General features: G+C 33.3%; 19 protein-coding genes across 19 annotated transcripts; 9 read left to right on the top strand and 10 right to left on the bottom strand.

Annotated features, from left to right (window-relative positions):
• Positions 1 to 2,332: 2,332 nt before the first annotated feature.
• Positions 2,333 to 4,393, top strand: TRIADDRAFT_50218 (uncharacterized protein; the record flags this gene model as incomplete). Its single annotated transcript, XM_002111535.1, has 9 exons — positions 2,333 to 2,407; positions 2,528 to 2,599; positions 2,683 to 2,801; positions 2,898 to 2,964; positions 3,084 to 3,209; positions 3,317 to 3,508; positions 3,590 to 3,696; positions 3,776 to 3,878; positions 4,295 to 4,393. 9 exons carry the CDS (start codon positions 2,333 to 2,335, stop codon positions 4,391 to 4,393), a joined length of 960 nt encoding a protein of 319 aa, XP_002111571.1.
• Positions 4,394 to 10,095: 5,702 nt separating this feature from the next.
• Positions 10,096 to 10,827, top strand: TRIADDRAFT_63869 (uncharacterized protein; the record flags this gene model as incomplete). Its single annotated transcript, XM_002111536.1, has 2 exons — positions 10,096 to 10,299; positions 10,506 to 10,827. The coding sequence occupies 2 exons, from the start codon at positions 10,096 to 10,098 to the stop codon at positions 10,641 to 10,643; spliced, it is 342 nt and encodes a 113-aa protein (XP_002111572.1). The 3' UTR covers positions 10,644 to 10,827.
• A 10,361-nt stretch (positions 10,828 to 21,188) lies between these two features.
• On the bottom strand, positions 21,189 to 22,007 carry TRIADDRAFT_63870 (uncharacterized protein; the record flags this gene model as incomplete). The annotated part of the gene is made up of 2 exons (XM_002112031.1): positions 21,189 to 21,562; positions 21,738 to 22,007. 2 exons carry the CDS (start codon positions 22,005 to 22,007, stop codon positions 21,326 to 21,328), a joined length of 507 nt encoding a protein of 168 aa, XP_002112067.1. The 3' UTR covers positions 21,189 to 21,325.
• A 2,452-nt stretch (positions 22,008 to 24,459) lies between these two features.
• Positions 24,460 to 28,253, top strand: TRIADDRAFT_55734 (uncharacterized protein; the record flags this gene model as incomplete). The annotated part of the gene is made up of 9 exons (XM_002111537.1): positions 24,460 to 24,507; positions 24,811 to 24,859; positions 25,639 to 25,774; positions 26,458 to 26,524; positions 26,602 to 26,716; positions 27,013 to 27,076; positions 27,193 to 27,232; positions 27,327 to 27,461; positions 28,197 to 28,253. 9 exons carry the CDS (start codon positions 24,460 to 24,462, stop codon positions 28,251 to 28,253), a joined length of 711 nt encoding a protein of 236 aa, XP_002111573.1.
• Positions 28,254 to 28,392: 139 nt separating this feature from the next.
• On the bottom strand, positions 28,393 to 31,542 carry TRIADDRAFT_55735 (uncharacterized protein; the record flags this gene model as incomplete). The annotated part of the gene is made up of 8 exons (XM_002112032.1): positions 28,393 to 28,416; positions 28,670 to 28,719; positions 28,757 to 28,838; positions 29,119 to 29,291; positions 29,455 to 29,643; positions 30,586 to 30,655; positions 31,117 to 31,197; positions 31,534 to 31,542. The coding sequence occupies 8 exons, from the start codon at positions 31,540 to 31,542 to the stop codon at positions 28,393 to 28,395; spliced, it is 678 nt and encodes a 225-aa protein (XP_002112068.1).
• A 1,705-nt stretch (positions 31,543 to 33,247) lies between these two features.
• Positions 33,248 to 38,048, top strand: TRIADDRAFT_24131 (uncharacterized protein; the record flags this gene model as incomplete). Its single annotated transcript, XM_002111538.1, has 8 exons — positions 33,248 to 33,344; positions 36,094 to 36,215; positions 36,477 to 36,582; positions 36,760 to 36,899; positions 37,114 to 37,241; positions 37,416 to 37,497; positions 37,580 to 37,712; positions 37,924 to 38,048. The coding sequence occupies 8 exons, from the start codon at positions 33,248 to 33,250 to the stop codon at positions 38,046 to 38,048; spliced, it is 933 nt and encodes a 310-aa protein (XP_002111574.1).
• Positions 38,049 to 41,945: 3,897 nt separating this feature from the next.
• TRIADDRAFT_63871 (uncharacterized protein) lies at positions 41,946 to 45,906 on the bottom strand (the record flags this gene model as incomplete). The annotated part of the gene is made up of 6 exons (XM_002112033.1): positions 41,946 to 42,144; positions 42,743 to 43,016; positions 43,179 to 43,392; positions 43,664 to 44,331; positions 44,807 to 44,928; positions 45,444 to 45,906. The coding sequence occupies 6 exons, from the start codon at positions 45,904 to 45,906 to the stop codon at positions 41,966 to 41,968; spliced, it is 1,920 nt and encodes a 639-aa protein (XP_002112069.1). The 3' UTR covers positions 41,946 to 41,965.
• A 2,701-nt stretch (positions 45,907 to 48,607) lies between these two features.
• TRIADDRAFT_23507 (uncharacterized protein) lies at positions 48,608 to 65,828 on the top strand (the record flags this gene model as incomplete). The annotated part of the gene is made up of 42 exons (XM_002111539.1): positions 48,608 to 49,445; positions 52,438 to 52,874; positions 53,204 to 53,350; positions 53,479 to 53,576; positions 53,672 to 53,834; positions 53,910 to 54,354; positions 54,444 to 54,544; positions 54,701 to 55,078; positions 55,223 to 55,529; positions 55,663 to 56,077; positions 56,199 to 56,797; positions 56,837 to 59,395; positions 59,699 to 59,808; positions 59,906 to 59,964; positions 60,188 to 60,290; positions 60,366 to 60,461; positions 60,559 to 60,627; positions 60,753 to 60,885; positions 60,966 to 61,063; positions 61,170 to 61,308; positions 61,419 to 61,486; positions 61,581 to 61,622; positions 61,730 to 61,878; positions 62,004 to 62,066; positions 62,147 to 62,207; positions 62,309 to 62,394; positions 62,498 to 62,581; positions 62,652 to 62,706; positions 62,810 to 62,929; positions 63,078 to 63,195; positions 63,307 to 63,413; positions 63,509 to 63,662; positions 63,739 to 63,830; positions 63,937 to 64,069; positions 64,199 to 64,278; positions 64,352 to 64,514; positions 64,615 to 64,682; positions 64,762 to 64,848; positions 64,970 to 65,125; positions 65,270 to 65,347; positions 65,432 to 65,533; positions 65,622 to 65,828. 42 exons carry the CDS (start codon positions 48,608 to 48,610, stop codon positions 65,826 to 65,828), a joined length of 9,567 nt encoding a protein of 3,188 aa, XP_002111575.1.
• A 3,572-nt stretch (positions 65,829 to 69,400) lies between these two features.
• On the top strand, positions 69,401 to 74,304 carry TRIADDRAFT_55740 (uncharacterized protein; the record flags this gene model as incomplete). The annotated part of the gene is made up of 15 exons (XM_002111540.1): positions 69,401 to 69,545; positions 70,459 to 70,601; positions 70,818 to 70,899; positions 71,034 to 71,124; positions 71,405 to 71,565; positions 71,698 to 71,883; positions 72,037 to 72,130; positions 72,252 to 72,344; positions 72,449 to 72,617; positions 72,768 to 72,847; positions 72,943 to 73,065; positions 73,275 to 73,398; positions 73,538 to 73,709; positions 73,812 to 73,954; positions 74,167 to 74,304. 15 exons carry the CDS (start codon positions 69,401 to 69,403, stop codon positions 74,302 to 74,304), a joined length of 1,944 nt encoding a protein of 647 aa, XP_002111576.1.
• A 2,149-nt stretch (positions 74,305 to 76,453) lies between these two features.
• On the top strand, positions 76,454 to 79,650 carry TRIADDRAFT_55741 (uncharacterized protein; the record flags this gene model as incomplete). The annotated part of the gene is made up of 7 exons (XM_002111541.1): positions 76,454 to 76,616; positions 77,822 to 77,970; positions 78,389 to 78,448; positions 78,575 to 78,638; positions 78,990 to 79,022; positions 79,108 to 79,254; positions 79,553 to 79,650. 7 exons carry the CDS (start codon positions 76,454 to 76,456, stop codon positions 79,648 to 79,650), a joined length of 714 nt encoding a protein of 237 aa, XP_002111577.1.
• A 979-nt stretch (positions 79,651 to 80,629) lies between these two features.
• On the bottom strand, positions 80,630 to 83,027 carry TRIADDRAFT_55742 (uncharacterized protein; the record flags this gene model as incomplete). Its single annotated transcript, XM_002112034.1, has 9 exons — positions 80,630 to 80,660; positions 80,766 to 80,941; positions 81,117 to 81,205; positions 81,366 to 81,471; positions 81,571 to 81,646; positions 81,838 to 81,975; positions 82,105 to 82,211; positions 82,644 to 82,753; positions 82,919 to 83,027. The coding sequence occupies 9 exons, from the start codon at positions 83,025 to 83,027 to the stop codon at positions 80,630 to 80,632; spliced, it is 942 nt and encodes a 313-aa protein (XP_002112070.1).
• Positions 83,028 to 85,333: 2,306 nt separating this feature from the next.
• On the bottom strand, positions 85,334 to 87,494 carry TRIADDRAFT_55743 (uncharacterized protein; the record flags this gene model as incomplete). Its single annotated transcript, XM_002112035.1, has 5 exons — positions 85,334 to 85,507; positions 85,609 to 85,878; positions 86,014 to 86,139; positions 86,493 to 86,590; positions 87,215 to 87,494. The coding sequence occupies 5 exons, from the start codon at positions 87,492 to 87,494 to the stop codon at positions 85,334 to 85,336; spliced, it is 948 nt and encodes a 315-aa protein (XP_002112071.1).
• Positions 87,495 to 89,153: 1,659 nt separating this feature from the next.
• On the top strand, positions 89,154 to 90,662 carry TRIADDRAFT_63108 (expressed hypothetical protein). Its single transcript, XM_002111542.1, has 6 exons — positions 89,154 to 89,201; positions 89,315 to 89,389; positions 89,508 to 89,521; positions 89,796 to 89,875; positions 90,283 to 90,386; positions 90,487 to 90,662. The coding sequence occupies exons 2-6, from the start codon at positions 89,322 to 89,324 to the stop codon at positions 90,569 to 90,571; spliced, it is 351 nt and encodes a 116-aa protein (XP_002111578.1). The 5' UTR covers positions 89,154 to 89,201; positions 89,315 to 89,321; the 3' UTR covers positions 90,572 to 90,662.
• Positions 90,663 to 92,428: 1,766 nt separating this feature from the next.
• Positions 92,429 to 93,217, bottom strand: TRIADDRAFT_24364 (expressed hypothetical protein; the record flags this gene model as incomplete). Its single annotated transcript, XM_002112036.1, has 1 exon — positions 92,429 to 93,217. One exon carries the CDS (start codon positions 93,215 to 93,217, stop codon positions 92,429 to 92,431), a length of 789 nt encoding a protein of 262 aa, XP_002112072.1.
• Positions 93,218 to 104,900: 11,683 nt separating this feature from the next.
• On the top strand, positions 104,901 to 108,747 carry TRIADDRAFT_55746 (uncharacterized protein; the record flags this gene model as incomplete). Its single annotated transcript, XM_002111543.1, has 8 exons — positions 104,901 to 105,077; positions 105,236 to 105,352; positions 105,466 to 105,593; positions 106,895 to 107,135; positions 107,419 to 107,544; positions 107,648 to 107,710; positions 107,760 to 107,811; positions 108,632 to 108,747. 8 exons carry the CDS (start codon positions 104,901 to 104,903, stop codon positions 108,745 to 108,747), a joined length of 1,020 nt encoding a protein of 339 aa, XP_002111579.1.
• An 800-nt stretch (positions 108,748 to 109,547) lies between these two features.
• TRIADDRAFT_55747 (uncharacterized protein) lies at positions 109,548 to 111,814 on the bottom strand (the record flags this gene model as incomplete). The annotated part of the gene is made up of 6 exons (XM_002112037.1): positions 109,548 to 109,814; positions 110,035 to 110,061; positions 110,237 to 110,262; positions 110,397 to 110,469; positions 110,551 to 110,598; positions 111,776 to 111,814. The coding sequence occupies 6 exons, from the start codon at positions 111,812 to 111,814 to the stop codon at positions 109,548 to 109,550; spliced, it is 480 nt and encodes a 159-aa protein (XP_002112073.1).
• A 5,001-nt stretch (positions 111,815 to 116,815) lies between these two features.
• Positions 116,816 to 119,274, bottom strand: TRIADDRAFT_24460 (uncharacterized protein; the record flags this gene model as incomplete). Its single annotated transcript, XM_002112038.1, has 10 exons — positions 116,816 to 116,903; positions 117,006 to 117,055; positions 117,164 to 117,228; positions 117,311 to 117,413; positions 117,495 to 117,573; positions 117,663 to 117,723; positions 117,828 to 117,929; positions 118,101 to 118,264; positions 118,383 to 118,468; positions 119,212 to 119,274. Coding segments are annotated over 10 exons (861 nt in total), but the record flags the coding sequence as incomplete, so codon positions are not given.
• Positions 119,275 to 123,730: 4,456 nt separating this feature from the next.
• Positions 123,731 to 127,744, bottom strand: TRIADDRAFT_55749 (uncharacterized protein; the record flags this gene model as incomplete). Its single annotated transcript, XM_002112039.1, has 15 exons — positions 123,731 to 123,796; positions 124,066 to 124,158; positions 124,357 to 124,434; positions 124,631 to 124,780; positions 124,895 to 125,050; positions 125,170 to 125,297; positions 125,405 to 125,505; positions 125,749 to 125,789; positions 125,913 to 125,946; positions 126,025 to 126,122; positions 126,213 to 126,321; positions 126,468 to 126,547; positions 126,654 to 126,751; positions 127,026 to 127,324; positions 127,578 to 127,744. 15 exons carry the CDS (start codon positions 127,742 to 127,744, stop codon positions 123,731 to 123,733), a joined length of 1,698 nt encoding a protein of 565 aa, XP_002112075.1.
• Positions 127,745 to 130,806: 3,062 nt separating this feature from the next.
• Positions 130,807 to 132,609, bottom strand: TRIADDRAFT_35864 (expressed hypothetical protein). Its single transcript, XM_002112040.1, has 3 exons — positions 131,856 to 132,609; positions 131,420 to 131,637; positions 130,807 to 131,245 (listed from the first exon to the last, which is right to left on the bottom strand). Exons 1-3 carry the CDS (start codon positions 132,556 to 132,558, stop codon positions 131,012 to 131,014), a joined length of 1,155 nt encoding a protein of 384 aa, XP_002112076.1. The 5' UTR covers positions 132,559 to 132,609; the 3' UTR covers positions 130,807 to 131,011.
• Between the last annotated feature and the right edge of the window lie 11,570 nt (positions 132,610 to 144,179).

The raw sequence follows: 144,179 nt of genomic DNA on the forward strand, positions 1-144,179 counted from the left end.
AGCAATAATAAACAATTCAAACATTATTGTCTCCAAATGAAAGTATTAATGTATTGCTAATAGTAATGAGACAGAAATACGTTAACGGCATGTAATAAATCATATTTTACTATACAGAGGCCATCAATAATCAAGAATTGACATCATCATTAGCCACCTGCTGATCAATAGACAGTAAATAGCTTTTTCCTATGGTGTATTGACTATATCTTATGGCACGCTTATTATTACCATTCAAAGCCATTAATCGTAATATTGCCAATAGAATATGTATTAAAAGCCATTCTCTTTAATTTCTTTGCTTTATTAGATTAACGTATGTCGCCATATTGAATAACCTTCCTAAATTTGTCTAGCCAAATCTGAAATTAGCCTGCATATGACGATAATAGACTTACGTTATCAACTCTTGTTAATATAAACAGACATCTAATTTTCCTTTAAGAGATTAGCGCCACTATGACGACCAAAATGAGATAAAGTAGTTATTTTGACAATACAGTCTTTAGTCAACAGTGAGGCAATAGAGAAATAGTAGCCATGACTCCATCAATTCAGAGCCTATAACATATATTGTCAAAGTAGTCAATGCGTAATTAGAGTTATATTCGTACTTTAAGCAGTCACGTTCCAAACTCAACTACTGACTATCCCACGAAACTTAATTAAGTGACTGGCTAAGCTAATTTTACATTTCTGTTATTATGCAATGTCATTCAATACAGAAATATTGATTATTTTAGTAATCACATACTTAGGTACCTAACTAGGTTAGACTCCTCTTATCAGGCAAAAATATTCTATGCAGGGACATTGATGACTTTAGTAGCCACGGTAGATCACTTATTATCTCATTAGGTTTAAATTTCTAAAAGTAAAGAAAGTGACAGTAAAGCATTTATTTTGGCTTGGGTTTATTATTGAGTACCTTGTACAAGAATACTGACTACATTCGCTAAAGTTTGATTAGGTGGCTAGCTAGGCTTAGACTCGATTTCAATTAGTAATTTGTGATAACTAATTTTGTTTTGCTTCATTGGAAAATTAGCACTGAAATTGTACAGTACTCAAATTAAGCAGCCATAGTACATATGACCTAATTCATGAAGGGACATATTTTCTAATTAGCCTTGAAATGTACAGATTGCAATTTAAAAGTCTTGTTATTTCGAATCAGTAAGATATCCGCACAAGAATCTTAAAATATCGCAGAAAATTGTAATTTTATTTAGCTGGACAAGATGACTCTTTGTAAGTAGAAAAATAGAAATTTATTCAGAATCATTCGGTTAACTTAAACCTTTCGTGATTATAACTTGTTGTCAAGTTTTACGCAATGAGTTATACGCCACGAGTAAGATTTGTAACTGATTTTATTATCAAAAATGTCGAGTATTTATAGTTATTCTAGCTTATACCATTAGTATGTAATCTACCTTACATAACTATATTATTGCGATCATACTTAACCTGTGAATGAGCTAAATCATATTTCGTTTTTGGATATACCACTATATTCATAAACACTTTTGTTTACCTATTTGTTCACATGTATAAAATTACCGAAATGAGTTCCTAACTATTTTCTATTCTTTAATTATACTTAGCAGTTAGCCAGGATTTAGTAAACGGTTGTTTTATCTCGTATAATAAATGTTATAAAAAATTTCACTTCTTTTATATCTACTTAATTCTATATCTCCTTGATAATAATGACCTGTTCTAAACTGATAGATGATTTCTTTTACCCATTATGCTAGTTATTGGCACTAAACGAGCCAGAACGGTGATAGATTATTGTCGTTTCCGATTTAGCACAAGTTGTCAAGATTGCATGCAAACACCTAGAAAATCGATACGGTATTTTAACATACGATAGAGCATAAAGAAAATGTTGTATAATTTAGTACGTGTAAATAACATAGTTGAAGTGGATAAATGTAAGATCAAGGTTAGAAATTTCTCTCAAATCACTTTCTCATATCACTTATTTAGAGACATAGCAGCTTGGCTTGGCTTTGGTGGAGGCGTATTGACTGCATTTGGTACCTTTACAACGGTAGAGAAATTGCTATCATAAGAGCTTAGTCAAGTCCTGGGTTTGGCTTAATAACTGATTCTTTTTAATTACTATTATTATCATATTATGCAAAGAAAGCTGAAACTAATGAAGATCTTAATGAATCTCAATTTATGGCAAAAACAGTTACTGATCTCTCTAAACTCAAACAGGTTTAACGACTAATGCATTTATTAACTTAATCGATTGCAAATGTAAACCATCTGAAATTTTTAACACTGTTACTTATCCTCTAAAACGAAAATAATTTCTATGGCTCATGAAATAACTGTAAAGAATAAGGATGCTATGAGAACCAGGATGGAACTAATGATTTTAAAAGTTCAGGTAGAAAATAAGCCTCATCATAACCCTTAGATGGTTTTCTTTTACCGTTATGTTATAACCTTACCATTTCTTTTTGGTATGATTATCAATCATCTTAACAATCTTCGCTAAAAACCATAGGCAGATTTCTGTAAAAGTTTGCAAGAATTTGATGATAAGGAGTTTATTGTGGATAAATGGGCTGGAAAACGTGTATGTTGAAATTATGAAATTACTAATGACAACTTCATCGTTATCAGACTCTAAAATTTTTCTATATGGTAAGGGGATTACAGGGCAGTGGAGGCGTTTCTTGTATAATTCAAAATGGAACGGTCTTCGAAAAGGCTGCAATTTTGACATCGGTAGTCCATGGACATTTGTCTGATAATGCAGCTGAACGATTAAAGAAGAGGTATTTTTTATGCTAAAATTCAGCCTAATAACATAAAGCAGTTATTATTGCATGTATGCTACTCATCTAGACTAATCAATAATATATATTTTGTAGGCGAAGCGATATTAGAGGCACAATCATTCAGTACTTTGCCGCTGGCCTTAGTGTAGTTATTCACCCGGTACCACAAATAGTTTGAAAGGCATCTTAATAATATGATTTAGATATTATGTACCTTAAGGAAAAAAAATTTAAAATTGAATATTATTAACTATTTATGAATACTTACTATTATAATAGCGTAATCCTATGATACCCACATTCCATTGCAACTTCCGCTATTTTGAAATTATTGACGAACATGATAAAAGATACTGGTGGTTTGGCGGAGGAGTAGATTTAACGCCTTACTATCTGGATGTAGATGTAGGTTGATATGATGATTTCTCATATAGTATGAGCTATAATTTGTTATTGCTTGGATAAATGTATTAATAACGATGACAATGGCTTACTTTACGCTGCATTAACAGGATGTTAAGTATTTCCATAAAACGTTGAAATACGCATGTGATACGTATAACCCAAAATTTTATCCTGAGTTCAAACAGCAGTGTGATCGATATTTTTATATTGAACACCGTCATGAGCGTCGAGGTGTGGGCGGAATATTTTTTGATGACCTTGATTGCTTAGGCCCACAAGGAACATTTGAATTTGTAAAGGTTCGATAATAAATTTTGTAGCTCATTCCGTAATTCGACATAAAATAAAGTAGGCGTAACTGTTCAAATTTCCTTTTATAGACATGTGCACAATCAATAATTCCGTGTTACTCTGCGGTTGTGAAGAAACATTTAACCGACGCTTATGGCTATGCTGAACGTCAATGGCAGCTGCTTCGTCGAGGAAGGTACTTATCAATTGTATTTCCCACTGTTAAATCATCAGAGAGTGATGAAGGATTTCATATATTTTTAATCTCATTCAAGATATGCGGAATTTAATCTTATCTACGATCGTGGTACTAAATTCGGTCTAAATACACCTGAAAGCAGGGTTGAATCTGTTTTAGCTTCCTTACCATTAGAGGCGGTGAGTTAGTTTCTATCAGCATCGTCAAAGTTAATTTATATTATAATCAGGGAAGAAATAGTCTACTAACAGTATAAATTGTGTAGAAATTTTAATGCGTATGCATTTACAAAGTACGGTACATATATATCGACTATTGCTTGCATGATATACATGTATTACTGTCTATGCTGTTTATAATTGTATTGATTTTGAATTATATAGAAATTCAAACATGAATATATTTATAAAGTGCTGTACATCCATAGTACATATCAGTCACTGGCAGCATAACATAGATATATTATTGTCTATACTGTTTATTGTGAATTGTATAGAAATTCAAATTCGAATATATTTACAAAGTACATTTATATATATTGGTCACCGGCTTCATGATATACATGTACGAGTATTATTGCATATACTGTTTCTAGAGATGGGACTATAAGCACTCACCATTGCCGGGTTCGAAAGAAGCAGAGTTAATAAAAGTACTTGTAAAGCCGAAAGATTGGGTAACAGATGAAGACTAAGTGCTCTACTATCATTTATTAACATCGTCAATTACCTGAGATAATAAATCGATTCGTTGGTATTTTATGATTTTAAAAACTAAAAGTGAATTTGTCCTGTGATTTAGATATTTCTCTTACGTAACGACAATTCTTTAATATGTTATATTATCGTAAATTAAAAAAACGAATAGAATAGTATTTTACGGTAATTAATCTTACACCACTAAACTATATTTACAAAATGATATTCTTTCCGTAATGGATTATAAGTTAGAAATTAGAATCTGGCTATGTACAAGAATAGCGACATGTATCATATTCATATTTTGCGTAGTTTAATTGTGTTATCCATTAGATTATGCAGGGTTATCGTAAATCCTATACTCAAATACTGGAATGTTTGTAGCTTATCCTAGCTATATCATCAAGTAATCCTTCTATGACATACGTGCATTATATATATTAAGTCAGTAACGGTCTACATAACATAATATCGGAATAGATCTGAAAGTAGCAAGTAAAACAAATTAGAATAAATTATAATCTTATTACGAATTGAGTAATTGCTGTTGATAAAATCTATTATCTGTTCTCATTCAGGTTATATCATTTCTTTTGGACTCATGTAAAATTTAATGTATTACATTTGATTCTTGAACATTTCAATTTGACATGTTAATGTTTTGTGAATGTAATCTATTTGGATTAAAATTTTACTTCTCTACAATATATGATACTCGTAAACTTGAAAGTTCATAAATAATTTGTATATTTAGTAAAACTTATAGCCATAGAATATTTTACTCTTTACAACGAATAAGTGTTGATGTCAGCGTGCTCATGGAATATTTTCTCCAATCAGTGGCATACATCTGACACGTTCAATGATGTATATCTCACAAATATACATTTTTCCTAGTTTGAAGACTTTATAATCATAATAAGGCAATGAATCTTTAATGAAACCAAATTATCCTCCACGTAATTGTAACTGATACTCATGAAGGAAACTTGTGGATGGTAGTATTTGCAGTTACAATTACATCTATATACAATCTCTAACGCGTAAAAAAAGTATTAAGGTTACTATTATCGAAACTACCGTAGTCTTTTAATGATAAAAGAAGTTGAAAATCATAATTTTTAATTTAACTACATACATTACCAGATATAGAGTATCAATCATTAAAAATTCAATAGATATTAAAACTTACCTTTATCTAATAAAATCAAACTAGTTACTAATCCGATTTAAATATAATCAGATACGGAGCAGTTATTATATTTACAAATGCATGTTCTAATCTTTCTTGTGCTTGATTGATTCCGTGGCATACGTATATCAATTTAATATTATTGCATTCTTACTTTTAATTTTGAAAGAAATTCTACTAAAGTAATACGTACTTATTTCAATATAATTTAACGCTAATTAGCATCTTAGTACGAGATATCTTTTTAATATGTACCATAAATCACAGAAAGAATATACATTCCAGAGATCTTTCAATTATATTTATTTACACCATCTCATGACGATAAAGTTATATATACGCGTACATTCGTATTATTTAATTCATAGTACAAGATTCCTATGGTGGTGTAATATCTGCATTGCTGCTAGTAAATTAGAATCGGTAGAAATGATGGACTTCATCTTGGTGCGATGAATACTGTGTAGTGTGAAATCATTTTCTAAATATGTATGTATTAGTTTGTAATGCTGAATGTGCTACATGACATAAAATAAATACAGTAGATTGAATATTATTTCAACGAGACTATGTTGCAACGACAAATATTCAAATACATTGCCATGATATAAACATCAGTATATGCTATTAAAGCTAGAATATTGTTTTATCACTTATTATCTCAATTATATAATGAATGTATCACCCTACCATTTATGAGGCAACAATCAAACTATTTGAAATTTCTGGATTCTATAATATACTCGTACTTATATTCGATGGTATACTTGATTAAGTAAACAAAGGCAAGAGTATCGGCATTGCTTTTTGATGACTTTTCATCAAGGTCGATAAGTGCTACCAGTACCAACAGGCTTCCAGCATAATACGGTATCGCATACGAGTATTTAGGACAAATGATCACAATGATAGATGCCTATCAACTAGTGCTTAGATATGGCATCACATTTCCATAAGAGAATAACTATTTTGTTTTCTGTTTGCTATTGTAATTCGAAATTGATTGATTGCAAGACAAGCACAGTATCGTAATCTCTTTTTCATACAATAATAATTTTATTTTGGAAAGAGCAGAGTTGTATAGCTATTGTAATCTATCAACTATTTCATCTGAGACGGTATTGAAATTTTACAATTAATTGATTTTAATTAAGGTAAAGATATTAGTCAGATGCAATCTACATATGTTGCTAACTTAGCCCTCTCAATAGGATTAAGCTTAGAGTTACTGCTGACGATTAATGTGACAACTGAGCTTCCTACAGCTCAAAAGGTACTCCGATTATAATTATTGTACTGTATCTTGCATTTAACCCTATACTGGTTAACTACCCTTACCCCAATGCAAAGCCCGTGATAGTTTTGCTTACGTGTAGTTTTTAATGTGGCCCTTCAATATATAAATATTGTCTTACTGTAAGTAGTAAAATATCGATTGCAATATGTATTACTGTAAATGTCTATCATTACATAATTTAAGAATCCTCAATGGATCTCACAAATACCAGTGGACTCTTCCTTGGAGAACTCGGTTGTGAATCTATATAGTAGTCTTGAAATATTAGCACAATGTTAGCACATTATTTGTCCTACTTGATAAATTTTGAATTGTGACATTACATAATGTGTATACGCAATAACGAGGTTCAGTCACAGAATTAAAGTAAACATTACTTAATGATTACGTAGATTAAAAGAACCGTTCCGTGTTTGTAGTTACGGTTCCCTACCAGTCATACTTTAATTACACTCAATCTAAATTAAACTAAATTAAGAATGCAACGATTGAATTTGCATAAAGTCTATAATTGATTGATTATCATGAATCGGTAACGAATTGCGTGCTTCGTGTAATACTATGGGCATGACGATCAATAAACTCTTATGAATAGTAAAGTTCCGAATAGCTTTAGCGATCATACAATATTATTTGAACTTACGGAATAAATTTGAACTATTAATTTCTTGATTACTCTTCATTACAAATTATAGAATTAATAGAACTATTTTATGCCATATAACTTAAGTTTTACGGGACTGTTAGACTGTTATAGGAAAACAGTCTGATAAACTGACGATTTTAAGAAAATTTAGCGAGATTAATGATCATAAAAATGTTCAAAGCGATACTTTAACTTTACTTATTTTTCTTTTATATCCAAACAATAGATAAGAGTTAAACTAAGTGACCTCTTTCCAGTCCAGATCTTAATGAATAATATATGTAACGGTGCTCGATGATATTTTTTCAATTATTTTATCTACCCAGCTACAGTATTAATTAAAGTTTAACGACTACATTCAAATAGCGATATTGAATTACTTTTATTGTGGTTCTCGATTAATATCTTATTTATTCATAATACACGCATATTCCTGGTCCTTGTCTAAATTAACATACGAGTATCCTTGTGACTCGTAATGTGCCATGACATCTAAAGGATTAATTATTTCCCTACTTCACTAGTGATGATGCTACATTAATAAGGAACTTTTTATCAAGATGCATTTTAGTATGGCAGTAGACAAATTTTTATCAATTTCCCTTAGTTTCTGTTTCCAATCTTGCGCTAGCCTGAAGTGGTTATTGTAACCTCATCAAATTACCCGAATAGTTGTCTACTGATGCTATTTTCTGGTTGCTATGCTACTTGGAATATTGAACACTATTTTACTACAGTATTCAATTGCGGTAATTATTTGTTTACTCGGTCTAATTTTCTGATTACTGTATTACGTTAACAGAAAGATACAGAGTGATTGTATTCTGATTTTAGCGCAGCGTTAATGCGGAGATAGTAGAGGATTACTTCTTACTATGTTGCTGCATTTAAGTGTTTGTCTACTGGGCTTATTTCCTGGTTTGGGATAATATTAGCTAGTTGATATTAGCCGACTATCTTACCTTAGGTTAGTTATTTGCTCACGCATCTGGTGCTATTTTTCAATTGTTTTACGATATCAATCATGGACTACTAAAAATTTTTTTGGCAGTCTTTGTATAAGTATAATATTTTCTAAATTGTATTTTGTTGCGTTGATTGACTAATTTGTCTACCATCCTATTTTTTGAATGCTATTGTGAAAGGTCATCCATACGAATATGTTATTCCTATGTATTTTCGTAATCTAGTCGCTTAATTAATTATATATTCGTACTTTTTTGCTTTATTAGAACGTTTGCTTTACGTGAAAATATCAATTGAATACTATTTCAAATAAAGTTACGATAACAGACTAGCAATATGATAAAGGAATGACAGCAAGGGTAAGATATGCTATGTTAATAGAATACAAGGCAAATAGTCGCAAGTTTAAAATTCCATATACAGTTTCCTCTTTCACTAGAATCAAAATGAGGAAACACCCAACGTAGAACCATTCTTCCTGCTTTCAACCGGTAATATCTTTGAGATTACAGTATATCGACGTAGATGATTATGAAGAGATCCGTTACTTAATTATTGATGCACGTGATTTAGGGTGTAAGATTGTTCATGACTAATTGTCTTCGCTAATTTTTATTGACATAACAGGAATAGTTTACCTTATTGTAATTTAATAGGCAACTGAGACAATTTAGACAATAAGAGGTTTGTTATTTCTAGCAACATTTAGTTATTTATCTTCAAATTACAATAGATTTAACGACCTAATTAACTAAATTAGGCTTGCCTCCTTATTTAATGAATAATAAACTAGCAGCAAATTGTTAACTTTAGCATCTCATTTGACGACGATATAAAGATCAATAATCGTCTAATGATGTATCATTTAGAAAAATACCAATTAACCGAAAAAGAAATTATAATTTTCGCTAATAAGCAAGGGCAGATCACAATATGAATGCTAAAAAGTGTCGTAACTCGTGACGGATTACATAATGATCTATTAATTAGCCATAATGAGATAAATTAGATTATTATTATTATCTGCAGGGTTAGAAACGATAGCAAATTCCTTATAATATAATCCACTAGCCATTTATGATAAAGAATATTGGAACATTAATTTCAACATGATCATTATACTTTTAATCTACTGTATTTATTCGTATATATGCAACAAAATCGTCATATCGTTATTAATTTATGTACTATTATTATTCAAAATCAAATAGTTTTAATGACGCATGTTTTGGCTTGCAATGAAGGTTCAAATCCTATCGTTACTAATGCAAATACTAATTAAATCATTACTAACCAGACCAAAGTCAACATTCGTCAACACCCAACTGTTTATTTATTGACATTTGATGATTCACAAATAGAAAATCTCCTTCGCATTCAATGGGTAAGCTATAAAAGTAGGTTACAAGGCGGAAGTTTTACATTTTCTGTCTTGCCTGCTGTGCGAAACAAGGTATTATAAATCGTTTGTTTCATTTTAACTTTAAAGTATGCAGAGTATAAAAAATCGACTAACTTGAAAGCGTACATTATAGATGGCATCATGTAATCACTAAATTTAATATTTTAATATATTGATTTACTTAGGATAGTCAAAATGAACATGAAATTGGCTTTGATTGCCTCCTTACTTTTGTTGGCTGTTATTGTCAACGCTGAGGAAGAGAAAACTCCAGTCCGTGAAGAAAATGAAGATGAAGAATCACAATTGCGTGAACTCGAAGAGGAAGATTCACCTGTGCGTGAATTGGAAGATGATGAAGAAGAAGAAATTGCCAGCCGTATGAACGAAGACAAACTCGTAAGTTCAGGATAAGCGTGCATTGACCTATTTAGTCAAAAATTCTAAGGTTTCCAACTCAACCGGCACTACTGCAACATTTGGCCATACTTTCAGTATTCTTTCAGACTATACGTAGAACTATCGTTTAAATTGCTAATTTTAAAATTCTGTACCTACGATATCGTCGCTTTATCAATAAATTAATTATACTTTTCTTGTGCTAGTGGAGTCGTCGTCGCCGCCGCTGGGTCTCTTCTCGTCGTCGCCTTGTCTTTCGTCGCCGCTTTATCTATTATCGTCGTCGCTATATCATTTATCGTCGCCGCTTTCTCTCCACTCGTCGCCGTTGGGGAAAAAAATAAATTTGCCGTAGTGGTATATAGTAGCATGAATAAGAATAAACTAAATCATCGGCAATAAATAAGGATCGCTTGAGATCATTGTTTACTCAATTCTGACCATTTAATACAGCGCGATGCTTTCTTAACTTGATTATTATGATGCTAGAATGATGTAAAACGCAATAAAGATCAACTATTTGCAATATAAAGTACTTGTGATTTTATGTATTATTGGTAAAAATTAAAGTTAAGGTTGTAAGCAATCACAGTGTAGGATCATCTTAACATAATTATTCGCTTATTTTGAAGACTATTTCCGAAATTCAGTTAGGTCAAGACTGGTTAGAATACATTAGCGATTATTAACCAAAATTGACTGGAGATTGTAAGCAACCACAGTTTGTAATCGCCTCTACATAATTATTCGCTTATTTTTTGAAGACTATTTCCGTAATCCAGTTAGGTCGAGACTAAGAACACACTAGTGCTTATAAACCAAAAACTAATCCTACTCATTGTTTGTGACGGCTCTATTTACATATCAGTGTAAAATAGTAACGCGTTAGAGGCAGTCGTTTATGAAACCGGTATTCCAGTTCGACCAGTAATGGTTCATTTGCAAAATTTTAGCTAAGAGTTAAATCAATTAAATTAAACTCGAATAACCTTAAGTGATTAATTAAGGAGAAACGAATCTATAGAGGATTTAATATAGGTAAATTATCATCTATTCTATAGATTGTAGGAGTCTAATAATCTAGATCCGTATCAACATGACTGAGATTCCTAGAATTTCAGCTACAGATATAGTTAAAGTTATTGCGTTTTATATCTCCATTTTCAAGTAAAGTATGGATAGTCACGCATGCTAACTTTAAGCAGATGATTTTCTAAAAAAGTAACAGCGATAGCAACTATTTCCATTTCTAGTTTGACTTACGATCAGATTATTGATTGAATCAGGCTGTAAACCGAATTTTAACACCTAAAGAAAATGTAGTTGATAAATTTTCAATTTACTATCAATCATCTCTGTGACTAGCTATACCATTCACTGGCATCACATGTTTATGTTATTAAAGTATAACGCTATTTGGTTTTGAAAGCGTAAGAAGAAGATACTATTTATAATAAAACTTAGTGAATATTATGTTATTTTCAGTCACTCTAATAGCTGTGATTATCACAAACAGCTACTGCATTAAGAGTCCATTTGTTCAAACGTAAAACATAAACAATCGCTGACAGCCTTCGCATCGACACTATTTAGCTAGACTAAAGTATACTGTATATCGATTATTCATCGGTTAGATGTTGAGTGCAATCAACGAAGCTAATATAGCAGTCATAGTATCTCTTTGAATCCGCCAATATTATCTTGTCCACGATATTGATCGCCAGGACATGCTAACAATAAGTTTAATTACTTTAAGTGATGAGGATACTATTTAGATACCGTTATTGGTACTGCATACGATAAGAACATCAGATATAATTGCACAGTCTCGACTGCTTTGCTGATTACTAGCTGCTCGTCAATCACCTGATGATCTTGTATCGCTTATTGCTCTGTACTCTAGGTGAAGAGATGAATTTTTGTTGCGATCAATTTAATCTGTATAATCGCATTTATAAACCTAATAATTTCTTGTAGTAACTTAAAATTGAGTATTGTCTATAGATGAAGATGAACATGGAAAAATATAAAGAAATATGGATATGTTAATTTGAATTTATTAGATATCTATGGCTTATTCCTTTTTCATTGAAATCATATATTAAATTAATATTTAGAATTATTTGTTAGAGACATATGAGTAGGAATTTTTTGATCATTTATTGATTTGAAAGATTGAGAAAGAACATAAAATGTAGTGGTATACAAAAGACTTCAAGTTGCTTATAAAATTTGATATAATCACCGTAGGCAAACTAATTAGAAAGCGTTCTATTGCAATAATAGTTAATCCTAACATCGTTTACAGTATCTCCTATTGGCTAAAAAGGAATGGATTAAAACTTTATTGCCCAATCTTGACCATCTTTATTCTTCAACGAATCACTTAGAACGAAGATTGTTTCTAAGGAAGCAATAGAAAGTTGCGGTAGCCAATAAGGTTAATGTTTTACATTTATTTTTTAGTTCTCATTTCTATTAATCGATAATATGACAAATTTACCTCTTTTTATTCTTTGTGATTATATTATCATGAATGTTTATTTTTATAGTATTAAAAGTTTAATTTTACAGGTATAAAATAATATTTAATTAACGATCACCTTCCTGTCGAGAAATCGACAATGTTTAGGCTAGAATATTGTAGCGTAATAAATTCAAGCATTATTTGAACAAGATATCAAAAATATGTGTATGAAACTGGGATAGTAATTATAGTACTGCCCAAGTACTCCTAATAGCCAGCTTGTAAGAAGTGACATTCAATTGCAATTGATTTCTGTATTTACAATGTATTAGAGGCAATATGTATTATCCTACATATTAGTAATAAAAATTCATCTGTTGGGATAGCTATTGATGGAAATATCAAATATTATAGTGAAATAAACAGTGTACAGTTTGCAGTATTTTGCCATTTAATTCGTTAGCCACTTGTTTGCTCACCTGTTGATCACTTTGTTGACCACTTATTATCGGCCACTCTTTGTTTGTTCGTCGGACACATACGAAATGTACAACTTAAATTTACAGTAACTATCGATAAGAATATCACTATGATTTACTAATTAATTACTCTATTTGCTACTTATGAATTATCAAGTGAATTATATTAGCAGTAAAAACAACTCACTAGTCTAATGGTATTACATATGCGTCTTTTAAATATTGATGTTACATTTCGTAATATGTATCATATTTCATATACTCGTATTACGGTAATATACTTTGAACATTATGTAATGTAGCGACAATGTGCTAATTTTAAGAACAAAAATGATGAATTCTGATGGACGATATACGAATTTATATGTAGTCATTGCAAGATTAGATGACCAACTAGACTGTAATTAGTAGTTCAAGTAAAATTGGTGGATTTGCTATTCACTGTATGCCTCGTCCATGCAATGTATCTATGTAGTAGTTTATCACTTGCTTTCGTCATATACGCGCCGACCACTAATATCATATGGGTATAATTACTTGTAAAATTGATAGTAACAACTGTAACTTTAAAATTAACCCTAAAGATAAACTTAAACTTTTGCTACTTACTGCCATTATAATCTATTTCATCTTAGAACAAAGTGACTTTAGACTAATTAAGGTAAGAAAATAACATGTGAATATATCATCGACCTATGCACTAATGTCTGCTTTATGAAGAGAAATTCAGCCGACTATCTTTAATTCTTAAATATTTTACATAAAATATCTCAAATTATTGATTAAACATTGCCTTTATTTCTAACCATTAATAAAATTAGATACCAACGCCCTAAATAACATGTTTTATATATATAATTATTGAAACCATATAAAAAGTGGTGTTTTTGCGTAAAAAAATAGAATTTTTTCAAGTTAAAAATACGAGTAAACTCTAACTATTAATATATTTTCATGTTTGGAAGGTGAGGTACCGTTAGATATGTTATAACTATAGGATAGATATCATCTAATAGCCGATAGTTGTCACGTATGCAGGCGTTATAACTAGTTTCTTATTGTATCGTAAGGCTAATGACCTTTCTACTGCTATAATATAAAAGTTATGCATACTATCGATGAATGATGTAGCACAAATTAATTAAGCTAAATTATTTTTTGCCCGGCTTCCAAGGGTTACGCTTCCAGAAGCGACGACGACGACATTGTCGCCACTAAAATAAATAATAAGAACAAAGCTTAGAATCTCCATCATATTCAATTTATCAATATATTAGCTGATCAAGATATGTATACGATTAACTTGGATGTGATATTCCTTTATCAAACTGTATACTATACTATGATACAATTAGTAGGCAGTTTTATCTATTTATCGGTGTTACCGTTAATTGATTAGACACAGTGATCTTATGGTTAGTAAATATTTATGATGCTAAACTTACTCATGCGGCTTTCTGGCCGACTTCGACCAGGTCTGCTTCATTGATATCCTTGTCTGAATCAGCTAGTGCTGACTCTTCCTCATCTTCTTCAGCTAATTCTTTATCTTCTGGAACAGATTCAAGCTCATTTTTTAAATCTTCGATTTCGGTAACGTCTTCTTCAGCTGAGATGGCAACCGCCTAGAAGAGTAAGGAGGCGACGATTAACCACTTAAATTTCATGATTCCAGATTATAAAAATCAATTCAGGAGAACAAAATAAAATTTAGCTTAAATTCAGAATTTAATGGTGATTAACATAGTAACGCTCAATTTATCTACTAAATGGAAGATATCATCATGGCACTAGATTCATCTTTATAGTACGGATTAAGCTAATATAATCCATTATAAATAAATGTAAGGCTGATACTAACCAATGATGATCACACCACGGCTGCAAATAATTTTTGGCTGCAACTGATTTGCTTATATAGCTTCCGACGATAGAGCAAATAACAATACTTTCTAAAGGTCTTTATAATAGCTTCGAATTAAAAATCTTGCGTGCACATCATCGAATAACAATATATTTTATTTTAATTGTTCACATTTACGTACACCCAAGAATGATTTTAATTTATTTTAGCTATAAAAGCAATCGTCTTTTCAATGGGCTTTTACGTAATAAACTGATTTCAATACTAAGGTAACAAAAATAAATTATAAAATGTCATTTATTTTAGATCATGTACGTATGTTTACAAGTGGTATTTCATCCAGTTTTTTAAATATTTAACTAAAGTCTACTAGGAATAAATAAAATTAAGAATACCGATAATGTAACATTACTTTAACGAGTTTGATTTTGTAACTTGATTCATAGTACTAGTACTTGTCTATTCACAACGTCAAGTGAAAGGAAGAGAAGGAACCATAATAACAAAATGATGATAATTATTTATAATTGTAGAAGTTCATCAATTGAATATGCCATGAACTTGCAAACAATATACTCTGTATCTTATTGTTTTGCTTCTATAACATATTAACTCGAGCAATAGAATAAACTGCAATCTCAATTATTACCGTCATTTTATGAACACTTTTAATCCCATAAAATACAAAAAGCGGACTTTTCAAGTATTTATGCATGTAAGATACACAGTATTAACGAAACTTGTTTTTAGATGAAAAAAAAGGTTAAGGTACTTGCATGCAATATCCTGTAGCTTATATGCACCTATGACCTTTGTAAACTTATTTACTAATTATTGCTATCTAATAATCTCGTAATTATTGTAACTAAAGATAGATTTAATACAAATCTATAATGAGGCTACTTCTTAAATCTCATACAATGCTGCAGTAGGTATCACTCAATATAATTATTATGATTTGCATAGTCAGCTGAATTTAGTGTTACAGGAAATGTCTATGATAGAGCGAGTGGGTTACTAATAAATTAGAATAGGAATTATGCAACCGGTTATTTAAATACAGGTTGTACCAATAAAGTACTTACTATCTAAGTACTACAATGTGATATCTCTTTATATAATCAAGTCGGGAAAATAGGAAGCTATCACGTATACATTGATTTATATCAGTAAACAATGCTTTTAGTCAACGATGACAGACAAACAATAAAGCAAATCTAGCAAATTATTCTTTTTCGGTGCCTTTCAGGATTTCAATCGGCAACCTTAAGTCAACGCAACAATTGATACCAATCTTACAAGAGATTTTGGGTACTGTAGCAGGAGGCTGAATAAAATAAAATAATATATAGATGTTAATACGTGATAAAACCTGTTTAAAATCATTTATTATCTTCTGCACTGATTATCCTTATTATGATACTTCTTATAGCCTTAAGCTAGCATCATCATTACGTATTAGTACATTCATTCGTTGACATTTATTGTACTTTTAATTATTGCAGCTGTTGATTGCATTGAATTGGTTAACAGTAAGCCAGAAACAAAGCAAGCCGTACCTCAGCATGATTCTAACACTGGAATGATGGTGCTTTGCATTTAATTCACTAGTCAATAGCAATGATATTTGTGCCTACCCTTTTGTGCTTGTGATTAATGTCCAATAAATCTATATTAATTGAGTCTGATAATTGTTTTGGTTATTTTCTCCATTAATGTCAACGCATAAGAATAATTTTATTACCTCTTTTTGGTATTAAATTTTTGCGTTAAGACCTATTAGCCCTACCTAATCCCCACTAGAAAACTTTCTAAGGACTAAAATATCATACTTGCGAAATACTATATATAGTTCATATACACGTTCATGCAAACAAAAATAGTATATAATTCTTATATAATGTAAAATATATTTTACCTCTGCATACAGTCTTAGAGTTCTTTCTACTCTATTAATCATTTTCAACGTTACCAATGATATAACTCCACTTTATTAAGCGAAATGCAGGCTAGTAACTATATGCTGTGTATGTTATACAATATACGGGATTCGATATATTTTGGTATGGCCAATCTTAGGTTAAGAAATAAACAAAGATGTGATGTATTACCGGAATTCAAGATTAGTAGATACAAACGAATGTATTTCTTTTCTAATGGAAATTACTATGTATTAGTGAAACGAATTGTACGCTTAAATTTAATATTCAAATATCAAATTCAAGCGTACGATTCATTGAGTGAAATAGGACAAGGAACAATCTCTATTATCATTCTAAAATTAAACTAGGTTGAGAACGGAATTAAAATTAGTGTAGATACAGTATAAAGAGAGGAATGGGGTACTAAAAGATTTCATTTATTTCCAGGAACCTTTGATACTTACGCGAAAATAGCAATTAGTGAGCATTGTTATATTTATTCACGATCCTCATTATTGCTAATGACGTTGTAAACCAATCGGAAAAAATCTTATTATAATAATCAGCAATTGAGATTTAATATCGCCAGAATTTGCCTCCCGTTGATTATAAAAAGCTGATTTAAGAACTAATGGCGCAATCGTGACCCTCCATATTTCTTGCAATACATAGAACACAATAGAAGATAATTTCGTAGAGTAAAAAACATGCGATAGGATCAAAGTTCTGAATTACTCCAATGTCTTTTATTAAATGCCAATACAATATTCACAATAGATAGCTTGAACATGCCAAATTGCAAGAAAATTGTTTTTTATTTACTGTCATACTATTTGTACAAATGTTTATTGTGTAGTCGGTTATTCTGTGGCGATCACTCTGTACCAATTACTCTATACTAAGACTTTTATTGCTAAAGAGGGAACTACATAATTTCTCACAATTTAATAGGTACTCTCTTAATGGAATAAATCAATAATTTAATGAACACTCCCTCGGTGAAATAGATCAATATTAGCTTGAGAGGTGCGGGTTATGAGATGTAGTTTACTTCTACTTATTGTACTGTATAATAATCTCTCATTGGAAGTATCGATTATCAATAATATTTAGGGACTATTTGTCGAGCTTTTATCAATGGTTTTCCAATTATTTATGGATTTCATCACATCCATTTCATTCCAATTGATTCCCTATGAGACAAAATTAAAGGTTGTAAATGTGTAGCTGACGATTTGAGTTATACTTTTCAATATCAGTATCATTGGCTTCATCTGGCATGATCAGTTTTGGCTTGTGTTAGCAGCAAACTAATATTTGTTTACTAACTAAATTTCAGACAGCACTTGTAAATAATAATTTAATACTCTAACCTAGCTAACGACTGATTTCTTATGTACTTTACTATAAAATTTTATTGCTAAGAAGGCGAGTTCGGCAACTCATATACTATATAATGTAATGCAGGAACTACTGGAGAAAGAGAGAGGGGCTGGGCTGTCAACGATTTTTATTGAAGAAAATATCGAGGCTGACTATTTAATAGTCATTTCGTTATGGCAGTGTACGGTTTTAGCTGTATAGTACAGTACAGTTAAAATGGCCAGAGAAATAGTCAGCCTCCACATTTTTGGTAATAGTAGGGTATCCTTCTAGGATTACTAACCATCCGTAATTAATCCCATTTTAATTTAGTGGATATATAGTTTTTATTGCACTGTCGTAGATGATTCATAGATCAATTAACTAGATTAATCGATCTTCTTAAGTGATCACTTTTCTCTCAATTATAACCTAATTTCTTCAAACGCAGATTAATGATGAAAGGCAGCTATTATTTGCTAAAGATAAGGCTTATTTATTTTCCTTTTCCCCATTGATATACACATAAGTATATGAGAATTACATAAATCATCGGGTGCGTCCAACCTATACCATAAATGCAAATAGCTTCAGTTAAATATAAGTATTGAAAATTTTAGCATACGCGTATAGTTGAACTTATCCCATGCGATACCGTAGTCACCGCCCTCACGGTCTTCTTCTCTTGGAACAAGTGTCTTTCTAACTTTTCAGAACTGATTCAGAATCTGAAGCAGTTATTTCTTATCGTTATAAGTAGTTACAGCGATGAACAGTTGGGTTGCTAACAAAACTAGTTTAAGTTTCATTTTTGACGTTGGGTAAGATACTGTGAAATAAAAACTTAGAATGATATGTTTATGTTTAGGCGAATTTATTTGAAAGAAGCAAATAAAATAAAAAATACGTTAGTTTTTAATAACTTCTAGCTAGAATTCACTCGTTGTTTTATTATTTTTTGGCTTATCGCAATGCATACTATATGTTACCGGCAACGTATGTAGATAATTTCGTAAATATATGAACTATTTAGCCCTTCAGTGCGATATTCTTCAAAAACTACTTGGCTCCTAGGTGAATTGTTATACATCCTACTACGATGGAATTAGGCTATTTCAAGATAGAATTTACCACTTTTTCGTGATTGGTTATTGATTAATGAATTCCCATCGGAAAGTTCTAGGACAATTACTCTCGGACAATAGGTCTCGATTTGTCAGCTGTACTCTAGTCAAATCCTTATTAATTACGCATTGTTCGATATTTCTAATTAGATTCCTTTGGGTAAGTCCTTAAATATTACGGTAGATATTATTCTATACCTACCCATTTTATCTCCGTGCTAATTACCAGGTTTAAGGAGATAATGATTCTACAAGAAAGCCTGCAAAATTATTCAAATCTTAGGTATAAAGACTCAGCAAGAAATATAAAGTGAAATCATCCCCAAATACTAATCCAGATACGAAAGAGTCATCAAGAGAGAAAAATATTGTTGCTATTTAATAAGAAGTAAACAGCCAGATTCCATCTTAATGGTAAGTAGATTATTAAAGCATTTTTGATTCAATTTTCTACTCTGATGACTCGCATTTTACAATATCGTTAGCCGTATTCTTTGACTGAACTAGGTTTTAATTAAGATTGAATACCAAATCAAGCCATTTCATGATTTGCTATTCTTTTTGTTGGGCTTAAATAAAATGGTACAGTATTCAATGCCGCAACAGTAAGCAAAATAAGGCAAAATTGCTCTATATGGTTATGTTTGCTAGAATGTTTTTAGATTTACAATGATGAATTAACAAAGGAGTGATCTATTATGAATAATGGAAACAGGTTAAAAGAACTTTGCCGATAAATTATTTACTAATCAAATTTCAAGGGTTTATTTGTTTTTAATGATTTATTGACATTGGCTATGCTAATATTCTGTTTACGGAATTTTAATAAGTTCCATGGGCGTTATTTAGGTCAACAGACTGTAAAAGCGTAATTTTCTGTAATGTCAGAGATTATTTCTTCGTAGCTCTATAGTTAAATGGACGGCATGGAACATTTTCTTGAAATTATATTGTTCGCTCAGTATTAAATATCGAGTGCGAACTTAGGTAGACTGATTCTGACGTTTTTGAAAACGTTTCTATTGCTATGAATGATGCTTAAAATGAAGAAGTTTGCATACTAATTTAAATATCAGCAGCACCTTCACTACCGCATAGTATATAGAATAAGGTCGTAGGCTCATTAATGACTAGAAAACCAACAACTAAACTTTAGCCAAACTTTTCTCACATAGAACTCTTGACTTTGAAGTAGTCCGATCTTAGAAATATCTTCGTTTTTTTGTAATTATACTATGCGGCAATTGATAAATTAGATAGTTCAATTTCAATTACTAAACTTGTATTATTCTTATCTTATTTAAATTTATCGACCTGTTCGTCGTCTTAATAAAATAGATATTGTCATGAGTGATCAAGCATGTAGACAACTTAAATTCAGAGTAAATTTTAGCTGCTGGTCTATCATAGCATATAATTAATGTGATAATTTCACATTATATTACTAGATGTAGTGATTTCAGCTAATTACAGTAGTTTTGTACACTACGCTAGATTATTATGCAAAACTAATATTCTATAAGCACTAGTGATACTAGTACGTTTCTATAGTAAGAACCGCGCTGATTCAATTTTCGCAGTCTTAGTTCACTGAAGTCTTAGCTTAATTTCGATATTTAAGGATAGCTACAATGACAATAATAAAGATAATTTTTTCGATCTATTTCTTATGGAGCCTTTATTAAGCAAATGTTAATAGATTACAATCGTCAATCTGCCTATGAGATACGGTAGCGATTGCAAAGGTAAATCTAGAGCCTATATATCACCATTAGCTTATCTCAGAAAGTGAGTATGGCTTTATCAATTTACTTTTTGCCAAAGCGACGGCGTCTGTAGTAATAACGGCGACGACGGATATAGTAGCGGCGACGTATGTAGCGACGACGATAGTATAAGCGACGACGGTAGTACAAGCGACGACGGTAGTACAAGCGACGACGGTAGTATAAACGACGACGGTAGTACAAGCGACGACGGTAGTACAAGCGACGACGGTAGTATAAACGACGACGGTAGTATAAACGACGACGGCGACTAAAAGCCTGTAAATGAATTAGTATGTCAAACCACAGTTAGAAAACTGTAAATTTACGGATGTTACAAGGGTATAAATCAACATATGCATGTAATAATATTTCTTCCATTAAGAAATATTAGTCGTGGAATTCTTAAAGTCAGTGGTTAAAGTTTGATAAGTTAATCTTATCGATCAGTTACCTTTATTGAATCTTTCTCCTCTTCGGGATCTATTTCTTCAATATCATCTGCACGTTCTTGGAGTGCCTTTTCTATATCGTCATCGTCTTCGTCTTCTTCTCGGTCCAATTCTTCTGCGTGTTTTGATACCTCAGTATCTTTTTTTTCTTCCTGTTTAGGACTGACCTGGGCCTTCACTTCTGTTTCCTTTTTTACAGGAGCTGTCTTCTTAGTAGCAGCTACAACTGCTACAAATAGCAGGCATGCTAATAAGAGCAACTTAAAATTCATCTTGCTCTCCTAGAGACAATTAATCAGGATGAAATAGATTGGAAAGAATATGTTAACGAACGGAAACAAAAATTTACATTTACTCTGCATGATAAAAATTGAAGTTTACAACTTTTAGCTCAGTTCTATGGTATGCTCGTACAAACTATCCTTTGTTATATAGGTTTAGCTTCCAACAGTATTTTCAAGTACAAGACGTTTTTATCATTAGAATAGAACAGTAAAGGCATAAGACTTGCAATATGCAACAATGCCTTAACATTTACGAGTACGATCATGCACCGTCTTACCTTCACTCAGCTGGCGAATAAATGTAAAACGTTTTTTATCGATGATTATATATTATTGAGAAACAATAGGGTACATATTACATACCAAGCAATTGAAAACTAAAATAATAATTATTGTCACATAATTGTGATCCATGGAGACAGGAAGTGATACTATAATATTTATTCAGTTTATTGTATTCCTTTATTTCAATTGAGTCAAGCCAAGCCACAAGGTTGTTACTATCATTATTAGCGATTAACAGTAAACAAAAATAATTAGCTTTTGATAATTAACGTTCTTAAAGGACCTATATGTGACGAACTGCAATTTACTGTAAATAGCAGTAATGTAAGTATGTATCATTTCTGTTTCGGCCCTACTTGGAGATCAGGGGCTAATTAAATCAGCGTATGTTCCATGACTTGAATTCGGGCGACTATAGATAATTGTTCCCACCGGAGCGGTTGGAATGTCGGAAATAGTAACTATGCTTAGCTGTATAATTTCACTCTGTTGGAAGATAACCTTTTCCAATAAAATATATAATTATATGCAATAGGCATCGACGTGTTTAGTATTAAGTTCAGATTTGAGTTTTTAAGTCATTACTATTAACATTACAAAATACGCCTATGTTGTATGCACTACGGACTATTATAAGTAGAGCAGATAAATAAATGTTTTGAGAGCCACTTGTTGAATCAAATTTCGCACTATCAACAAAGAGACTTAAAGTAAAGCCACAGCTAAATGATGTATGATTTATTTACTTAAACGTCACTAAACACCTGAGATGTTGCATTAGTAAATGCTTAAGTTAATTAATAATAGCATGTAAAGAGTGGCAAAGAGTTTCTAATTACACTTTCATGGATTACTTTCGTGAGTAAATTAGGTATATAACTAAATATTGGTCTTGCGAAGGCTGTAACTTTTTATTACTCGTCAGTGGACAGACTTTTATAATAGAAGCCATAGGTTAAATCTTATTAGTAAAGTGTAAAAATGTTAAATCTTTTTCTAGTAATGAACACTGCTGCAGTCCTCAAATACAACTAGATGCAATAAAGTACAGCTCTACTTTCGTAATACGCGTATAAGCGTTACTCCTGTTGTAAAAGCTACTTTATAGTGAGCTTACTCTTTCTATTACAAGTACATTTCAAAGTAACGTGATTAACTTCTAAAACTGCATCTTTCATACCGTTCTTTGATTTTATGGCAGCTATATGAGCCATGATATGATCTATTATGAATTATGATAAACTCTTACTCTTTGCAAGATTTGAATCTTTAGTTGCATTAACAAGTAATATTCTTATTGCAAAATATCGGTAGTTCAAGCTAGCAATTTGCAATGATTTCAGCTAATTACTACAGTTATATGTTAGGAAATACAGAAGTAATGTGCAATATAGAGCTATTCAGTATATCTTAATACAGTAAGTGTTAATTGTAGCTAGTATGATGATAACACCTCGCTCGTACTAGTGCTATATAATTCCGAGGATGATAAAACCATATTAAATATTGTTATTTAAGCAATGTGCTAATGTGATTTATAACTCCCATGTAGAAGAGTTGTTAAGTCGATTATCTGGTTTATCTTAACTGCTTTCCAACTGTTCCTATGAAGGAAGAACTTAAATTCTTCTTCAATAGACGAATGCAAGAAACGTTACTTTTAAAGTCTATAATACGGTGTTGATTATTTGTGACATATTAGAGATTAGCTCTATTTTAACAGCTCAGAATTTTGAATTGTCAGGTTGCGAAGCTGGGGTTAAAATCCTATTACACTCTACAGTTATTCCTTTTTGTTATAGAGTTCAGAATGCATATTCTTGATTTGAAAGCGTCGTGTTTATTAATATTAAGCTATAAAATGACATACGATTGCCTTTCTAATATCACTAGTCTCATTACTCTGAGTGTGATATGCTTGATAATTAATACTGCACAAACAGTTAACCTCCAATGATTTAAGTTTTAACATGAAGGCCAGCGTTAAATGTTATACAGTACAGTACTTGGAGACTGCATCAGTCAAAGATAGGCTACAGATTATAAAAAACGTTCAAGTACTGCATACTACTAAATTAAACTATATCTACCAGTGTCCTCGTATGGTGAATTACAGTTGCTTGCTCGAAACAGTTTCCTTGACTACAGGACAGTCATGACTTGTCCAAATCATAATCAACACAGACGGACAGAATCTGGCCTGGTATGTTCACTAGGCTATAACGGACTTCAGGTGCCGGCTGTCCGGCGGTGCACGCGCAGCTAAGTGAGTCTACAGTACAGTGTCTAAAGCTTGATCTTGTACGCATGGCCACAGTATTAAATTGCCAAGTTCTAGCTTTCACTCGTGATACTGTACTAGCTTAGCAATTACCACTTACAAGATATAGTCATGGCCGGGCGGCGTTGTATGTCTTCTCTTTTAACTTCATTTGCTCTTAAAACTAATCGATTTGTATCCTTTAATGTCCCATCACGTTGCCTGTCAATACCGACTTTTATAAAGGATAGGAATGTACAGCCTCGAAATTATGCTAAACATCTTCTTCAACCTGGTTAGTGAGTTAACTTATTGGGTTGTAGTGGTGTCTTATTTGAATAGACGGAAATCGGTGTTTTAAAACTTCTAGTCATGTTTATAATGATTCATCATGCACTCTCTAATTTTTTAATTGTACTAATTGCCTGCTTAATCTATGATTAAGAAGTAATGCTTTATGGAGTTAGAGTTTGTTAGTAGCCTACACGATAGTGCTAGTGATCCAAATGATAGCATTGCTGATATTGCCGAAGTGCAACTGAATAGATTGTTATTTCAGTGAATGTCAGTGTATGATATATTGTAGTTTAACATGATGATTTTTAATACGATACGGGGATATATCACTCATGTAAATATGAGTATCTACCACTATTAGTACGTTATATTCCTATACAGCACTGTCATTATGAACGGAATGGTTAGATAAGATCAGGGCTTTAAATCGAAATACATTAACTGGGTTGTAGTTGAACTTTTACTATCCAGGAAATTTCTCATATTTTACTCTGATGAATACTGTAACCTTGCACTATAGCATATTGTAGAAATCAAAAATGAATTGCTTTTAACGTATTGGCCGTACAATATATCAAATTTATAGACTTACTATTATGCTATATACCACAAAGTTACGGCAGTTTATAGAATTTCTAGCATTTGTTAAAGTGTTCTGATTGCATTGATTGAAACTACTTTAGATTCCTAGTACCTTGATTACCGTAGTATTCTTATAATACCCATCGTATTTGTCACTTGATGATTTATTGATCGAATGGTTTTTTAATTATGTAGTGCGAAGCATGTTTATTCAGACATTGGATACTCCGAATCCCAACAGTTTAAAGTTTGTTCCCGGTGTGCCTGTTTTGGGATCTGGTACAATTGACTATTCGTCAGCTAGGGATGCTTTAACTTCACCCTTAGCCAAGTAAGTTTATGATTAAATATGTGTGCATGTATACAGCCTAAGAATATCGATATTATGGAAAGGGACTACTGTTATGAAATCCTAGCTAGGTTTCTTAGGTTTTATCATTAGGTTTACTTTAGGCGAGCTAGACCTGTAACGTTTTCTGTAACTACTATTTCTTGTTTATCATCGATTTTATCATTAGGTTTACTTCGGCAGAGCTAGCCCTGTAATAATTTCCTTTTAACTACTGTTTATTGTTTACTGTATTCCTAGTAATCGAAAGATTTGATGTTAGTAAAGTACTCTTCTGTATAGCTGATGCTACTTGTACTACCATATATTTGCTTGCATACCTTTTAAGGGTATGGTTCGTATTACTGTAGAATGTAGGTGACTCTAAGCTTGGATGTCGAGCAGTCATAAATTAATTACAGTATACAAGGTCCTATAGTGGTCTATAAGGTGACCAAGTAAGAGCTAGCAAGACTCTGGCACCATTTATAAATTTACGTAATTTGACATATCACACAAACAATATTAAGTTTGTCAACGAAGTTGTAACAGATCATTTACTGCTGTAGTATAATATAAATTGTGTTGGGTATTCACAAATGCTTTCTCTATAACTTCACCAGAGTATTATTGTACCTAAACACGATGACTGAAAATGAATAACTCATTGTTCTTTATTGTCACAGAAATTTATTTCGTGTTGACGGGGTTAAGAGCGTATTTCTTGGACCAGATTTCGTAACCATAAGTCGAGTACGAAATATTTTTATTATCAATACTCGCCAATATTTAATAACGAAATACTTATTACGGTATTTGTTATGCTTTAGGCAGATGACGATATAGAATGGAATACATTAAAACCGGATATTTACGCCGTCATTATGGACTTTTTTGCTAGTGGTGCACCGGTTTTAATCGATTATGAGCCTGCAACAGATACTGGTTCGTTTTATAGTCAAATATTCGACAGTAAATAAAAGTCTATAGACTCTAATTATACTATATGTCATGCATGTACACCTGTTCACGATTCGATTCGAGCCGTTTAAATAGCCTTAGAATTGACAGTGAACAAGTAGTCATACGTATATAAGAGCATTTATCAGGTACAGTATACCGTGGTTTAATGCTATGGAATGTAATAGGATATAATATGGGATGAAAATATTGCATGACATGAAATTACTTTTAGTAGTATTTGTCCGGTATATCAAAATTCTATTAATATTTATACTTAGCTGTACAACCTGAGGATTCAGATACTGTTGCAATGATTAAAGAATTGCTCGAAACCAGGATACGGTGAGCGCTGTCGTTACTATCACTTATCTAATTACGATGGTATAACGAAACAATCTGTTACGCTGTCAGCTAACTGTAAAATTTTATTTGCATTGGACGATTATAATAATCAACAGGCCAACTTTACAAGAAGACGGTGGCGACATAGTATATATGGTAATTAATGACGTTTTCACGTGGAATATTCTTTTCTTTATTTAATATAGGTATTTTTTTATTTATAATTGTGCTATGGTTTAAATATGTACAGGGTTATGATAATGGCATAGTAAAGCTAAAAATGCAAGGTGCATGTGACTCATGTCCCAGTGCAACTGTAACTTTAAAACATGGCATACAAAATATGCTACAGTTTTATATTCCAGAAGTCGAAGGTGTTGAACAGGTATTATTAATAGATGATTGTTCTAACTGCTATACTACACAATACTTAATTAAGGTATTTCTGATAGATTGAAGACGAAACAGAAACAATCAGTCAAAGAGAATTTGAAAAATTTGAAAAGACTTTAGATGGAAAATGATGTTTATAATAGCTGATATTAAGTTACGATATACAGTATGGGCTCAAATAGAATGGCAACTCTTATGTACACCTAGTCATCTGGTGAATTTATTATGGATTCTGACTAATGCATGGGCGGGTATATCTTTCTAATTAAAGTCTTTATTAAATAATACTGCTATTGCAACTATCTTCGATGGCCATAATACTGTGTCCGATACTATATAATTTTATAATGTAAACTTTTCTGAGCATTGACATTTAATACAACTTTCAGTTATTGGTTCTGTGCTATTACATGTACAGTACAATGAGTTATCCGAATGAAATAGAATTCTTATCAATAGATTCTCTGTATTACGCTGTTTGCATTCGCCCAAACTACTTTACTAACAACTTTTGAGTATCAATTGAACATGCATTTAAAAAGACGGTAAAGCTAAAGCTATGTAATATTAACAATAATCTTGTAAACAATTTCTCGCATAGGGATCAATAATTTATTCATATGGAATTTAAATACAACATATGCAGTGATTTTGTATATTACACTTTGGAATTAAGCTCATTACAATTAATTTGCTTTCATTCATAAAAATGTTTACTGTTTTTTAGATTACAATGAGGAATGATGCTATATACACGTACACGTATATGCAGATGTGCGAATAAAATTAAATAAATCATTTTCACATTTCATCACAAGAGATTAACCTTCTTTGAGATTGTGGAATTGAACATCAGTAATCATATCACCAGTACTTCTACTAGCACCGTACTTTTAACTCATTTAATTTTTTTAACAAAGAATTTAATCCATAAATGGTATTATTGTCTGTACAATTTGCATTGGTATCGTTCATTACAACAGCGGACTCGTAAGTATGTGTAAAATCGACCAATTTTATGTCTACTTCATTAGATGAATCTTTATCACTATCGTATACGATCAGAAGGGAACTTGAAAAAAATAGCCATCTACTTTGACTATTAAACCATTGCAAAAGTGCCTGTAATCTTAGTATGGTATTATCGATTAAGCTTATCTTCCACCCTTCTTCTTTAGGATAAAATAGGGATAAACCTACATAACAAATTGTATCGGAAAGCTTAAATCTTTCTGTATGTGCACCTTGCGCTAAATTATGACAAAAATTGTATAGTTGGTCAGTTACCGTTGACGATCGTATCATCATCCAATTTGCGGCCAAATATTTTATCATAATCATCATAATTTCCAGTATCACTATTGTACACCTGAAACATTTAAGGTATAATAAAAACATTGACGATTTCGCTAATATCAGTTATAGTAGGACATTCTTATTTATAACAAGTTAATTCGTAATTTATGGAGATATTCAATGTGAGGCTTAGAGCCAAACCCGATTCAATTTACACCAGTACCTATTGCGTATGTAAATGAAGTCTATGCATATACCACGACTACATGAAGATGGCTGTAAAATAACGACTAATTTTTTATGATATCGACCAACACTACTAGCGCGACTACCACAGATGTAATCGAACTTACCTTCATGCCATCAATTCTAAATCCGATTTGGTCTTGCAAAGGATATTTATCAACTGCTCTTGCTCTTTTTGCTTCAGTGGCCAGAGGATCATAAGTCCTCCTTCCAATTTTTAAATCAATTACACAAGGTCTCTTAAATTTGGAGGTGACGTCACTAATTTTCATGTATGGCTCTGTTTTATAAGATAACGTCATTAATTTTAGCTGTACGACTTGATCAATTTTCTGAATTTGAAGGAGTGAAAATGATTTACGAAATTAGAATTGTATTTTCACATTGAACAGTAACTTCGTATACGTATATTTGCAGTTACAAGTGTTTACGATCACTCTTACGTGAGTTTTTATCATTTTTGATAGTCACTGTTCCAAAATATGTCGGCATAAAATGGCGTAATGCACTGGCTGTTTGATCAGAGTCATGATTTGCAGAAAAGATTTCGCTATAGAATTCCATTTCACGGTGACCACGATTGCCGTCTTGAAAGATCTTTAACAAGGTACCATCATTGCATTTTAGGAAAGCTAGTATAGAGTAGTACAGTGCTTTAGGTCAGATCTTAATCGCAAGCATGTCATTGTCATCATACATATCACAAATCTTGATTTCTAATTATACTATAATTATAATTTGAGTTCAATGCAATATCCACAGGACACACAATAGAGAAAGATACGAGTTACAAACTGTGAAATTAATGGGTGTTTACGCACTCATTACGCATATATTCCTCTCACTCACCATTGATACTGTAAAGCAGTACAAAGTAAAGATGACTAATTGAAGTACACAGTATGAATTACTTCATAATTTTGATTTTGTGATGCTGTAGATTTTACACTTCACAGTAATAGTTTAAATTATAAATAATTAATTAGACTCTAGTAGTTAGTGGGTTGTTTCGGAAGTAGTAAGTTGTAGATCACCACGAACTGATTAAACTACAGTGGTGGAGTATCTAAATTAGTAGCGATGCAGCGAAAACTGCGGTAGATTGAAAATAATATACGAACACAGCATACGTGTATGTACATTGTCTAGTAAATTGGATTATTCACCAGTTAGCAGCTGAGAGTTGCTGCTACGAGTAAGTAAATCTACAGGTTAGAACAAGACAGACAAAAATATGCAGATAAATGAATATATAATAGCAAAGTACTGTACATCTTGAATGCCTGCATTACTCCATTTTCAAGTTTTACTATGTAGTTCTTGAAGCGAAATCATATGATTTGACTGCTTCAGTATCCTGGATGATATTTCTACTAAATGAACTAGATCTGATACAACAGTGCAACGCCTACATAACACACCTCTTGACAACACGTTACGAGAGATAGGATAAAATATGTTACTTTTATTTTTTAAACTAGAAGGTATTGAAGAAGCTGGAACATAAAATACTGCCACAATGGTACTTGAGTATATGACATTTTTATTAAACAGTTTGGACAATTTCAACTCACTTCGAAATCCGTTAATATACTGATGACCGGCAGCCTGATAGATGAAGTCATCCAAATCGTCCTTCACATCCTCTGACGAAAGCATGATAATTTTTATTAGTTAATTTTACTGAGTTCACGATTAACTCTAATATGGATTGCCACTAACTCGCTATCTGCAATGACTCATTTTACTCGTTGGAATGCTAAAGGTGCTTTGCTTTTATGCTTTTATTCACAGTCACTTTTTAATTAATTAATCACGTATATCAGGTGGATAAGACAAAAAACTCTTTAACTGGCTTGACAGTTCCGTCCATACCGTACGTCACATACCGTAGAAAAGTGTCAGCAAAATCGAGTGCAGAGCGGTATTGTACACTACTATGGCAAGGATATCAAGTGCTGTACTATACAGTACACTGTACACTACCGTTGGCATGGGTTGCTTGCTCGATATGGCCAAAAATAATCTTGCATGCTACTGTATACCTCTTCCATTTAAATGGATTCTTGAGTACGATATTGGTAAAATAGTCTTGCATACTATACCTTTTCCATTGAAGTGGATTCTTGAGTACATCTACGATCAGATCGCCACTTGTTTCGTAGACCTCTAAAGATAGCGCAAATCTAAACAAGAAGATTATTTTTTTACGAATTAAGCTTAAAAACGAAAAGAAACCATGCAATACCGTTGCACTGTATGAGTATAAACGCAGAGTATAACGAATGACCGTAATTAGTCATCCTTTACTGTACATTAAGATGTTTCGTCATTCTTGATAATACTGTTATACGAGTAATTGTAAAATTTCCCCTTGTAAGAAATACTGTAATATATGCGTCGCTATTTGAAATAGGTAATGTTATAGCTAGAGTTATATTAGAGATGGTGAATTATGCTGTGCACTACCATTCGCAAGGGTTGCTTGCTCGATATTGGTAAAATAGTCTTGCATACTATACCTTTTCCATTGAAGTGGATTCTTGAGTACATCTACAATCAAATCGCCACTTGTTTCGTAGACCTCTAAAGATAGCGCAAATGTAAACAAGAATATTTTTATTTGCAAATTAAGCTTAAAAACGAAAATAAATCATGCAATACCGTTGCACTGTATGAGTGTATCTTAACAAATAAGATAATTTACGGCAGGGTGTAACGGATGACGTAATTAGTCCTCCTTTTACTGTAAATTAAGATGTTTCATCATTCTTGATAATACTATATACGAGTAATTGTAAAATTTGCCCTCGTAAGAAATACTGTAATATATGCGTCGCTATTTAAAAAAGGCAATGTTATAGCTAGAGTCATATAAGAGATGGTGAATTAGGCTTTAATTTATGCTTTAATTTACATGAAAAGCTGTGACCTTACACTATATCTACTACTGTCAATGGTGGTCAATTTGCTACAATAATTCCTTCCGTATTACAATTGATTTAGATCGATTTTTCAATTTCGAAATCTAGAGAACTAGACTAGCCCTGTATAACTATATACAGTAACTATAACTATAACTATACAGTATAACTAGCCTAGCAATGTACAACCTTATTACGCCGCGACAGGTTACCTTCTTAAGTCGTGTTAGGTACAGTTTACAGTACATCGCACTGTAAATATTACAGTACATAGTACTGTGTTATGCCTTATTACGTCGTGTTCTCTGCGACAGGGTGACACCTTCTGAAGTCGTGTTCGGTACAGTGTACAGTACACCATACTGTACATATTACAGTACATCGTACTGTATCGTACCTTATTACGTCATGTTCTCGGCGACAGGTGACACCTTCTTAAGTCGTGTTAGGTACAATGTACTGTACACATTACAGTACTGTACTGTACCTTATTAAGTAGTGTTAGCTACTGTACTGTGCTGTACATGGCGCTATACTGTACTATACTGTTTACTGTACAGTACAGTACTGTAGTGTTGGGTACAGTGTACAGTACATTATACTGTATAGGGTTCCACGTTTGGCGCATGATTTCGCCGTACAGTGTCTAGTGTACTATACAGTACAGTGTACTGTACAATTCAGAAAGTACTGTATACTGTACAGCATAGGCCAGACAGATGCAGTACTACTGTACTGTACAGTGTACAGTGTACAGTGTACAGTAGAGAAGAAAGCCCCTCCAGGCTCGAGGAAGACACACCAGAATGACATGGAAGGTTGGTGGCTGCTATGGCTGAAAAAGAAAGGTGCCTTCAGTTCACTTTGAAAGTTTGAAAATCAACCACCATTACTAGCTGGTAGAGTAGACTAACTGACTTGCAAAGGTACCACACTACAATCTAGGTTTGATCAATTAAAAAAATGGTGATAGCCCATGGTGAGCTATTCCATGACTTCTTTTCCGTAGGGTACGTCCATTCCACTCTTGCGATCATCTTGGGGACATCGTGATTAGCCCCAAGGAATTGCCGGCCACATTTTCCTCTCCTGATGACATTATACCAATCCACATCCATTTATCCACAATACGGATCAACGACGACGCTTTGCCGTTTTTAATCAGTAGACAGATCCAAAGAATTGCCATTTCATTTCCTTTCCTCAAGGTTGGTGCCATCGGCATTCATTACTCCATTTCATCCCAAGATTGGCGTGAAATTTTTTACCTGCTGACTCAACTCCACCTCCCATTCAACGTCCTAGTCACAAGATGAAGAAGTTATTTAGTGGCCAACAGTGTCCTTATATCGGTAAAGTTTTCCATGTTGGCAATTATTCTGTAACAGTGGAAGAGTTATTAGCCGAAGGTGAGTTATTATCGATCCCTTAAATCAAAACTTTTTTCATCGATCAAGTACAGCACTGTGGATTGCCGAATACCACAAACACAAGTCATGCTTTGATGAATTAACCTTAGCCGAGTATTCCATCAAGATTGGAGTAGTAGATTCAATCCTTTTTGGGGGACTTTCACACCAGCATAAAGTACAGTACTTTATCATGTATATTGATTAAGAATGTATGTCGGGATGCTTCCTGACAGTAAAATACCAGCAGTAGTTCATGGTTGGATATGCATTATCCAAGTAAGAATGATAGATTGAAAGCGAGAGCAGCAGACTTGATACAGTGACCAAGGCCAGCAGGGTAGCGTGTACTATATACGGGTATATTAATCTCAATGATATAATATTTTAGCCGCAAAATTCGTCATCACTTATCCAATGGCCAAGTAAGAGCAAGTACAATCCGTATAGGATACTTTAAACTTGAAAACAGTACTCCAATGAATTGTCATGGATATACAGTACACACAAGGGTAGAAAGTTGATTTTGTAGTGGGCCAATGAGGTGCTGTGATTGCACAATTTCAGTCATGCATTGATGGCAATATTTTTAGTCATAGAGAGAAACAGTCAAGATGATATGTTAAATAGATCTCTGCTTCATTAACTAATATGCCAGGTTGCAGTTTTATTCATTTACGCTCAAGAATCGATGCTTTTTCCTTTCTCCAATACTTGGATAATCCGATTGCTGTCCATAGTTGATCAATAGAGATCGATTCAATTTTAATTTCCATCTACCAGGCCATAGCGTAAAATAGAAAAAAGTTTCATCTTCAGCATAATTGTAGTACACTTTTTGTAAGCTTAATAGTAGTACTTTGATGTTTTTCAATAATGAGAGGCCTTATTAAACCATTTGATACATTCTTACCAATTCTACTGACTGGTTCTTTCTCAAAAATTTCCATTTCGATGACATTGAAAACTGATCTTACTACTTGGAGAACAATCCACGAAAAGTGTGTCAACATAAAATGATTGTTCATCAACAAAAACAATTTAATTTTAACTCATTAGAAACCGCGATAAATCCATCTTGGCTGATTACTGCATTTAAATTTTTGTCAGAGGATGCTATTCTTGTATGATTACAATATAATCTTGAGTGCCAACTTATTGACACAGCGATCAGTTCAAACCTGTCGGCAATTTTACTTCTGTAGTGCAAGCTTGTAATTGATTATTTTTTCACATCCATGGACTACAGTACTTCTGCAGTTTATTCTAGTAGTCCATGTTCACGCCTTAGCTGAATTTAACCTCATTTTCTACTATCTTACATACCATGGTTAACCATTTTACCATCGCAAATTTCAGAATAATACGAGTACATTGTAATACATATTGTCGAAGTTAAATAAAGTAAAGCCTCGACACTAGCAATCTTACGGTAGTCTACCTATCCGTAGTTCAGTAGAAGCTAAAGTCATGCTTCATTGTAGACGGTTATAATGACTATGTGAATGGGATCAACGTGTTAATGTGGTAGAAGTTAGGATTAAAAGTAATACGCCATCTGAAAAAATTTGTATAATATTGTTTATTAAAGATTAATATCCTTATTCTGGAGTGAAGTAATGAAAGTGATTAGTAATAACTTTTTATTTCTATACCTTTTTATCAGCGTTCCAAGTAAAGGCTATAAAGAAAAGCTAGTACAATGATTATAGTCATAAATTATTCGTAAATGATTTGTGATATTCCTTGTAATTTCGTAAAATAGAGTGGAAGCTTCCACTGTCTTATGTTGAATGGATAATAAATTAAAATACAATATCTTGCAGTCCCTTCCAGAGTTTATACAAACTAAGAAAGCACACAATATTTACTGCAATATGACCAGAGGATAAATAAGTAACGTTATCATCGAGAGTTAAAGCCTGCATTGATAGAAATGATCTAGTACGGTGGTCTACACTCAGACTACAGTAGCATTTTTTGCGCTATATTAGACTGATTAAGCCAGATTTGCGTACCGTTAATGCTGCTTATGCAAAGAAAGTACGTCTTCAGTCCTCTCTCGTTTAGCCATCTTTTTACTTTTCAAAACCGTTTAATCCATATTGCTAATAAGGACAACTATAGGCTACTAAATTTCGTAAATTGGTATTGTTTTTTCAATGTTTACGGTTTTAAAGGGCATTACACTATTCTATTATACTATATACATTAACAGTATCCATTGATCTTTTCTAAGCGATTCGAAAATGATATTTAGCATGCTTATTGCACTAGCTAGCACTTTTTTTATGCTCACAAAAATCTTTACTAACACTGAATGCATATAAGCTATTCGATTCTATTCTTACTATTCTTATACAATTTTTTAAAGATGAAAGACATGCTATTGAAAGGCATAAATTAAAATATTAGTTATTTAGAAATGTACTTTTACATGACAGGGCAACGATTTACATTGAACTTCAGCATTGGAACAATATCTGCGCGATTTTTTTGTCACTCTAATCCTTAATAATAGTAATTTACTTTATATCAAGAGTATACGCGTATACTCGTATTCTACTATCTTGAACTCTTTCAAATATCAGTATATTCAATTTAATGTATTTATTCCCGCTTTCTGTGATCGCAAATATTGGTGTGATTTATTATGCTAGGAAGACTCTTTCATAAAAGCTTGTAATATCCTTTTCAATTATATTAGTAGTTTATAAATTATTCAAACTGTTGTTTTTCTACTTTTTAGGTGGCTTTTCCTTAGTATTTCTTGTTAGATGTAATAGAACAGGCGAAAGATATGCTTTGAAAAGACTATCAGTCAATAATACCCAAGATTTACGCTCTTGCCAGAAAGAAATTAGAATATCTGTTAGTATAGTTAATAATTATTTCTGTTGTTATTACAGTAGTAGGTTGTTTACACGTAGATATAACCGTGTGTTATTAAATTACCTGTATGATATCATGTGAAATTATGTTATTGCCCTTATATGTTAACTTTTCTAGCAACTTTTTCATCTATTGTAATACAATACAATCAATTAAAATTAAATTTAATAATTTGTCCAGATACTATTCTAATTTCCAATTTTTAATAGTATTCCCTTCATTTATTTTCGAACATTGTAGAAAGAATTATCCAAACATAAAAATGTTATCACACTACTCAGTTCATCTATCAATAACATAAAAGATGATATAATTGAGATTCTTCTGCTAATGGAATGTTGTAGAGGTAAGAATTACTGATATCAAAAATACTATTATTACACTTATGAAACAAAATAGTCTTAAACGATGAAAGGTATTGACCAGGTTTTCCTTTATTGTATTAGCTTTGTCCTTTATTGCGTATTTATATCGTATATTGATTAATTTACTTAAAAATATGTCGTACTTTCTTTTGTATAAGTGCATGTTTTGCAAATAATGAACCAACACATCGATAATGGATTATCTGAGCAACAAGTATTAAAGATATTTTGTGATATATGTGAAGCCGTATCTGCAATGCATCACTTTAACCCACCTTTAATTCATAGAGATCTAAAGGTAAGGTAGATATGTGTAATTGATCTATCTTGATCATTCCACTAGAAATCTACATAGAAATCAATTCTATGTCTATAATATGAGAAGCTATTTACTACCTTATGTTGAATTTACAGTTTGGCATATTTCTTTTAGCGTAACTTTTATTTCATGGAAACAAGCAACGCTATGATTATACAGTTCTCAGTAATTGTAATGTTTTTTGCCAATATAGGTAGAGAACATTCTATATCGCACGCAAACTAATGACTATTTACTGTGCGACTTTGGAAGTGCTGCTGTTGGTGTTATTCAAACAGCTGATCATGCAAATATCCCACAGTTAGAAGAAGATATTAAGAGGTAAATTTTTTTCAGTCGTTTCTGATAGTATCTTACTAATCTTGCTTCAGTTAACAGTAAGCACTACAATTTCGATAAATGATTACATTTAGCGTTAAGTAACAGCTATTCACAGATAATTCAGTTGTGCTTTTGTTTTTGGTAAATATAATATTCTCTTTTAAATTTCTGTAGGAATACGACATTAGCTTATAGGGCACCAGAAATGATAGATTTATATTCTGAAAAGCCGATTTCGACAAAGGCTGATATATGGGTAATTATACATCCCATTTTGTACTTGAGTAAACTGTACTCTATAGATAGTCGGAATGATACAAAAAATATTTTTTGGGCAGGCTCTTGGTTGTCTGTTATACAAGTTATGTTTTTACTCCTTACCTTTTGGTGAAAATATTTTGGCAATGCAAAGTGGCCACTTTTCAATACCAAATACATCTAAATATTCAAAAAATCTTCATAAGTTAATTCGTAAGTATTTTATAAGCGGTGATTCTGTAATTATAGTCAAAATTCCTAAGATATCAAACGATTGATTGAGAGATTAATTTTTGCCTTAATGAAGGCGTTATTAATATAGTACTCTTGTAGTAAAACTAATTTTATATTTCCTGATGATTAACTAACTATATTTGTTTTCACTATACAGTGGTATTAACGGTACTTTTTAATTTCTATGCAGGTTTCATGTTAATAGTAGATCCGGCTCTAAGACCGGATATATTTCAAGTGTCCTATGTGGCATTCAAATTGGCTGGATTGCCCTGTGCTGTAAAGAATGCTAATGTAAGTAAAGATTTTACATAATGTGGTATACATCTGAAAGATTTAATGGTAGTATTTGTTGCAATCTTATTTTATAGGGTGTTTCATCTCCTGATCATCTTCCTGATGCTGAAGATTACAATGAATACTTACGGCGAACAGTTGGTAACAAGGACGCATCAGCTAAACCTAAAGCATCTTCTAGAATTCAGCAGACCTCTGGAAATTCCGCGGGACCTACCACAGGAACTTCGATAGCAGTTAGAGAGAGACCACGACCGTTAACGCCAGTTGGTGTACGTAAGCACGGAAATTTACACGGAACTGAAGCTGTAATCAGCGCTAGTCATAATCAGGCTGTACCAAATATTGCTTCCAATTTATCACATGGACAACCTGGACTACAAAATGTTCAAAATAATGCAATGAAACAGGGATCGAAACAACTTCACCACAATGCCTCTGGTCAGCAATTTAACCAACCTGGACCTCATGATCCTAGACCAGTACAAAATTCGTACATTCAGCCAGAGCAGAGATCACAGATACAGCAACAAAATTATGTTAATCAGCAAGCAGTCCAAGGGTCACAGATTCAACAACGAGTTCAACAATCTGCACAAATACCTCAAACTCAACAGCAAATCATTCAGCAGCAAATAGCACATGGAGCGCAAAAGCCACAATTTCAGCAGTATTTAGTGCATGGATCCCAAGCTCAACCACAATATCTTAATCAACAGCAACATTTTGTAAATCTGCAGCAAGCAACACAAGGATTACAAGTGCAACAACCAGTTCAACAGCAGCAATATATAAGCCATCAGCAAGCAGTACAGGTATCTCAAACACAGCAGCAGTATCTAAATCAGCAACAACCAGCCTCACAATTACCACATCAAGAGCAACAACAACCGCTACAAGGATCTCAGATTCAACAGCAAGCAGTTAATTTGCAAGGGGATGTTAATCGTAATGCTGCCCAGCAGCCTCAGCTTATCGATGAATTCAATTTTGATAATATAGTGCCCGCACAAGCATATCAACAAGCGCAAAATAAGCAAATTTTAAATCAGCAAAAATATTATCCGGCGGCCACTCAACAAATCCCAATTCAAGGCAACTTACAACATTATGGTCAGCAGGTTAACGCGAAATTACAAGTTTCTGAGAATCTACGCCAGCATCGCCGGCAAATTAGCGATCCTTACCAAATTTCTAATCTTCCTCGTGCGCCATCTACGAATACACCAGATCGAATAACAACTAGTAGTAGGAGTCGTCCGCTACCTTCAGGAGCAGTATTTTCTTCGGCTCCTTCTTCTCCTAGAAATTCGCCTCCTAATATTAAGCGTGCATCAGTACATACTTCTCAATCTCTTAATATGACTTCGCAACAGGTATCGAATGAGACCTCTATATCTACACAGCTAAATGATTCTCAAAATTTTCGAAACCGTGATCTATTTGGTGCTGCACCATTCGGATCTAACGAGACTGCAGCTAAAAATGTGCAGTTTGAATCGACATCTTCTGGCGATTCTAATACTAAAGAAGTTGTCAATCAGCAGCAAGCAACTTCGGCGAATTTTCAAAAGGATTTGTTTGGAGCGGCCCCCTTTTCGACTGATCGTTATGGTAGTACTGTATCTGATGCCAAGAAAGATCAAGTAGTAAACCCAACAGATTTATTTGGAGCTAGACCATTTACAGTATCTGAACCAACTACTGCTGATGCCTCCGAAAATAATACGGCAGTGGATGAAACTAAGCAAAAACAAGCGACGATCAATAGATCAGAATCAGATGTTTTTGATGCAGTGCCTTTCGGAGATGAATTAGATGAGTTTAGTTCATTGTCGCACTCAAGATTACAGAATTCTTCAAACCCTGGAACTAGGCCTGCATCACTTGTTATTGATAACGAGGCCGATGCCTTTAGTAGTGTTCCATTTGGTGATAATGTTAGTAAAGATATCGCAGAGAAATTATATCGTTTTAGTGTATCAAGCAGTAGATCGAACAGCAGCATAGCTAGCAATAGCAGTAACGAAGTTTAAATGATTTCGTATATGTCATTCCTTACTGATATGATATGAAATTTTTTGCCCACAGCATATAAATTCAGATATAGATTTGCAAGTTATTTAGAGTTTTTATTGCAAACGGCCTTGGATTTATTACTAAATACTTCCAAGACTTTAGTGTACATGGATTTATTATTGTATCTACTAAGACTAAGGTACACCAGAAACGCTTAAAGTATGATACCTTGTACTGAGTCTGTAGCAGTATCGGCTATGATGTTTCCTTTGTACCGTGTAGTGTGGCAGCGATCGCTTCAGTCTCATATTCTTGAAACGTACGGGTATACAATATCTTTAGCAGATCAGTTTTACACTTATCGTACAGGATAAGTCCTATACTTCATTCACGGATCACGGTACTGATGTATAGTAGACCTGAATGATATTTATACACGCATTTAAAATGATATATCTAAATCAGCAATTAATTTTTTAATCAAACTTAAAAATAGTCTTGTATATTTCCAATTTTATATTATATACGTGTCATGGTGAAATTTTTGAATGTATGAGCTCGTACGCACGTGCATATACATAAAATTATAGTACAGTATATACATATATATATATATATGTATATATCGATGTATTCATGTTAATATTAAATAAGTATGAAAGTAGATTTTCTTATTACAATATCGTAGAATTAAGATATAATCATCTTTAATAGTGGAATTGGTTTACGCTATTATAGCTGTCTATTTTGTTGTTTTATAAACGATCACATTATGCCTTAATTAAACCAGCGAAAAAATCAGACTGTACTTATTATTAACCAACATGTTTGAATTTAGTATACGTGTATTTACACATTAATTTCTTCATATACAATAACATTTAATGTAGAATCTACTGTAATCACTATACGGGTAGATCTAATATGAAAACAAAAGTTGTATCAGACTAGATTAGTTTATCTATTGGTATTGTACGATTATTTCTACATTTCTATTCGAAAATAAATCGTGGTCTTACCTTAAAATACGATACACGTTTCACGCTGTTGCGCTTGTCAATTAATAGCCAAATATAGGTATTACTTAGCAATCTTTGTGCTATCCGAAAATATCGATAGTTTTACGAAAATGGACTGTTTCGATTACGCTGCTTATTCTTGTACTCGTACGTAAAGTAGGATCAATAAGTTTAACTTTTTTAATTAATGAACAGTGCACAAGCTTAAAAGTTTTTAAATATCGTGAAGGAAGTTAGCAGAAATGAAATCATAATAACTTTTGGCCTCGACTAGCTATAGCATCAGCCTATCGATTCTGGATAGACTTCAGAATTGGTTATGACCGATTGATTTCTGATTGGTAAATTAGTCAATCTTATACATCACATGCATGCATGCAATCTTAAATTTTTTATAACAATTGTACTTCCTCCATTGCTTAATTAGTTAACTAGTTAACCTAAAATGATGGTAGTTATATTTCTAAGTAATCTCCATAATCACAAGAACTTAATTACAAATTTTACAGTTATTTAAGTCATTTATTAAATACCTGTATAGATACATACATAATGACAACGGGGCAAAACTTTGTATAAAAAAACTAATACTATTTTACGCAGTAGCTTTAATTCTTAAAAAAAAAAAATCAGCATAGCTTTGGATATAATCTTGGTTGAACTAGGTGCTCTCATATGAGTAGCCGACTAGCCATGTCAGTATTGTCTAGTACGATAGTTTTGACTATCGCTTTTTATTATTATTAACGAATTTTCATTGATATCTGCTTTGTAAATAAAATACTCATGATACAGTTAAGTTAAAGCTGTTTATGAAGCATAGCAGAATTTGCTTTTGTCAAAATTAAACAGATATCAGATAGTATTACAAAAACAATTTATGTGGCGAAAAAGAAATTAATTTTGAACGGTAGTCAGATTATCATCGGTAGATTTTTCAGTATCTACTTTCGAGTTTGTTACATCTGGGCCTTTGTCTTCCATTTCTTTATCACTTTTGATATTATCATTGTTTTCGAGATCGACTACTTCATCTGTGCTTACCATTTTCATATCGATAGATTGCGTTGGGCAAGCTGAAAAAGGATAAAAAATTGAATTACACCATACTAGCGAAACTTCATTTAATGTAGAATTGTTCTAATCATGATATTGAGATACCAGTATATGAAGAAAACAAATAGAGCATATTGACTATTTGATAAACCGTAAAAAACATTCAGTTATATCAAGGTATAAAAATCGAATACGTTTAGTATTATCGTGCTAGATTGAAGTTTTGTCTGAATTTATTATTATCAAAATTGCGGTATTAGGATATATTTTAAGAAATTTATACAGATATACTGTATATGTCGACTATTAGGTAAACATCATGTAATTGAAGACTACAAAATTAGCACAGAAATTCGAAGTTGGCTTTGCATATCGTATGATATTGTAATTAATTTACTGTTGAATCATGGAAATGATAGGACTTAAAAATTATCAGTAAATTTTCTTAATTGTCAAATCAAAATCTAATCATAAACTATTCATCATCAGAAAGAATTAATGACTCTTGAATTATGATTACATGATATCAAATAGTAACACGAAATAATAGATCTTTTATTTACACTTGAAACGAAATAAAAATCAGATGTAGATATTATTTATATCAGTTTGACTTACCGACCATTGGTGTTGTGGTATCAATATATGCATAATCTTCACTTGTACAAAAACCACAGCGAACGGTAAAGTCATTATCGAAAATCTTATCAGGATTAAACATACGATAAACCTTCTCCCAGGTTTCCAATCCTGGATAGAGTGCTTTGATTGTAGCATATTGCAAATTGTGGTTTTTACCCCAATGAGGTCGAGCTTTATATTTTTGAACTAATGTATTCTCAATCAACTCTAAGTAATTTTCTACACCATATGTACCAGGTAAAAATGGTAACTGAGTACAAAGAGAGGAAATTTCATGATATTAGCGAGATTGATATCCATAACACTGTAACCACCTAATAAAAGGTACTCTAGAGATTGTCTATGCTGATATTAAAATATTATCTAAAGCCATCGCTTTCTAATGCCTTTACTACAGTGTTACTGTAATTACCTCAATGTACATGTAATGTTCAACAGTAGTTCCATCCGGGCGGTGTTTATTTGCTGGGCTTAGCGGCAAATCGTCTGATTTCACTAACCGACAGTATAGTGGAAGTATTTGATGTTCAACGTACAGAGACTTATATTTTGCCGTAATTTGAAAAATATCTTGCAAAGCTTTCTCCATAACATCGATGGGAATTGCAAATTCAGCTGTACGTACGCTGAGAATAAAAAATTGATAATAAATTGGATTTGGTAATCATAATATGAAGTTGGGTTACAATTGATAACAAGTAAGGCTCCTTTGAGTTACTTACTTGACAGCTAAAATTAAAATTGTATATTATTTAAAGGTCAAGATTTTAATTTTGACAGAAATTATGATATGAAATCGTGCCACATATTAGCTCGTCATTAGCAAAAATGTAAGCAAGTGTTAATTAACCAAACTCATGCTGTACATGTTGAAAACTGATAAAGATAAACACTTACTGAGTCCTTCCCTTAGATATTTCTAGCACTTTATAGTAAGAAGCATGGAATGGATAGCTTCGTGTCATTGAATCCAATACGCATGTATTGAATTTTGTAGCGCAATGCGGATTATTTCTAATACAACCCAAAACGGCAGAAGCTGCAATATCACCTTGACAGCAACAGCTATCAGAGCAACCTCGACCTCCAGGTAAACACCACCAAGCACAGCAAGCATGGCAGCAGCCACCACAAGTAGGTGATTTCTTTGTCTTATGGCTTTGTAGATAAACTGCATCATGAGCAAATCCTGTTTCAGGATCAGTTCTTGGAGTTTGATTAATAAAAAATGAAAAATAGGTATCTTTAGGTCCTCTGTATAGATTTTCAAAATTTTCCGGCACTCTAAATGGTTGATCTGGTTGAACTGGCATATCTAACTCTATCCTCGCCTCCTTTAATCGAAAAGTTGGAATGCAAGCAAAAGTAACGCTATAGATAATACCCATTGCACCTAGCGATACCGAAACGGATTTCAAGACTTCATCGCTGTTAATTTCTAAAATCTCGCCGAACGTGACCTGAGATAACCTTTGCTGACACTGGTGAATACTTTCATTACCTCCACGTATTATTACTTGGATTCCACCACCAATAATTAAGCGAACAGCAACCACATAGGCAGACTATGATATACGTAAAATATAAAACCAGTAGCATTAAATTTAATTCATTTATTCCTAAACTCGAATATACTGATAAAATTATTATATTAATACTAGTTAATAGGCGTAATTTTGTTATAATTGGAATGAATGAAATATTGTTGATTTAAAACAGATATCAAATTCTTGATATAATCTATATTAGATGTAATGAGGTATTATTGAAGGTGCTTTAGCAAGTATGATTATAAATTAGTGTTGAACTAATTATTAGGTTGAATCGGTATAGTAAGCTAAAACTAATTATTAGATATGAAACAGCACTGTCATATTTCTTATTTTATATCAACCTCATCCTCCTTATGATTCACTTTGTAATAATTATAATGATCTGTTATTTTTTCTAGTACATTCGTTTACTAGTTTATGTCTTTGTACTATTTTACAGTAATTTCGTAATAATCTTTAAATTGATCACGTTAATCTAATATTTTACCATCGTTTGAGCATGGTAACCAGAGCCGTGAGTCGCAGTTGATAAAGCTCCTGCTACGGTTTGACCAAGAAAACTACCAACAACTGGTAAAGCTAAGCCATACTTTTTATCCAAAGCTCTAACTGTAGTATACACAATTACATAAACAAGAGTAGTTAGTATTTAAAAAACAAATGATTGATAATAAAAATTTTATTTAAATTATTGACGAGTGTATTAATCCATATCTATCTATACGTATGAGTAACTAGTCTTTAAGATTGGCCCAATTAGGTCATATTTATTGAGATTTTTAATTATTGGTTCGTTAAAAAAGTTATGGAAAATGCTGATAAACAGGAAGATAGCTCAGATATATCGTTACCGTGTCACAGCTTCCACCACACTTTTAATTAAAATGGATTTAAATTAAGTCTATAAGTATTTATGATAATGTCACAATGACTGCTACTATATAACAACATAAACATTGTTATTAAAAACAACGGGGCACTAATTTTCTCATAAAATTGTTGATCACTTTGCAATTAATTGTAAGTTGAAGGTAGTCATTTTTAGATCAAAATTTATGTCTTATGATAAACTATACGTATGAGTACTTATGTGGATAACTAATTCAATTTTTATTTCAAGTTACCGAATTTTTTCATCAGCATTCCTCCTTCCACTTCAATTTCTCTAGAGTCATCGCCTTTAGATTTATTTCGTGGTGTTAAAATCCGATTTAATGAAGTCATTACGACTAAGATGTCGCGAGTTGAAGTAATTTTATTCCATGACATTCCTTTACCGACCGCTTTGACTTTAAAATGATTATCTTGAGCATATTTACAAAGATAAGTAAGTTGTTCAACTGGCCCAAGTCCTCGACGTAAGGTGGCATTATCAATAACTATTCCAGGTACAAAATTTCGACGTATCAAGTTTTTAGACGGCTTAAAGACGCAAACAAGTGGGTCGACCGCTTCCGAACCATCGAAATTATAAAATGGCGCTTTGTCCTTGAAGTTATTACAACAAGCAGAACACGGATAGCAGCATTGGTTATTCCGTCTTAATCCACAACAACATACTAAAGACGAATGTGTAATTCCACCCATACTTGTTCACCTATCAGTAGGAATATCAATTTAATTGAAAAGCAAAAAATAAAATAACTCCTGTTGAACAAAATTTAGTGGTCCAATGCTTGAATCAAGTATGTACTATGTAGTATAATTTAGTCGTATTATAAATAGAAATTACATCAACGTAAAGCCTTTAAAACAACACGCATAAAAGTTCTAAAGGAGGTCTTAGGTTGCCAAGGGCAACTTTCATGACGGCAATGATCACATGTTGTACCGGCTGGAATGAATGTTGTATAGTAGAATAACAACGTACCGTGCCATTTTTGATTGGCGGTGGCCAGTCAATGAGCTTAAGTTTTTACTTCGGTACTCACTACTCCGTCTATGCACTCATATACACGTATTCGTCTATACTGTACTTACCCAGATGCAGGAAATTAAATCGATAGATTGCTAAAATGCCCCTGATTTAATTAATACTTTCTGCTGCAGGATAGATATCTAAGCTGCGCAGACGAGAAAGCTATGCGCGATTTTGACGTGCATTATATCGCGATAGATACTCTACGGGTCTCTACTGTAGATACTACTTTTGGCATAATTTTGTGAGGCCATAATCCATAGTGCGAGATACTACAGTATACTACTCATTAAGAGACATTATGTAACATTTTAATCTTCTTCCTGATTGTTTCGAGATAATATAGATGTTTATCTGGAGTATTTTTAGAAGCTATATCATGTGAAAGTTAAGACTTGGAATGTTTATTTACGATTCTACAGTATAGGCAAAATCAGTGGTACATCGAATATCATGATCCGGTTATTCCCTCTAACCTATTCCTGGAATGACAATTATAATCGCAGATATCAATCCTGATCGTTATCCAAAGTAATAAATAGATAGAAGTAATGAGTTCATCGTGAATAATATAAATCCTTTCTTATAAATATTCTATTAAAGTTGGTTTAAGTAATACATATTAGAAATAAAATATGGCATACCAAGTTTATTCAAGGATGATTTGGCCGAGGAGGCGTAGGCAGACTTTTACCAGATCTTGACGTCATCTTGCGCACTTGTACCATTTGACCCTTTCGTACAGAAATGATGTCACCCATGCTTATTTACTTCCAGGTGTAGCCAGTGTACAGCAGGTATGACACGCTGACATTACTTTTAGCTAGGGATTTCCAGTAGATTCACCAGGTACACACTAGCAAAGCTAATGTCACCATTACGGTTCTCCACTTGACCAGTCATACTGGGTAATGAATTACCATAGGTGACATAATTATTGTAAATGATGTCCTCACTTTTCGGCCTTGGACTGCAGTAACTGTAAAGCCCAGCAAGCCACTTCTGATGTCCGCCCATTGCAGTGATTGTACAGTACAGTACAATGTACCTACTGTACATTGTACAACTCTCCACTGACTTCGCCATCCAGTGGCAAAATGTACCGACGTACAAAATGGAATTCTTCCTTATTGATTGACTTTGTAGTATAACTGGTATACCCGCAGGTGCAGTACTGGGCATTATTTTGGCAAGCAATATTTTGTAGCAGATGCACCAAGATTCTGCAAGTCATCGCGAGCCAAAAGGATGTCTGTTGTTTATTGGACCGGCTACGACGTGGAATGGACCAACATGGGTTACGGTGCTCAAGTATGGACTTACTGTACCTAATTATAAAACATTCTCAGACAACACCGCTATAATGACGCTAAAATTGTTAAATGTATATAGGAATATCGGACAATCGTCAGCTGATTATCACGATAGACATATTTACAGGAGCAATGTAAATAAGTTCAGTTAAAATAACGTTATAACGCTATGAGTCACCATCCGTCAGCGACGCAACTGGTAAAATGTCCATTTTGATTGTGCCGTCTAAAAATAGATGTCATCCACACAGATTTATTTTCTAGTCTAGCCACTGTAAGAATCGGTCCACCTTCGTGACATTATTTTTGCTCGCAATTTTGCATCAGAATTCCCAGGTCACCGTTAGCAAAACAGATGTCGTCAATATGGTTCTCCAGTTGACGAGCTACACTAAGCAATGAATCACCACAGGTGACATGGGTACAACGTCGATACAAGAACATGAGTTTGGCCTGACACTTGACAGAGATACATTGTACTGTACCAGTCTGGGCTGGATCGGACCGGACCGGACTGGACTGTATTAGACTAGCACAATCATCGATTCCGAGACATGAGTTTGGCCTGACGCTTGACAGAGATACGGTGTACTGTAGTAGTTGTGTACGGTACCAGTCTGGACCGGACTGGACCGGACTAGCACAATCATCGATTCCGACTTTCCGACAATACACTACAGTGTACAGTACTCTCTTCCACAGTACACTGCACTGTAGCGGAGACAATGTCCTGCACTGTACACTGTAAACAGTCCAGCTGGTAATCCGGTGGCACTTGTGCTTTGTTCAACACTTTGACCACCAGTCTATTTCAAATCGATATCAAGGCCTATCTCATTTCAGGCCTAACACAACAATGAATGCATCAAAATGGCGGTGTTAACCAACCATTTGATTATGCTGGGACAAAATCAATATGTTCGTTAACTGTTGTCCCTTATCCACTTTCAATCAGTCCATTTCTTGTTAGGTTAACTATTTGTTGTTCGATCGAAAACTTTATTTGATTTATCCAATTGGAGACAAGTCCAGTTTCTCCTGGCCAGCTTGTGGGAAAATGCATCTGGTACGTAAATTAGTTGGACGTGTTCGCTCCAATTCCGATCTAGAAAATCAACGTAGTCGTAGTGGAAGCGATCCTTCCACAGATGATAGCAATAGCTTAATGAATTTACGTAAACTTTATGTGGATTATTGCCAAGTACCGGATCCATCCGACTCTGGGCGTAGTCTACAAGAATTAAAGCTGTACAAAATGTTGCCCTTATTTTGTCAACTTTTTGGCAATGCACAACCGTCGGATATGTTTGAGCGATTTGGCGATATCTTACCTTTTACCAAACATGTCAGTCGATTATTTGTCAGTGAAATTCGTCGTCGAGTCTCCAATCATGCTAGTGAAGAAGCGAGCTCAGCAATTATTGAATACTTAGAGACTACTGATCAATCAGTTCGTTCTGGTTGGAATTTATTAAAAACTATCCAGTTGTTATCGGCCGGCAATTCGGCTATTGTTGCTAGCTTAGTTGCAACATCCTTACCTTCGACCATGGTCAAATGTATGTATTTATTTTATGATTTACCATCGCCTTGTAAAAGTGATGAGTTAACTTCCAATCGTCCAATCGAGACGACTCCATCAACAACCACTTTATCAACACAACAACAACAACGTCGCCAATTGCAGATCATGTATGGCAAAATATTATCACGTCTTTGTCAATTTATTGGACCTATTGAAGAATTAGTACGTAAAGACGATCTTGCATTATTGATGAGTGCAGTCACAACTTGGTGCCCCAATTATAATAAACCATGGCGTAATATCGCATCCTCTTGTATACGAACAATATCCTCATCGAAATTATCCACCATGGTTCTCGATTATATCCACAGTAAGTCCTTTCATCATTCTATAATATAGACAATATGCAGTTGTGCAAGGATGATGACGCTTTTTTAATTTTGCGGAGTACTGGGGGTTTTCTATGCTTGCAATTTCCATCATCATGACTACAGCTACCATTGCATGTGCAATTTCAACTTTGCAGTAAACATTGGTCATGATATTGCAATCGCAGACAATGATCTTTAATAGATCATATCTAAAATGGGGCTAAACGAGTCCAACCGACAATGAATATCAACTTGAAGTTAGATTAGGATAGACAATACTGCACACCAGCAGTCCGATGAAATAGTTTGCATTGCAATATCAAGGAGGAATTGCTTTCAGACGTACTGTCGCTTTCCTTTCATCGTTGATTTATTGACTATTATTGTTTCGATTTTACAAGTGAAAAAAAAACTTTGGAGTATATGAATTGTTTTCCGATCTTAATCAGCCTTGAATGACTGTAGCACAGTATACTTTAACTTGGAATCAATCCATTTCAATATTCAAGTACCTGCAAGCAGTAAGCTTTGCTTGACTTATTATTTTTTTTTGGGGGGGGGGGGAATTTTTAATTCTAAAAGATTTTCATTAAGGCGGAGGGGGGTGAGAGAAAAAATGCATTGAGACGGATTAGCTGCCATCGTCGAAACAGCAAGGATATTATTTTAGCCAGTTTGTACGACCATATACTCTGTATAGTATACAGTATCTCTCTATTTTTATGGTGTTAGCAGAAGAAAATCAATATGAAAGATTGTACAATCATTTTTTTAGGTCATTACTTTTCAAGACAGATTGAATGCTAGTTGTATTTTGCCCCCTAATCCAAGATACCCGCACATTGACAGCATGATATTGGTTCTACCCTATTTCCTATACACGTACAGCCCTTTCAATGTAGTAGGAATTGATGAAATATAAAATCATCAGAAGAGTATTTCTCACTCTCCTGTTGTAAAGGAAATTGGCTCTTGTAATTTCTTTTTTCCTCTTTCTATTTTTTCAATCTTCGTTAAAACTCCATGATTGGATGAATATTCAACGCTATAGGAAATAGCTTTTAGTATTGATCGATTTGAATATAAACTAGAAACAAGATTTAGACAGAAAGAGAATGACAACATTGCAATGGATTACTATCAACAATACCTTAAGAGCTGATACTGTAGTTAAAGATAATGGCCCAAAATATTACGTATTATTAATGACTAGCAGTCGGTTATTGACATGTGCAATGGGTTATCAATATAACTCTGCTATAGCATGTCTTTTCTATCATTAATTACTATTTTAATTAACCGATATTGGAATGGCAAAGTCCTAATTAATCAAGAAATCTTTTCAATAATGTTGAAGACAAGGCAACTTTCCCATCGTTACAGTAGATTATTACCGCATTCGTATTCAAACGATAGCAGCTATCGTTTGTTTCTCGAATCGAAACACATGCTGTGATCTCGAGTCTATTCTACCCATGAACAACACGATTATATAATAAATAAAATCTATTTCGACTAGCAATAGCATCAAAAGAATACTTTTCCTAAAATGAATGGGAAATACCCAAGGATTGACTCATTTATTTAGATGTAAAAGTGGGCAATTTCAATCACATTGGTAAAAGAATTTCAATAATATCATTGAATGTCAACACTTTGAAATACTACTGTACTGTAGTATGGACTAAATTTGGATATCTGATTATCCTAATCAATAACAACTAATTATAACATATAATATATAATCGACAATGACGGCAGGTAGCATTGTATGGTATACTACTAAAGCCAATTAACTTTAACTAACCGATCGTATCCTGTTACAACGAATCCAGAGTTGCTAATAAGACATTAGACATGACTGATAATTATCACAGCATATTATTATTTTTTCACTGGTAAGTGAAGAAGATCTCGATGCACTCTAATAGTGTAAGATTAACCACACGATATCAAGACTTAATGATCTGTAAATCTTCTAGTCGATATACTGTAAATGGTAGCATAGGCTAAAATTTTGAATCCATCCTACGATGATAGCTGGAAAACAGAAGGGTCTTAATGACATTCAATGACGGCAAATTTTTAGATGATCTGATCCTATTTCCTTGATTTCCAATCATCTCTGTGGCTTACGTCGCAGACTGTAGTACTCATTAAATAAATTGTAGAGTTGTCAGAAGAATCCTCTTGATTCGATACTACAGCACAGCAACCTATATTACAACAAAAATACACGTAATACCATGTAGAAATAAATAAATGATCAACAAATATCCAGATTGACGAAAGTACGCGTATGTCAATATTTAGCAAGAATTAAAATAATAGTATCATCATCGCTATTTTCAGTCCCCTAGAATAGTTTAAAAAAGCCAAGTCCTTATTTGTTGATTGAAATACAAGTGACCAATGGATCCCATTATCAACAAAAGACTACTCTTAAAAGAATCTTGATGCATTCCAGTCTCACACCAAGTTATAATTTATTAATAAATTAATGTCTCTGATTTCGGTAGCAGCTTTATCCGTCAGTTTCTCCCCCCCCCCCCCCCCCATATTCACAATATATTCCATCATGGTTTCATTTAAGTTGCTTGTCTGTAAAAATTGTAACGTATAGTCTGCGACGAAATACTTGCTTACCCATTGCAGTCAACAATAATCAGTTCTTTATTAAGACAAAACATTTGGCAAAGTTAATATTAATTTATCCAATTTTTTTTACTTATTAGACTAATACCGTCAGAATCCTATTGTCTGATATTTTGGAATTTTTTATACGTTTCTCGACGTCCTATTTTATTATTCCATTTACTTGATAAAATTTGCACTTAACGTATAGCAATGTGTGCCATTTCAACAAAGAAATAGTACATTAATAACTTCAGTAACAGACAAGTAGAGATACAACTTAATAATCAGTTTCTTATAGCTAGTTTAATACAAAGTTATTAATACATGACGTTGTTGATATGTTCGTTTATCCAGATAAAAACTGTATCAGCGTCTGTGTTAATAGCATGCGGAAATTGAAAGATGTTCCACCTCTGGAGATGGTTGAAATGTTTGTCACAATATTTTGCTGCTTAAAAGATACAAGCAATGCCACTCAGACTTTATTGGACGATTTTCGTACTTGTAACGGTTATCTGTTTGTAACAGAATTCTTATTAAAAGTTGAGAGTCAACTTAATTCGATTTCTGACCAAAGTGAAAAACAATTAACGGAAGAAGCATTACGTAATATGATTTTATTGATTGCCTCAATGGTACTATATGGTTACATGATCTTGAAAGCAAGTGGACCCTTAGATATTTCACCATATCAAGAAAAAGACTTTGTAATACCTCAGCCAACATCGAAAGGAAACGTATCCGTTAGAAATATCGCTGCTTTTCAAGTTTTACAGACAGTCTTTATCAGGGTAAAATTCTTGTAATGATATATATAGATGGTTCAGTCTAGTATATGGAAAACTACTTTTAGAGCCTACTTTTACTATTGATTAAAGTGATAAATTTTAATTGAATTGACTAAAAAATACGACAGTTTTAATTGTACATAAAATTTTAAATTTACCTAATCTACATATTGCTATGAAAGTTAACTTTTTTCTGTTTATCGAAAATTCTACATTATTTCATATTTGAATTCATTAGGTGAATTCAACATTTTATCTTAACACCGTAAAAGTTAGCTTTTTCTGTGTTATTAAGAATATCACATCATTTTAAATTTAAATTCATTATTTAGGCAAATTCAACATTTTTATCAAATACAATCTTGGATTCTATCATCAATATCTATAACTCTGAAGCCGCTAACTATTTTATATTGTCACCTCAAAAAACCATAGCTAATTTTATTGAAAAAATGTCTTCTAAATCTATAAGTGTCCAGGTAAACTACTAAAGGATTGGCTGAAAAACTGCATATTGTTTACTTTTATTATAATGATCTAAAAATTTATATAGGTTAATATCCTCTTTTCTGTCTAAATTTTTATATCCCACTTTTTTTGTATTTAGGAAAAAATTCTTCAGCTTTTAGAATACGTTGCTTGTAATTTAAATTTTGTTCCTCAGTACGAACTATGCGATCTTGCTATTGCTTTACAAGCCTACAGGTTAGGAAAAGTAGCAATTTATTTGATAGCCTCTAACAGTTTAACTTAAGATTTCTTTTATTACTTTTTTTCTTTACCTCATATCACTTGTCCAGTGAACCAAATGCATGTATATTTATCATGCGGTCAATGATTAAGTTAGTCAGCTATAATTCGAAATATCAGGATATTTATCGAGAAGTTAAGCTATTGGATGGCTTAATAGTCCTGCTAAAGAAATATGCCATGCTAATGAGGGAAAATGAATGCGAGGACAATGTAATCTTGGCTTCATCCTATGCGTACACAGCAGATAAAGCTAATCGATCAAAATCTGACATATCAAATAACGAGAATAATGATAATAATATTAATAATCTGTCTAACTTAGATAGTTTAGAAGATTATGCATTTATGCTCATGGAAACACTACGTGTAGTTTTAGAGGGAAATACAATCAACGTTAACCATTTTAGGCGCGATGGTGGTGCACGCTGTGTGCATAATTTAGTTCCTTATTCGAGGTCAAGAGCAAAATCTCTTAGATTAGTTCAGCAACTTATATTATCTGAAGGCGGTGAAGATGATTTAGGAACACTTTTGGGTATGATGAATTCAGCTCCTCAAACAGCTGTCGAACTAAAGATCGATATTATGAATACCTTAGCCAGAGTATTTTCGTTAGATCCCAGCATGCGCTCATCTTTCCGAGAGGTGGGTGGATTTATTTATATTGTATCAGTGCTTGTAAGTATGAATGGCAGCCTTTCTTCAAAGCCATTTCAAGCTTGGGAAACAGGTAACTATCAATCAATATTATGGACTACGGTTAATATAGTTATCAACTATAACATATTATATATACTGTATATATATATTTATTTATAGTGGATCAAAAGCAAATTTTAGGCTTATTGAAAATGTGCTTAAGGACTTTGACTTTAGCGATGAGAGATTCACCGGCAAACAAGAGATTTTTTACATCAGAGGTAATTTGTGCTGTTCATAGTTGTAGGCATATCTCTACATTGTGTAGCTATGAGATATTTACCCTCTATAGGTACTGACCTTTTTTTGGATAATTAGCATTCATAGTTGTTATCGAGCTTGAATTCATAACTTCTTTCAATTAAAATTTTCATTAGGTCTCATTTGATAGCTTGGCGGATACACTACAGCTATTGGGTTGCTTCAATAATAATACTTGCCTTGAATCCTACTGTAATCAGCCTACTGATTTATCTGCAGAAACTACAGATTCTTCCAATGAAATTTCACATGATAAACCAGCTGTTTCAGATTCCGACAAGGAAATTTCTTTTCCATCGCTAATTGCTGCGGAAAGAGTGATAACTTGTGTATTTTCTATGGCTTTAGACTTATTTGATTGGAATGAAAAGTTAATTATCTCACGAAGCTATAATGAAGTAACACAGCCGCCTTCAAATACGCCATTACTCGTTAATCCTGGTGCTTTATGTGTAATAATTAATCTTTTACCATGTGTTGGAAAAGAGGACGAAGTTGCTGGCGATCTTGATGAGTTGAAGTGTCAGGTATGTTAATATTAGCTGATAATTACAATAAAGTTATACAGGTTAAATTATATAATCAAGCATTAGCAAAGCAATTATCAAATCTTAAGTAAAAAACTTTTTCTCTTGTAGACGTTATTACTGCAAAAACGTATTACCAATAGAATTAATCGTATTATACAAGTGGAATATAATCAACAAACTGCTTGTGATGCCGGTCTCATAAATAAATTGCTAACAAAATGCCAAGAAGCTCTATCTGATGATTGCCATCCGTTGCATTTGTTATTGCAAACGTTTGAACATTTGGCAGCTCAGGCAATACAACCAAATGAACTAAGAGAATTTCTCAGACTTGGAGCACCTTTGCACTGCTACACTTGGCCTGTGCGTAATTATGAAGATATCGTTAATTTACAAAAATCGCCGAATGAGACAGGTAATGCTCAGTGTCTACACAACTAATTTTATGATTCACTTACCGATATCGAGGAAATGATCAAAGTTATCGGATAAACGACGTAATTATTGTAAATTGTCATGTTAATCAGGTGCGGATGTCAGTATAGTAGATGAAGACGATTTAAATAATACCGAAGTCATTACCACAACTGAGGCGGATAGTAGCGGTGCAATCTCGAATTTATCTGCAAATCATGGATCAGTCTCTATAAAAATTGTTAAATCTTTAGTTTCCATGACAACCCAAAGGGATATTAGATTTCAAGGAGCGTCTCTAATGCCTCAATTTATCGAATTTGATATGAATAGTGATGGATTCGGTTGTCTATGTTTATTATCAATTGCTCCTCAGACTATCGTAGCTGGCTTTGTAACAGATGAAAATGACAGCGCATTAGCTCAAGGATTAACCGGAGGCGTTGGTAATGGTGAACGTCTTTTTCCGCCCCAAAATGGTTTAACTTACGCCACTTGGCTTTGTGTTGATATATTTAGTTCGCCCACAATTGATGCACATCCTATTCGGTTAGTTATATTAATGCTAGGATAAAGTATTGCGTAATTTTTATGGATTATCTCGCCGTATAAGAAAGTGCTCTCCTAAATTTATGTTTTCCTTGTTCTTATATTTTTCATGAATACATAGGTTATTAACTGTTGGGCGATGTACGAACACGAACGGTAACTTATCAAATAGCTCTATACCTTTATCTATATCAATTTCTCCATTTGAGCGCACATTAATTGTTAGTACTGTTGAAAATTATGCTGGCAACTCGCAAGAAGCTGATAGCGGAAGCAGTTTTATTGGAAATCACGAAGCTTGCTTTAAATGCGATCATTTGCTAAAAGAGAATGTTTGGAGACACATTGTCGTTATCTTGAATAAAGGGGTTATCAAAAATAGTACAGTTTCTTTATTCATAGACGGTATGCTAATATCAACTCAGAAGCTACATTACGTCCAAATTGGGTCTGGGTCAAATACTACGAGCAGTAACAATGCCAATAATAGTGCTGTCAGTAATTACTACTTTGCACGAATCGGTACACCTCCTTCTCAGCGAAGATTATCAAAGTTAAAGTTCCGATTAGGGCCAACGCACTTGTTTGAAGAACCGTTATCTACATCGTCTGTGACAACCCTTTACCTCCTTGGTCCAAACTATATTGGAAATTTTCAAGCTCCTATGCTAGAACCAACGATGTGCGCAGTTGCAAAAGAACGTGGTTTAACACTACCAGGTTGGGGAGAGAGTGGCTTCTTATCGGGGCTAAATGAAGTTCTTCAACCGATAGTATCTGAAGAGAGGATAATGTTCAGCATTTATGGTCACGCTCTGACTACAATGACATTCACATCTATTGCTCATCAATTTGCTAAGAGTGACGCTAGAGCTATCGCGAAAGAATTGGGATTGCAACGTCAAGATAGTAGCTTGCCAATAAGTTTTATTGTTAATTCTGCTTGCCATCTCAGTGGGCCAGCACGATCTCCTGGGGCTGTTGTTGTAAGTTCAGCAGGCACACGAGTATTTTGTCCCATGCCTGTTGCCCAAGCCTTGCAATGTATCGGTGGCGTTAAAGCGATATTAGGCTTGGTCTCTATGGCTATGACAATGGAAGAACTCTATGCAGCTGTTAAAGTTCTGGTATCTGTTGTTAGCTGTAATGGGTTAGCAGCTAGAGAAATGGAAAGAATTAAAGGCTACCAAATATTAGCTATGCTTTTCAAGCATAAATCTCACCTTATCAATAGTCATATTTTACACTTGATTTACACGTTGGTTGGGACTGTCGATAGCTCTAGAGAGTCTAGTGCCTTACCATGCCTTCCAGCTTTTGTGGATTTATTATGCGATTTAGAGATATGGAATTTAGCACCTGGTGACCTACAGTTAATGCTATTTGAACATTTCTATGAGCTTTTAACTCAGAATAGTAACGCTAGTTTTAATATTACGCTGATGAGAAAACTTGGTATGGTCTCTAAATTAATCCAGGTCTTGCGTAATGAGAGTGTAAGGTACGAAATTGGTGAAAGTATTGTAAACATAATTACGCTATTATTAAGTGGAGCTCCTAGTAGTGCAGACCTATTGCGACTTGGACAGTATCTGATATCGACTCTACCACCGGTTAGTCCATCGTCTGAAAAGCTATTATCATTTAACGATAAAAGTTCCGATACAGATACTAACGATGTGGAGGAATACAAAGATAACCCTGTAATTAAGAAAATCAAGTTAAGAAATCTTCTGTTAGAAGCATTATATAGTCTATCAATTGGAAATAGTAAAGATGTTAATCATCAGATGACCGATGCGATTGTTAAAGTATTAGGATTTGATTGGCTTGCTACCTTTTTACATGGCGCTAATCATAAATCGACTGTAATATTGGCTTTACGAATGTTAATTATAATTCTTCAAAGTAGTAACACAACTTTAAGTAATAGTACTTACTTAACAGTTTATAAAGAAGGAACATTCAATGGCGGTTGGCTATCAAATACAGAGCATATCCTCAACAATACAATTAATACAGTTGCTTGTGGAGTCAGTGTTAATACTGCCAATCTAAAAGGATCGCGTCAGCTTGAAATTAACAAAGATTTTTTTAATTTACCTGGTTTTGTAATGTTTCAAAATATAGCCATGCATATGCACATTGATGAACCTGAAATTTATTACATGCTAATTGCATTGCTTTTGGGTAAACGCTTAATGCAGAGTAGTATGGAAAATATCAAAGAGTTTGATTTATCTACGCTATTCAACGTATTTGATTTAGCAAAAGTATCCTTAAACGAAAATCGCGTTTCTCAAAAATCAACAACTACTTATGTACAGTGTCCGAATGTTGCAGTTGTCTTACTTTCAATAACTAGAAGAATGGTCAATCAATTCCAGATGGAGGAAACTGCTACCTTAAGGCACTATCCTGTAACTATTATCCAATTTCTCTTCTTTTTATATTGTCATATACCAGAATTTGCTCAATATTGTTCAAGTCAAGAATTCCTGGAAGCGTTAGCTGCCACATTGTTCCCGCTTACTCCTCAATATAAGTCTCTATCAATCGATGAATGGCAAATTATTGCTAGCGATGGTGATAGTCATGATTTTCAACATGACACTCCACATAGCCCCACAACGGCATTTGATGGCTGGACGCGACTTTGTTCTCACCCTGCAAAGCGTTACGTATTAGAATTTATACGTGATATTATAGCTGATGGCATGATATCTGATAAACAGAACAAATTGCCAGTTGCAATCGAATTTGCTTTGGAAGCTGCTCCATCTCAATCACCAAATCGGTTACAAGCAGATTATCAAACTGAAGTGATATGTCTAATGATGAACTATCTAATTTCATCAGATGCCTTAGGTGATCGATCAAGCCTAGTAAAAGCAGCTGGAAATTATTCCAGAGTTTCAAATAATGTTTTACTTTATTGTGCTAAAGTTGTCGATAAGTTATGGCAGGGAATGTTTACGCAAAACAACACGAGAATATTTGATTTTTTAATCCGAATGATTGAACAAGCCAGACAATGTCCACATTCTGTGCAAATAGAACAATTATATCATTGTCTTAACCGATGTATCTTATATCAGCTTTCTCGGCTTCAACTAAAAAATGTTAATAAAGCACAAATTCTGGACACTTTAAAGTTGATTATGAGTTATAATAAGCTCATACTTAGTCCTAGCAATAACGACCACGAATTTCTGGCATGTTTATGCCATCACCTCCTCTCCCTCAGTGGTAATTCGGTACCTCATGCGATGACAGATTTCGATTCCAGCAATTCATCCGTTAGTAGTTCCTTACAGAGTATCCGAAGTAAGTTATCAAGAAAGTCAATAGAGAATGCAAGACGTAACGAAAAAGAAACTACTGAGGTATCAAGTACTTTAGAATCCACTTCATCTGTTCATTTATCAGAAAGCAAAGACTCCTTAGTATCTGGCCATACCGTCGATAGTTCCGATGAGGGGCATGAGGATGATGCTCCTGAGGGAAAGATATCTCACGATCATTGCTCCGAAGGAAATTTATCCGGAAATTTTGAGGTTATCACAAAATTGGAAGGTGCTCAAGATGATAAAGGTGTCTGGGATTTTTTTGCCGGCGAAGAGCTTGTTAGCGGTAAGGGCACCGAAAACAAGGATGATATGCTAAATAACGAAGCTATAATTTCCACTTCTAAACGCCTTTGGGATATTTTATTATCAAATAAATCGGAGGTAAAAGAATCAAACTCTGAAAAAATTAATTTTTAAGATTACTTTAGCATACCTTTTAGCTCTAATCTTTGATATAATTCTAATAAATCACGTTTAGATCCTCGAAGAAATTTTTAAAACTACTCTAGCTAAGAAGAAGCAAGCAAATAACGAAAAGTGAGTATGATTTAATCTTATTATACAGTACTTCGTAGTTGTCAAAGTTATTAATGCTCAAACTATGTGGAATCGTTTTCTTGTAATTGCAGAAGTTTAATATCCGCGACACAACTATCATTAGGGGATGTTGGATCTGTGGGGTTCGTGGAGTTTACATCTTGTGTATTCATGATATTTTCAATTACGTATGTTGTTTGCTTACATATAAATACTGCTTTAGACTATCAATTGCTGCTCAAGCTGCCAAGCACTGGAATGTTTATCATGCTAGTGAACAAAGAGGAGAAGCTTCTGTGATGATCACACAACAAGCCGTTAGTCTTGTCACTTAATAACAGCGGAAAAACGATATATTATTCTAATTGTTATTTATTGTCGTTATTACGCCTCCAACACAGAAATCCAAACGTGTTATTTCTCGGCTGTCAAATACAGTTCGTAGAATAAAGAAAGATCCTAAAATAATCTCTGCACATATACTTAACCAAGTAAGTGTGGCCTAAGCTTCTTTTCTTATCATTTTAGCAAATAAAAGGAAAGCAAGGCGGTAATTACAATAAAGCTTAAAATTTGTTATAATAGGATGCCGAGCAATGGATAATGAATCATAAAGCTGTCGTTAGCACCTTAATAGATGTTAATTATCGAGAATATAAGCAGGTAAATTGACTTAGGCTGATGCTACTATGCATAATACTTTTTACTCAGTCCAGTTAGCGTAAATATCTTGTCATTGGATGGGAAGTAATAAAGGTATTAATAAAATTTTGATTATATTTTTAAAGGAGTGTCAACATTTACTACAGTACGTTTCCGAAGAATGGAATCAACTATGTTACGAACTAATTCGTGAACGTGGCATTTGGGGTCCGTTATCTGGAACGTTTTTAGACAAATGGAAATTAGATGCAACTGAAGGTAATCTAAGCATAATTTGAGCTTATAGAGTTTATTTAGCCTTTAATCTCGTTGCTTTCGTATGTTATCTAAAATACTAGGCCCATGTCGTATGCGTAAACGAATGATTAGAAATGAAGATTTTTATAAACATTATCCGTATGTCATGGATGGCATATCAGATGATAAATACAATGAGGTACATTACACATATCTACATCAATATGTAGTATATATAGTATGTGTTGTAAATGTTGATCTGAAGCATTAGTACTTTAAGGTAACCGATTATTAATTGCCTACAGAAATTTCGAATAGCTAGAAGTTACGACAGTATGGAATTCTATCGACTATTTCCAGAAGAAAACATTTCACCAGAACTTTATGTTAATAGTACGCTAAATACAGTTACAATTAATAAAGATATGGAAGCAACTAAATCTGGTTAGTAAATCGTTTACGGTATTTCCAATATTTCATGATATTTTAGTTAGTATTTAATGCTGTCTCCGACTTTGATGTTAATATCTTGCCCTCTTTAAATTAAGGCGAAGAACCTTTGGAAAGAACTACAAGTTGTGGAGATGAGACGAATGAACAGGAGGATAATGACCAGGATCGGGTACAGTGCCGAATACTAAAAAATATCTATAATTTACATTTTCAGGCTTTAAATATATATTCGGCGGTTTTTATTATTCATATTCTTCATGAAGGATCATCAAAGTGTGTTACGTTTCCTTGAAGTTGGAGACAAGGTAAGTCCTGTATAGAGCAGTGGATATCTATTCAAGCTTGCAATCAATTTAAATATATAGCTAATAAATAGCAAAACAATCATTTATATACTTTTAAATAATACCAGATTACAGCGATGTTCAGATGTGCACGAATTGAAGGACTCGATAATTCTGAAGGTGTTCTTCTATTTGGCCGTGAACATTTCTATGTTGTTGACGGATTTACACTATTAGCATCGAAAGAGATTAAAGATATATCGTCTCTTACTCCCGGGTTGGTTAACCATGATTGATCGTTTTGTTCTTTATATGGCGTATATTATAATCTATATGCAAACTATCTGCAAATGCGTAAATACACAAGTGCTTAGGATTTCATTATTGTGTGAAATTTTTTAGGAGTTACGATCCTGTCGTACCGAGATCATCATCAAAGTCTACACAGCGACGACTTAAAAGATGGTATATGTAGTATACCTGTATTTCATTGATTATACAGTAATTGGGGTTTCGCTAATATTAATACCGTTTCTAATTTGTAGTTGCTTAAAATGGTTCTACGGTGATGTACATGAAGTCTACAAACGCCGGTATTTGTTACAGGTATGCAAGCAAAATGATGCAATTTACTTCAATATACTTGCACTTGGATTTATCTATACACATTTACTAGTAAGTTACAATGTTTACTTCGTATTTTAAAGCCTACTGGAATCGAGTTCTTCTGTAATGATGGCAGAAATTCGTTACTGGTGTTTCCAAAGAGTAGTAGAGATAAAGTATATTCAAAGTAAGCACAATACTAAATAATGTTTAACTGTTGCGAAATTATTTGTGGTATGCCTTTTTGCACTAGATTTAAAAGTAATTTAAAAAATCATTACCTGTAATAGGTTAATATCGATAATACCATCTAATGCCGGAAGTGCAACGGAGTCATTATCTGGAATGAAAAGAAACATTGATTTGGAATCGAGGTAACTACAATATTTGTAGCGAATATTTAAAGAATTACTAAATTTTTACTGATCACTTTAATTGTCTTAGTGTTGGATTATTAAACACTTTAATGGGTGAACGATCGGTCACACAGAGATGGGAGGTAACAACTTAGTTTTACATATATGCTACAGTATAAAGTCAGTACGTTATGGATCTATGATAAGATCACTTATGTTATATCTTAAATACTTTATTCCTTGTAGAGAGGAGAAATAAGTAACTTCCAATACCTTATGCATATTAACACATTGGCTGGTAGATCGTATAACGATCTAATGCAATATCCTGTTCTTCCTTGGATTATAGCCGATTACGTAAATGAGGTATGCCAAGAGATTGTATTCTAAAGTCAATAACATATATAGATAATTAACTAATTTAACGTAGGACTTGTATTTATTTATATGCGTCTACAAAATATATTATTTGAGTAATTAATCGTTATTTTTATTTCGATTTTATCATTCGCAGGAAATTGATTTAACAAATAGTAAATCATTTCGTGATTTATCAAAACCGATGGGAGCTCAAGGAGAAGAAAGAGTAAAAAAATTCATGAAGAGATATAATGAATGGGATGATCCAACCGGTAAATATACCAATACTTTCCACAACTCTGATTTATGTATTGCAATAATTATCAATCGTTGAAGTGCATTATAACTGAGATAATGAAACAAATTACTACTGTTTTATGTAGGAGAAACGCCACCATATCATTACGGAACACATTATTCCTCCGCTATGATTGTAGCCTCGTATCTTATTCGATTAGAACCCTTCACTCAGCACTTCCTGCGTTTACAAGTATAGTCGATAATTAATTTAGACTTACTGTATGGCGATGAATAGCTTTTGTGCTGTATCCTATTATTTATTCCATTCTTGTTCATCTCACTTAGGGTGGTCATTTTGATCTACCTGATAGAATGTTTCATAGTATTCAAGATTCTTGGAATTCGGCTTCGCAAACTAATATGGCAGACGTGAAGGAACTAATTCCTGAATTCTTCACTTTACCTACATTTTTAATGAACAATAACCACTTTGATTTAGGTACTGAACTTTCTAGCATGTTCATATGATCGAATAAAGCAATTAATAGATATTATTACGCGTGCCGTCTTTGAAGGTGAAAAGCAAAATGGAACAAAACTAGGAGAAGTTATCTTACCGCCTTGGGCAAAGAATAGTGCTTATCAGTTTATCAGGATAAATAGAGAGGTCATTTATTAAAATTCGCATCATTTGTTTGTTCTTGCATGTATTCTTTCTATTTTATAGTTAGTTTTGAAAATATTACTGATGTTTCTCATTATTACACCCACAGGCTTTAGAATCCGATTATGTTAGTGCCAATTTGCATAAATGGATTGATCTCATATTTGGTTACAAACAACAAGGCCAAATGGCTATCGATTCCATAAACGTGTACCATCATTTGTTTTATGAAGGAGCCGTTGGTATCTTTTTCAATAATGAATTATATTTATCAATTATTTAATAGACAACCAGAATACTTGTATTTCAATCAATCGGATTTGTAGCTGCTATGTAAAATTAAATTTCTCCTAGACCTTAACTCATGTTAGATATATCAACAATTCGTGATCCATTAAAACGAAATGCTATTATTGCATTTATCAATAATTTCGGTCAAATACCTCAACAAGTAAATTGATTTATTGTCTATTGAATTTTATGGTATCGATGATTAATTGCGGCTATGTTGCAAAATGTTTTAGATATTTAAGAAACCTCACCCAGCAAAAAGAATGCGGATACCGGACACCTTACCATCAATAACTACGCCTGGATCCTCTACTTATTCTCCGTTTTCTGCCAATAATGATAAACTTTTCTATCACGCTTTAGACAGCTTAGTTCCTTCTTCTCATCCTTTGAAAGGTTTATAAAACATTAAATTATTTTAATTTACCTGGCAATCAGATTTGAGATCTTTTCTGTTCTATTTTTGTTGTTACTTATTGAATTAATGTTCACGTAGAATTAAAAGGGGCAGTTGGACAAATTGTACAAACGGAAAGAAGTATTTACGCTGTGGAACGTAATAAGGTTACTTAAAATAATTACGAGACATTCCTCAAGTTTTATCGATCTTCCTTTATTTTAATTGATAATTATTTGTATTCAGGTACTGATACCATCAAACTACAATCGATGCATGGCTTGGGGCTTTTCCGATTTTAGCTTCCGAATATTAACCCTAGAAGGCGATAAAGTGAGCTATAAGAACTATTAGCTTATTGCCTTTACAATTTTTTTTTGTGAACAAAATATTAATTCTTATGACTATATTTACAAATTAAATTCAATTAATTCTCCATTATTTTGATTAATAGCTTCTTGCTGTTTACGAATGTGTTCATTACGGGCAAACTCTATGTATTTGTTGTCCTCATGATCGAATCTTCATTACTGGAGGTACTAGCACGGCAGTATGTGTTTGGAAACCGGAAGTAAATAAAGATAAATCCAAGCAATTGAAACTCAAAGAGGTCTCTATGAATTACCGTTGATACGATTAGGATCGATAACTATTTTACTGTCGTCAAACAGACTAGATTATGACAATAATTAGGGAGATTTTACTTTTTGGAATAAATATTTGACTAACATTGGAAATGATGTTGTTGTTGCAGATACTATACGGCCACACTAAAGCAGTAACTGATATAGTAGCATCGCTTGCATATAGCGTGATCGTCAGCGGATCAGAAGTAACTATTGACATAAATTGATAAAACATGCGTAACCAATGTTTAGTAGGAATTCGATTAATGACATAATATCTTAAACGTTAGGATCGTACTTGCATCATATGGGACTTAAATCGCTTGCAATATATAAAACAGTTACCCGTTCGTAAAGCTCCTGTAACTGCGATAGCCATAAACGATATGACAGTATGTATTGTTAGACTAGCAATGATGGAATTACTGTCTAAAGTAGATAATTTAGCGCTAATTGATATTTTAAATTGTAATATTTTAGGGTGATATTACAACCTGTGCTGGTAGTTGGATTCATGTCTGGACAATAAACGGGGAATTACTGACAGCATTTAATGCTTCTATAATCTCTAATAGTAATGTCTTGTGTTGTGCAGTATCTGATCTCCGCGATTGGGATAAAGATAACGTAATCGTGACTGGATCAGCGGATGGCAAGATTCGGGTAAGTTTCAGATGGCATATCTAAATAACTAACTGTGGATAACTTTATAACCATTGTACAGAAATAATTTACTTTATCATGTCAAGAACTAAATGATATTGTATTCTTTCGTTGATCAATAAGGTATGGGGTATCGATTTAGTAGATATAAGCAATGCAGCATTAACTGTTGATGTTCCAAAGCCTGGAAATCCGCCCCGCAATTCTATATCGTCTGTATCAGCTGAGGAGGAATTTGCTTCCTTCAGAAATAATACCCTCAGTGGTGATGATAAGAAAGGTAACATTTCAAATACTGCATGAGTATTTAAGCCGAAATTTAATCATTGCAATGTTCTTACTATTAACTGTAATCAATTGTACACATTTCTAAGTATGGCAATATAAGATAAATCTCCGTCATCAATTAAGTCGTGATGAAGATGGCCATCCTGCTGCAATAACTGCTCTCTCAATTAGTAAAGACCAGAAACGGCTATTGAGTGGAGATGATAAAGGCTGCATTTATAGTTGGACTATATCTGAAAACACAGGACGATAGTAGCTACTAGTATCAGCATTAACGTATCGTCAAATATATGCTCGTACATATTATGTGCGGTTATAGCATATAGATGTAAACGACTGCATGTAATGAAAGTTCCAAGAATAATTTTTACTGGTTTTTTTGCTAAAGAGGCATAAGCTGTTTAAGATTGATAGTATGTAAAAATAATTTGGATAACTATTGCGAAATTATTTTATAATTATTACTACATATAGAAATATCTATAATTTTATCATCCTATCAGTTCAATTTCACTATCTTGTACATACTACAAAGTTTACAATATTCAGTTGACGAATATGTGTATTTATAAGGTACTTATATTACAATCTTTGTATGGTGAAAATGTATGAAGCAGGAATTTGTTAAGCACTATGCGTGGGGGTATTGCTCGAACCAGATATACTGTATATTATGCAAATTTACTATTTATATCGATACAACGATGAAAGATAGTTCAATCTAATTGGAATTAATAGAGTATAAATTCAGTTTTAATAATGACACAATTAAACATTGCCTTGTTTGAAATAATGCTGCATTCCTCGCCTTTATTTATAATATAAAAATATTTTGTTAATGTAAAGAAAGACAGAGCTTAAAGTAATGCAAACAGCCAAGTGCAATATTTGAATATTGTTAAGCAGTGATTAACGTGGTATTTTTACCCTATACAATTTTAGCCATTCTAATTTATAACTCATTATTTGTTATGGCTATTTAGTGCATTAATACAATTTTAATATATAATCAATTTTGCAAACTTAAAATATATATATATATATGTATACTATTATAACATTATAGTGAATTTTTTATGTTAGTTCAATGTCCTATGCTCGAGGTGTGTAATTTCTTGTGTACGGTTTAGCAGTGGTCCAAATCATAAGCTTGATTGCTGCTGTCAAACAGTCGCTGATATGCGTATGTCAACATCTCGTTGCTCTTATATATCTTGTGAGTTCCCACCGCGTTTTGGATTTATACCCGGTTGGTCTCAAAGACGTGGTACCAATTCCTGTATGCTGAAAGAAAGTGTACATCGATACAGCTATTGGTTTGATGCTATTGCAATTGTAAAATACTAGCTTATTAGGGATTGTGATCGCAGTTGTTGTTAAATTGTTTATTTGTCATCAGTGTGAAGCTACAAAATAAATTGATCACGTTTCAATATATATCGATTAGCTCTGTTGAAATTTATTGATATCCATTGGAGGGCAGTCTACGAGATTCTACCCGGTATACTTCTTGTTCCTTATACTCGTACACTATATCTTACTACTTGACGATTCATTTTCAATTTTATTTTAATAAGATGGGAAGTAAATTTCCAAGAATACTGTATAACCCAACAAAATCACTTCAATTTCTCTTTCCTATAGTTTATTGGCAGGTCAATAATGTCGAAATATTTCACGATTTATACATGGTTTGTTGTCAGCTAAAATGAATTGATTGGCATGTCCTTCCAGGGTACTTGCACTACACAATTATTGTGTTTTGTAGGGGCTAGCCTGTAGTAGGTTAATTTAAGAAATCAAAGTTATTTCTACATTATAATCTATATTCTCGTCGTGCCCATATCTGTAACTAATTCAGGCTCTGTTCCTTCTTTGATTATACGCATATGTTTTTACAGTATATACTGCCGGTGACAAGGATGTGATCCCATACTGTGGAGTTCTTACTACAGCATGGCTGATTCTGTAGTTATGATAACACTATAGTCATTTATGAGTCAATATTGAATCGTCTGTTTCAATTCTTGAAAACTATGTTGCAAGGACTCGTGCTGTGAAGTAAGGACGCATCCACTGCAAATGCATCTAGTATATACGTATACTTCGATACGTTTTTTTATTGCATTAGTATTTCTATTAGGACTTTTGAGCCCATTCTAGAGCATGACGCTAATCAACTGCTTATTTAGAAATGACCGGTACATAAATATCATATGACATGAGCATAACTAAGATGGCCATTGCAGTATCGGTTTGCCGTATGGGTAGTTGTATACTAATCGTGCGCAAAAGAGATGTCGCATAAAATGAAGATACTATCTTGACATCGTATAATAAATGCCTACTAAATAGACGACATTGACTTGTCGCAGAGTGCTTATTGTGCTGTATTGACTACTTCTACTAGAACTAAAACTTAACTATCTCTCCGACATACAGCATAGTACTGTCGATATCTCTCTGTTCCAACTGCTCTAGCAATCTTTGGTTCTAGCCTTTGAATAATCCATTTATTGGCTGTCTCTGCCGCTTCTTTGCTATTTCTTCTTCTATCGCCATTACGTCATCAGGATGGAACGGTTCCGTACCAGGAACCGTTCAAGCTACAGTACTGGATTGGATTACTACTTCACTGTGCACTGTGCAGTATCATACTGTGACTACTAACTACAGTACACTGAGTACAGTACTGTAGTGCCGGGATCATTTCGTACTGTAGTCGTAGGCAATAAAAAGTGTTCTAAACAGTAGTTTCTAAAACAGCAAATAGTATAAGTCATGCTGTTGTCGACTAATTTCTATGGAGAAAACAAGACTTCACGTTATTGCGCAATCACTTGCACTTGCCAAGAGGACAGTCAAAGCAGAGGCCTATTGACAGTGGCGTTACCAAGTACTGTATTGCTGTACTGTACTCGATACAGTATACTGCCATACATCGACAACTAGATAAGTAGAGATACTATATTTTATTTATTTATTGGCCAAGCGATCGCTAGCTTTGGTGGATTGAAAATAGTCATCATTGCTCTCTCTTAGTTGATTCTTACTTTGTTGGCTATTTTGGAGTCATCGCAAAGACTACACCATTGGCTAATAGTATCAGTCTCCTTTTAGATCAGATAAGGAATTGATTAGAACGATTGCAAGGTAGAGAAACACCGACCAAATCAAGTTGATCATCGCGCTAGCCTATAGTACAGTCTTGAACTATTTTGATGGCAAGTGGGTTGAAGAAGAAGACCGAGTTAACATGGCTTTCCTTGCTTGTCATAATGTTTCTATCGCCCAGATTCATTCATGCTATGACACCGGCACAACTAATTGCTCGATATAAATCATTACATCAACCATCCGTCAAACCCAATCTTAACAGCGTATCAAGTCAATGTTTACAGAGCATCAATGATACATTTATCAAATCCTCATCAAGCCAAGATGTGACCAGAAGTAAGTCTTTCATCAAAATATCTCTTGGTAGATAGACAACGCAGTCGTTACACAAGCTAGTATCGCCAAGAACTAGCAAAATTCAATACCTACTCTATGAGTTCTAGATGTACCTCACCAGCAATATCACTCACTGACTATTCACTGATGAATACGCTTTATGTCAACTACCCGCGCTATTAGCACTATCTGAATAATAATAGACGGAAAACACATCTCTATCGATTAATAAGGACACATTAAATGAGAGTACTTTAAAGATTACTATAAAAAAGAGAGCAATAAAATAAGTGCTATTCAAGCTTAAAGCATTGGAATCTACTGTAAAAACATACTCTACTCTCACCTCTCTGTCATTTAATACGGACTTGATACAGTAAATAATACTGTACTTAAAGTTTTAAACGAGATCATTCAAAATTTCAACATCCAGTAATGAATTACTCCTTTCTTAATCTTGCAAGTGTATATATACAGATGAATGAGAATTCATACTGGATACATGATTGAATCTTGAATCATCGATTTGATCAGTGCCTTCATCAATACGATATTCGTACACTTGTAATCATCACTTGAACGGCCTCTAGAAACTCTTACCGTCAACGCTAAATTAGTCATGGTCGGCCGCGACCGAGTCAAAAACGATACTGGTCATATAATAATCTTAAAAATTCTCGCTTAGCAGTAAGTAAACATGTATAAGGCCCAACCAGTATTGATGTCGATAATTCTGATCCTGAATGACCCAAGCGATGGTGCATGACAGTCAGAATCTATACCGTACTCCTGAATTTTTACCATTTCCGATCGCGTGTTAGAATGCTGACAATAAACAGACTACCGACTGTGTCAATATGCTCATCTTTTACTACATCATTTAATTAATATATAATATCTTGTAATCCTATAGTAATCGATGCAACCGGAAAAATAGGAGCTGGAATCTTAGTCGGTAACTTAGTTTGGCTGGGCTCGTACGATGAATGTCTGAGCATAAAAACTACTCATTACTGTACCGTTGCAGCCACAATCATTGACCCGAAACATAATCAGGTATGGTAAATTGCAAAATGGCGAAAATTATAATTCTATCGCGTTAAGTCTTCTACAGTGTAAATATATGGCATAACTGGATCCATATCAGCATAGCATTGATAATATATGATAATTACTCCTTCGCCTTTCAATCAGAACTCAAATGAATTAATTTTTCCATTAACTTTCATAATTAATTAATCAAATTGACATTTTTAAAACGTGTATTTGTAGTCTTCGGTATTACGTTGGGGTGTATGCTTACCTAAAGGCTGCAATGAACAGGATATCGCTTCATCAATTGAATTTTTGTTAGGTAAGAATTGCATTATTTGATTGCCTTGATGCCGTAAATTGAGCAAATATGAAAGAAAGGCACAATAGTATTTTACATATAATCTTCATTAATGGATTATAATTACTAATCACTTTTTACTTCTCTTATATTAGATATCTTTCATATTAAGACAGTTAAAGTATACGGTAGCACAGTCTACTGTGCTCACGAATCTCCCTATACTTTTGGCAGTATTTTCACAATGTAAGACTTAAGATGCGTTGCAAGTAAAAATGATCATCTCATATAATTTGAAATTCGCTTATCTGCAAAGTACCAATTGTAATAGCCTAATTAAGAAGCAAATACTTGCACATTTTCCTATCATATAAGTGCACATGCTTAAAGCAGGATAACATGTATATATTTCAGTGCCAGTTATTATTACCATGAAGTAATTTATAATGTTGTTCGCATTTATTCTTTAACAATAGACTGACTTTAGTAATTGTACTTAATGGAATCCGATGTATTTTTATTACAGAGTATTATGTGGTATATTATTAGTCCTAGTTATTGTTGGTACCATTATTGAGGCATGCCAAATGCGTAAAAAGGATCAGAGGTTGCATATTTACGAAGATGCCAACACTATCAAACCTATTATTAATGAAGATACTCCACTGGTGAATACGTTGTCTGTTGGTGAGAACCTATATTTTAAAGCAATAATTCATGATAAACTATCTCACGAACTACTGTATATTTCAGTAATATAAAATATCTGATCTTTATATTACACAATTCTTCATTAAATCTATCTTTTCATTTTTATAGAAAAGGAAAATCATTTAATAACAGAACTTTTACTGGCCTTTTCTGTACGAAAAAATTCAATCGCTATCTTCAACACCAGCAGTTCCGCTAAAAATGTGTTATGCCTTAACGGTTTACGCACCATCAGTATGTTTTGGGTGATATTAGGTCATACATTTCTTTGGCCACTTATAACGGGGAATTTAGGTAAGTATTGTTGCAATTTACAAATAACATAATTTATCTTTGATCAGTTACTATTGTGCAGTACTACAGCTGTAATTTGCGCGGATTAATTGCGTAGCTTATTAATGAGCATATAGAAGTATGTTAATGGGTCCTCGTAATATCCTTTTACAGAAAACGTTGTGATTGGCCTAGAACAACTACACTTCTTTACTTTTCAAGCAGTTAGCAACGCATTTTTCTGCGTTGATAGCTTCTTTTTTATCAGGTAAGAACATTACTATAATTTATGAGATAATATTAAGCATAGGGAGCTTTCGATATTTTTGTTTCTAATAGTGATAAACGATGGATTCAATCTTTATCTAATCATGATTCCAAAATTTTAGTGGTTTTCTAGTTTCTCTTTTGAGTCTTCGAGAAATGGATAAGAGAGGTGGAAAATTTCCTGTTATCACATCTTACATTCATCGATTCCTACGGTAACTACCGATATTAAAATAAACGTTTTAGTTACTAATATCTTTATATAAATGATTTTAATTTTGTTTATGGGATAACTAGTCTTTAATGTTTCTTAAATCAGGATAGTTCCTACTTACATGTTTGTAATACTTATCTGGACAAATGTAATGCCACATCTCTCCTCTGGACCGTTGTGGTATGTAAATCAACAAGGAAACGCATGTACTAGTTATTGGTGGACAAATCTATTGTTTATAAACAACTTTTGGCCAACTCAATTAGCTAAAGAGGTAAACTTTAGGGATTATCACCACTGAGATATCACGCATTATCATAAAGAAAAACAATTTAGGCATACCGCTAAAAGTATTAATCATCTGCATGCGCAATTGGCTATTGTAAGTGTGAATATAATAATTCATTTATACGTTCCTATTCAGTGTATAGGATGGTCATGGTACCTAGCAGCAGACATGCAATTTTTTATCATAAGTCCTGCAATAATAATACCATTACACAGGTATATCCAAACCTCACGTCTAAATAATGATTATAAACTTACTTTCTTACCGTCAGACTCCCTGCTCCATCTTATTCTCTTAATTATGCTTTCAGATTTCGTCGTAAAGCTTTAACTATACCTTTTGGTCTGATAATGATCAGCGTTGGTATTAGTGCAGCCCTTGCTGCTGTATACAGATTCGATGCTTCACTCATAGCGAACACAATAAGCGGAGGGTATGATAACAAAAATAATACAGCTACCTCTCTATATCCAAGTTGCCTTTATATTCATATTCACTTTCGTATACGTACATGTTTATTCGATATTAGTATCTGAAGATTGAATGTATGAAAGACATAGCTCTACACTTTTAATTAACAGGCACACCAATACAATGCATCGAAATGTATTAATATATTCTATTGTTACTATTAATATTTAGACATAGAGATCCTACTGATGTTATGTACGTAAAGCCATACTGTCGGATACAGCCATATCTTGTCGGTATGATGCTAGGATATCTGATCTACGAGAAGAACTTTCAAAGTAGTAAAATTTCAATGGTAACGGCAAAATTCTAATGAAAATAGTAGCACTGACTTTACTCATAATGTTACAAATAGCGTATGAAGAGTTTTCCCTTTCTAATTTAAACAACATTTATCACAAGTTAACTCGGTTACATTAACACTATGTTGCTAGATAAAATTAGTATTGGGTTGGGTTCTATCAATATCACTTGGATTAGCCTGTGTCTACGGCTTGAAAAATGAGCTTAATAGATTTTGGACTGTTGTTTATCTTGCAACATCAAGACTAGGATGGTCTGTTAGTTTATGTTGGGTTGTGTATGTTTGTCAAAATGGTTATGGTGGTAAGATGAATGAATAGCGGTTAATAGTGAATTCTCATCGATTAAAAATTGAAATTGCGTTTTTAGTAGTATTGCATAACTCTATATTTATTATATACCTAGTATTTGCAAATACTGTGCTATCGTGGAAATTCTGGATACCACTTGGCCGTTTGACGTTTACGGCGTATCTACTCCATCCAATAGTTCTTCAAGTATTCTATTCGGGTTACAGATCAGGTCTTTACTTTTCGACCGAATTAATTGTAAGTTAAATTGGTGTATGCATACTGATATACGAATAGATAATTACCGGATTAAAATACCGTCTGTAATATTAAAAGATATAACTGTATAAACTAATTTCACTTCTTATATTGTATTGGATATGCTACTGACTTCAAGTCATATCTGGTACTTTATCGTAATTAAACAACCTTTCACTGAATTATTCTGATCATCTGCATACAAATTTTAGGTTTATCTATTTGCAAGTATGGTTACCTTATCGTACTTAGCTGCGTATGGAGTATCCGTCTGCGTTGAGTATCCATTTGCGAACTTAGAGAAAATAATCTTTGATAGAGTTCTAAAAATAAATCGTCGTGGATCTTAACTTTTATCATGTTCACTTTTTAAATGATACACTATCGTCTATTGCTGTAATTATCATTTTAATTAAAGAGGTGGAATCTGATCTTGAGATCAGTTTCAATAGTCTTACTTTAGTAAGAGTATTCGATATTGACCGTACGACAAGTGATGAGTAATCTTTCTTTAGTAAAACGTTACTGCGACAGTAGCGTTTCTAAAATACGTTAGTGAGTTCCATTTAGTCACGATATGCGTACCTTAGCAATCGATAAATGATTTTATGGTAATATCTATAAGGAATTTTTATTTTATTATAGACACGTAATGGTTCTGTACGAACACATTTTGAGTAGATTTTCAACCTAATCATGATTGGAGGTTATATCACCTCCACTTACACGTTACTGTTATAAATTAATCGTACCAATGATTAATAAAGCTAAGTAAATGTATACATGAATTATGAATTGATTTTAAGACGTCAAACTACATAATAATCAGAACGATAACATCTATAATTGGTATTAGTTGATTTAGAAGTGAAAATTTACGGTTAACCGAGTTAGTATAATGATACTTTATTAAGTAATAATATTTAATGATCACCCAAAGTTGTTCCCTATTCACATAGTAGTATGTCAGTCAAGGATAGTTTAATGTTGAATATGCACTGTTGCTATCGAGAGCGGGCCAATTTCTAGTACACTATGTAATATTAGGTAATATTAGATGAATACCTATTTTGCATGATTTTAGACACCATGCATGTTACGAATTTACAATTACATGGAGATGGAATAATATTCATCATAAAAAAAAAACAATAACATTACAAATTTTAAATTTTCATACTCTCGCGAAAAATTTGTTGCTGACGAAGCGAAGATAGTAACATTATTATTATTTATTTTTTCTTGCATCTCTCAGATTCGCCTAGAGACAAAGATTTTATAGATATGAGAGAAATTATATACGCGTATATTAGTTACTGATACTATTGTAAAGGAAATGATGATATTTATTATTAGTGATTTTGTTATGTGTGCATCCAACTTTATCGAACTAGTTAAGCATGAAAGGGGCTATCCAACTCATAGCTGTATGTTGAATATACCCATGTTATAAAACATTCTATGTAAGTACATATTAATCTATATTATGCCATGTTAGGCTACAGTGCTGCATCTTCAACTTGGCGATAGCACGACGTTTTAGTTCGATATGCAGTAAGTACATATGTATACGCGTCTCTATGGATATACATATACATACGCGTCTATATGGATGGATATACGACGTATAATATTCGCGTATACCATCATTAGCGATGCCATAGTTACTCCAGCATACGCCAATAACCTATATCGATTTTAATAACGTGTTATTCTCTACAGATTTATTTCTCACATGGACTTTAAATAAGAAAGCTGTGGGTTGCCGTTAGTAACAGACATCTCGAATAGCACAATTACCCTGCATCTTAAGGACATTTACCCGATGCCCATGATAGCTATGATGGTCTTGGTAAATGCTCTCATTATTTGATTATTGACTATTGTAGTACTCGATGCATAAAAGGAAGAGTAATCCAATTCTGGCCATGGATTGCTAACCAATCTATTAAAATAACTACAGTAGATCAAGCCCTAATGGATTTCTGAGTTCAACACTATATGAAGTCGTATGAGAAAAAGGATCAGTAAGGCAGCGCAATAACCACAACATCAACTGTAGTAATCGTATTGGTCGTACAGTATTGAATCAAACATTCAATAGCCATACTGTCTCCAACAATCGATACATTTTCAACTTGACGCTGCAAACAACAGCAACAGTAAGAGATTAAAACTACTGAATGAAACACTGTACTACAGCATGCCGTCGACTCCACTAGCTAAGCCCACTGTTGCTGTTGTTATCCCTAGTTGTAGCAGTGCTACGTGATACTGAATCAAACACTCTACTACATCAGTCTAGCACCACATCGCTCCAAGGCTGCAGGTGCATGCTGCGTCCGCTTTGCTTTGCTTCAATTTCGTCCATTTAATCCGTAAAAATATCTCAATCGGCGTTGTATTGCCACTTTTCAAGTGCAAGATTAGTTGTTCAGTCAGTTTAGTTTGGATTTGACCTAACGGTAACAGTCATATCGGTAAAATATCCAATCTATCATGCCTTATAACAATAGTGGTGGCGGTTTTCGTGGTGGTGGTGGTTTCAGAGGTGGACGAGGAAGTCGTGGAGGTTTCCGAGGTGGCCGAGGAGGACGAGGTGGTCGCGGTGGAGGCAATCGATCTTTCGAGCAAGATTATGGCCCTCCTGAGATAGTCACAGGTTCAAATAGGCATTTACTCTTTCTAGATAGGTCTAATTTGATGCTAATTTGTTGTAGATTACAGCAGCATCACCGTTCTATTCGTTATATCTGCTGACAGCGTGACTGTCAACTTAGTGTTCGTACATGTAAAGTGCAGGTAAAAATGTTGATCAATAAAGGTAGCGATCATCCTTGTATCTTGAGCTAGGCTATCCTCTCCATCAACCCTCTTATCCCTCTGATTAATTGATTCTATGCATGTAACCTGCATAAAACGATGATAACTTATAGTAATGATAATGCTTAACATGTAGTATACTTATCACGCAGAATATTCCATTTTTTTATGTAATGGCGTTGATGCTAAACGGACCAATGCTACGCGTACGTTATGATAGCGTATCCCAACTGGATTTGGATTATATTATACAACGATCATTCATTCCACATCAATTATACGATTAGTTATTATCTAGCTCAAACTACAGTGAACGTGTCAACTAATGAATTTTATCCAATTTTCACCCATGCTTACTGTGTGGATGCTTCATGGTGATCAATACTCTTAGTTGACGTTACCTTATTGGATTGTTATCACAGATATGTGGCCTTGATGTTATCAACCTCAAGCTGCATCCACCACCAAATCAATCAAACTATTCGATTATGTCGAATTATTAGGTGCTACTGTACATCATGATAAGTTATCCTATGCAACTTGATTTAACTAATAAATTATATAGTAGAGAAAGTGGAATGTAGTCCTGATATATTTCCAATTATAAGTTACCTGCCGATCGAATACTACCTTAGATTTCATATACGACTTTTAATCGTACCTGCTATAAATATCGATGCCGTATCATGACAGCTTGTCCAATTTTGCAATTACGTTTTAGAAGGTATACTTTTACTGATGAATTTTCTATCAAATCATTAACTAAACCAACAACATCGCAACTAAACTGCGACGAAATCATGACCTCAGTAACCAAGGATATCTCTACCTTCAGAATTTGGATATTATACCCGTAGTTATCTAATTTTACTCGTAATTACTAAACGCACGCTAACTTCATCACAACTTGCTCCGTTCAACTTCGTTTTGCGCTGTATGCTTTGCTATTTTTCATAAAGTCGTTTGTTAGATCAACACTATCACCTGTTGGCTGTTATGAAATCGTAACCTTAGTAACTCAAGATCTGCTTTTCTACCTTTCAGAATTGGGATATGTTGTTCATCCTTGCGAAGGAGACTTGGTTTGCAAGTGTACAAGCGATAAGATTCCATTCTTCAATGCTCCAATTTATTTAGAAAGTAAATCTCAAATTGGAAAAATCGATGACGTCTTTGGTCCTATGAACGACAGGGTAAGAGTTGAAAAATCCTACAACTTCACCATGATATCAATCCTGGGATTGAACTTTAGCAGTACTCGCGTTTAGTTTGATAATTACAGAAGCCTCATTCTCTCAATAAGTATCAAAAACACAACTTGTACACGTATATTATAGTAAGCCGGTAGTAGTAAGGCATAGTGACTTGAGATGATTAATTAGAACCTTTATTATCGCACGTATATACAGTAAATATACCGTACAGCAATATTGACATGGTCAATTTCAACTAGTAATCTTTGGATTACTTAAAGAGAACATACGTATGTAGGTTGTAGTATTCTCTTGTAATGATCCTAATTTTGCTACAACAAGACTTAAATTGCTCATCATGATGATACCTGCTAACTCAATGTCATTGCTTTGACCATGATCATTGTCTTCTGATTAGTATTTCACGATCAAACTATCCTCAGATATGGGTGCATCGTCTTTTAGTAGTAGCCAAAAGGTAAGTATAATTAAGTGACATCACATTATCCATGCGATTTGATTATGCTCTTATAGTTGTTGATAAATTACGCCTTAACAGCCTCAATTCTTACCAGAAAGTTTTTCGTTACTGGCATATTTATAGTTCTTTATCGATCCTGCAAAATTGTTGCCTCTTGCTCGATTTTTACCCAAATCCTCTGGCCAAAGTGAGTAAAGCTCCGCTTCATACAGTATTTCATTTTTAAACGAAATTACAAAATAAGCTCATCTCATATTGCATAATTTTACTGTAATATTGATTAATCAATACGCATAATCATGTTTTAATCGAGGAAATTTCTGTGCTTTGATAATTTTTGCTAATACTATATCATGGGCATAGCAACTTTCTCAAGTCTAAATAAGTTTAATCTCAATACTCGGTGAACAAATTCTTGTCACCATAATGCAGTTACGAACTAGCTTAAAATTTGAATAATTCAACTCTTGAAGCTAACAATTTTAAAGAATAAATTAAAAGTACAATTTGACGAATATTAATAACTAATTATCAATAGGTACTCCTGGTGGCCCCAGACGAGGACGTGGAGGTATAACATATAGATTTTATAGCCCGTCAGGATATTTATATAGCAGTTCAATGTGGCCTAATATCATTCGTTAAACTAATTGCAGGAGGACGGGGCAGAGGTGGCTCCGGATTCCGTGGTGGATCACGAGGTGGATATAGAGGCGGTGGATCGCGTGGCGGAAATAGAGGCGGCGGCGGTTTTCGCGGCAGAGGTAGAGGAGGCGGTGGATTTCGTGGAGGTTTCCGCGGAGGTATATATAATAAATTTCTGTCGCGTATAACATACGCGTATAGAACATAAATAAGATAATACATATCTGTATCACCGCTTCTTTATCACTTAAATTATTTATATTACCATATATTAAAGTTTGCTCTTAGTCACCTTCGTCGTTGCTAATACCATACTTGATTGATTCTAATTCTTATTGTTTGTAGGGCGATAATGTATACTTCACTGGCTTATTTCCGAGAAAATATATCGACAGCCTATACTGTGTAAAACTAATACTGTGTTGTTCTGTTTTATCGAAAAAATTCCAATTGTAGAGGGAGAAGATAGTTCATCAGCAAACACTCTTCAACTGCACAATTTTTACTTCAGTTACTCACATCGAACCAAGTGTAAAAACTGCCTTGTTATGTAATAGATACGTACATTACTATAAAGATTTCGTAAACTATTTGGAGCTTAGGAGGAATGTATTTCATGTTCTACTTAGCACAAATAAGTTATAAAGTTACAATTTATCATTTCTTAGAAAATTATTTAAGGTACAACGCCTCATTAAACCTGATTTGTCCAATTTGTTAAATATTTCTTGATGAACCAGAAATAAAGTAAAAAGCTCTTTAAATTTATAGTATTACTTTTGATTACAGCCATGACTTATATTCAAGATACATTGCGCTAGTACCAACTAATTTTTTTTACAGCGAAGCCATTTAGCCAACAGAAACAATGAGTAAATTGAACATCAAGATGTTCGTTCTTTATTGAATCTTTTGCCAAGATCACGAGTTTAAAGATTAGGTTCTCAAATAGTGTCTTGTTATAACAGAATCATTGATAATATTGAACTGCTACAGTATCATTGTATTCATCAATAATATTGTCTATCATATAATAATACATCATATGGATAAAGTCTTGCAAACTCATAGTGAATAAGCGTAGTAACTTACTGGTTTAATCTAGTCAATTTAACTTAGTGCTAAATGACACATACTCTGCATGGTACTTGACATGAATACAATTGTTATTAAATTCTCGTAAGGTTTTCTACGCCTATTGTCATACCATCATAATATCAACCGAATCATGGCATCTTTGCCCCTAACCCATCATTTATTATCAATACGCTATAGGATGTATAAAAATATTCCTCTCGCATAATTCTGGTTGCGATATAAGGTACGAAATGAGCATTTACAACTACAGTATTACAAAAAAAATTTATAAGACTAATTTCCAGACGATGATAATGAAATAAAACTAGAGGAAAGAACAACAGAAAATATGTTATTACAGTAGCCATAAATAATACAACATGCCAGGCAAATAGTTTAGAGATTATTCCCTGATTTTCTAGGTCATCTCCTTCCAATATTTTTTAAGAGTGATCGTTATTGACGATAATTGGAAGGGTTAATTTTCCTAAATGAAATAAAGATATGACGATAATGAGATGGCGAAATATTGAGGTACTATCCGGTATAATTTCATAATCCAGCTATTATTAGCTGATATTTTTTACTTTACCTTGTAACAGACATATTTAAAATTGATTTTGAAGTTGTCGATTTAGAGACTGATGGAGGTATGAAAACACCTTTACCAATCGGTTTGCCGGTATAATATTGTTTAATTGGTTTGCCACCTCTTTCTTCAGAATGAGTTGGATAAGGGCTAAAACATCCACTTTTACAACCCCCAGGCTATGTGAATAAAGAATTGAAATTTCATTGTACCGTTCAAGATCTATTTTAATTGATTTAGATACTTTACAGGTCAAATTACTAATAGATCTAATCATTTATTCAGTTATAATAAGACTTTATGAAAAGCAGCAGATCAACTTTTAACGTCCGAAAAATACTATTTCAAACTTACCGATTTAGCTGGTGATGTAGGCTTAAAAGGCTTGACTAATTTCTTTTCTTTAGGGATATTTCTTTGCTTTTGTGTTCGAGAATTAGATTCTGCACATAGATTAAAACCCTTTTGAGTAACACTACAGAGTTCAAACATTTGTCTTCCTTCTTTTTGATCTTACTCAATGCGACGGTATTTATATTTGTATTTCGCGTCAATAAATGCATTTTACTTATAAATTACTATCTCAACGGCTCTAATACATACGCTTTTCATAAGGTCTAAATGGATTCTGATCGAAATAAGCTCCTGTTTTCAATGCAGGTTTAAATGCTGCACCTTTTCTTTTTTCATAATGCTCTCTAATTTCATCCTACACCGTCATAATATAGGGAACGATTAGTTAATTAAAAATTAAGTAACTTCAAGATTAGGACTAATTCAAAACATTCAATTTTTATAAAAGTCTAACCATAGCGATATCTTTATCTTTGTCGTATTCTTCTGAGGAATAGCTTGGATATGGATTGATAGTCACATCAGCGTATCTATTATTATTGCACAAAAATTGAAATTAATTTAATGGTGTTTGTTATGTCAATTATTACAGGTAGACGACGAAACATCGCTCATATTAGCCAATCATGCTTAATTTTAACATCTTTATCAAGTTCATTTTCGCTTTTAATGAGCTATATTAGAACACATCTGAAGAAAATTTTCATACACAGAAACTTACCCATATCCGGATCCTTTCTTGGCTGGATTAGTCATAATATTCCGTTTGGTAACTCTTGCCTTAGGCTGACTTCGGGTAACAGGATCAAAAGCTGGTATAACTCCACTAAATGTTCCATAATAAGTTCCGACGCCATTTCTGAATTAAATGAATTAAAATTTTATATACTATGAAATTCTGGTGATAGTAATGCCGTACACTATATCCTAGTTTGTGGATATCGCTGCCAGTAGTCGAATAATCTAATATGGACAAGCCTAAACTTACGGTTTTATATCGCCATGGGTAGGTATAAATGCTTTGCCTTTATTCTTTTTAGCATCTTTAATTCGATCTTGTCGGCGAGTCTTTAATATATCAGTATAGGATTCCCCCTACATTACAAGGTGAAAATGGGTGTATTATGATCGAATAGAATATCTCTACGAGTCTTTAAAACTAGTACTTTAAAGCATTTTATTTACGAAGCAATAATACAGCAGCTCTTTAATATGTCGTTATTTCGCCTTTGATAATATGCAATTAAACCCCTAATCCTATAACGATTCAGGCTATGCTTTAATATGTCTAATATGTAAAGGATGTTATCGCAAAACAGCTGCAGTTTTGTTTATCAAAAATATCTATATAAGCACATGAAACTAACGAAAGTACTTGTTGTTATTTCGCATTCGACGTAATCAAACGCTATATACGCATGTTGAATTAATATAACAATAGACAAAGCGATATTTACAAATTAGTTAAGAAGGATTACTGTAGTAGATGTATTATTATCAGATAATCTTAAAAGATCACATCTTTACCTCCATAACACGACTAAATTCGCGGAAATAGCCATCATTGCTTCCACATTTCATTCTACCTCCACCCGGTAACATCTGTTTGCCTTTATGTGCATTGACGTTAAAAGTATCTATAATACAAAGATGCATGAAAGGCCATTAACGAATCTGATGGCAGTATAACTCCAAGTATTAAATAGAATATAGAATTTCATATTTACTAATTAAAAAGTGCTATTGTTAACGTAATACGAATATATAAGAAATATTGACTACTAGTCATTTGCCTACATTACCTGCATGGATATTGTTTTTATATGGATCGCCAACACTGATGTAATTCATTTCGCTAAAAATACCCAAGGTATTTAAAGCGTTTTTCGCTTTCGGATCAGCTGAAATCATTTTCTATTAGCGAAATGATGAGTTGATTACACTGAGATTAGTGGGTTAATTCGATTTGAAACGATAAGTCTATTTCTATAACTGATATGTAACTGTTAATCAATCTAAAAACCAATATAGACATTGAAAAATTCATGATCATTGATCAATTAACTCTATCTATTCAGAGAATGGGTGAATAAAATAGATGATTGGATGAAAACCACCTATAAATATTTATGGTAATCATTCATTTTCTTATCAATTCTCCTGAAGTTGTATTATTTATCTAACTCGATATAGCATGCAACCATAAGATTATATAGTTTAAATCAGTTATTCTATCTTTTAGAGAAATAACATAATCAACATAAACACATTCATTACTTAAACGAACTCATACATATTGGTGATTGAGAAATTAGCAAGAATAAAAGTATCAACTTAGATCACAACAAATTATAAAACTGTACGATTATCTCAACGTAAATTAACGTAAAAGGCCTTCAATATATAGAATATGAATGACGAACAAGGATATTTTACATTACATGACTAATCTACTGCTTATGGAACATAAAGCATGGTAAATACGTCGTGATAGAATAGTAAATTTGAAAGCATCAATCTATCGAAACAAGATGAATCAGCAAACTGCACTGCACCATAAAGGATGTTAAATTCGACCAGTAAATTCTTACAAGAGGTTTCATATGTGATATTTCTGAGTATTATTCCATCATATCTAATCTATTTCAAAAGTTAACAGTTTCCTTGACATTTACAATCTTTTCACTATTTATCCAGCTACGACGTCTAATGCACTAATTTAACGAAATGTGATTATGAATGATCACTAAATTACGGACTACAATTCTAATCTGAAATAGAATACTATAATCGAAACAAATCAACTCACTCTCCTAATCTATTTAACTGCGTCCACTTTAAGAATATTTTAAAGATGAATTTATATGTTTGACGTGATTGTGTCTTCTTTTAATCTAAATTAAGATCACATTATCTATTAGGGTTGTGGTTCTCTTCCATAGAAATTTAATAAAAAGGAAGATTAAGATCAAAACCAAATTATACTGTCAATAAGTAACACAATTTAAAATTTGATTACCTTATAAGCTATCGATCCGATATCCCTCTATCTTCATAAAGTTATAACTGCAATCCGTAAATAAATTTAGTAAATTTAGACAGCTCTGATAGCACGATTAAAATCGAATCTATCCGAAATATTATCATTCCACTATACTGCAGTACGTCGAAATAGCAAAAGTATACAACTCTTACTTAGTTACCATAGCAACCTTAAGATAAATTACCTGGTTTACGACCGGTGCAGCAATGCGGGATAATAACTCTGATCAATGATTAGACACAATACAGCGTCTTAGAATATTACCTCAATAACTTCACTATTAAAATAACAAGATCTTCATATTTCCTACTGTATTCTATATCACAGATCATCTTTAATCAATTTGTTTTTATTCATGACGCTTAACAAATTATACTAGTCGTATTGTACAATAGCAATGTTATGCTAATTAGTTAAGGCACAGGATAAATCCAGAATAAAGAAACCACATCGCGCATGTTTCTTTACAGGATGCTTATTACAGATTGTCTAGCATAGTAGCCGCTAACTTAAGGTAGATTACTAGAGCCTATCAGATGGGGAGTTTATGTATTGTAGTCAATCGTTTCCGTTTGGTAAACCAAGCTATCATGCAAAATTAGAATGGTCACGATCTGTCGAATACTTTAATAATATCGTATATTGCCCTTAACATTTAAATATAATTTTCCTTAGACTTCATTATTTTTCAACAAAGCGCTAAAAGCAAAGTTAATAATAACATCTTTCAATTTATCATAAAATGATGGTCAACATTTAATAACGTTGGATCGATAACATAGAAATATTGTAAAGATTTACGATAATCTTACATCCATTTACATTGGATTCGTAACGTGATAGGAAATATAAGATCGTTTCATTCATCCCGAAGATGCCAAAGCATCATCTATTACAACTAATACGCCATATTTATCTACTAGTCTTGATAGCACTGATCAGTTACATCAATACCAACAACAGGATAAGTCTGTATTATCAACATTTTCTCAGCTAGTAATGCAATAAGTTTACAACTGAGATCATAATATAGTAAATATAGATAATATAAGCATAACGAAGCAGAGTGTCATCAGCTTTTACTGACTACTACACACTGTTTCTATATCGCATGTTCTGTACATGACCTAAATAATTCTATGCGCGTATTACACAGTGTTGTGAAGAATATTTCTTAGCATTTATTTGCCCAATCTGAAAGTAGCTGATGAGCAATAGCTACTGGTGGTGGGATAAATACAGGCAAACCATTAATAGCGATAGGTTTCGGCGTACAAGCAATTAATTTCTTGACATCTTGACGTGTAAACCATTTTGCGTCTTCTAACTCCAGACCATTTATATTGATCTACGAACAAGATATTCCATTAATGATTTAAAAAACCAGTGTGCAAAATACATATACGTACTTGTGCATTTACAACTATTATATCCTTATCACTTATTTACCTCAGCGGAAGAGTCTACAGTCACATAGCAACCTATCATTAAGGAGGTATCGCCGATACCCAGTGTCCAACCCTGCGTCCCTTGAAATTCTACTGTTTCTGAAAGCACACCGATCTCTTCAGCAACTTCTCTACGCGCACATTCCTCTAGAGATTCACCTGGTTCGCAAAAACCGGCTAAACCACTGTATAGCCCCTCCGGAAAACTAGGTTGACGAGCAAGTAAACATTCTCCATCCCGAATGACCAAGGCAGCAACAACTGGCGACACCTAAGTTGCATCGAAAATGATTACAAAGAATATGATATACGCCATCTCAAGCTATCTAATAATCACATACTTGATACAGTGAAAGCTAAAGCAACCAGAATAAATTTACGCGTAGATACTATTTTTATATATTACCTGCGGATAAAATGTAACACGGCAATTCATACAGTATCTTCTGCTGCCACTGAAATATCGATATGTTTTGTTACCACATCTTGAGCAATATGAGATTGTTTTGTGAAAATGGATGAGTGATAATGCCTATGAAGGATGAAATTTTTCCAATATTGCCATTATTTTCAGGATAAAATTCACATTTATTGTATTTTACCATAATTAACTGGTGGTGCAGTATGGTTACACAATTATAGCATAAAGATTCACAATGCAAAGTCTAATGAGACGACACTGACAGTAATTAAAACTGATATTTGTCAGAAGTCTAAAATTATACTCTTGGTCAAGGTGTGAACTTTTGATGATACCTTTAGAAAGAGAGAATTTTCGCTGTGTTCTATCAATGTCAGGCTTCGCATGCAACTGTAGAATTTTCCTGGCTGCGATATTTCTATTTCATTCGGGCTAGGCAGAATATCGCTTGAACACTGGCTTACATCGATTGCGAAGAAAGGCCTATTATCATGTAGTCCGAGGAAGACAAAGTTTGGAACTTCATAATTGTCAGTGTCCATATTGACAAGTTTTTGTACATCTATAGTAATTCAATGATACCAATAAACAAGCAATATTAGTCTAATCGCTACTTAAGCGAAGTAACAATCAATCTTACACTGTAGTAGTATACCTACCCATTGACCATACACAATGAGGTAATGGCGAATGGAATCGAATACTAGCTAAAAGTATTCATTTCCCATGTAAACTATACTGTTTACTGTACATTACAGGCACTGATCCACTATCTAGCACTTCTTTGTGGGAGGCCCATGTATTGGTGTGCCTCTTCGTACGCCTATTTCAGCTAAAAGTTGGATCAATCAAACAATATGATAGTAGAGTAGTTTACCGTCGTAGCACTTACTGTGCAATACGTTTGTGAATGTTTACAGTGGATTGTATGACTAATAAAATCATCCCTCACTTACAAATTATTTATGCACTTTGGTCAACGCAAAACTATTTAGCTGAGTGATATTGTGAGAGACGTCCAGGTCTGTCATGGGCTATTGATGACTTCTAATTCATAACAGTACATTCTACAGACATTAAGCAAGCCAGAAGGCACCGACAACGTTAGCCGATGGAAATTGGGGTAAATTAATACGGATGCTAACCCTTACACAATCAATGACAATGCATAGACGTGTCTCCATACCTTGATAGTTTACTTTGGTCATGAGCAAATTACCACGATCTGTCCTTGTCATATAAGGCTTATTTCCATTAAATATTGCAAATTTTCCATTGAGAAATGCTTGTCGGCATTGATTGTGATCTCTCTCCAGCTCCTCTCGAAGTCGATATTGTTGTAGCGTGAGTCGATGAACTGCAGTCGATTGGCTTCGATATTGTATAGGAGAAAAATATCGACTGAACGATACTATCTGGTTGGTGCTATCTCGACAAGCAAAGCAACGACCCCAATAGAAAGCCATCGTTGCTAATGCTACCAAGGATAATCTACTTTCACCTTTGCTTCGGCTAGTACGTTGATGCAATTGAATTGGAGTCAGATGGTGCTGTCTGGTTTAGACAAGAAATCGTAATGTCATTGCAATAGTAAAGCACCCGTAGAGTATATCTAATGGACACTAAGATAACTACACACTAAGCTTAGTTTATTGGAATGCCTTGCAATAGCAAAATGGAACAAGTAGAGCGTAGGATACGATGAAATAATATTGAGGAGCATCCGCTAGAAATTTTCGGCCAATCGGCCATTCAAGCTGAAGAATTTTGGCGCCAGCTTGCTTGCGTAACAATGACGACACCACATGACAGCTGCATTAATTCCTATTGTCCACTTGCCAGTGTGCTCTATAAGTTGCAAGTGCTACATGATACAGTATACTATAGTTTGTACTGCTCGTTTTTCATGCTACTGTATGGAAAGAGAGACGGATGCCAGATGGGTGGCCGTTCCGTATAAAATAATTAATGAATTAATAAATAAATAAATAATAATAATAAGGATAATAAAAGCGTCTACTGTACTGTACACTGTACAGTGTACAGTACTGTACAGTACAATACTTTGAGGATCAAAGGCGGAAAGTACTGTACAGTGCACAGTGTACCGGACAATAGACTGTACTATGGTTCCCTCATAGACCGTATCGTTCCAGACCAACAGCGATAATATCAGCTGTTGAGAGAGAGACGCCTGGTGGCAGGCCATTCAGTACAAAATAACCAGGGGGTTTATCATTCTTCTGGTTATTTTACTATACGCGATCACTGAAACCGTCCACCACACTGTATCAAAACAACCAAGTAGCCACTTTGGATGCTTGGCGGATAGTACAGTATAGTTGTAGTACTTAATTTACCATAAACTTGACTACTCCGATTATACGCAACTCCGATGTTTTCAATTGACTATCCTGTATCGTATGATTTAAGAATTTCGTGCTAGAGACCAGTGGTGGGTCCGACTGCTATACCAAGTAGCCATTTTTCGATATTTTAAGGCCTCATTAGTTTTAAAAGTCCGTCTGTCTGAGGGGATGATCAGTTCAGTCTAGGCCTTTTGCTTCTAGTAGTCTATGCTCGCTATAGTACTGTACAGTACAGTACTGTATCGCACAATTCGTGAATACTGCAGTACTGTACACTGTAGCCATTTTTCTATATTTAAGGCCTCATTGGGTAAGAAAAGTCCGTCTGTCCAAGTGGTCGGTCAGTCCAGTCCAGTCCAATTTTTCTTCTACAGCACTGTATAGAACACTATACAGTTACAGTATGCGGTATCTCACTATTCGGGATGAGTTTCTGTCAGTTAGTGTAATTTCGTGAACGCCGTAAAATTCTGTATAAAATTGAAAAAACTATTTTGATCAACTCTTCTTCTGTGTGCTATCCAAAAGAAATTGGAAAACTATCTTGTTATTTAAGAATTATTAGAACGATTCTTAAGGTGTATCGTAGCAACTATCACCAATGATTCCCCCCATATACCGCAATAAACTGCCTACCTTTCCAAGTCTATTGCATTGCGATGAGCATCTTGTATGGTACGGTATAGTCATCTCGACGTCGAGCTGGTCAAAATCAACTCACTCGGTATATAGGCGCGTGCGCACATAGAATTCTTCCTTCTAGTCCTTCAATCGTTGCCGTGCGTTGGAAGCCATTTTTACAAGGTCAGTAAATCGACGAAAATTCGTCGCCATCCGTACACAATTTCAACAAATCTTTATTTTATGAACAAGGTAAAACAATTTTTTAATGGCGAGTTTCATTTTATCCGTTATAGTTGAATCATGGTGAACGTACGCGTTACTTTAAGACGCCGACTCAGTTACAACACTAAATCCAACAGGAGAAAAGTGTAAGTTTCCATGTGATAGCTTCTACTGTATTTTAGATTCATTTTAAGCCTACATTCCCTTTTGAAATTGAATTAACAAGCCATAAACTCTCTTCTTGTCTTATTTTTTCTCATTTAGGGTGAAGACGCCAGGTAGAGCAACATATTTTTACTTATTTCTTCCGTTACAATCAGTGAAAAATAGTGCAATCACTACTACAAATGGCTTGATGATAATTGGCCATATAGTGACTATACTTACCATACAAACATGCCAATAGTGGCAATGGATAATTACCGTAACTGCATTGATGGACTACATCAGCGATTGTTACTGTAGTGGTTAAAATAATCAAGGCTATTCTACTTGATGTTTTATAAATTACAACGTTAAACTGATTTGCATCGATATGACGTTAATGTTTAGGTGGTCGCTTGGTATATCATTATGTAAAGAAGCCTGGCTCTGCACCAAAATGTGGCGATACGAAGACTGCCTTGAGAGGAGTACGTTGATATAGCTTGCAATAGTTACTCAATTATAATCACTGTATAGCTGAACTGGATGCAGCTTGTTCAAATAGCATATCTACCAATGATCGCACGCTGTAGATGGCGATCTTTATAATGACTATTCATTATTCACCTCTGTTCTTTTAGTCGAGCAGCCAGATCGAATCGAATTTAGTCGTGCTTCGATTCCATCACCTAAGCTGCTTGAGTCATCATCTGTAGTATAAACACCGTTCTTGATTTAAAAAATGATGCAAAGTAATCATTTTATGTCCGGCAATGCTATGTTTCGGCTGATGCATGTACAACTGTACTGTACTGTATTGGTAAATACTTGCAAAGAACGATTTAGCTGGATGTTTGATAGTAGTTTGTAATCGGATCTCTTCCATATTATTTAGATTCGCTCTGTTAGGCCCAAGAAACTTAAAATTATGTCCAAACGAAGAAAGTCTGTTTCAAGAGCCTACGGTGGATGCCTGTGTGCTAAATCTGTTCGAGAAAGGTGAGTGGTGATTGTTATACTTGTGCAAATGACTAACTACCTCAATTTGTGTAGTACAGCATTCAAACTAACATATGATATGCACTGATCTTTTGTACAGAATTGTTAGAGCCTTCTTGATCGAAGAGCAAAAGATTGTTCGACGACTCGTGAAGGAACAAACTAAAGGTGCTGGCAAGAAATAATCGAAATATCACAGTTGTAATACTATAGAAAAAACTTTGAATCTTTACTGTGAATAAAGTACGATTTGAATTATTTGAATTTAAAAGGCAATTTTTATTTCTTGAAACTCTCCTACAATTCATGTCATTTACTGTTACCAACTGTACTGCACGTAGCTGACAATTGGATGCTGACGTTAAGTGCCAGCTCTTAAATAGCAATTCAATAATTCAGTAAAGTTTCTTTTAACTGGTAGAGACAGCAATATCAAGACATGATAGGATGAAATAGCCCGATAGTGCTATTGTCGACGTTTCTGCTAACCAAACTAATGTACTGTTACCTGTCGACACACTAGTGCAACTATGCTTTCGAATTATTATTGATCATTCAACTCCCTACTCAGTACAGTGATTATATTAGTGGTCAGTGAGGTATTTTAATATTTGTGCTAGTTCTTATTTATTTTTATTACGTGGTAGACCTACTGCTGATTGCAGATTTCGATGCTACCTTTGCGATCGCCTGACTATAGATCCACGAAGAGGTATACGTCAAGTATACGATTATGCAATTGCTATTACTGTATGCTGGAAATAATTGATAACTCTTAATCGGTAACAGTTAAGTTTGCAATAGACAAAATTGCGGGTAGCACAGTTGAATGCTTGACAGATTGATTCATTGCAATCATGATATCGTAGAATGCAACTCTATTTACATCCACATTTTCACACACGTAAAATGGATTCCGCAGGCGTGAGCCCCAGCTGGCACGATCATTTTGGCATGTTGGAAGTTCGCAAACAATTAGTAATACAGTATCCCTCCCTAGTGAGGATTTTGATTACGGTACTGTTATCCTGTCGTGGATGTTACAAACTGTATTGATTAATAACCCGTTGCACCGATTTAAAATAATCAACGCTGCATGCAAACCGTTGATCATTATCATTCTTGCATAGTCATTAGCCAAAAGTAGACCATCAGCTGTTCGACGATTTTATGTATCAATGTTCTTCCACATCTGTACACTGCATTCTACAAATTTTGATCGATTGTTAAGTTAGATTGAAACATCTACTGTACAGTATAAAGCTTTACAACAGTCGCCATTGGATTAACCAGAACTACAGAAAGACGATGGTGTCTTACTGATAGAAAGGATCACTGTTCACTTTCTATGATATTGGTGCCATGTAGACAACAATCCAAAATGGATATCCACAGTAGTTCACGTTCAAGTTAATGTAGTAAGAGACACTAGACTTTCAATCAACGACAAAGCTAGAGCATTTAATCCGATAGAAAATCATTTTATTTCTTCTGATTCAAGCAGCTTTCTTATAATCTTATAATCTATGTTTAACGGGGTTACACAATTGAAACACAGTAAAGGCATGCTGTACGCGTAGCCAATATTATTACTACCAATTAATTAGTACTACAGCCTAAGATTACTGAAACAATTTGCCGAAAGGTACACAGCTACATTTATCTTCCCTTCTGTTTTACCACTGTCATTGACTGTCCTGATACACTTGGTTGATGTTCACAATCGTAATCATATTAATGAAGCTACACATCAAAATAAGTTAAGTGTAAACAGTCGCCATGATCGATGCTATTCTCGTGAAATGACAGTGTCGCTTGATACTAGGCTATCACGAAGAGGTTATTGATATATTTAAATAGAATTTGTCATTGCTATCCCAGAGAGTGTAAGGAGCATCTTACTCATTGATCAGTACTTCATTACGCTATGCAGAACAGAATTTGTATACAAGTACATCCAAAAATAAAGACTGAATACTGTCATAATACGATCGGGAATAATTTTATCAACGCTATTCCGTAGTCTTACTTGTAAATATGAATTAAGAAAGCTTTTCCTTGGGTTTTGGCGATCGCAGATAAGTTTTGAAAAAGAAATTGGCGAATAAAACCAAATAACTAAAATACATTACGCCGGAAGCCATGAGAAGATTCTTTGTAATAGTGCAATCTTTACCTAAGATGAATTGACTATGAGCAGCATATGTATTAATACCGCAGCCAACAATCATTTGCACTGTTTGCAATGTGGTAATCAATAAATTGACTTTTTTGGATATTTTAAATTGGCCAGTAGCTTTGAGAGCATAATAAGAATACATGATGGTATGGACGAAGGCATTGAGTGCAATAAACCAAGTTCCAGTACCCGCCGCTTTGCCATAAGCGTACCAACAATAAACTAATACAGTGGCGTGATGATACCAGTGCAGAAAAATGAGTCGATTTTTACGTAAGACAATAAAGGAAGTATCGACCAACTCCACAATTTTGGAGACGGGAAAGAGCCATATCCAGAATTTAGTTTGCTCATCATAAAACATCCAAGTGGTACAGGTAACATTATAAAAGCCTTGATTATACCAGACAGAAATTAATTTGCCGATTGTTTTATAGCTAGTCACAGCGCTATAAACAGCAAGAAAAACATTCCAGTAGAAGAGTTCTCGACGTAAATTCATTGGATTTCGTGATTGCATAACATGTTGAGTGACAAAAGTGGCAACAATATAGAAGATGGCAATATAGACCGACAAATGCCAATGATTTGCAGCCCAGCGGATATGAGTATCTGCATCGAAATTAGTCAAGAAAGCAGATAAATTCTCCATAGTGAAAAATCCTCCTTTACCACAACAATAAGACAAGGTAATAACTGAAAACTGCTGCGAGCAACGCTCAAATACTCTGAAGCCGACGTACGGTTAATTAATACTGTTAACTGCTTACTATAGAAATTTCAAAGTGTCCAATTTATTCAACATCGTGCTTATTATAAATAGCTTTCACCTATATTATTTAAATTACGCCTTCTATACATAATGATAGACCCAACCTTACCATTTGATACAACATGTAAATAAATTATATATGTTAATATACTGTATACTAATCCTCTTTTGCTGTGAAAGTGTGAATATATTAAAAAAAAAGCGGCCAATGATCAGATATAGTGCATAGTAAAAAGGTCACACAAAAAGGTTATCGCCATTGTCCATTGTCAAGGCTAGTAGAAAGTAGCTGCATACCATGCTTGCATACTATTTTCTATATCACGCTGAGGGAATTTAAGCAATGTCGATGCAATTCATGCTGGGCAAGCGCTGGCGTTCCCTAGCCAGTAGCCACTACCCAATCTAATTTAAAGTAAAAAAAAATTAACATATGTATAGGTGGAAATGTATACCGTAAACAATAAGGTCATGTTCAAAATCAAACTCATCATTGAGCCGCAACCACTAGCACTAAAGACACACGGGAAAAATGCCTACAAGTCGTCAAGGATGCAATGCATTCTTTTTTACACAAGTTGATATTATAATTCAATTGAATACGTCATCTATTGCATTATTGCAACATTTCCATAGTGACAATGATCATCAACGTGCACTACAATGGACAATTTTTTATTTTTTCGGTAGTAATGTCGACTTCCTTGATGGATTTCATCATCTCCCTTGATTGTACCGCTGGTGTTTATTCCTTGCGTTTTTAAATGAATTTATTCATGCCTGATAGCTTACAGTCTTCATTCCGATAACAGGCATGTCTAGCAATCTTGATTTCTCATGTTACGGTAGCAATGTCTGCGATTGACCTTGAAAGAGTAAACTATAATAAAAAAAGATTATAGTAATCCTGAATAATCGATTATGATAGGCTAATGCATAAATGCATATCAATATCGATAGACTATTAGACTACGTGATATCATATCTTTCATCCAAAGGTATCCATATTTCTTCATCAAGAATCACAGATGTTAGTCAGGATACCGTAATAATGTTGATCTAATAAAGTAAATCAACTACGATGCCAAGTCCAATCCTGTAGATTGTAGGCTAACTTCAGTCACAGCAACCTCCCATTTTTATGACAATAACGAAAACTCCAATCATGTGTGTAAATTACAATTAATTCGAGAAACAATCTTTTGATGATGGTGAACACCAAGCAATCAATGATTAAAAAAAAAGAATCATTGCATATGACCTAGCAGTCTAATAGGATTGCTAAAGATAGCTCACAAGATTGTATACATATTTTACAGTAGCTTCATGGTAAAAATAAAAATTAGCCATACGCCTAGATTCAATTACTCGGGAATGATCGAACACGGGTATAGTATTATTCATGTCAACATTGAAAGGTGGAATAGGAGTCAAAGAAAGTATTGTAAACACTAGAGTCATCAAAGCAGTCACGTCCGAAAATGAATTCCTCAATGACAAGTAGGCAGGCATGTCTTATATTATTATATAATTACTATTAATAATAGTTCCATTTTAATACAAAATATTCAACGCACTCCATGATAGAAGTACAGTATACGTTGTACAGACATCACCTGATTTGCGATCACGAGATCGGCGTAAAATCACATGGTCTTAATTAAAATTATAGCCATTCATTAAAAATTAATTACCGATCGATCATGCCAGTCTCCCAACAGCATTAACTACAGGTTAACATATGGCATGATAATTGTAGTATTTCATTTCCCACTGTTATCAGAGTATTGATGAATCCATTCTGTCTCGATTCAAATTCTTAATGAACAGCATACGAGTATACTACCATTATTAATGTTATACCATGATGGTACAGTATAGTCCTGTTATGCTATCATATCAATAATGGCGATATACTTTGATGATAATAATTTATTCACTTTCTCCATATCATTTGAATGAAGAACAAGTATCGTTACTGCTATTATAGTATCAATAATGACGATATGCTTTGACAATTAATTCATTCATTTTAGCGTCCATCATGGGTAGACAAGTTGGTCTTGCATTTGAATGAAGAACAAGTACTCATGTGCTTTGATCAATCATTTTACATCATGCCTACCCAAGTTGATCTTAATTTGAGTGAAGCAAGGACAAGTACTACTGTTATACTATCATACTAACAACAACGATGTGCCTTGATCAATCATTCATGTTACATTATGCCTAACCATGTTGGTCTTAATTCAAATGAAGAACAAATACTATTAACGTGCTGAAACTTCTAACCTATGTCCTAGAATACATGAACTGCTTCTGAGGAGGGTGTTAAAGCAAACTAAAACTACGGGATAGCTATAGTTGGATAATAGGGAGTTGAGCCCGCTGTCTTCCACAATCCTTGACCGAAACTAACGTCTGCAATAATTTACAGTTGTACACTCTCTCTATACACGTATGCACTGTACAGTATATTTCAGATGGTACACGACAGTCTCCGTTAGAGGACTTCATTTTTACATTAGGGGTAGGTTATTCTTGCTGTGAGTACTCAGTTATGCTTTATTGTGGTAGAAGAATCGCAATTGCACAGTTAGCCACACGTATCTACGACCAGAATAGCGCCGATGATAGGCAGAGATCTGCTAAATCGTTGACATATTGCTACGATTGGAATAGTGGATACTACTTGATAAACAAGTCTGCCAATCCGAGTAGAATTAGAGTAGATTGGGATCAAGTTAGAAGCTTACTAGCCCGTAGCACAAACCCATTCTATGTCGATATCAACAAGGTATTGTACACCATCTAATGCATGCAAAACTATGAAGTGGAGCTATTCTCTTTCGGTCTACAAGTATGATGAAGGATTTGAAGGTATTCACCAACAGTCGATTATAGAAATAAAATTACGTCTTTGCATAATATATAGATAGAAAGTATTAAATCACAGCGCCAATCTCCCCATTAATGGCTATCAATTGCAGCAACATATTGCTAGTTCTAGGATTGTATAGATTGCTTACTATGTTATGCCTTGATGATATATTAAAATGTTAGTTACCGTTAGTAATTGCCAGATAAGATTATATAAAACTTAAAAGTATCACTTCGAGATGTCTCTGAATTAAGTCAAAAAGTGCTACGTTACTGAGAGAATTGAAAGCAGTAACTATAGTTCTATAGTATATCGAAGCAAAATCATTTAAAATTAATTAGACGCGATACATCAGGAATGGAAAAGTTGCAATGTATCATTAAAACAACATTAGCAACATAATTATTAAGGTCTAAAACCAATATTCAGGAACATGACAGTACATTCTTAGCTAGATTACCGATTTATCGAGAAACTTTTAAAAATACTCGTGTAGTTGAGTCTCATAAATATCCTACATTACGCCTAGTTCATCTAATTTATTGTTGCAGGCTGGAGAACTGCCATCGTTCATTTTGTTACGAAGTTTACGATTATATTATCTGATACATACTTTATATAAAGACTGCGGGGGTAACATAACAGTAAAATTACCGGAACAAGGATCTATATTCATGCTTACTACTCTTGAACTTTGTCAGATGCCATTAGCCATGACCGTGGATCAAAGATCACTGCAATGCTGCTGCACCATATGACTTGATATCGTGTAAGATGTAAACATACGTATCCTCAACCAGGGACTACTAAAGTCCCTACCTCAACAGTGTATCAGCTATGATCATTGGTCAACGATAGATCAAGAACTAGACCTTGGACTTTAGATATACTCGTACTTCTATTCTGACAGATATACATATATTTGTAATAAATCTATCGTATTGTAGGTTTGTAATATTTACAAAAAATTTACATACTCTTGATTACGATAGGACAACCTTAATTACACCTAGATGAAGAAATTATATCGTACGAGACTATATTTCAGAGCACAGAATAAACATAAGTTTGGGTATCACAAGATAAGCTTCTTGTAGGTACACAATCAGTAATATTATATACCTACTGTAGTTGATACAGCACTTTATCAAAATTTTCTATAAATATGAGAATATTCTTGGAATGAATATCATCCTTTACAATCCGACTTAAAAGTGTATCAATTTAAGAATCATAATATGATAACGCAGCGTTTGTTCCACAATAGTCTAAAGCTAATAGAGTAACATCACACAAGCATAGATAGCGGAAGCTTGTTTAGCTTGTACCAAGAAACCCAAGATATTAATGTAAAATTGAATAGAATAGAACTGACCAAATGCAGGATAATGGAATTCAGAATTCTCTTAAATTTCTTAGCATAGGCAGTCCAAGTTCAATTCATTTATCTCAATAATAGCATAATGTTGACAACTTTGTTGATAAAGTGCTGCCAAAGATGTCCGAGAAATTATGACGATGTAATTGCTATTAAAACATACCTCAACTAGGGACTACTAAAGAAAGAACTCAACGAACTGAATTATTACCGTACCGTCAGAAATCAAATATTTTTACTCGAATATGGAAATAATGACAGAGCCATTTTTTAATGGCCAAGTTCTCCAAGGGAAATAGATGTAGGGCAAAGGAGTGTATTACCTGAATTGTTGGCATCCACATTAGAACTGGATATTACTTATCTACTGCTGCTTGATAGTGGATCATAGCAGCTAGTATAAATATATAAAAGACATAATTGTATAAATATATTGAGCGGGCTTGCTATCGTCTGAGCTTTGCCTAATACAATTGCAAGAATGTAAATACTGTAGTGTGCTGTACATACAGGTTATCTACCCAAAACGATGGGAGGTCACAAGAAAGTTCCCAGTCCGTTACGGACGCAAACATATTCATCCATGTAAGTATGAATTTTGAGCAAATAGTAGATAATTATTTGCCTAATGCCATCTCGCATCACTAATGTTATATGCTATTTTCACCTGTAATGCAATTAATTGAAATTAAACCGGTGTCACGTTCTCAGATGGGAATGTCGTGAAAATTTTTAGTTTATTTAGATGAGTAGACGACAATACCTGAAGACTTATAAAGAAAGTACAGTACAGTGTTAACGCATAACTTGTAAATATCGAACGTAAATCAGTTGGACCTATATAAAAACATTAAACACTAGATATGATAAATGAAGATAGAAGTGATTGGTAATTTCTAAATATCGGAATTACGATACCTTAGGCGATATATTGGAGCTAATTTGAGAGTAATTGCATCATTTAGACGTCTTTTTGTTTTTAGATCACGTAAATATCGCGAAGTAAAGCGTATAAACTATCTTACACATCTATACTAGACAATTTATGATAGTGCTGGCATAATGCCTACATTTATAAATGTAAATATGACACTAAAATTAAGGTCATGTAACTACATGTATCTTACTGTAACAATTGCTGCTAGCATTCCTGAAACGTATATCTTAGCACCCTATTGCTTGGATAAAGATCATTTACTAATAATTAATTAATCACAATTATATACATTTCCCTAAAGTAGCATTGCTTAATGTTACTAAATCTATGGAATAGCGCGCTTACAAATTTTGTTAATAGTAAGAAATATTGAAATTATTGTGAGCAACAAATATTTTTCAAATCATTTGTTCATCTATGGCATATTATTAATTTAGAGTAGAAGAACTGAAAGCAAAAATTAAAACAATCAAGTACAGCATACCCGAGTAGTGGAGTAAGCTCTTCACAATCCTAATAATCGTATTATTTCTATAGCTCTTACCATTGCATAGCCTTTTAAGAAATTATAGGGTTTCCAAATAGAATTCTTCTTGAGCAGTATCGTATTTGCTATATTAACTTATCTTAAATTATAGCCATATTAATCATAACTGCAGATGCTAATTAATCTCAGTTTTCAGACATGATTATTATTATACTGTCAGCTATAATTAAGCATACTGAATAGTAACTCGTGATTACTATCACTACTTCACTTACTCCATCAATCGAGCCCAATAATGTTATAGTCAATATAACTCTTTAGTTCTACATTTGGAAACAAGATGTATGTAAAATGTTAAATACTGCAATTAACTAAATATATGGAATTGCTTAAAATATGCCTATCATATTTTATATGAATAATTATTAATGGCAGCTCAAAAATCGGTAATTAGGAACTGAACTGAAATGAGATGATGATGAGCCATAGGAAATATTCTTTCTTTAAAATCGACACAGCATAGTAGCATTATTACGGTATTGCTGCCCACCAATATCACTCCTATAGCCTATTTATATTCTTTCTTATCAATTAATAAATTCAAAACAGTACGAACAGAAGTTGTTGATAGCTTCGAATGGCACCCGAAAATGTCTCTCAACAAGAAAAAAACAAAATTAATTTATACTGCTCGTATAAAACTACCAATCATCGGCACTACGATTTCTACGATGTTTACAGCCCTTATTAGCCTTTATTTTAGCTGTTTTCCTAGATTATTATTATTATTATTGCTTCAATGTGATTTGATGACTAAATATGTAAACCAGCAGCTTGTCCAGACAAAATTCTTTCTTTGATTTATCGAGTTAAAATCAAAATAAAAACAATTTTGTACCACTGAGGTAACATGTGATTATTTATTTATTCAACCTTTAATTTTTGTCTCCACTATTATCTATTGGTACCATTTCAATTAGTCATATAGCCCCAACTATTATTATGCTCTCAGCTTATGGCCGCCATAAATTTTCTTGGATTTCCTAAAAAAGGTGTGCATACGCGTATATGTCTAGCTAGAAAAATTAGACAAACAAGGAAATACTTTACCGTTTGATAATTTTAATTTGACAATCACTTGATGTAATCCATTCTCAACATTAGTCCCACAATTGTACTGTATTATTTTAGCTTTAAAAACCAACCTCAAAATTTATCAAGTTGATATAATTAATTCAATTTGCCAAACATGTCAATAGAATGTTGAATACAGTACTGTCTTGACTGCCTATAAACCATTCGTGTAAATATTTAATGACGACTCTTAGCTCTATTTGATAAATAGTAGGGCAACATAGGCACTTTTATAACCAAATTAGGCATAATTTTTAGAATGTAATTAGACCTATTTCCCTTCACAGTGCAATATTTATTCATTATATTGTTTATCTCACGAGCAATACAAGGTATTATTAGCTTCTGTACTTTAAAATTCAATTACTAACTTGTTGGTTCTATGATTACTCCGATCGTCGCATAAAGATAAAAGCAATCGATTTCATCGACTGCATTGCCAATCAAGTTATTACTTCAGTTGTTCCCTAGTATAATGGTGAGTCAATCTTTCAATTTTATTTTTATCGATTCGAGTGCTTAAGAAACGGAAAAATCATAGTTGATCTCATTGTAACTTGGCAGAAACTAGGTCATTTTTCAAGTTCAATATTTTACCCCTAATTGTTCTGCTAGTATTGACATTTCTATTCTCAATAGGAGTTATTTACTGCACTTTTATTTTATGTAACCATTTCCAGATCTAAATCAGCGAATCCTTGCTGTCTATACTTGTTGTCACCTTATTATGAAGACAATATTATTAATTTAAAAGTAGACTTGTTAACTTTATGTCATCATCTATCATAACTATATGAATTGCAGTCATATGACGAAGAATTCTTCCCACCTGATCTTGTTATATCCTTTCATATTTTACGTTATCGCGTTATTTAGTATTGTGTGAAATGGCTTACTATATTCGTCACAGTAAAAATAATAATTATAAATTCATGGCACCACTTAGCACTATGATGCCTGATCATCACCGTCATGATACTAATTTTCTATGCTACAAGCAATATTACTCATCTGTCTAACTGATAGACAATGTAGCATTTGTAGGATATTAAAATCGCAATTTTTCAATATTATAGAAACAGTTCTTATTAAAATAGTTCATTATTAACTTAAATGCTCTTATTCTAAAACGCTCTCTTGTCGCCGCCATTTCTACGTGATTACCTTAAAATAATTACTTTTCATTCTATTGAAATTGAAGCTTTAGATTTCATCCAAGATGGTAAGATTTAAGAAAAGCAAATTTTTAATTAATTTAAATTATACTGATGTGCAAAAATATTCAAAGTCACAGCTATGGTTGTAAGTAGACTTTATACCAAAGCACTAATGCCATAAATTTCCATTTTATGAGTCATATGGGTTCAACTAAAAGATAGACAAAAATTACATCCTCTTGAATCTTTAAGCTTTAAATTCTATAATATTATAATACAGAAAGATAATCATTTACTAGCAGAAAATATTTTGATATTTGAGAGAAATTGAGCGAAAAAATCAGAAAAGGCATTTCTTAGCGACTATAATGCAATATATGACCTTTACTCTAATAACAGGGCTTTCTGCGTCTAAAATGCCAGTAATATCTGTAGATAGCATTAATAGTTACTTAATTATGTAGTAGATTAATATCTTTGCCTAGTTAAAAGTTTTATGGATAAAATATATAACGAAAAAGGACCAAAAGAATAATTTTTTTACGTACAATAATATGAACTTTATTCAAGTATTTTATTACCTATTTCTATGTCCAAATTCTAATGATTATCGATGAAAGATTCATATCCATAGCCGCTCAACTTCTTCCGACTTATATTTCTTACCCTTTTACTTAAAATTTTAATATAAAAAAGACGTGCACAAGATATATCGTAGAGAAAGAGTTTAATCTACAATTTTCATGGATAAAAGCTTATCAAATCAGTTCTATCAGCATGGTACTCTCTTGATTGGCAAAGTTAGACTTTTACGATAACGTTAATTCCAATCTATAAGCCTACCATAAGCTACTCTTAAATTACTTTTTCAGTTCTTGCTAATCATTATAACTAGCTGAAACTCTTTGACATGAAGTTCTTTGTCATATCCTTTGAAAACATGACTTAAATTCATAAATTGTGTTCTGGTAACTTGTTGTACAAGCTGTTAATAATATTTTCGTTTCATCATTGGCTCATTAGTCATATTAGGTATATATAGATCATGATGAACTAAAATATCTGTGCGAAACAGAAAATTTTACACCTAATGATGTTCCCCTTTGTAATGGCTAGAAGTCATATCGCTATTCTTGCATAATTATATTTACAACACTTCATTATTGCTTATGGTTAGCAAGAATATTCCCATAGGGAACGGCTACAATACCTGGATATTAGACATAGTTAAGCAAGCTTATGCTTGACGAATTTGCTTGTACCGCATGTGGTCGTTAAATTACGAGTATAGCTTCAATTTCTCATTATGTCACAGCATCGACTAAATTGGCTCGAGTAGGATAAATTCTTTCTTAAACGAAAGTCAATTTTTGCTTTATCATTTATTACACTGTTTATGACCTACTAAAGTTACATTTACTTTTCAGTAATTAATTAACTCCTTCAAAGTTAGACGTATATGACAAAGTTCAGAACTACTTGCTTTATTTCATCGAGTTGAGAGAAATTGGCCGATTGAAAATGTCTTCTGTAGTTCATGTACATATCGTCAGTGAAACTAAATAATCTATCTAAATAATGAAGTATAATCCTGAGAAGACTACTTAGAACTTTAGCTGAACAGATAAGATTTTCTCGCAATACTTTCTCCTACATCATTTTGCATAAATTGATTAATAATGTCATCAGTATCCTTTACCCAGTTGCGCATTGCATAAATTTACATATATAAATATACCCGTACAGTCAGTTCTCAATAAAGAAGAACTATATTCATGGCCAGCGGATTTTTTAATAGCACATTGCCGGCGTAGAACATAGGTAAAACGTCGCTTTTTTAGATCCTCTTGGCTTTCTAACTAAGTAAAGTTCTTTCAAGAAGTTACTTTAACTCAAATTGACCGGTAATAAAATCCTTGCTTGAAGTTGGATTACATTGTTCTAAATTTTCCCTAGCACCGCCGACAAACTTTTCATATATTTGTTTGTTAATCACGATATGTACCGCACTATCTTGACCCCAATTTCATAAGATATTTTAGACGAATATTTACTTTTGACGGACCTCCATCAGAATCTGCTACTGTCCCACATCTTTCAGTTCTTTTCTCGTATCGGTTACTACGATCACTTTAACTTTAAGTTCTCTATCAAAATTCTAAACTGTCAAATAGGTAACTTTGATCATTTCTTATAAACAACACCACAATGAACGCTTTGATTTATAAAAACGCTCCAATTCTGACAATATAAAATTTCCTATTTTCCTTCATTCTCAATTTTAAATCGTTGAATTAAACAGCAACTACCCAGAAATAGATTCAAGAACATATTTTAATACCAAGGTCAAATGTTGAAATATTCTTCATTGATAGCTGCCACTATCTGAGCTTTAGGTATGCTAGACTAGTTATTCTACAATTTATCAGATTTACACCGCTTATATCGCTTTAAAATCAACAAGACAAGCCATATGCCAGTAATTAATAAAAAAAAGTATATAAAGTGGCGTTTTTGAAATTTCGAATCCTTAGAATCAATTTGCCTGGGTATCTATCATATCTTATTACCTAAATCAAATAACTTCCGTCATATTTTAAACACTTAAAGGTTGCCTCGTTATGAAAGAATTATTGGCTTCTTTCTTTCAATTTCTAAAGTATTTCTTATTTTTAACTCTTCTTTTTAATCTACGTTTAGCAATAACAAAACCTCGCCTCTAGTCTTGACCTTAAGAACATAAAAGTTATCTTTTTTACTTAAAAATAATCTTAATTCTTTTACCTACGAATTTTGAAAGTATTTATTATAATATTTTTTAACCTAGCAGTTATATGCTTGAACTAAGTGTTGCAGTCACATCTCTGCCCTGATTTTAAACTCCTAAATAAAAGTCGCCCTTTCGCTGAAACTCTATGGGTTTGCTCTTCAAGTTTAGGGAAATTTAATTTGTTAAATCTGTACCTCTTGCTTTTTATTGCTCAAACCATGTTTAATGTCACCCCTACTCTTTATTTTTAACACGTTATGACCGTTCTACTAAAGATGATTACTAATTCTTTTTCCGTCCGTTGTCGAAAATTTTTATCACATCTATATCTCACATTTATATTACCTAATTATAGCATAGCCCCTTATCTTTACTAAATTAGCTATAAATCAGCGCATTACTTAAGGTTATGCTTTTTTCTTTCAATTTTTAAAACTATTAACTGCTGCTGATTATGAAGCTTGGGTATTGTCATGATTTTTACATTCATAAAATGTAAGATTTGTGAGATGGCTACCAATCACTGACATTAACCGTTATTTTTGCCTGATAAAAATATAAGCAAGTACATAGTCTATTCGTTATAACTTCTTGAAAAGACTAGCTATGTACGATATCTTTAATTTCTATCATTATAGTAATAATCAGTCACTAAAAATTTCGGTAATCCCAACCATTCTAGCGGTATAATGTAGCTAGTATTCAAGAATTTTAGGTTTGTTCTGACTAAAGCTTTGTTAATATCTAATCAAGTCTATCTGTTTATGGTGAATTTTTCGGCTAATGTATAGTTGTGCAGCGCTAAAATAATTTCTGCCAATGGCCGAAAGCAATTCATTGCCTAGTGGAGGCAGACGCAACAACAAAAAATTAAGCTGTATCGATCATACATACTTACAAACTTCAGACAACGATACTAGCCATCATCGATCTTATTCTTTCGACGAAAACATGAATCATCCTAGAGAATCTGATGTACCGGAAAGAACTTACCGGGTAAGCATTTTGAAGATAGTGAAAAGTGATCTCTATGACACCTTTTCAATCAGTAATTTACGATGTTTAAGATTAGAATTCCCCTGTTTAATGCCCATTTTTGTTATTGAAAGTATACAAATGCATAAAATGCTTCTAATAATCGATCAATCTTTTAGTCTAATACTACGGCCAGCACTAGAAGAGAGCGCGTCAAACGGCAATTACGAGAAGCAAGTGAAAAAGTAGATAACTTAGAACGAAAGTATTCTCATCTGCATAGAAGAAACGACGAAGTAAAACACCTTTGCAGAATGGAATCATTTATTCTTAGTATTAAGATCAATCATGCTACCAGCACAGTACTAAAAAATGTTCCATTGAAATGTTTTTCTGTCATATTTTATAGTTGGCAATTTGTACGAGACAACTAGATGAGACTTATGAAGCTATTGAGATCAATCAAAATAAAGCAAGAGCTAATTTAGAGAAATTGCAGCGTGTTACCGAGAAATCAGGGCTATTTCGCTCTTATAAGTAAGCGTTATATACTTTTAAATTCTTCTTTACTTTGAAAGAATCTTAAGTATTTCTTTTTTTTATGTTGGATAGTTTTAATGATGCTAAAATTGAAAATAGTTACGTGTAATGCAGTCGTTTGGATGTATAATTTAAGTGTTCTATTACTGTAGACAAGTAGAAGTGAAGCAGGGATTATTTAATGGACCATTTTTTTCTAATTCGCTATTTTACTTTCTACCCTTGGTGAAGATCTTTTTTACATACCTATTTTACTGAAACTTTTATGTTTACTTTGCTATAAGTCGCCCTATTGTCCTACAGAATCGTTTATACAGTACAAATAGCCTGAAATACTTAATATACTGCTGGCATGAAGGAGGAATTATCATCTTCCCGATATAAAGTGAACAATCAGACTCGATTACATTCTCTAAAAGTCTTTTAATTCCTTATGCTTAACTAATGTCTTTCTAATCGTTAGTTTAATATACTTACCGCTATATTCAATCTGTACATGTAGATAGTTTACTCAAGGGATTCAGTAGCAGCTGCAATATAGCAGTGATGTAGTTTCGATATAAAATATTGTAAGGAAGACTGGGAATTTATCACTGACTATAGAGTAGAGCAGTTCGAGCTTACGAATGAATTATTTCCCCACTATAGTTTTACTCTCTACTATGCCCTCACGGCTGTTGTACTTCTCCATTTCTGCTTATTTTAATATCATCCTTTTTCTGCAGCATCTTCAGAAATTGCCTCAGTTCATTTTTAATTTACTTTTTCATGTAAAAACACTGCAGACATTAATTCAGTTTTCGATTTGATTTATAACTTGATATTCAAAGAAGGCGAGCGTTACTTATAGTACAAGAAACTCGAGTATATGCCAATGTCAATGGTCGATCTTATATCCACTTACTGTAATCTATTAAGTATTCTAATTTTGATATTTTTGACCTGTTCCAAATGATATTCCGGCGATATGACCGTATCATCATAGAAAGTGAAATTTTGAATTTAGTAAAGCTATAACCTCAGAGTGCAGACTCAATCTACTAGTTATATACTTAATGGTCAAGGTTATTTACCTTCTTATAAATGCTAGTACAATAACATTTATATACGGTTGTGATTTAGATTGATTTGTAATTTGATAATATAATTAGCGTACTTTGTATTAGCGATTGCTATAATTCCCGGGGGTAGCTAGTTTTTATTAAATCAAAACTTTCTTCAATTGGTATTTTTGGTCTTAATAAGTTTACAAAACACGACAGGTAAATTTCAATATCTAATTTCTATTACGTCATTAGCAATTCTTCGAACGAAACAGAAAATCGATCTCAGCGACTTCGACAGCAGTACACTTTAGACTCTTGCAGCAATCTGGGATCAATGCGAAGTGGTGGATTATATCGAACAAGTAGCGAGATGAGTATTCCAAGAAGTCAAGCGCATTCTCCTACGGCAAGTACAATTTCTGATATGACGACAAATGCGGAAGAAATGACTTGGGAAGAGTTAACTGATGAATTAGAATTTCAAAAAAATAGAGTAGGTCTTATCCTTTCATTTAGCGGATACTTCATATTAACTTTATAATAAATGAGTCATTATTATTATAACAGCAAAACATGATCAGTAAAACTTTAAGGATTTAGATTATGGTGTTCTTAGTCATTTAAGATTGTGTCTGTATTTATTGTAATAATAACTAATATGTAGTCAGTGTTTTATATGTAAGCTAAAAGAATTAATATTTAATATTTAATGCGCATTTACATATCGATAAGATATGAATTTGGAAACTTTACCCTTTCTTTTTTAACCCTATTAGGTAGCATTCTATGAAAATAACTACAGAAATGAGAAGATGGACAGACAACGTGCAATGACTGACAAGGAAGTCTTTAAGTTCAAATTAGAGAAAGCAAATAGTAAAATTGATGACCTGAAAAAGAAGGTATAAATAAAGACCTATTTCATCTATTTAATCTCCTATTTGAGCATAAAGTATCAGTTTATAACTTTAGATTCTGTTGCTCGCTTTATGTTACTTCTGTTAGGTGGAAAATCTAGACAGCGAGTTAAAAAATGAACGCGATAAAAATAGATTATTAAGACATAAGGTAAGTTATTCATTTATTTACTATAAATACTTTACATCAATTCCTGTAGTATCCATATTCAAGAGTTAAATTTCTGTTCTTACTAGCATTAAATAAGAAAGGTTATGATATCAGTTATTTTGTATTTACTGCCTTCCTTGATAGCATCTATAGTCTAATAGTGATCGCATTTTTTATATACAGTTACTTCAACTAGGCATCGTCGATTTCTAAGTTACCCAAAGCTGGGAAGCTTGACTGCTTTTATTTTATTTCGTCAATAATTCTATGTAGAATAGTTAAAGTTTCACTGTACAATCGCGTTGTACTCGATAACTATGTTATTATAGTAACTACCTACGATTAGAAGCAATGTAAGTAGCAGATGTAATCAAAATTACTGCAGTTTCGTGAAACTGTAACACTTAATTAACTGAATCGACATCTGTCGTGAAAGCAAGAATGGAGCTAAGCTAGCAAATATTGATATCAGTTACCATATTTCAATTATTCCATGTTAACACAGCTGTTTTGTACAATATCAGTGCCATTTTATTCTAGAAACTTTAATTTAAACGTTTCAAAATCTAGCCTATATCTCATGAATTGCTTCTAACGGTATCATATTGGAAAGATTAACTAAATTGTAAAGAACTCTTCTATTTAACTATGTAATATTGTTTTCAGCGATTAGCTTTTTCTATTCAACTACTTCATAGGGTATAACGCGATTTTTTGCTTTGCTTTGAGATTTGGTTAAATCAGTAAATTAGTGCATATATGATGTTCTAACAGAGCAAAATGCCATCAAAATTTTTTTACACCTTTAAGAAAATCTCTGCTAAATATGCGCGATAACAACGTTCGTTATTATCGTGTATGCAAGCCAATCTTGAGCTACGCACAATGATATTTTTTATGGTTTCTAATTTGCTGAAACAGTGATAGCTTTACTTTGCAAACGATTGGTTATTGATAATGTCGATTTCATCCAATCAAGAACTTCTAAATGCTCCTGTAAGACTTTGTGGATTAAGGATACATTTACTAACAATTGAACAAGTTAAGAAACAAATAAAATTTAGACTTTTCTTCGTTAATAATGCTGTCATTAAGGATAGTTGCAACTAGTCATACTAATACAATTGAAAGAATATGGCCTCATTTTATAGAAGTTGAAGGGTCTTATGTTATCAATATGGTATCACGTTTGGTGCGGGATATAAATCTGCTCTTAAACACAATTCATATAGATAAGAGAGAATATCCAGCTCCTAATGCCAGTATTCTAATATCTCTAGTAATCGTAAAGAGTGTATCTCTTCAAGTTAATTACAGTTCATTTCGTAAGATACGATTCGATACGGATAGAAGGTTGTAGTTTATAAGCATGATTGCTTTTATATCGACAGATTATTATCGGCGAATAGTTTCCAAGCGACTTACAACAATTTAAAACGCTTATGATACTGTATGATAATAGTTCAAGTAGATATTATGTTTTATACCACCTCTAGAATGGAATTTAAACTCGTAGATTTACCTTAAACTGAGATGTAAAAACAGAAGAAACGGACTAATAATATAACGATAGGTAAATTGTGATATATAGATAAGATATATAACTCTAGTAATTGACAAATATAATGAATAGCTAGCTCTAAATACAGAACGAATGATGAGTTACTATGTTGCAATAAATCATAGTACACTTTTACAGTTTAAGAAAGTCTCAATACCGGCCATCATTGTTAGAGAGTAATATATAGTACAACTAGAATACATAATGGTTGAAGCACTTAGCTACTAAAAGTAAATGAGAATACTGCAAACGAAAAATCGAATGCCATTCAAAAAATTAGCGCCCGTGAGTAGTGTGAGCTGCATGTGTGCCAGTGCCAGCAGCTGGGGTTCCAGTGCCAGTAGCTGCAGTACCAGTTGCATGGCCGGTAGTATTTCCATGATGGCCAGTGTGATGTGGATTCATTGTAGTTGGCATCGAATGAGTAGGGTGCACAGTGCTGTTACTTTTGGGAGCATGATGCCAAACAAAGATATCGATAGTGATGCTTTGGAAAAGGAAGAGGAAACAAATAAACCATATATACCATGACTTTTCCGAGCCCTATTTGTGATAAGATATAAGAAGAATTGCGTTAAGCCTGTTATATTACTGTAAGGATTGAATAGCTCATCTTCAGTGCTACTTCAATATTTCAATGTAAGATAAAATCGGAAAATGTAGCATCCTGTAGTAAGAGTGTATAATTACAAATCGATAACGGGTGACTATCTGGCATTTTCAATAATGAGAATGTATATAAATCTTGTTGCAGTTAACTTACTATTATTCCACGGTAATACCAGAATACCTATATAGTAGAAATAAAATTGAATTATCACTTCTATGAATATCAAACATTGTAAGGAGTATCCTATATAAGCAACTGCTGTCGATTAATTATTGATTGTACTATGATTATTTGGATTCTATCGTTTACAAGTTGGACATGACATGGTATTGAATTGTGTAATTACAATACTTACAATTACTAATGCGAGCAAAGAGGAGACTAAACAGCAAGAAAATCAATTATTAGAAGGCAGTCATGAGTAATAATATCAAAAACTTGTGCATTCCAATCAGGAATTTTATATACGTCCAAAGGTATTTCTGTACTCCAATGCAATATCATATGGCACTTACTGACTAGATTAGCGGTCAAGAAATTGACATTTGGATTGGTAGCTGACTTTATACCACAGAAGACAAGTGCTAGCTAAAAGAATATAGAAAAATAATTAACGTATTATTGACGTCCCTGTAGTCTGTGAATATGGGTATGGTACAGCATACTTACTATACATGAGCACAGCGTTAACAGAATGGTCAAACGCCTGGCAAGTTTCTGCAAAAAGAAATGGAGCAAAATTATTCAACATTGGCAGGCGTATTTCTATAGAAGTATTACAAGGCCAGTGAAAACGCGTCTACTGTGCTTCTGTAATCCTTGCATAAGCAATGTTGAATTGTTTCACATCGTTCTTACGCGTATTAGGATCAGACATGATTAACGGATTTTTCTTGATTTTATTGTACTTGTACAGGCAAGACACAAGTTTCAAATTGGATAGTTTGTTGATTAGTCGATAGCCTGGTAAAGTCCATAGTAGGATTAAAGCAATCCATGAAGGACACATTTAATAACAAAATTTCTTCCCTAAAATTTAACATCTACTTTACGACACTCTCTTATTGTACTGTACAATAGAGCTTGAAGGATAAGGGTTCAACAACGGGGCCAATTTCATCATCGAGTCTTGACAAATTTACAAATGTACTAATGTAGTTTATAAAATTTGATTGTGATAGCTGATGGTAACGAGCAGGACTACTATTAAATTGGCCTATGTAGAGTAAAGTATAGTATACTGTACAGTATTGTGTTGCAAAGATCTGCAAAGCAGATCCATGTTGTACTGTACTTGAAAAAGTGTACTGTGATAGCGCTCCCTATTGCCTACGATGATTCGTTGGTTAATCGACCGTAGTAAAACTATCGTTAACGTAGTCGCATTTATTTGTAAGGTATGATGAGTAGGCTATCTCTTTCCAGGTATAATGATAGACTAAAGGGTATTTTGATGGCTTTGTTTCAGATTGACGAGTGGAACATCCATCTCACTGGTTGACTTTCATTCTTTCTTTTTATGGTAGAGTACTGCACGTCCATTATGGATTTGATCCCTCCTTTTACCGTTATATACGAGTATAGTAAGAACAGCATGTAGAACTGCATTTGATTTAGATTAGGTTAAGAAAGAACAGAAAGCTTTTACATTTGCTTTGGTATCTCTAAATAACGACGGTAGAATCGGCCATGACTGCAATGAAGAGAAGTGTACCACTACAGTTGTATGATGGCCTACTTGGGCTCGTCCGTATCTCTCCAAGCGTGCAGTCACTTGATATACAGTTCACAATTTTCCATAGAAATTGAAGCCGTTGTCAACAGGAGAAGTAGGCCATCGTTCAACTAACAACGTTCATCAACTCCTAAATTAAGCTAAGAATGAAGTGTATACCTTTCGACGAGAATCTTCCTGATAAATCTGTTCCGCCATGATTGTTGTTGCGTTCCGAGGACTTTTGACAAGTACATTTAGAGACCCTCTATTGAGTTACCGTATACTGTATACTGCGCAGTGTACACAATACAACAACTGCGTTGTTGACTATGACATCATTATGGCAGGCGGCTAGCTAGAAAAAGCTGCTAGCTGCACTTCTACTTGGTCATGTACACTTAACATGGAGACTGTTGGTGGAATAGGAGAATGCCCAAGGGGAATTTAGCGTGTTTGCTTTTGCTTTTTTCACTATTACTCCAATCAGGGATGACTTAGTACGACTGCAGTGCAAGATTTGATGGCCTTTCAAAGGTGGAAACACCTTGTCTGTCAACTGTGATCAGTCGACATGAAGACCACCAAGTTACTGCGTATTTTTGGAGAATAGCAATGGAGAAAGTAGTACATTACTGTAGATTGGATTAAGATCTGGCGTGGACAGTTGACCGAGAGTCCTTCTCCATTGGACTAAAACTCCATGACTGGACGTATGATAAAGACCAGTTGCAAGCTATTTCTACCCACATAAGCTCGTTGACTACAGTATGATCTGCCCCCAAAAATAGTCAGGAAAAAAATCCCTCTTGTTGCACAGACTGTTTGGATCAATGAATGGAATGGATCCGATTTTTGTTTTTGCTCTTCTATCACCTGGCTAGTTGTAACAGTGGATGATAGACTTCTATGTTAGTGCATAACTTTCGCCTCGCATTCTAATGAAGTCTCTCTTGTTGTTCATTAAAATTATCAATATCATTTGAATTGTCTATTGTCTATTTTCCCTCTCTGTCTTGACTGTCTTTTCGACAGATGGATAGTGTAGTGATTTTTCTCCCAATCAATGGAGTCCCATCGCACAACTAAGCAACTATGACATCATGATTGCTATCTGCATCCATGCCCAGGTTAACAGGGAATACAGGGACAGCTTGTAGTCGAGAGAGGTTGTTGTCTTCTCGACAGATGGATAGTGTAGGGATTTCTCTCCCAACGAAATAGAGTCTTATGGCACAATTAAATTACTATGACATCATGATTAGCAATCTCCTTCCATGGCGACATTGCCGAGGCTAATAGGGAATACAGGGAATAGGCGTAATTTTGGTTATAGTCGAGAGAGGTTGTTGTCTTCTCGACAGATGGATAGTGTAGGGATTTCTCTCCCAACGAAATAGAGTCTTATGACACAATTAAATTACTATGACATCATGATTAGCAATCTCCTTCCATGGCGACATTGCCGAGGCTAATAGGGAATACAGGGAATAGGCGTAATTTTGGTTATAGTCGAGAGAGGTTGTTGTCTTCTCGACAGATGGATAGTGTAGGGATTTCTCTCCCAACGAAATAGAGTCTTATGGCACAATTAAACTACTATGACATCATGATTAGCATCTCCATCCATGGCGACATTGCCGAGGCTAACAGGGAATAAGGGGTAGTTTTGGGCAGCAGGTTATACGTAGTCGAGAGAGGTTGTTGTCTTCTCGACAGATCGATAGAGTAAGGATTTCTCTCCCAACGCAATAGAGTCTTATGGCACAATTAAACAACTATGACATCATGATTAGCATCTCCATCCATGGCGACATTGCCGAGGCTAACAGGGAATAAGGGGTAGTTTTGGGCAGCAGGTTATACGTAGTCGAGAGAGGTTGTTGTCTTCTCGACAGATCGATAGAGTAAGGATTTCTCTCCCAACGCAATAGAGTCTTATGGCACAATTAAACTACTATGACATCATGATTAGCATCTCCATCCATGGCGACATTGCCGAGGCTAACAGGGAATAAGGGGTAGTTTTGGGCAGCAGGTTATACGTAGTCGAGAGAGGTTGTTGTCTTCTCGACAGATCGATAGAGTAAGGATTTCTCTCCCAACGCAATAGAGTCTTATGGCACAATTAAACAACTATGACATCATGATTAGCAATCTCCATCCATGGCGACATTGCCGAGGCCAATAGGGAATACAGAGAATAAGAAGTAGTTTGGGGAACAGGTTGTAGTCGCCTAGTGCGCACCAATACAGCTCGATCTACGAGGCAGTTTGCTGTTATGGAAAGTGGTGTTTGCGCTATCGTTTTGTGTTTTTGTCTTTTTGTCTACAAGGCAAGGTAAATGTATAGAGTAAGCTAGCGTTTGAGGTAGTAACTTTGGTCACTGGGCGCAATTTAGTCAAAGTAGCAGTCGAGTCCTGTAGAGGGAAGAGTACAATAAATCAAGCAGCGAAATGGCGGATGATGAAGGAAGTAAATTGGTTACAGACGAGGGATCGCAACAACCCGATAACGAAAAACAAGTCAACCATGATTCCGGAGCAGGCCGTAAAATGGTAAATGAGCTTGAATCGTTGAAATTGAAAGATAGAATATCGACGATCAACGCTACGCATAAATCGTCGTTCTACATTATAACGGTAGTTTCGAAGTGAGACAGAGTACTTGCTACGACATGTTATTCGTCTTGTTTCGCATCGTATAGATTGAAATACAAACGGAGCAATCTTGATGCTTCGCTTAAGTCAAGAAGACAAGAATAGGAAATAGATAAAATGGATAGGTATATAGTATTGTATTCTAGAATGAATCATGTCCATCATTGGCATGGTCATGGAATAGGACTACTTGGACAGTAGATTCCCACGTTACAGTAGAAGGAACAATGTTGCAGCCGCTACGGCTAAAACATCAATGACAGAAAAGCTCCAACAAATAGAAATAATAAATCGGATCAACGTGGATATCTAATTCCTACAATAGGAGTTGCATATCCATGTTGATCCAAGAACCCTTATTACCGTACATTTTAAAATACATCGTCCATCTCGCAATGAAAGACAATACTAACTTTATTGCTTTGCAGTGTACTCTACATTTTAAAATACGTCGTCCATCTGGCAATGGAATACGATACCATTATTATGGCTGTGCAGTGTGCAGTATACATTTTAAAATACATATCGTCAATCTCGCAATGCAATGCCATTAAGAATTGCTGTATAGTTTGAAATATATCACAATCCATCAATCAATACGTATACATCTACTTATTAGTATCAAAAATAAATTCAGTACATAGCTACATACCATGACTGTGCTATGCTTACGAGGATACTAAAAACTCCTCACCTTAACAGTGCCTCCATAACGTGAAATATTCATACTTTGCTGTCTTTATGTTGCAATAGCGTATCTTCCAGTTGGTCTCCGTTATCGTCGCGACTGTCATGGTTTTGGTAAGTTCGTTTATACCAATCTTTGCCTACTTAACCTGTCATGCACATACTTGGACAATCTTATTCATTGCTGCATAATTATTATACTCCTACACGTATAGATCACACTGGGTCTGTCCATATACCGTGCAGTAGCTATCGATGGATTGTATATCTTGCTAGGAATAAACTTACTTGGTAAGAGTACTCATCGATTAATACTTTTAGTGTGTTCCTACATTGCCTAATGCATGTATATTGAAAAATAGTCAAATCTCGCAATATTTAATACTGTAACGTACTGAAAGAGAATTAATTAAATAGGTATTATTGCAAGTTAAATGAGCTTTACAGTAGTACAGTATTACGTATAAATTGAACGATTGATATCGTTCAATATTGACAGTCATAGGGCCGCTTATCTAGCTTAACTACTAATAGAGCAACCTAATTTACTTGCTATTCAATGAATTTACTAACGATGCATATATATGAATGTGTTTATTTTTTTTTTATACCAACCACAACTCATAATATAGCCGTCGCTCAAATTGGAATCGTTGTCGTAAGTCCTGTTACAATAATGAGTCAAAGATTTTTAATCAACTAATTTACGATTCAGCTAAAATATCAGTACAAATAATCAAGGGATGTTAACATGTTTCATTCTTTCAGTTTTACTGGATCCGTACTGAAGAAATACCAGCTAGTAAGAGTTGGTTTCTCTATGTCGTCGATCTTGCTGTGATTCTGGAATGTATCTTTACAAATATATTGCTGTTCAGGCAATAAATTCCGAACTCATATATATACTATCGTAGATGATTTTTGTTCATTGTGGTGCCATCTTATCACTACATTATACAGCACTTGCTAAACAAGGTTGAATTACTAATTGAAAATAACGACCAATGTCCACGATATACAAACTATTACACTTATTGATGTGGATTTTTTCTTATAAATAGCTTACCTATTCTATCAATATTACATATATATAGTGTATCTGGGGTAATTCAATTTACTCTCCCTTTACTGTATTAGGCCAATGTCATGTTATTAATTTAAATTATGCCCTAGTTAATAAATATCTCGGAAGTATAGAACAAAACTAATTTACAGTATCCTCAAGTATACTTATGGCTCTCTTCTTCTGTAGGAAAAATCAAACTGTATATTTCTCATTTCACTTAAAGGATTAACCATAGAGCTATAGTTGAATTTAACTGCTAAACTTTACCATGATAGCATATGTTTTGAACACGATCGTTTTATGGGTGTTAATAACCAATAAGATTATGAATCGTAGTCCAACTGTAGCAATCATTTTTATTGATAACCACGGTGATATAAAAAATCGAAATAAAAATAATCGATAGTTTTAAAGCTATACGAAAGCCATTATCATGTCTTTCCTTAATCATCTCTCCTATTAATTATCTATAAGGAAAATAGACGTGACATTATAAAGTAGTTCCATAGACACGATATCTAGATTTGTAATGATAGCATACTGACCATGAGTAATCGATAAGTATTATGATCACCTCTAGTACATCGATTAATTACTGTATCACTTAGACCTAGTGATATCTCCAAAACAAGTTAAATACTATAAATTAACTATTAGTTAAATAATAGCATCGTAGAGTTGGTCATAAATTATTCATGGAACGAAGTAACAGAATTATAGTATGTATATATAAAATCCGACCATTCCATCAACAATCACTATTTCTGGAAAACAATCATCCAAATACTTCAATTGTAAAAGGCAAATTAACCCAGACTGAAAGCAACAGATAACTGTTGCAATAACTGGCATAGTTCTTCATTGCCTCCTAGATTTTTAACTTCCTCCATAACTCTAAGAAAAAATTTCTTTTATTAATCGTTTACGATACTAGATTGCTGCATTAAAGATTTTAAGTTAAATGATAATTCAGTTTATGAAAGAAATAGAACGCACTGCACTGAAAGACCCCGCAAGATTTCTCTTGTATACGAGAACGAACCAACCTAGATTGACATAAATAGGTCAAGCTTTGATATCCTACTTTGAAAGTTATTAGTTGAGCCAAGAAATAATCGATAAAAAAGCATATTATAATGAAAGTTCCTAATCACCTTTTCTAATAGTTCCACGCAAAATTGCTTCACATGATCGTCCGTAGTACGTTGTCTAACGATATCTATGATATTGTTAAGAATAGTATTTCCGAAATAGTAAAGTTTTCAACGCAATACTCGTAGTTCGATAGTTTATAAGGATACTTAGAACAGTGTTTCTTCCTGTTTCAGTATGCGCTGCATGTATTATTGGAAAGGAGAATTTTCCTTCCGTTAAATCTTCACAAAAGCTTTTATTTTTTGAGTACTAAAAATATATCAATAGTCATGATTAGTATCGCTATAACCATTAAGGCAATAGTGACATGAACAGTAACGTTTGTTATACTTGTGTAGATTGTAGATTTGCATAGTCGTCCCCAATTTGAAAAAATAAACTGAGATAATTGAGTAAGGGAGTAAAATTTCTGAAATAAAAGGAGAGAAATGATGTATATCTATTAATCTGATAGTATGATACATCATTATTCCTGATACTTATCGATGAATATCATACCGTTTATTTTCGCTAAACAGCTGCATCAAATTTACAGCTAGGCGAAAGAGTCCACCAGTTTCTTGATAAAAAATTGCAATTTATTTGAAAATAATAGACGTACTATCAGTCTCTATACAGCAGTATGATAATATCACATGTACAAAATCGTTATCCTGATATTACTTTTATTGACCATCATTTTATATTCTTCTTCGCTTGGGCAATTGTGCGAATCTCTCCACAAAATATCTAAACCCTGCCCCTGATGCAACTCCAACATTTCCTCTATTTTATAATCGAAGCAAACATAAGCTAATCAGTGAAAGACTTTAAAACTAGATGGGTTATAAATTTTTGCCCTATTTTTTATCAAAATAATATACTCTAGCTAATTAGTGCTGTATTGAATATAAATTTTATATCCTAGGATACCCATGATCGCATTTCATGCTTTACCGGTAAATATTTTTACTCCATCAGGGTGGTTTAGAGATAAAATTTCATGCATTGCCTTAAAGTAGACATAATTGGCAGCATTGATTGTTTGAGCAAGTCCAAAGATCTGATGTGCTACTGGGACCCCTCGGCGTAACTTTGAATTATCTTCGATATCATCAATACTAAATTGATTTAAAAGTAGACGTAGGTTTATCTACCTCAATTGTTTCTGATACCTCTCAAATAAGGTGTAATATGGTAAACAATTGAGATTATTAGTTATAGAATGATTATACTTACAGTAAGCTTGCATTATGCAACATCTGCACTACAGAACTGATAGCTGCTAACTTATCCTCTGGTATTTGTAGCCAGTTGTTGAATGCCTACAATAACATTACAATCATAATCAATATGCATACATGGAACGTCAGTGACAATGTTCGCTTCTTCATTAATTTATACGAGCATACCTTACTTACACAGCGGCTGTCTACTGTAAATTAGCGTCTATTCACTAATATATCAGACTTTTCGAAAAAATTAATATATATCGAATACAATAAGATTTATACCCTAGCAATGATATTTCATTTCTAATACTGTCAAGTATCTTACAGCATTAACAGCAAGACTGCAAACTAGTGTCGCTTTTATTTATGATATTTAGGAAATCTTTAAAAGATTCTACTCGTCAGCATGTGTGACCTGTCATAAAGTCTTCATTATTTTAAAATTTGTAGTTGGCAACGTATAAAAAAGCCAATGGAAAATTGCGTAGTAATGCGATTACTAATTTTTCAGATTGTAACGAATCTTAAAGCTAGTATGTATCAAATGTGCTAATATTCTGCTACTGAAGAGCTAGGAAATTACAAAAGCTTACTGGTAATTTACTAAGTACAGTAGTTACAGATCATAACATTCTTATCAATGGACTTTGTACCTTATAAGGTAGTTGTAAGCGACTACTACTGTAAATTACACATCTCGTAACCTGAATAGAAAATATAGTAGTAATTCATCGCTCATTCTCGAAATATGTGAACAATTTGTGGCTTTATTCTGCTACATATTATTTATTCTTCTTACATCAAGATGTTCAGAATTCATTCTGAACTATACATACTTGAATCAGTTTGACACGAATCTCTTTTCCTGGAATCTGGACGATATATTGATACGGCTCCAAGCAAGCCTAAATTGAAACGAATTTCAAAACATTAATTTATTCGTATACGTAGTTGGGTGGCAAATAAAAATTACATCATCGTACGAATATTATTAATAGATTATCTCAAAATTTTAAAATCCAACTGATAATACAACCTATTGATATGTATCATCAAGAAAATCACTTGCCTATAGCCTTAAAATAAGACATATTTTCAAGATACAAATGAGTAGTAATTGTTGTGTAGTATACTAATAGCATAATTGACCTACAGGTAAAAACACCATATCAATAATTGCAATCGGTCAATTCTCTACACCTCAATGTCGTCATCATGGTACGATTGTAATAATTTCCTTCAGCGAAAATTAGCATTTCAAGTGTAGAACATTTTATGGTAAAGCGCTCGCTTTAGAGACCATAGTAAAAGTTTTAACTACTGAAGCTGCAAGAAAAAAAGCTCAACCAAAAACTCTGTAGGCACTAAGCAGTGGAATAAACGATCGATACTCGTACGTTGGTATATAAACATAATATACGTGGCTATGCTAATGCCAGATTAAAGATGATAGTAACATTAAGAATAAGTTGATTTCGAGTTGTAGTACATATATCTACTATAGCATACTGTATCTATTTGTACTCATAAGATTGTCATTTAAATTTACCTCATCTTTATCCGGGGTAAACAAACCATCATCAACTGCTATCATGGTTACACTTATGCAAGTAAGTCTAACGATACGTTAACTGCAATAAAATTAGCCCCTAAAATGTGGGTATTCCAAAAATGAATTCTTTACAGCAAGTAAAGGAGGTAAGATCTTGGCTTATCTATTGTAGTTAAATTAAAGCAGTTTACGCGTATTACTACAACAGACTATATCAGTCAACAAGGGGTAGCTTGAATTTTATAAGATGGTAATGTAGCGCTGTTTGACAAATATAACACTACAGTATGAAGAAATTGTTGTGATATTCAAATTTGAGAAGGGATAACAATTGGTGGCCGTAAAACTACGCCGGAACAAGATCAAATCAACAGGGTAAAAGCAATGTTAACTTAAGGTAATGCGAATATACGTATGCTAAGCGATGCCAGTCAATTCAGACACCATCCACTACCACATCTAATGATCAAAGTGAGACTGCGATTTATACAAGCATCCTCATAGATAATCTATTCTGTATGTTGATTGGATGGATGGATAAGCAACGGTCATGAATAACAAGACTACGTATTGTTTTAGAGAATTTGATAAGAAAGGTCAATCTCTTTTTGGCCCGAGGCATCAAATCAATTTCAGTCATTGAATTGAAGTATAGACTCAATAAAAAAGTTGATGTTTTATTTACAGCCCGCATAGTTTTATTAAAGAAATATCACTCATCTATAGAATACGGTAAATAAAATAGAATAAATACGTCTACTTGACTACAAGTGTCTATTCAATGATTGATTGGATCAATTTCAAAATACTGACCAATCCATACGTAATTATCCTGTTTTTACTTTCTCATCAATCATTCGTAGGCCATGCCCTCTCTTAACAGGCTGTGTATAAAAGTGTTGAAAGTGATTTCTTGGCGTAAGTTTAGTGTCATTCAGCTAGTTTAACATACAGGAAGACAACAACACCATGACTCATGCTGCCTTGCATTTCAATAACATACATATTCTAGTTGCGTTTCGTTCCATGCATGAAGTTTATTGCTATACTCTTCTACTATGGACATTATCATGTACAAATGTGCCACTGCAAGTGGATTGCATTTTATATTGGAAAGTACAACGTTGTCAGATTTCTTTTCACTTGCCGTGGCAATTGACTTGTACAAATGGTGATGATAATAATATCCTATCATTGCGTAGCATGTCATCATCACTGTCGCATTAATCAGTCACTTTGTTGTTTGCGCTATTGGAGTCTACTGTTGACAGTCAAGTTACCAACTGGGCTAGCGATGTTCATACGAGTTCAAGCATTGACAACAAAGATTAGTCTTTTTTATTACTGTTGATTTGTAAACGAATGGAATCTTGGATTTCTTACCCGTTCGCTTATGGCAGACTTATGAGTAGAATCGTTGCTTGATACATTCGGATGATTTTCTCTTATTATTTTATACTTAAGGCTTGACAATTGGAATGGCAAATTCAGCTCCGAGTTGGTTTTTGCCTCCGTCATTTTAGTGACTGACGTGATTGTTGTAGCGACCTACAGTATTTCACACGATCGACAGGTTATGCGAGTCTGCACTATACTCCCATCATACACTGAGTTAGGTATGGCATACAGTAGAGCGAATGAATCAGGCGTCGGTGACCTGTACTGTGGTACGTACAAGTATCGCTGCATAGATGACGTCATCCACTCTGTTCAATACTGAAATTGCGATGATAGGGCTCTGTGTCAATCTCCTATCTTTGCTATACTGTCACAGCATTTATTGTAATATGTTTCAGTGCCTACATAGCAGTGTCGCAAACACAAACTTCCTTATACCCAGATCTAGCTTTATATACGAATGATAAATTACTTCGATGATGGTTCCACTGCTGAAACGCAAATAGCTTCCTATTTGGAAATATTGAACTTAGTTTTGCTTATGAGAGAGGGTAAAATCATTTTGCAAGTTCGATACCACTACAAATGGCTGTTTATGGTGTCACGATAGATGGATTATAACCCTATTCCATCGCATTTTCATAAATCGGTAGTCAATGGATACAGTATGAGAATCCTTGCATGTATTTAATCAATGCTAATCATTTATACCATGTTTAGTTTGACGTTAAAGAACGCATCGATCTAATTGGATATATTGATATAAGCACCGTGCCGCGGACGCGTTGTATTTGTAGCTACATATAGGGACTGATTCACTGTTTAAAACCTAAAATTAATTTACATTGCATTGCAATGATACACTTAGATGGTGCTCGTATAAAAGCTGCGGTTTTTTAATCCTCGAGTCAGCAGGATTGCACCCGATTAGTCAATTTTTACATGGATCGATTATTCATTGAATCATGCTATATCCAATGTACAGTATTCATTTAATTATATTAAATCTACTTTGATAAGATTCTACGCATACGATGGTTTATACAAGTTGATTCAAAATAATAATTTTGTGCAATTTCCGCAGATCCTGCTAGTGATTACCATCAATTTACAGTAACGCATATGCACAAACCTAAACCACCCAACTGGTAATTTACAGGTCCCCAACCTAGTCATATAAATATTATTAACTGCAAACAACGGGTCTGAATGGACTTTAAATAAGCTCTGCTTGAAACGGAAATTACAAATGATTCACAAAGTAGCAAAATAATACATTAAAAATCCACGTCTCGTTATTGTCGTAATTTAATCGATTCCGGTCGAGAAATGGTCAATAAAGACTGAAATTGAGAGTATTTTGCATATATTGAACAGATAGTTACATTAATAATACAATCCATAGGTAGTTGCATACTTTTAGGATTAATTCTAAATTCATGTAGAACTTCTTGGAGGCAATAGGGTATAACTTCACAAGCCTGAGTTTTGTTTCTTAAAAAAATAGCCTTGTCTTTATTAAGATTATGCTACAAAGTAATGATCTTAATATACGGACATGATTATTCCTCTACAAGTTGAACAGAACATATGACGGTACATGTACAGCAACATTTTCTGCCATATCGAATGTTCCTGCAGACTGTATAACACTTTAATAGTACGATCATACTAATACCCCACTATTACTTAGTCATATGTCATTTGTGTATAGAAATATAAAATATCTTGTAATAAAAATAAAGAGCTAAAATTTACTTTAGGAAAAATTATTTTACAGTAAGGAATAATTGCTTTGGTAGATTGGTACCATTGCTTTATCAAAGAATATAAAGTTATAAATGTTTTCTATCCTTCTAAATACAATATGTAATACAATTTACGTCGTTATGCTAAAAATAATTGCAATAATTACTTAGCTAGCGCTGTCGGCTTTTAAATAAATAGAACAACTTTAATATCATCTCAGTATTGAACCGAAGTCAGTTTATAGCGATATATAAAATTGTTATACTCATATCGTATAATGATATAATTTGGCTAGTCTGCTTACATCACGGTTAAAATATCCTAGCGCCTTAACTGCAAACTAACTTTACCAAACATCTTGGATTGTCTTTTGATATATTTATAGGCTTGTTGGAGTTATTATCCTAGATGTCCCAGGTCAATTCTATTTTTGAGATCTTACAACGCAACTTCTGTAGAAATCGAATATTTACACTGTAGTTGAAACAGATAAACATATACCAGTTGCTTTATAATAATACGTAACTTAATAATTTGAACAAATTATCTGATGCTGATATGCAATAAAAATGAAGATATCATTAATCAATGTTAGAGCAAATATGATCTGAAATCATTACCAGAAAATACGCCATGCTTAATCCATTGACTCATAATTAAATCGGCTGCAAGACCGTATAATCCTCCGATTTTGTGCCTATACGTTGCAATCGATTATGTTCCTATAGCAATAATAAAAACAGTCAGAAAATCGTAACTTGATTTACTTATGATAAGGAAAACAAGCTATCTTAATAATTATAATCTTTAAGTAAAGTAAATAATATTACTCTTTCTTTATTATCAATAATATTCTATGTTGTAAATCAGTAACCTGGTTCATCAAACTTTAAAAATTTCAAGTTACGTCTCAATTTCGAAAAATATAATTTATGTACCGTACTACTAATAAAATACATGCTTATAACTACATTTAGCTTAAGATATTTACCCTCTCTTCCTCTACTAGAAGATGTTTGTCTTCCTCTGCTCGAAGTCTATGATGATGTAACAGTTTTTGGCTTTCATTTCTTGCATGGAAATGCTATTGAAAGCAGCAATTGCACGATTTATTAATACGCTTAAAGTCATATAACTATTATTTACACTTAATCAAGCCAATTCCTTCATGTATAATTTCCTTGTATTTTTCCGGAATGATTAGCTATCAAATACTACACTAGTTAAATCTTTACGATATATTCTACTGAATTATACAGCGATATACAGTAGTTTATAATACCTTATCGCGTTCACTTGCTTGCTTTCTTATTTGATGTTCTAGCTCTAGTTCCATCTTGCGCATTGCAGCCGCTGCGCGCTACATACAAACGATAGCGATTAATTATGTCAAAATTATCATGGTCATATAGCGTAAGAGTAAATTACAAATTCGAACGAGATATAGCTATTGACACATAGAACTCAGATCATCATCGAAATATTATGCATGTTGATACTTAAGTTAACTTAAGCTCGGTTCTATCGATCAATATCACTCGATTAAAATATCATACCCTTAATTTAGCTTCGTTATCTTCTTTTAACAATATTAGATCTTTCATTAACTTGTTCTGAATTTGCTCCTGCTTTCGATACATACTACCGTGTTCCCTGACCTTTGTATACAAATTATATTCTGCAGCTTCCTCTTTAGTGACAATCCTCTGCAATGGCGAACAATTCATTAATTAAACAAAGCTGAAATATTATAATTCCTATTGCAAAATTCCGTTATATTTTTCCTTATAAATTTATTGGCTTGGCATTAATAATTCTACCTTCAATTGCTTTACAGCATCTTCATGCCGTCGTCTAGTACTATTGTAATTCCTCTCTTTCAACCTTTTTTGCCAATCATCTAGTTTTACTTGACTTCTCTGCTTTTTTCCACGAATTTGCATTTCTAAGACAGCGTTTCTTCGAGCCTCCACTTGCTAATTTTTGGATTAAAACAATAACAAATATTCGCAAATAGTTAGATTCTTTAATTGCTTTACACGGTTGTATGGTATAGTTATGCCGCCAGAAATCAAAAGTTAATAAAAATTATTACCTCGACTTTATCGATCATTTGTTGCCTTTTGGCTTCTCTAACTAAATATTCTGCGTTTTCTTGAGCCCTTCGTTGCGCTTGTGAATTACGTTGCAAGTTAGTACGAATATCAGTCATTGCTCTTCCTTCTGTTCTCCATAAATAGTAGACCGGTATAGCAAAGCAAAGAAAGCAATTGATCAGCAATGACTGAAAAAATAATTACTGATATACTAATGAGTGAAGGCTGACATACCATCGCGACTCTTCTCCGATAGAGACTCCTTCGCATTTCGAAGTTCGTTACTAAACCTTCTTTTATTAAAGTAGTACTGATTGGATACACTTTCCATAGTACTATAAATCAAAAAGATATCATTATAAATTCACTAATTAGTTAAGTAAGCTGTAGTAACACTCTACAGCCATCTTGATTTCTTTAATTATTTATTACTAGATAAATAATCTTATTCGTCTGATAATCTTTGTTTCAAGAAACTTAGTACAGGGGACTAAAAGAAAACTTACGTATTAAACTACGCAATTCAAAATTAACGAATAATGGTATCCGAACAAGTGCATACAGTTAATTTAACTTACTTTAGATTTTTTTCAACTTCAACATCTTTATCTAAGCTATCCTATAATCAAAAATTTCATTCCCAAATTATTTGAATAAGAAATAAAAAGCGCTATAATTGACTTTACATTATTAAAAAGGCTAACAGCACAAAGCAAAAGTCGCTAAGATTAAAATAACGTACGCGAAGTTTCGATGATATAAGTTGCTTATGAACTCTAAAATAATGGCGATAAATTAGATGACATCAATACAGAACGTAGTAGCTAATAAAATTAAAGAAAGATTAAAATTACTCTTGATCTTCCAAGATCTTCTTTCTACTTGCTTGTAGTTCCATATTGGTCGATAAAGATAAATCTGCGAGCTCTTGTTTTAGTTTAAATTGCTCTTCCTGTCATAATATGAATATTCGATCCAGATTAATTAATAATCTGCTGTCTGAAGGTACTAATATTATCAAAGATAGCCGCCATTGCTTCACCTCGTTATGTTTAAATTTTTGCTGAAAGTCTGATGATAAATGTTCTAGCTCTTGCTCTTTCAATGCTAACTTAGCGGCTACTGCTTCGTACTTCCTTTTTAGCTCGTTTCTGTAATAATTTCATAATTATTATTATAAATGCTAACACAAAAACTAAAGCAATAGGCACATCAATTATTAATCGCATTTATTATATCATATATATTCTAGATTCCATATCAAGAGCAAAAATATATTAAAAAACGTAAAACTTACGATACTAATGTGTGCTTTCTTCCAGCGTCTTTAATTTTTTGAGAGAAGTTTATCCGATCGTTAATGGAAAATTTAGTATCCTATTAAATTAAATTAAAAAGTACAAAAGTGATTAGATTAAAATATGAATAAGTCACTGAAATCAATATTAATTACCAATTTTTATTATTGTAAAGAATATAATACCTCGATCTTTAATCGATCATGCTGTCTTTTAGTACTAACTATTCGTTCATCATTTTCTCGAATCATTTGCTCTTCCGCTCGATCTTTCTTGCTAATTGCTATTAATAAATTGAAGCAAATCAGATGTTATCTCACTAACTAATCCAATCTCTGAAATAAGAATTTAATCATTCCACTTGAACACGAGAACGAACTATAAATAAATAAGATTTTTAACAGTCTCAAAAATATATTTTGTATCATTCACTAGCATAATTATTTTTCCCTAAAAGTTATACTTTCAAGATAATAAAGCATATGAAATTTAATCTTACTGACATCATATTCATCCATAATATATAGGATATTTCTACGATACAGTGATTTACATACACTTTTCAATAACTCTCATCGTTCTTCGCAATGTCTGTTGTGATTTGATGATATCTCCTTCAGCACGTTTTAATTCACGCTCTTCTTGTTTATGCTTCCACATATGATCTTCGATAGCTTTCATATGTTGTCCAAACTGCTGTTCATGATCCGTCATTTGTTGACTCAAGCTGACAACATCTTTAGCACGCTTAGGATAATTTACATCATGGTGTACAATTTTCTTCTTGATCGTTTTAATATAACGCTCCGAATCTAGATATCCTAGAGGGCCGCCCTTCCTTTCTTGTTGTTGATCACTATTAAGATCGTGCAATATAGCATCGCAAAAATTGAAACGTTAACTACATTAAATTGTTCTGACGGCCGTACTATAGATACGGATATTACCAAGTCAAGTAAGAAAATAAATGAAGATAAAATTATTTCACATAAAGTATTTACTACCCTATTTTACTAGTTTAAGTTAGCATCACCACTGTGATTGCGCTATAATATTTTAATTGTTAATTGTCCTAACCACTGTACCCAGTATCATAGGTGTAAACGTACCGAATAAAGTTGGGAAAATCATGTATTTCTTCTTCTTTGCTCTTTTTCTCCTTGGGAGGATCTTTTCTATACTTTGATACAATTTCAGGCAATTCTTCAACGTTAATAATTTCTAAATTTTTATACCGCTGATGTAAAAGCGGCTCACGACCGAACGTCAACACCATGATTATATTATGAAATTTAAGATATGATCGTATCGGTGGTAGAATATTGTTGATGTTTAAGCCTTTAAAATAGTGATCTTAATTGAAACATGTAGTCGATCCTGAGACAATTCGGCATCCAACACAAGGTAATATTGCAGAGTATTCCCAGGTCTAATTTAATGGTATCAATACGAACAAGATCGCTATATTGCAGTTAAATAAACTCGTGGAATGTTATTGCTGATCAAGCCCTCTATAGTCTAATTACTATTAGTAGAGTAATCCTGAATTAACTGATACAAAAAATAAGCTCTATGTCAAGAACTGAGATGTATATCGTATAGCCTTAGATGCTGGAGTTGCTATGGAAACGCTCGTAATACAACGCAGAATTGTTATTATACAGCAACTTTAATCAAAATAGCCTAACAGCAATTGTATGGTTGATAGGCATAGTCAGAGTGAACATATAGGGAATCCTATAGGAGCAACGAGCTCGATATGTTAAATATATAAGATCTCTGGCTATCGATAGTACCACATAAATCCTCTGCCTGCTTTCCCTATAAAATCTGAACGCTAAAATACTTTAGGTTCGATCCACGATTTCCTAAAGACTCATACATATAGTTTTGGATAGAGATAGTGCTCACTAAAGTGGCACTATACAAGAACAAATAATTAAATTAGTATTGGTTAATTATGAATCATTTTAAGAATGTTTTAGTTATATTATGTACTATAAAAGCTAATGTACTGTTTCGATATCATAACGTTATAATGAAAAATCGCTTACTTTAATTAAAAAGACAAAAAGGACTTGATAAAGCCCTTTAACATCTGTAATACCTCCACACTGAGATCTCATCCAATATTGGAAAGTTTATTCATGTATTGGTAGTAGCCTTTATTAATTACATAATAAGAGAGCGGATATAGCGTATTCCGGTCAGTAAAAATAGTAAGAAACAATAAATATCGTCACTGTATACTACTCCTTTTGACCGATGCTAGTTTCTCATTCCAGAAAATGAGACCCAATGACTACTATTTACAAAAGTGGCTTTAGTAATACGAGTAAAGACATACCATCATCGTGCTTTTCATGATTAGATGATTACTTAAGTAAAAAGGTGTAAGTTGTTTAGTTGTTTAGTTGTTTAAAAGACAACAATGTTAATTGTTATAGACCATACGGTAAAAAAGTTAATTATGTATAACAGGTGAAATGAACTATCGATATCTTATCCTAAATATAACGCTATTCAACACTCTATCAGCAATTAGTCAGCTATTTGGCAATATCTGATGTAAGATTAATATATATATCATGCACGATAATTGTATAATTGTTAATGTAGCAGCAGGATTTTGGTTTAAATTAATACATCTCTAAACTATCTCTTCACTTTCATTGAGCAAACTATGATTTATTTATAAATCAGCCAATTTTATCTCTATCTCGCACTGTGCCACAATAGACAGCAATAAGACAAATCGCTGTCACAAATTTTAAAGATGTTATGAAATAAAACATGGCATAAACGATTACATCAGATATAATTATGTAATTAGATCTAGTAATTAATCTTGATTGGGATATGTCATGGACTACTAGAACAGACCATGGTCAATTTTTAGTTGTCCTTGGATATGCCCATACCTCTCATTTCAACCAATTATCAAGAAATATATTCCAGTTTCTGGGTACCACAGAACATATTTTTATTCTACGTGCCTCGATTTACATTCAGTATCATATATTTTACGATGGCTCTCTATTTAATTGTGCATTCTATTCAATCGAAGATCATTATTCACATGCAATTAAACGGTAAACATTATTTTTCATTGCACGATTCTGGTACAAAATTATGATTTGTTATAAGTATGCCCTTCACCTGTTCCATAGTTAATACAATATATTAATTATCTACCGCAAATGCGTTTTATGCTTGAATAATTTTGTAAAGAAAGAATTTAACGCCATTCAATATTCAGTGCTGATAAAGGCAAATAGGTTACGTAAATACTAGGGCGTTTTATTAAAAGGGTTTAAATTAAAGGGTGCCTTATCGTCTCTGAGAAGATAAACCTGGTTTTACTTACATTGTCAGCGGAAATGTACTCCCTGAAAGCTGAAGAATATAAATTAGAATCTTAAAATGAGTGAGTGCGGCTTATGGAGACGATATTATCGTTCATGACTAGAATTATAAAAAAAGTAAAGTAGTTAATGGTACTTTCACGATTTGATTTCATAACATTCACTTTGAAATGCGATATACGGTAGCTATCAATTCTTCAAATAATATCTTTTATCATTTTATTATGCACCTAATTTAAAATTTTATGGTCTGTATGATGTGCGTATATCTTGCAATTCTATGGAGCTGTAGGCTAAATAAGATGTATTGGTATTTATTGAGAATTAGGCCTATAGTGAAAGTTACCAATATTATCTCACGTAATAAATGCTTCTAATTTCCAAAATGATCATTGATAACGATATTCATGATTTTAAATTACGTGATTTTTAGTCGTTTGGAAGTGAATATTCTTTATTTAGCTTATTGCAGTGTAGCAATGAGGTTAATACGATAAATGATAAGATTGAATACTCCTGTATAGTAATCAACGATCATATTGCTATATAGATTTTATACTTGTTGGTATAGTATCAGTTACGATACTAGCCAATTGTTTTGAAGCCTCCCTAATAATTAGTTAGTGATGTAATCATGATTATATGACATAGCAGCAAGCTAACACAGCATCCGCAGCGTATTTTTATTATGCTAAAAATATGCGGTATAGCATACATGACTTAAAAGTAATGATTAATGTACGCTGTAAGAATTATAAATTTGATAGGATAATACAGTAACTTAATATACGCTATAATACCCTTTAATTTCGACTATCAAAATGTCGATATCTGTCCCATTTCACATCGCCTAGAATACTATAGATGTAAACTCAAACCGCTTGAAAGCCAATTAGAAGCTGGGTACAATTAGGTTGGTGTAAACAGTTCAGCCGTAAATAGTCTGTTCTTTCCATAAAATTTTATTAATTGCCAAAATACTTTTTATTTAATGCTCATATATTTCACATCACATCGTTAGAACGCATAGTTCTATCGAATATTGCATCTAATGCGATACAAAGGTATAACATGTGCATAGCTATTTCACCGGTATTTAGGTGTGATTTCTAAAATATAACTGCATCTTACTCTATCAATATAAATCACTTTTTTCTTTACGTGATCAAGAAATTTATTTAAAACCACCAAGCCGGTTGAGTTGGTGCCTGAGTTGGGGGATCAGTTGGTTGTGGGCCACCACTACCAGGAGTCATAGTAAAATCGACACGGCTAACACCGCTAGAAGAAACAGTTACAGATTTGGTGGTAGAGGAGAAACCAGAAGCAGAGGCAGTAACGGAGTAAGTACCAGGTAGAAGAAGACGCCAGTATTCTCCATCAGTGGTAGATTTGATTACTTTACCACGGCCCTATTATGTATAATTATTATTGCATATGGATATCAGTTTTGATTGATGTAATTAATGTATACCATGAATTATCACTTGTGAGAACACTAATATTGTAAACATGATCAGTGCTAAAGCCATCAATAAAAATAAAAAATAATTTTACGTGTTGTAATTAGTAATTAGAATCCTAACCTGGACAGAAATAGAAGCACCAGAGACTCTGCTACCTTGATTATCAGTAACGATACCTTTGATACCTTGGTGAACTTGTTCCATATAAGTCAATAAAGCGTTCTTGTTATCTTGCCAGAAGCCAGATAGTTGACTGCCTACTGGATATTTCGTGCAGCTAAGTTCCAAAGTAATTTCGAAGCAATTGCTCTGTTGGTAGTTGTAATCTTGCATACCACCTATTTGAGAAGGAAATAACAAGTTTACATCCCAGAACTTAGGTTATTATAGCGTATATGTCGGTATAACTTGTTAGCAAGTTATATTACATTTAACTACAGTATTTATCATGGCATATAAGTGTTACATCCAAAAGAAACCTTTCTAAATCATTCATAAATTAGTAACAGATAAATACACTTAGAATTATCATATCGTTAAATTCATGAGAAATTACCAGTCAAAGGATACCAGTCGGCACCATTGGTGATACCGTCTTGGAAAGATTCGGAAGATCCAGGGCATCGACGACCCTTGGACATAGAAGCGTGAGCAAAAGAGTAGGCTTTAGATAAGTCCTTGAAAATGTCGTCGTCAGATGTAGGACTGTAGACAGCAGAATGTTGAAGATTGTCATCATATGGATAGTTAGCAACCAAGGCACCACCGTGAAGATTGGCGGAGATTACAAATGGATAGCTTGCAATCCAGTTAATGACAGCAGTTGTTTCGACTTCAGCAGCACGAGGTTGGATTAAACCTCGGACATAGTTGGTAGAGACAGGGAAATTACGATTTAAATCGATACCACGAGCATTATAACGGCCAGTGACGCCAGATGAATCGCCTTCTTGAGCTCTTTCCCAACCATCGGGATTCATGGTGGGCATGATATGTAAGCGAGTAGAATCTACAAGATTCTTAACACGAGTATCACTAGGATAGTTGGTACAGATGTATTCGATCAAAAACAACAACAATTCACGTCCAGTAACTTCATTGCCGTGCATGTTGCCAACATATTTAAGTTCTGGTTCAAGAGACTCATGTTGTCCTGGATTGTCAGAAATTTCCATAACGTATAATTTTCTACCTTCAACGGATGTACCGATATCGTACAATCTCATGATAGAGGGGCAACGGTTGGCTTGATTTTGCATAAAAGATCGCAATTGAGTATAGCTATGATGGGAATAGCTGGTAGGATCGACATCTGCGATGGTCGTTCCAGCAATTGCCAGTGTTAGGAGCAAGGTAGTAAGAAATGCCATTATCGCAACGAAGATAGACTTGGTGATGCAAGAATAACAACGTACAATAAACTATGCGTTATTTTTATAACTTCGGCGTAACCTTGCTCGAATAACGGAGTCAATTGCTGTCATTGATGACAATGTCAAGATTGACTGTTGTAATCCATTAATAATGTAAATAAATAACTAATCCTTCAACAAATAACATAGCTTACCGTAAGTATTTAGATACTCTATCGTGAGGATGACACACAATTTTTCAGAATTACAGATTATGTGGATAAAGCAGATGAAAATTCCATGAATTTATATCACTGATAGATGAATACAAACCTTAGATAAATGTGTTCATAAAGCCTTTCATATTACCTTAAGCTAGTATGTTCCGTTCATTTTTACAATATAAAAATAAAACTGCCGCCGGTAATTAAGAAATTGAATAGAATATTAGTGCACTACGGTAAAAAATTAATGAAGATAAAGGGTGATAGATTAAATCGCTTATCACGAGACCAATAGTATTGTAAAATAGAATGTTTATTTAGCTATCGAACTGGAGGAGAGTCATTAATAAGATTAGCGACGCCTAATTTGATCACAAAAAAATGGGATATAAAATTTGCATATTACTATTTAATGAGATCCGTAATTGAATACTATATCATTGTGGCTATTTATTCAAACAAAATTGAGCCCTAGGTGATTTATGGTCTATGTTGTTTTAACCCATTATCGTGCCAATCCCTTAAATTTAATTCCTGAAAATTGGTATAAAGGACACTTTCAGCATGCTTGTTTTTACTGTAGAAATATCCATCAATATATATTAACCTGTTACCTTCATGCTATTAGGGTAAGAGAAAACAAGTAAATTAAAGAGAAGATAAATTTAAACATTGTACAGTAATTGTAGAGGCGTCATTTCAGTCAACTTAAATAAGATCATAACTATCGAATATTATCATCAAGTAATAGTGATTTAATCGCCGCAATAAACCGAAAAGAATATGGTAAGCCATGCAATACGATATTAATAAACACCTCTATTTCAACAATGTTTTCTTAACGGTTTGAGGATATGCACAATAAATTAATAAAATGCTTGTTCACGTGCTGTACAAAAATCATTGCTATTCCAATCTTCACTAAAAATGTGACTTTTCAATTCTCATAATCTACGAAATTATGGTCTAAAAATTGTGACGAAATTAATACTATCAATGTACAGATACGGAACAGCTTCAGCAATTTTATGTACTACTATTATGTATTATATTCAACGCTAAATATCTATAATTTTACTCTACTTTTTAATCAAATTTATTGAAATGATTACTAAGACATTGTTGATCTGGACATTGTACTCATGAATATGTACGATTTCGTTTCATTTTACCGATAACTAGCCTTTAACTTATAGCTTTAATTCAGGTTATGTCATAATAAATATTTTTCAACAGTACATCAAATCATTAATATTCATGTGATTACTATTGCGATTACATCCACCATAGGTTCTAAACTCGCTGACAATTTGATATGTAAATCAATTTCCATTATACTTTTATTAGTATATGAATATTTGTATACATGCCATTTACCGTAAATTGCTTATTAACGACTGTTGAGCATATATTAACATCAAATAGGATTATTTCGTTGTAAGTACCCTATTAAGACTAGTGAGTATATTATCGAGGCACCTTCTATCAATATTCATCCGCTTGATGCATGGTAGCTAATCACTACAATTGATTTATTTGTGCTGCGAGATTCCAAGCTGCATCTTGATTATGTGTAATTAGCCTGATTAGTAGGATTTAACTGCCCCATAAGCGAACGTTTCTTTGCTGTATAAATTATTCAAGTAAGCTATACATTGCACACTTATCTATGATATCCATATTGCAGGTCGAGCATTAATCCAGGGCTACTTAACTGCTTAAATTGTAACATTATCTATGATACCATTCATGTCTTCCCGCGTTCCATAGTTAATATCCCGCCCAGCCTTCCTTGAAACGAGCAGCGCGGGGGGTATTTTATTTATACTACTGTTAGATGACTCTGATTATGGGTTGATTTCAATAGGTCAGTATAAGATTCTTACAGTATTTGTTACCTCAAGATTTCTTCACGTAAAACGAATAGCTCTAAGGTAGTCATTTCTGCAGAGTACTGATTATTAAAATAGTATTCGTTATATTGCTAATGGTGGCTACTGGGCCCTTTCAATTTTGATTTCATGTAATATTCTGATGAAAATTGAATAAACGTAGAATCTTTATAGAGTTTTCTACACAGCCATTTTGATTATTACATTTTCTTATAACGGTTGCTATCGATAGAGCAAGCTATGCTTGCATACTCAAGCGATCCTTAGACACATTATAATGATTGGAATAGAATTGACCACAGTACTAAGGACATTGTACAGCACTGTAGTCTGTAGATATCTTACAGTACCTGCTAATCTTAACTTGGTATGTCCATCACCGTACATTAGTTATCATAATGTGCTTTGGACCATTAACTAATCTTAATAAAGCACTTCATCCGTGAATGCATTATTGAAAAGTGGTATTCTACTAGCATAGCTGTGAATATAGTAGTGCCTGGCTATTACCGGGATATAAATAATGTCGAATGGTAATACTATCTGTTAATTAACAAATAAGTACATTATCGTAAACCGTCAGCAAAGCGACGTGAATTTGTACTAGTGATTTTTTTAACATGTAACAACTGATCTACTTTTGGAAACGCCGGATGAATTACCGTGAAACATGTCGATAATTCTTAGTTTTATAGCCCAAATTTCTCTTACTAACCTCTATCTACACTTATATCAAAGAATGGCTATTTATTTTACATCATATCAGAAAGAATAATGCATGGAAAAATTCAGATCCCGAATAAAGGATAAATAAGATTAAGGAAGGGAGATATTTGCTATTTTATAATAAGATTATATTGAAAGGCAAGAACTGAATGTGTAATAAAACCCATATCTGTATCATAATTATATGCTACATCCTGTATGCACGCAAAAAAAAACAGTAAGAGTAGAGGTGTAAGCTAAGATAGGTATGAGCATTTAACAATACATTTATGGCACACTTAATAAGGTTGATATTGGAATTAATATAGAGCCTATAATCTTAATGATTAGATTTAAAAATAATGATTTGATTAATAAGTATTCGAATGGTTAATACTGTAGTGCTATGTGGGCAAAGGCCGTTTGTGCATAAGTGCTAATTGAATTAGTATATTTTTTATTGTTCTAATATTGATAGTAGAAAAGATCTGTAACAAACCTCATTCCATCCAAATTGAAAATATACGAGATTTCAAATAAATTGACACACTAAATAGAAGGAGATGAAGTTAATTTAACTAACAAGAAAGTGTACTGTACATCTCACTAGGTCAAAAATTAAAAATATACTTAGGATAAAATTTCTAGCTAAACTATTGGAGATTGGATAAATTTATAAATTTAAGTAGATAATCTGTAGGATCCGAATACAAAACTGACAAAAATAATCTAGATACAAAATTAGCTTCAATCAATTTTCAATTTTTAAGCCAAAATATAGAGATATTAGTTATTTCCAGACGCAAAGGTTGCTGATAGTAGTATCTACTCATAACTTCTGCTGTAATTCTTTTTGAAGTATATTAATATCTTAAGTTGTAGTACCGAGCAACCGTAATAGCATAATTTTCAATTCTTTCAATTCTTGACTTTTAGGTTGTAATTTATTGCTAAAGCTTTGAGAGATCATAATAGACTTTTTACCTTTCAGACCACTCTAACTACTTAATTTAAATATACGGCATAGAATACTTGCAATTATATTGTTAACTTCAATAGGAAGGATAAAATCAGTAGCTCTATATAAGTAAGACTATAGGCTAAGATTTTACATAAACCATTTTAACATTCATTAAGCTACGTAAAATTTAGAAATTCTGAAGTTTCTAACTGAACTTAGAGGTTTAAAGCTAGTATTTCCTCTGAAGGTATACTAATACGATATTGTAGTTATAATAATGTCGTCTTGAGTTTATTAAGTGATAATTTATTACCAGTATTTGCATCTCATTTGAGTTTATCCCGGACTTTTAGTGACTGAACTTGATGTTTACTTGAGATTACTAAATTACGATCCATGCCGTTTCTGCTTCAATACATTACTTGATTTAAACCTCAAGCATTCAAAAATCTTTCGTTGTGGTTTATACTACATTATGAGGTGATTTACTTGCCCTATAATTATTGTTAATGTACTGGTGCGAATATACGCAGATGGATATTGTCTAATCAAATGAATGATAATTAATTTCCGTAGGAATTAATATTATCTCTAAGAATCAGTATTTTCCTACTCCTATACAGTGTATTAAGATTGTACTGTGATTCTAATATATTTACTGTATAATATAGTCGTTCTGCGTCCGTTGTTCTTAAATATGGATATTATTTACAGTCTTCTTACACTAGTTACAAATATAGCTTGTCATGTTCAGTTATTTATAGCACTGCCATCCTGACTATTTTAAAACCCTTATGGCATGTATCGTATTTAATTCTACAATCCTTCTGTATGCGTTCTACTAAAAAGCTGTAAGTACTACGAATTTCTGCCTTCGATTTTGTTAATTGTAACAGTTGTAGTACTTGTACCTGATTTATTATTTTATAATAACTTCTTTGCTGCTTTGCAGTAATTCCCACATTCTACGCAAATTATAAACTCCAGTAAAGTATCCCGTCTCTACCAAGATAATTATATAATACTCTGAAATGGCAATATGTCCACTTTTACTAACCCATTCAACCTTCCATCATATTCTGGACTTTGTTTTAGGCAGTTAATATATAATCCGTCATATCTCTGTATTATGTTGAATAGTATGGGCGGTAAACAAATCGGGTTATTTTATCCCTTCATTAGTACTTAACTATAGATTCAAAAAGTAGGACTAAACTTGGAATATATTTTTGTAAGTTCCATAACCAGTATAAAATACACGCTTAACTGTGATATTGGTTCATCATCTACCAAAATCATCCAGTTAACAACCTGACGAGCAATTCCCGAATTGACAGTTAAAGACACACTCAAGTATATTTTTTATTAATTACTTTTAGAGAGAAGTCATAAAATTTACACAAATATACTACTCACTAAGAATATACTAAGAGGAGGCTACAGCTTCAATTTTAATGGCTAAAAATATTTGTTGGTAATAATTTACACTTTTGTTTCATCGAAGTGATGTATACCTTGAAGAGATTGTAATTAGTCGTCTACCTACCATAACTCAATCAATGAAACTATTATTTACGGGTTTACTGCTAGACAGTAGGGTAGTTACTCGTAAAAATCAAACAGGAGACACTTTCGGCCCGATCTTTAAAAGATAGGCAGGAAGTCTTAACGTTATTCAACTAAAATAACCTTTTATGGATTTATCAGGCTTTATATCATGTTTCAGTTTTCTTCCGGTAGTTTTAATATACTATAGTACAATCATATTTTAATTGGTTAATTTTGGTAGAGGTAAAGATAGTTCTTATATTGTTTTAACCCAGTATAAGGCAAGAGGTATTTGCTGTTTTAAGCTATGAAGTTGGTGTTACATTAAACTATGGACTGTTCTGCATCCTTTGATATACAGTATCTTACCTAAGCTGGGGCTATGGTATAAGACAGTACTATAATTCGCAAGAGTGGTCATAGTATTTATAATGACTGCTGACTTAGTTAATGTTGTATACATATACTCATTATCCTCTTAAAGTTCAGAGATTTACATGGTAAGAGTGATGTGAAATATCTTGGAAATGGAATTACAATCAAACCGTCATGGAAGTTATTTACCAGTAATTATGATACGATAAATTAGTAAAATAATAGAACAACCTTATTATTTCCCTTTACGAGTCTTAAAGCACTATTTATTTAATTGGATTGGTAACTATGTACTGTAGGATTAAATGTTCTAATTCTCACTTTATTTGCTTGATTCAGGTAATGGCTTACCGGTATGATTTCAAAAGTTGATATTTTCTTTTTATCATAACTACGCTAGAAGGATAATAAAAGCTGAAAAGCAGGTGGCACTAAAAGCCTCCGAATAGTTTATTATTTTATTAATTGCGACCGGAAATTATGCTATTTTAAGCAATAGTTCGATATTATCATACTTTTTCTGTTCTTAAATTTTTTCTGACGCAGGAATTGTACTGACATGTTGATCACCATATCTGCCGATTATTATTTCCCTGATTAGCCTAATTTTTAGTAATACTTATAAATAAATTATGGAGTTATTGTTTAATTATGATATCTTGCAGGCGAGTTTACTGTCCACCAAATTTAGTCGCACAGTTGCAAGCCAGTTTCAGTATACAATTATGATTTACGATTCCACCTTGTTAATTGAAATTTTACAGTTAAAAGCTCCTTGTCTAAACATAGTATATATCAAGATAATAAATTATTTGATATTTAAATTTTATTAAAAGTGCATAACGATTTCAAATGAGCGATTAGCAGCCAACTACAATATTTAAAATAAATCTGCTTCAATATACAGGAAATTTTATCTTCAGAATCATCTACGCCAATATCATTGTGTTAATAAGTGATACGGTATTAACAAATAGTAAATTAGCATCAGCAATTCGCATACCTTTAGGTTATTACACGGCCTGTATATCTCTTTGTAAAGAAATTTCCTAAAATAATTTAGAAACTCAATAAAGATATATTCGCAATGATACAAAATTGCTTCCATTTGAAATTTTTACATCTTTGGGTCTCATAGATGATATCATTAAAACAAGTATAAAGTCTAAATGCTATGGTACGATGCAAAGGTTGCTATCAACTTTATCTTTACAGTCTCTCAATATATCTATTAATGCTTAAGATAAAATAATAAAAAGTCTATGTAAAAGTTGCTATTATACAGAAAGGCTATAAAAAATTAACCTTGTGTATGTTTCAGGTTATATGTAAAGAGCAAATACAGCAATAAAAAGGCCAATGAGATATACGGGAAACAATTTAAAAAATCAGCTTTTATAGTATCGTATTTATTGATGTATTATCGGTTGGAAGGTTAGAAACTACAATTTTGTAGGGGATAGAATCACATTTTGACACGTAGTTTACTCCATCTATTGTATGGGAGAGTCCTTCATAAAAATTTAGCCTATAAGGGAAATTATGAAAGGTTAAGAACTAATAGAGAAAGGAGCTTACAAAAATAAGAGCTTCCCATTTTAGTAGCCTTTGATAGAACGCACCATAATTTTACCGGAACATCTTAAAGAGTAGCTAGGTAGACAATAGTTTGCAATGTCGCATTCTATGCTATTCGTAAGGGAGCGCGAATGTAAATAATTATTGGATGGTAACTGAGTTCTCCATTGATGTCTGTCCAGTTGTTGGTGCTCTGTTCCTAAAATATAAAGTTGCGAACGATCCTATAAAGTTCTGGCGTTGAAATTATAGCATTAGTTGCAGAAGCGATAAACTGATTTGATTGATAATCTTCTTGATATACTTAGTGATTTTCTTAACCATGTTTGCTATAGTACTGCATAAAATTTTCAACAATACAAAGCTTCAGTGTTGAGTGCGTGGACGATCATCTAGATAGCCTTCACATACTGTATCGTATTATATTCGACGTTTCTTTTCTAGGATATTTTTATCATCTATCTATACCATAGTAGTTGGTAACCCGATTTCCGTTGATTTTTTTAGCAGTTCCATAGCGAATATTAATATATAAGTATCATCAAGCGATAATTTTCGTTCATCTAGTTCAAACAATGCGCAATTTTGGGGTTATACTGAATGTAAAGACAGTAACCAAGCAGTTATACAACAATATATAAAATTAGTTCGATAACACTTAAATACCTACTAATTAGAAGCAGTATTGGGCCATCCAATGATTGTAATCCGTAGCAACATGGCGAGAGAATAGTAAGTTACTATTATTAAAGTATTACTTATTGATATGAACTTTGCATGATTTAGTTCGCCCCAAAGTGAAATTGTGATCAATTTAGAGTTAATTTGGATTTATGATTGGTTCTATAAAAAAATTCAGCAGCTTCCTATTAGCTAAAGTAGTAACCTTCTAGCCATTTGATCATTCGACGACTTAGGGTATTTGATTTCAGTACAAAAATGTAGATAATTGGTTAATAACGTAATTGCTACTCGAGAATTTCGGTTTCTCATTAACGAACTGATCATGCAGTATTTTCTTTCTAGAATTAATTTAATTCCGAAATAATGTCAAGTTTTATCGAAAGTTTTTCAAGATTTCATTCTGTTCAGTAATTTGATTCTCATCATGTTAATCATCGAAAATTATTTATGACTCTAAGCTTCCTCATCTAAGATTACGATCGCCCTAAACTACGCTGCAATTTACTTAATTCCTTACTAATTATTATGCCAATACATTCCAACCTACTGTAATTTCCCATATCTACATGATATGACATAACAATGATATGTATTTCTAGTTTATAGTTGTGATTAGCTTTTCAGGAATGGGTTATAGCATGGTAGCTTTGCTGCAATCCTGATCAGGAGTATATTAAATCAAGATTTAGATATCTATTAAAAGTGATTGAAAATGGCTTTTGGACTAATTTATAAAATATTACCGAATGGTTGATAATTGCTATTACGGTATTAAGAAAGATACTAGTTAAAATACAAATGTAATCTAGTAATAAAAAATAATGATAACTTATTTGATAGCCGAAGAAATCTGTCTTTACAATAGGTATACGAACTATCTTACGATTTGGAGTCGTAAAATATGATTTATTTTTTAATTTTTGGGAATTTTATTTATTCTTACCTTATTGCTTAACCGATCTTGATAAAGTTTCGCAACTTTTTAATAAGGCTCTAAAGCCATCATCCATATGGAGTAACGGCATTTAGCTATCATTATACTAAGTATACAGTATAAATACTGTGATGGAAGGTTCGATATCTCGGAGGATTGAGATTTAGTTGCCATTTACAATTAGCACACCAAAAGTTGTATAAAAGTTATACTTTATTTTAAGTAGTAAAGTAAGTACAGTGAGGTAGTTACGGTAGACCAGCGTGCAAGCTGTTGTGAGTAACGTGTGAAGTTGTACCAGGAAACTAACGATTTCTGATGTGGAAAACGGCGGTATTTATAGTTTAAAGATAGAGTACATGCAGAGAATAGGGTAGTAGAATTAAATACAACATATGCCATAACATGTTACAACATAGCTGATGATTATAGCAAACAGCGAGTACTGTAATAACTAAATACAGTAGCCTATATACGAATGTGAAGTAAGCGGACTGTAAATATGTCTAAATATAAGAGCAAAGCAGCATGTCTATATTTAAGAGTAGAATATAGTTACAGAATATTCTAAATACCCTACAAGTACCTGCATTGAGTAATTATCATAATTTATCCAAATAGTGTAGTATGAGGTAAGACTTTAAGCTTTAGTTTGACGCCAGATCTTAATGATGTCTGCCTTCCCTGCGCCTGTTTTTGCTAAAATAACCGCTGTAGCTTATTTTAATCTTTAGGGACGATATATTAATATAAATTTATTAGAAAAGCTAGTTATTTGATGTTCTCGTACAGCAAATTTTAGCTGGCAATAGGTGAGTGATCAAAATAACTCGAAAATCTTGTTTGTAAAGTCGGAATTTTACTATCTCTTTCTGATTTTATTTTTCAAGATCAGCATGGCTGGAGGTAATTATCGATGTACATTGTGCTCCTATAAGAGCGAAACAATTTCGGCGCGATTAAAAAGGGAGTTATTACAGTAATTATACCTAGCGCTTAAAAAATATTGATTACTATTGCATCATAATCCTTTAGCTGTAAACTAATCGTATAGACCGATTCTGAACTGCGATGAAGTACCGTGTAGAATTTGAAGTTGTTATCTATAATTCCTATTAGACTTAAGTTATGGTACCTAAATGTGCGTTAGCAGTTCAGAAAAGTCAGCGGAAAATCACCAGCTTTGATGTTCACTTGAATGTTATACATTTTATAATACGATTGTGGCGGATATCGGATTTCAGTAGTAAGTGAAGAAGTTAAAAAATTGAGATCGTATAGAACTTGTGTTCCAGGCATCTGAATTGGAGCTTATTAACATAATTGTTTGTATTTACTTACAAATCTACTACTGTATCAGCAAACTTCCTCATTCCAAGCTTTACAACAACTCATTAATAAATATTAGTTAAATTTAAACAATAAGAAATTATCTAAATAATTCATTCTAGTCGTTAGCTAAGTTAAATACGATAATACTTTTTAATTAATTAAGATTTTATTTGATTGTTAACCCTATACCACAGCCAAATTATGCATCTCTCTTGCCCTGTTATATGCAAAGAATTAAATCGCTGACCTTGACAGCAACTGCAAAAGTCAGTTCATAAATTACTTTTGTACTAGGATTCTGAAACGTATTAAAAATGCTTGGATCCTTATGATTGCTGTGTTGCTCTGTATTATAATCAGTAAATTTGTGCTTGTATGAGCTATACTATTAATTTTGGAGCATGGTTTCCAGATTTGCTTTTGCAATAATTATACCTAGTTATAATTCGAAAAGACAGTATTTTTTACATATTTGACAAAAGAAAGCACGCACTAAACAAAATTACGGTAAATTACTCTTTTCCGATATCTCAAATGTATTGCCTATTTCTCCTTCAGCGTTTGGCGACTAGCAATAACCTACTCCACTGTAATGAATAGCCTTATCATGTGTGATTCCACCTGCCAGTTACTCTACTTATGACCATTTTCATATTTTTTAAAGTAAAACGATTTTAATGTTATCAATTATCTTGTATGTTTTCTTTTTGGATAAATGATTGTTAAAAAATTAATTTTATGGCTCGAAATCAACTAGAAAATCCTTTTCTTTGAGTCTTTTATGAGCCAAATAACTTTTTATTGGCTTTGTATTTACACCTAACGCTAACCGGTATATTCTTTGATGAACAATTCTTTACTGGCAAGAGAAATATCGTACAGAAAACGTTGATAAAAATATTGATAATTAATCCTACCGAAAATGCTTGTATTAAGTTTACTGTTTAGCGGCGAATAACTAGAAATAATAAATTTATAGTGTTTAATTAACAAACGCAGTGTGGACGCATGCACATACGTCCATATAGGTGTGCGTATATAGACGTCTAAGGTGTAATAATATGGAAGCAATGTTTTTTATTTATTATAAAGTCATTTTATGGGTTTTACGTCTAAAGCGGCAAATTTTATTAAATATGTCGATGGATGTTAGACTCACTAGGCTTAAATAATTAAAAAAGTTGTTTAACTATGATCGCTTTTCAATTGCGTAAAGGATATACTGACAATAATAACATTACAAAGGCTGTCATGCATGAATATGATGTGCACTAATTCATGCAACTAGGGTTATG

Source organism: Trichoplax adhaerens, genomic scaffold (assembly GCF_000150275.1).
Source record: "Trichoplax adhaerens TRIADscaffold_4 genomic scaffold, whole genome shotgun sequence".
Taxonomy (NCBI): Eukaryota; Metazoa; Placozoa; class Uniplacotomia; order Trichoplacea; family Trichoplacidae; genus Trichoplax; species Trichoplax adhaerens.

Bases quoted from the DNA above. Each gene is read 5' to 3' on its own strand.
- TRIADDRAFT_63108 (XM_002111542.1), top strand. From the start codon at position 89,322: ATGGTGAACGTACGCGTTACTTTAAGACGCCGACTCAGTTACAACACT. The intron at 89,876-90,282 runs GTACGTTGATAT...CATATTATTTAG, and splicing joins CGAAGACTGCCTTGAGAGGA to ATTCGCTCTGTTAGGCCCAA. The intron at 90,387-90,486 runs GTGAGTGGTGAT...TCTTTTGTACAG, and splicing joins GCTAAATCTGTTCGAGAAAG to AATTGTTAGAGCCTTCTTGA.
- TRIADDRAFT_35864 (XM_002112040.1), bottom strand. From the start codon at position 132,558: ATGCAAAATCAAGCCAACCGTTGCCCCTCTATCATGAGATTGTACGAT. The intron at 131,638-131,855 runs GTAATTTCTCAT...CTTCTCAAATAG, and splicing joins CGACTGGTATCCTTTGACTG to GTGGTATGCAAGATTACAAC. The intron at 131,246-131,419 runs GTTAGGATTCTA...TATACATAATAG, and splicing joins GTGCTTCTATTTCTGTCCAG to GGCCGTGGTAAAGTAATCAA.